General features: G+C 40.1%; 2 protein-coding genes across 4 annotated transcripts; one reads left to right on the top strand and one right to left on the bottom strand.

Moving 5' to 3' along the window:
• Window positions 1-2,413: 2,413 nt before the first annotated feature.
• Window positions 2,414-3,472, bottom strand: LOC149022536 (uncharacterized). Its single transcript, XM_089147644.1, has 2 exons — window positions 2,648-3,472; window positions 2,414-2,572 (listed from the first exon to the last, which is right to left on the bottom strand). Exons 1-2 carry the CDS (start codon window positions 3,470-3,472, stop codon window positions 2,414-2,416), a joined length of 984 nt encoding a protein of 327 aa, XP_089003770.1.
• A 13,514-nt stretch (window positions 3,473-16,986) lies between these two features.
• Window positions 16,987-79,799, top strand: LOC149022537 (ubiquitin C-terminal hydrolase 15-like). 3 transcript variants are annotated; one of them, XM_089150597.1, is made up of 15 exons: window positions 16,987-17,161; window positions 18,489-18,962; window positions 20,583-21,036; window positions 21,130-21,568; window positions 21,664-21,818; window positions 21,922-22,010; window positions 37,919-38,004; window positions 38,098-38,260; window positions 38,439-38,562; window positions 38,672-38,829; window positions 38,934-39,018; window positions 39,234-39,446; window positions 75,943-76,004; window positions 76,087-76,654; window positions 79,114-79,799. In XM_089150597.1, the coding sequence occupies exons 2-15, from the start codon at window positions 18,667-18,669 to the stop codon at window positions 79,120-79,122; spliced, it is 2,901 nt and encodes a 966-aa protein (XP_089006723.1). In that variant the 5' UTR covers window positions 16,987-17,161; window positions 18,489-18,666; the 3' UTR covers window positions 79,123-79,799. The 3 variants fall into 3 exon arrangements, with proteins under 3 accessions (XP_089006723.1, XP_089006721.1, XP_089006722.1); XM_089150595.1 differs by lacking the exon at window positions 79,114-79,799 and having other exon boundaries at window positions 76,087-77,598; XM_089150596.1 differs by lacking the exon at window positions 79,114-79,799 and having other exon boundaries at window positions 18,570-18,962; window positions 76,087-77,598.
• Window positions 79,800-144,179: the final 64,380 nt, after the last annotated feature.

Here is a 144,179-nt window from a genome sequence, read left to right on the forward strand (position 1 = left end):
TTCCACAACGATCCAAAGAACTGTAGGAGATCGGGCTGAACCTCATCGCCAGATTTTCTTTTCCTTCTTATCTCAGCGACCAAAGATGAAGTTTCTTCATCAGTCAAAGGATAAGGATCCTGGAAAAGCTAGACGATGGGTTCGGGATGCTCTTCCCAGTTGTTGGTTAAGTTCTTGTTCTTTTTGTAGAAATGTTCCTTGTCCAAGATATCATATCATCTCCCGAATGTAATTTTTGTTACTCAAATGTTCCTTGTTCAAGATGTTAGAATACTCTGTATATCCCGAACGTTGTATAAATCTCGAACGTTGTATAATTTGGCCCCTGTTGGCCTTTGAATGAATGAAAAGCTGTTTTTTGTGTTAATCATTGTCTAATTGCAACACTTCTTTATCGTTCGGGGACTTAGCTTGGGGTCGAACTGAATCATCTCTGACTCGCCCAATCAGCATTTGAAGGTGGCGTTCGGTTTGTCCGAAGCCTTGGATCCACAAGAGTTTCTAAGGGATTCTTTCTAAAGGTTTGATAATTATACTCGGTGTACATCTGATATACCCAACCTCGAAAATTTTCTTATAACTTTTGTGATTTTCGAAGGTCCCACTCGGTTTTACCCGATGCCTTTACCTGAAAATTTTCCTTACAATTTTTTCGGCTTTCAAAGGTCCCACTCGGTGCTACCCAATGCCTTTACCTTAGGAAGTAAAAAATTCCTAGGCTTTTTAAGGTTCTGTTCGGAATTTATCTGATGCCCTTTACCTTAGAAAATTCTGCAGAATTTTCATCAAGGGTTTCGAAGGTCCCACTCAGTGCTACCCGATGCCTTTACCCAAAAGTTTCAAAGAGTATTTTGGGCTTTCGAAGGTCCCACTCGATTTTACCCGATGTCTTAGACCAGAAAATTTTCAGCTTTCGAAGGTCTCATACGGTGTTACTTGAAGCCTTTTGATTCTAAATGTACTATGCTATATACAGCCCCCAATCAAAAGATTTGGAAGTAAAAACCAGTATTTTGCATTAAAAATGTTGACAACTTTAAGAGAAATGTTTCTTCAGATGCTTCGCGTTCCAAGATCGGTCTAATGTGCGGTCGGTTGCCAGATCATTCAGTTTATAAGCTCCCGAACCTACTTGCTTGATAACCATATACGATCCTTCCCATGTTGGGTCTAACTTTCTCGGATGGCGTGGGTCTGACGCAAGAGTGTTCCTTAGAACCAGATCTCCCCCGCGGAACTACCGATGTCTTACTCGAGCGTTGTAGTGAGAGGCTATTCTTCGATGACATTGTTGAGTTTGGGCTATTGCTTTTTCCCGAATTTCATCCAATAATTCAAGGCTATCTAATAACCCTTCTTTGTTTGCTTGTTCTTTGAATTCTTGTTCCCGAATGGTTCCTGCCATTATCTCGACCGGTGCCAGCGCTTCCGAACCATATGTTAGTCTGAATGGAGTCCCTCCAGTAGGTGTTCGAACGGTTGTTATATATGCCCAAAGGACATTTTGTAGTTCTTCCATCCATAATGATTTGTTGTCTTCGAGCCTTTTCTTGAGTTCCTCGAATGCCTCTTGACATTCGTCTGTCCATCGAGCCTCTTTACTTCCCGTCAAATCCTTCAGGGCTTTGAAGAAAGGTAGGCATCTTTCTCCCGATTGTGATATAAATCGAGTCAAGGTGCTATTCGTCTGGTCAAGCATTGAATATCATGAACGGTCTTTGGGGGATCCATATCGATCAAAGCTTGTATCTTGACAGGGTTTGCCTCAATTCCTCTTTGGGAAACCATAAATCCTAGGAATTTCCCTGAAGATACACCGAAGGCACATTTCTCTGGATTTAGCTTCATCTGGTATCATCTCAAAACGGTGAATACTTCTTAAGATCTGCAATGTGTTTGGCCCTCTGAAGACTCTTCACTAGCATGTGTCAATGTATACCTCCATGTTTTTCCCGATCAGATCACTAAAGATCTTGTTTATAGCTCTCTGATATGTGGCTCCTGCATTCTTCAAACCGAATGGCATAACTTTGTAAAAATAAATCTCTCTATTGGTCATGAAAGCTATGAATCTCTCATCTTTCTTGTTCATCAAAATTTGGTTATTTCCCGAATAAGCATCCACGAAACTCAATGTTTCACACCCGGCCGTTGCGTCAATCAAAAGATCTATGTGTGGTAAAGGGTAGCAATCCTTTGGGCATGCTTTGTTGAGGTCTGTGTAATCAGTACACATTCTCCACTTCCCGTTCGACTTTTCTACCATTATGACATTAGCCAACCATGTTGGGCACTCGATGGTTTCAATAAAACTAGACTTCTTCCATTTCTCGACCTCCCCTCTGATAGCCTCATGCTTTTCAATTGAGAAGTTCCGTCTCCTCTAAATTACAGGCTTGACCTCTGAATTGATTCAAAGCTTGTGCTCGGGCATAGCTCGATCAATTCCTGGCATATCGTTTGCTGACCAGGCAAAAACATCTACGCTTTTCTGAAGAAAAGTTCTTAGTTCTTCCTCGAAGGGTTCTTGTTGTTCAAACCCAATATAAGTGGATTTTGTCCCATCTCCTGGCTGTAAGCAGATTTGATCTAATTTTTCCACTGGTTCGGGCCTTTGCATGGTATCTTCATCCCGATCATCCCTTACCTCAATTGGTAAGTCTGTGGCTTTTTCTGGTCCTTCCTTGTCCTTAAGATAAGCCACATAACACTGTCGGGAGAGTTTTTGATCTGAAACTACTTGCCCAATTCCAGTGTCAGTGGGAAACTTTATCTTCATATGTTTTGGCGAGACTATGGCGCCTAGCTTTGTTAACGAAGGCCTACCGAGGATCATGTTGTAGGCAGGAAGGTCCTGAACCACCAGAAAGTTTACCCGAATGGTGGATTCCTTCGGGAAATTTCCTACCGAAAGATCTAACTGAACTACTCCCTCGATTATAACAGATGAGCCAGCGAATCCACAAAGGTGTGTTGAAGATGGCTTCATCAGATCTTTCTCAACCTTTAGCTTCTGAAAAGCTTCATAGGAGAGAAGATCAGCCGAAGATCCCGTATCTATTAGGACCCTGTGTATCTCCCTTCGCCCGATTTCTACTTTGATAACTATTGCATCATCATGAGGCATGCTCACACCTCGCTCATCTTCTTCTCCAAACGTGATGGGAACTTCTTCCACTTTCTTTCTTTTCTGGGATTCTTCTAATCCCACGAATCTTGATTTTGCCTTTAGCTTCCTCAAGGACTCAGGTCCGGGTCCTCCGAATATAGTGAGAATTGGGGATCTACTAGGTCCTGCCAATTCCTTGCCTTTTTTAGATTTTGGAACCTCGACTCGATACTCCCTGCTTGCCGAACAATCCCTTTTTTCATTCATTGTTCTCTTCTCATCCTCCCGAACTTTTAAAAAACTTGCGAGATGCCCCTGATTGATTAATCTTTCAATAGCTGCCTTGAGGTGCCTACAAGTCATTAGTTAGTGCCCAAAATCTTTGTGAAAAGACAATATCTCTCCATATTCTTTTCCCCGGTCTTCATAACTATCTTAGATGGCCATTTCAAAATATCTTGATTTTTTATCTGCATCAATATCTCCGATCGGGGAGCATTTAATGGTGTATACCCGTCTTGATCAAGTGATCGCTGCCTCCAAGTCGAACGTGACTTTCTAGCCCGATCACGATCTTGAACAGGCTGTTTTTGTTTTTGGCTTTTCTTGGGGACCTTTTGTTCCTTGGTTGTAGTCTGAGATTCTCCTTGTCGTGCATTGAGTATCTTTGCTACTTACGCTTGCTTTTGACACCTTTGCACTAATTCAACATAGGTGGATGGCATATCCTGAAGTAGATATTCCAATAGCTTTCAGTTGGTCAACCCCGTAAAGAGAGTGGTTTTCGCCACCTGTTCATCCAAATTCTCTATTTCCATGGTGACTTTGTTAAATCTCTTAAGGTATTCCCGAATCGATTCGTTGCCACCCTACTAGATTGTAAAGAGTGTTTCCTCCATTTTCTTGATTTGGATACCACTCTGGAAACGTCTGATGAACTTGCGGGCAAGGTCGTCGAAATCATTGATTCTTCCCGAAGGAAGGTTTGAAAACCACTTCTGGGTTGCTCCGGTTAGGGAAGAGGCGATTACCCTGCGAAGAATTTCGTCAGAGTTTCTAGCTACCGCCATGGTTTGCTGATAATAGCTAATATGGGCAGTAGGGTTTCTCGAACCGTCAAATGCTGTGAAAGTTGGGAGTCTAAAATTATGCGGAAACACGAACAAGGCAATAGCATTAGCAAAAAGGAGTCTTACGGATGACTGAATAAATATCATCATTTTTTTGCCCTTGGGAGAGTTGCCCCAACCTTTGGTTTATGTTGGCAAGCTCTCGATATGCAACGTTCATCCATCCTCCGTCCGAACAGTCACTCTTTCTGAACACTTGGATGTTGGAGAGTGAGTATGCACTCCTCTCGGCAATCTCGTCTGGGAATCGGTTCGGCTGGCCTACGGCCTGTCATACCCATCGTCCCTTCTTGGAAATTCGCCAGTTCTCAAATCTCATGCTCGCCGTAGAAGGTCCCTTTGAGCGTTTGGGCCAAAATTCTGGCCTTCGGCTGGTTGTCCTTCCTTTGGACAGAAATCACCTGAATGTGTGGTATTTGTTCATCTTCTCCTCCCACACGTCTCCGGGCTTCTACTTGATCAAGAGCCTCAGGAGCCACTACCTATCTAACCAAAGTGCGGATCATATCCTGCATCTCTAGGAATTGGACCTACATTTGGTCTACTTGATGCTGAAGAGGATTCAGATGGTTTTGATGTTTGAGTCCATCAACTCCGTTTCCACGTGCTTCTGGGGGTTGGCTTCCTTGGGGAATATTTGACGGATTATTCTCCCCAAGGTTGGCTTCCTTGGGGAATATTTGACGGATTATTCTCCCCAAGGAGTGGTGGGATGTTTGCTATCCGTTGAGCCGCTCCAGCTGCTGCTGCTGATCTAGTTACCATGACTTCTTGAAACGTTTCCCACAGACGGTGCCAAATGATGTGTCCAGAAAATGTCAAGCCTCCAGGTTCCTTGATGATGGCCTGCAAAAACGAGTTAGATGTGGCCTGACCGTGGGGGTCGGGAGGCCACCTCCGAAACTTAAGTCAGTTATTGAACTAATCACCAAGGCTCTGGCAAGTTGCAGAGCATAATAATGAATATGTATATTGGAAACGATTCAGATACCTCTGGAGTGAGCAGATCACTCGTTTATATAGGCTTTACCTCCAATTCTCGACCGTTGGGTGAAGTCTCAATCTCTTTTGGTGGTTGTCTGATTGTAGGGTTTCCTTCTAGATATTCGGGAACGCATGTAGTTATCAATCTCGGCACGATTCCCTCATTGCTTTGCTGATAGTTGCCTCCTACAAGTCAGCCTTGTCTACCACACGATTTAGGAGATCTTACCGGATTGATAACCGAAATGCGGCGCCTTTATGATCATTAAATTAACGTTTGGTGGGTCCCCGATTACGGTCTAACCTGGATGAAGATTATGAACCCAGTCCACAGGTTCGGTGCAATTTTCCTCGTATTAGCAACGTGTATAGGAGTGATGTAAAAAATGGTCAAAATTTGCATTTTTTATAGGAAAAATCAAGTGCAAATCAAACATATTTTGGTTATTCAGTTGATCGGTTCCAATTCAATACTGTATTAATTTTTATATGATGATACCTGTCACACCCCACCCGCCGATCTCGGTTATCCGCCCGACTACCCGTGGGAGTGAACCGTCACAAGATCCACGGTCTTACCCATCAATAATAATAAAGACAAGTATAGACTATCAAGAGCAAGAAAAGTACAATAATTAATAAAAAGGTTACAGGAGTCCAAATACTCCAATAAATATCCAAGAAAGAATCAAAGGAAAGAATCAAGAATCAAATATAATATCGAGTTCAGCGGAAGCAAAATAAATAAAATAAATAATCTTCTTTCCGGTTTTTTTTTCTAAATCTAAAAACTGGTTTTCTAAATTAACAAGTAAAGGGGGTCCTCCAATCTTTCTCCATAGATCATAAAAATCTTGGCAATCTACCTCCGTCGGCCATCAATGGGTGCTATAAGCGCACACCAAGCATCTTCAGGAGGCTTCATGCTATGTAAGTTCATGTGTAACATCCAGCCCAAACCTAGCCCGGACACCCTATTTATTTTGGGATAAAGAAAGACTTGCTCAATGTTAGACCTTAAAAGTTGGACCTTAATTTCAATATTATTATCTTTGAAAACCTTAGGAAGCCATGTCAAACCTTTCCCTTAGGGTAGATCTATAATGTCTGGCCTTATCCTAACCTTGACCCAGCCCGGGACCTGTTATGTTTGTAGGTCCGAAAACCCGAAGTGGGGGAAATGAGACTTGTGGACCCTTTTGGTTGATGATTTAGTGTCGGAACCCAAGCCCATGAACATTGACGATGATGCCCCTCACCCAAGTCAATGTTAGTTTTGAATCTGCGCACCAAAGAGGGGTGAATTAGTTGAAATATCAAATGAACTCCTATGCTCAATCTGATTATATTTCCAAAAACTAGACTTCTTGATGGACTTGTAGGAGAAAACCCCACTCCATTTGACCCCATATAGCCCTCCAAATCCCTGTCCGAAGTTGCTGAACTATGTCTGGCAAATCCTGCTTGCACATCGAAGAAGGTGAGCTTAGTTGGTGGACATAACGACCTCACATGCTTGATCCAAATGTATTTCTGGAAACTAGACTTCTTGATTGACTTGTAGGAGAAAACCTCACTCAATTTGACCGTGTATAGCCCTCCGAATCCCTGTTCGAAGTTGCTGAACTATTTCCGGATTTTCTGCTGAAACCTGTTTACTGCTGTTTTGGTCGATCCTTTTGGTCGATGCCATCAACAAAAACCATCGACCAAAGTTACCTAGAATAGAGAAAAAGATGCTTTTTGGATATTCCTTCATCTATTTAAGTGAAACCTCGAACCTAGAATGATATTTTACTCATTTCAACACCTGAGAACGTGGGAAGGCTCCTCTTAGGCTCTTCTTTGGCTTGGGTGATGATCTTCTACAATAATCATTGTCTCTTTTCCAACTATCATCTTCCAAGGTATGATTCTCTCTCTTGCTCCCTATTCTACTCACTTCCCTTCTTCTTTTACTGATGAGACCATGGCCAAGGTGCTGCAACCTTGCAAACACCTTGCCATGAACGTCTCTTCCCATTTATACTTGCTTTTCCTTCATTCTTGCTATGCCTCACTTGCATCTTGATCCTTACATATACATTACCATGATTCCTTGCTTAACAACTTGATTTCTTATACTAAACTGAGATGTGGAGTATGATTAGTCTAATCTCTGGCTTGCAAATGATTGTAATCATGTTCCTAACTTATTCCCCAACTAATTCTCTAGCTTCCCTTTCAATTACATCAATTTCTCATGAATGCTAGGATTCTTGTCTTTAGAACATAGGACATCAATTTGGGGGTTTTCATTTGAACCATTGGATTGTGATAATACTTGCTAGGTAGTGTTCTTACATTGTTATTAATCATCCCTCCAAGTTTCGGATCGATCTGAACCCCGGAAGACCCATTTCGGACCAAAATCCCCAAAATCCACTATTCTGTCTCGTAGACAATTTTGGTCGATCCTTTTGGTCGATACCATTGACCAAGACCATCGACCAAACTTGTTGCTGACAGCAACCTTGCTCCGTTTTGATCCGTTTGACATCCGATCTTCCCGACTTCTTCTATAACTTATTATTGATGTTTGTTTAGGGTCACTCATCAATTCAACTTAAGGTAAGGATGGTTATCTCCATAAACATATAGATCATCAACTTATGATTCATGTTCTTATTTATGAATAGAATCTCTGGATTACTTTTAAATCTTTATAAGACTGCTATATATGTGTTAGAACAGTAGTATTGAAATCTTTATACTCTTGTCATGTTACATTACTATTCTTGTTTACTTATGTCTATGATGATTCATTTCAATATCATGATTTAACTTGTATTATGAAGATGTATTGGATGCATGAGAAGTGATGAACTTGAATATGTGATTGCCTACGTATAACTTGGGATTGGGGAGTGTCCTATCGACGCTTCTGTCCTTGGGCACCAGGGGGAATAGTATGGGATGTTCTCCGAAGGTGCCTATCGACTCTTTCCCGGGTTATTGGATGACATACATAGGACTGTCTAGTGGTTTGGCTAGGATGTCCCTGTCGTATTAGACCCGAATCGGAAGGGCATTGAGACCGAACGACCCGTGGTAGCAGTGGGGATTTGTGGGCACTCAAGACCGGTAACCAACCTGTCAGAGGTCATAAATCTCATTGTGGGAGTCATTTATTGGTAGGGTTGCAAATGGATAGACTTGGGCTCACGGGCGCTCAAGACCGGTAACCAACCCGTGAGAGGACGTGAGAGCTTCTCGTTTACTATTTGTGGATGACCAATAGGGTTGATGAGTCCGTAATCCGGGATTACGCTGACTCTAGTGTGAAGGATATCGGAAAGGATCGTCGGGGGCGAGGAATGGACATATCTGGATCTGAGATGATATGACTGAGTAGATGACTTGCACTGGGCTAGGCTTTACTGTGACATGCGCCAGTACTTATACCAAATGGTGATGTCAGAGAGCGATGACCGATCCCCTTACCATGGTTTTTGAGATGACTTTACCGATATCCCCTGGCATTCCCAAGATATGGAATGGGAGAGTGACAGACGACCCAAAGAAGTATGGTGCTATGACTTAAAGCATGTCTACCTTAGAGACCAGCATTCATAGAGTTAGAACCATACTTGCATCATGTGTTCCATATCATATTGCATCATATTATTGCTTGTATCATATGGTTTATATTTTATGGAATGACTACCTTGCTGAGTTCTTTTTAACTCATTTCTTTTTGCAACATATTTTGTTAAACTTTTCTCATGTACTACCCTTTTTTGTGGCGCAACCCTCGGAGGCCGAGTTGAAGACTTGTATCATACTGGTGGCGATGAACCACTCTGTCACATCCACCCAGCCGGTACCAGGTATGCTTTTAGAAGATTGATTGACACGACTGAAGAGGATAGAGTTCTTATATGTATACATTGGGAGAGAAATTTGCACGGTCGAGAGAAGGATTCGGATCTAGGAGGGATTAGAAGATCACCGGAGTCGATCACCTAGATAGATAGTGCTAGGAGTTTCCTTTTATGCTTTCACGTATATATTCTCTTTCGGACTTGAAAATCTCTTATGTGATTAATGAAATTCAGTTTGTTTCACTTGTGTTATTGTACATTATGCATTTCTTTTGTTGCATTAGAAGTTGTAAATGTTTAGTTATGACTTATAACTCATGACAACTACTCCGACCATTACTCCCATGACAACACCCGACTCGGACTCATACGACAACACACGGCTCAAACTCATCGACGACAACCCGACTCCACCGAGACTCACGGCGGATGACTCACGCGACAACTTTCAACTCAGACTCGACTCACAACTTAACACACCTACCGACTAACAACTTAAGTCTAACCATGACTACAACCCGTATAGTCATAAACTTTGATTATTGTGTATTATTCAAGCAAGATGTATTATGCTTCATTTATTCAAGTTTCTAATCCAAGTTTTCTATTATTCACTTCTAGAAAGTTTGAGTCACTTCGGATCTATGACTAAGATGCTTCCATTATCGTGTTTATAGTTATGATCGTCGAAACTAGGGCTCGATACCATCTCACATCCCGCCCTAAATCCACCCGGGGGTCCCTATCTGGTTACTGGAGTGATCCACACCACGATCCAGTTTAGGCGATCATATCCACTTATCACAATAATATAATCGCAGAACAATTTATAGTATTCAAGTAATCTAATAATAGTTAGAAATGATCACGGAAGGATCCACGAACATCGGGTGCGGAATACAAGTACCAAATCAGACAACTGTGGGAGGTAGATCGAAATAAGGTAAGGTTACAACCAAATCTCCAGAGTAGGTAGCAACTAAGTTCGTTTCTTCTAACTTATACAATGTCTCCTCAATAACATAATCATAGAAACTAGCCGGCCGGATCTACTCCGACAATATGAGTCTTGAGCTGATAGCCTTCACCGATGTAGTCACCATAGCCAAAGTGGTATGAGTCACCAACTTAGTCCTCAAGTGCTGACCGTCACGTCCCGGGAGTACTGGAAGTCTAACAAATATGTTGGGAGTGAGTTCAGAACTCGGGAGTTATTCCATAATACATAGCCATATGATATCAATCTGGCTGTGCGGTGATTGAGACATAAGATGAATATGATTCTAACTCTAGTATGTTGGTCTCTATGGTAGCATGCTTTAGTCATAGCACCATACTTCTTTGGTAGTCTCGGTCCTCATCTGGGGAGTTGGGTCTGATCCCTCTCGGACAATCCTGGTTGGGGGTTTGGTCCCACTCTCTCCATCACCATTTGGTCTAAGTTTGGGCTGTCGTGCCTGCCCATGCAAGTCATCTACTTAGTCATATCATGTCGGTTCCGGATCGTCCATTCCTCCCCTCTCGGGATCCTTTCCGGTATCCTTCACACTAGAGTCACGGTATTACTCACCGGACTCATCACCCTATTGGTCATCCACCATGGTAACGGAAGCTCTCCGTCCCCTCACGGTCATTTCACGGTCTTGAGTGCCGTGGCCCAGTCTAGCCTTTGCAACCCTACCATATGGCCCCTTCCGGGTATCCGTGCTTTATGTCCTCTCACGGGTGGTTACCGGTCTTGGCGCCCATCCACACTACTACCACGGTCGTTGGTCTCATGCCCTTCCGATTGAGTCATATGCGGGCTCCTAGCCATACATCTAGCAGTCCTATGTATGTCATCCAATGATCCGGCGTCGTGGGCATCTTCGGAGAACATCCCATACTATTCCCTCCGATGTCCAGCATCCGTGGGCACTCCCAATCCCAAATCAAACCTAGCAATCACTGCTTATTTCCATCCATTACATATCAACATACATTATCATATTGAAAACATGTCATAACATCTCATAATACGGTATATAATAAATGACAAGATAAGTAAACATGATAAATCAGTAATTAAGCATGGTGTTCTTGTCATAAGGTAACTACGGTAGTCATATGATGTCTAAAATCAATTAATAAGTTAAGTCTACTAAGTTACCAACAGCGTGTAAAGTCATACAGTCTATGTTATATGGCATAACCATCCTTACCTCAAATTGTGAATAAGATGATCCGAAGTCACAAGAGAATGGTCCAATTATAGTCTTAAACCCTAAACACATATTGGGTTAGAGAGAATCAAAACAATCGGAGATCGAACGATCAAAATGGCAAAGTTTCGACATCAACCTTGTTGGTTGTACATTGGGTTGTGGTATCGACCAATAGTATCGACCACAGTCTTGGACGGCGTGGATTTTTGGGTTTTGGCTCAATGGGTCTTCCGGTCTCGGATCGATTGAACTTGGAGGATGCTTCGTAGCGGGAGACTACGTAGAGATTAACATGATCCAATGGTCGGATTGAAACCCCATTTGAGGTCCTGGTTCAAACTTGCAGACCCATGTTCTTCAATGAAACCATTACAATTGCAAGAGAACTTAGGAATTTAATCAATAGAATGATGAGCAGCAGAATATAGACAATTACTAACATATAATCGACCTATTGAAAGAGAAAATCAAATTAAGAGATGACTTTATGTTGTAAAGAAGAGGAAAATCAAAATAAGAAAGCAGAACATCATGTATGAGAATCATAGCATGGAAAGAATGAAGAGAGGTTTAATCAACCCAAGAGAGTTTGTAGAAGAGGTGGTTGCAGGTTGCAACACCTTCTCCACGAACTCAGTAGCAAGAACAAGATGAGGTAGAAGTAGATTAGAGAGAGAGTGAGAGATTACATACCTTGGAGAAGAGATTAGAGAAGAGAAACAATGATTCTTGTAGAAGATCATCACCCAAGCCAAAGAGGAGGCTTAGAGGAGCTTTCCCACGTTCTCGGATGTTGAAATGAGTGAAATAATGATTTAGGTTCGAGGTTTCACTTAAAAGGACAAAGGAATATCCAAACAGCATCTTTTTCACGATTCTGGGCTTGTTTTGGTCGATACCTTTGGTTGATAGTATCGACCAATAGTATCGACCAACAACGGTTTCAACAGAATTCTCGGGAATAGTTCAGCAACTTCAACAGGGATTCGGAAGGCTATACAAGGTCAAATTGAGTGAGGTTTTCTCCTACAAGTCAATAAAGAAGTCTAGTTTCCAGAAATACCTTTGGATCAAGCTGGGAGTTCATTAGGTCTACCAACTAAGCTCACCTTCTTCGATGCGCAAGCAGGATTTGCCGGACATAGTTCAGCAACTTTGGACGGGATTTGGAGGGCTATATGGGGTCAAATTGGGTGGGGTTTTCTCCTACAAGTCCATCAAGAAGTCTAGTTTCGGGAAATACTTTTGGATTGTGCACAGGTGTTCATTAGGTCTACCAACTAATTCACCCCTCTTCGGTGCGCAGATTCAAAACTAACACTGACAACGCTCTCAAGTGAGGGGCATCATCGTCAATGTCCATGGGCTTGGGCTCCGACACCAAATCATCAACCAAAAGGGTATACAAGGACTTTTCCCACCACTTCGGGTCATTGGATCAACAGACAATACAAATTCCGGGCCGGGTCATGGTAAGGATAAGGCCGGATATGGCCTCCTAAGGCTTTCAAGGATAACAACATTGAAATCAAGGTCCAACTTCAAGGTCTAACATTAAACAAGTCTTTCTTTATCCCAAAACAAATAGGGTATCTCGGGCTAGGTTTGGGCTGGATGTCACAATATGACTGAGTAGATGACTTGCACTGGGCTAGGCTTTACTGTGACATGCGCCAGTACTTATACCAAATGGTGATGTCAGAGAGCGATGAACGATCCCCTTACCATGGTTTTTGAGATGACTTTACCGATATTCCCCTGGCATTCCCAAGATATGGAATGGGAGAGTGAAAGACAACCCAAAGAAGTATGGTGCTATGACTTAAAGCATGTCTACCTTAGAGACCAGCATTCATAGAGTTAGAACCATACTTGCATCATGTCTTCCATATCATATTGCATCATATTATTGCTTGTATCATATGGTTTATATTTTATGGAATGACTACCTTGCTGAGTTCTTTTGAACTCATTTCTTTTTGCAACATATTTTGTTAAACTTTTCTACAGGTACTACCACCGTTGGATCGTGGCGATCACCCTCTCGGAGGCCGAGTTGAAGACTTGTATCATACCTTGGTGGCGATGAACCAGTTGATAAAGACGAGTAGACCGAGATCGGGACTTGTTTGTAGCAGTTCAGTTTTATATTTGTGTGTTAGGGATGGGATGTCGCCTCATTCCCTTTTTAACCTTTTATTTGAATTGTCGGGACTATAGCTTAGTTGTTTCACTTGTTATTTGGTGAATCGGTTGTAACCTTTACTTTTAGTTGTTTCATCTTCCGCTAATATTATAGGATGGGTTTCCTCCCTCCTTTTCACACTTGATTGTTTATACTAATGAAATCCTTTCTGCACTTTGATGTTATTTGTGAATCCTTCTGAGGTACTTTCTCGACTTTTATTATTAAATTATTTGGATACAAGGAATTGTTCTTGCTTTTGATTATATTATTGTGCTAAGTGACTATGATCGTTCCTAAACTTGATCGGCGGGACTATAATTCACTCCCCGGGTAATCCAGATAGGGTATCCCCTTGGTGGATTTAGGGCGGGATGTGACATCATGTCCCACTGTCTGTGCCCCATCAGCTTCATACGAGAAGGCTCTTTCATATAAATCATCTCCAACTTATGATGTTGTGCCACCATCTGTACAACTCATATAATATATACAATGAAAGGAATGAGTTCTGACGAATTCAGTAAGGAACAAGCAATTCTCATATATATGTCAATACAATCCACAAATGCACATATGAAATGATATGGATGGTATGCAGAAATATGAATGCTACTAAGATCTAACTATGCAAGTCTCTAACAGATGACATGCTTTAAGATATACACCAGCCCTCCTCTGGGTAGGTCTAGTCACTCTGATCCGGCAAGGACTGGTTACCTCTGTAGGGATCCTGGGCAAAGGGGTAAGTCCACACCTGGCTCTCAAACCATGGCTGGGGGTTAAGTCAACACTCTCTCACCACGACCATTGGCAATGAGTACTGGTGCATGTTGGGGTTTCTAATCCAATGCAAGTCATAATGGTAACATACTATATGGAGTCCAGATACTTCCCCTATGGCACCAACCAACTCGGTTCAGTATCCTTCGCAACCTAGGAGTGAGAACCCTCACGGACTGGCTACCGCTGTTGGTCTCCACTCCTTAACCCTATGGTCATCCACATATTATTGGGGCGGATGCTCTCATGACTCCTCACGACACCCGGTCCGCTCCTTGGACGTCCATGAGCCCAACCCTAACATATGCAACCGTACCATTGCATGACCAATAGTGGATCACTGAGTCTCCGCATGGGACTGGTTACTGTTGTAGGATGAAACAGAGTCACATCACCATTGTCACGGGTCACCCGGCTTCAATTCCCCTGCCGAAAGGGTAATAGCATGTGGGGTACCTAGCCATGCAATTCTAGACTCTCCTAGGTATGTCATCTAGCAATCATGATAGTGCTAGAGGCATCAGTGAGCACGTGTCCCATACCACAGCCCTCTGATATCTCCAGCCAAGATATCCCAATGGATACCCCTTCCATCACAACTACACTACATCACTCTTTATCATATCATGAACAGTTGTGCAATATAATAAAAGATGAAGTACATCAAGGAACACCACAAACAACAAGTATACAATAAGATTCACATGCTTTATACAATTACAGCAAGATACATGATCAAAGAATAATAAATATAATAGTTGAATCATCATGTATATGTAATTGCATATAAATAAGAATGCATGTCCTTACCTATAATTTAGTAGAAGTCCTTTAAATTGCAATCCAAACACAATTATAAAACTTTAAGTAGAAATAGAGAACACCTATATGCAAGGTTACAAGAATATATAAGAGTCAAAAGTCAAAACAAATCCAAAATCAAACCTACACAGTCACTGGAAACCAGCCGGTTGCTTGTGCCGGTCGCTTAGGTTAAGCGATCTCCACAAGCGACCGCCTCTGTTTCAGACAGTTTCCAACTCCGAAAATTAGACTTTTGATCATCCGATTTCAATCCGTTTTGGGATGATCTTAGTTTGAATTTCAAACTTAATAGGTCTATAACAAATGGGTGAAACGAAACCCTAAAATTAACAAAGATCAACCACCCAAAATTCTCCCCTTTATTAGATCCATCCATTAACAAATGCAGGGATTCGGTTCTGGACAAGATCTCATCAAGAACATTGGAAAGAGAGCTACAACTGATCAATTGGGTAACCACTAACAAAAATGGGGATGGGTTCATATCAATTAGAGGTTAAAAAGAAGAGAATAGCAGATGGAGATTTATTACCTTATATAGAATCACCAAGAATAGAAGGGAAAAGGTTCCAGATCACTAACAACACTTTGCCCACCTTCCAGCACATTTCCACTGCCGCCTAATCGCCCAAAATAGCAATCCCGAACATAATAATGCGTTAATAGGGCGATTGATGCTATTTATAAAGAATAGGGGGCAAAATAGGGCATTTTCCCTCAAGCAGAAAGTGGTGGTCGCTTAAGGTGGTCGCTTGGTTTAATCAACCGCCACTAGCAACCACCCCCAAGTATATTGCTATACAAGAGTGCTTTGCTCAGGTGGTTGAAACCCAAACAGAACCTAACCCAAAACAACACATGGGGGAGGTCTTACTTTCATTCCGGACATCTCCAAACACCACTTGCCTTCTACCAGAGATCCAACTTCCCAATAAGGCAGATTTTTCAACAAGAGAATCCAGATCCATGGGTTCTGAATATGGATCATGAACTTCTATCTGGACACTCCACAAAATTAATCCAACTTGACCTTTGGGTTCTCGGACCAGCAATACGGATTCCGGGTTAGAAATATGGGGGTTGTTACAATACCTATTTTGATATTGTGTACTAAGAATCATGTAGTGCAGATTTTCTACCCTGTTGTACTCTCCTCACACCCCTCTATTACACATTTAGGAAGGGAGACCCACTTTTAAAGAAGTAGATTTTCCTTTTAAGAGATCAGGATTATGGTCAGACTACGGGGCTATCTATAGATGTCTCTTTTCTTTGTTGGTTTTGGAAGATTATTGGTGGCAACGCAATCTGTAGTTTTCTTCACTTGCTTTTGCTTTCTCAAGTTGTCTTTGTGATCCATACCCTTTTATAAAGCTCCTCCATATGATGCCATTTAAATTGGTTTCTTTTCCATGTATCATTTGAAATAACATAATATATGGTGGAGGGGGTGTTAAAGGAGCAAAAATCGTCAAATTTTGTGTGTCGAGGACATACTGATGGGGTGGTTGGGTGCAAGAGCCCATAAATAGTAATAATCCAAGGAATATAACTTAGGATGAGAGAATCGCGCAAATGGGGAAACGAAATCCGAGGTGAAATGATTTTGTGAAATAGGTTTTACTGATTGGATAGTTGAATTCTCATTGATGGATCATTTCCCCGTCAACTATCCATCATAATTTACTTGATTTTCAAAATCTTTATCTGCTTTTTATGTTCATTATCTTGATAGACGGTTGTGATCTTTCATTGTTTACTCTATATGGACAAACCTAGGAGATAGGTCATGGCCCACGTGAGGAACACCAAGAATCTTGATGCTTTATGGGACTGTACGGCTAAGGATCCTTAGAAACATTAAACTTTAATGGAGTGAGAAGCAACAGATAATATTTTCATATTCTTTTCTTAATTGTTTTCGAGTGGGGTTGAGCTTAACTGAGAAGGGGGACTGAGCGACTGCTGCAGTGGATTGTTGGAACTCTCGAACGCATTTGAAAGAAATCAAAGAATCTCTGGGCAGAGAAGGAAGTTGATGTCGTAAACAATTTGGTGGGTTTCAACTTTTATGCAAGGTAAGAAGGAAAATAGAACCATGAAATCTTATCGTGATTTCATTGATTTTCTCTTTTAACTCTCGGAATCTCACACTAAAACTGATGGATTCCATGTGGGTTGTGGTTTAACCATTGAAATCTTTGTAAAAGATGAAAGTTCATGATTTGAGCTAGCGAATGATTACTTTCGTCATCTGGGTAATGTGGAATTTCAACAACATTTTCCTGTTTCATCTTTTATTTTCTGGAATCTTAGTTCTCTGAAGCGAAACTAATTGATTTTCTGCTTCTCTTTTTTATTCATGTTGCACTTATAGATGTGGAATTGGTGAATGAGACGCTTTTTTTCCCGGTTTGTTTGTTGGTCGTTTCTCTTAAAATCTCATCAGAGGAATTGAAAAGTGAAAGCTTCCATCATTTTCCCTTATGTTAATGCGGGGTTTCGTATTTATTCTGTTGATGTTTTTGATTGATATATTTCTGTAAAAATGCAAAATAGTAGCCTTTTTTTCAGTCAGGGATGAATCAAAATCACATTTTGTTGGAACGTCTTTACATTATATATTGCTGTGTCAGAGGTACCTAGGCGCTGAACGTGCATTTGAAGATGCATTTCCGTTTGATAGTTACTTCATTTCCACGCACTAAAAGGGAAATCGACTTTTTGTTTCTCTGGTTAAGTTTCGGTTGAACTTCCGAAGTGAATTTGATGAAGCCATTAGTGATCTTGCTACTGCTTGAAATCTCCATTTTTTGAACAGTTTTATCAAATATGGAAATGAGCGGTTCTTATTGTTTTCTGGTTTCAGTATCTATGTGATATTTCTTGCATTTCCTCACGGGTTACTCAATGTTTCGGAAACATAAGAGCAAAGACAAGGAGACGAAGACTGATGCTATAAACCCCTCTTCTATCTATTTATTTCTTTATTATTAATTTTTTTTTAAAGATTTTTCTTCCTCCAAAAGTAAGAGTTTAGTCCTGAAATGATCTTGAATGAGGTCCAGGTGGTGGCATGTAGCTTTGCTGTTTGAGTTGTGTACGTTATAGATAATACAATTGCTAATATCTTCCACTTGTATGCTTATGCATTATTCCCTTTCTTCTGCTCTTCTTCTTTGTTTTCTGTTTATTTTATTTTTCCCCCTTTATGCCATTGGACATTTTCTAAAAACGGTGTGGTGGTCTCAGGGAGTCCATGCATATCTTTCCCATTCCTCTCGTTTCTCATGGTTTTGAATCTTGATTGAGCTGGAATTGTTTTCTTGGACTTGGATTCTGGTTGAGGCGATTAGTAACTTGATGCTTCATCAGTTTGGTGAACTTATTTTCTTCTTTTTGTAGGGAGATGCATTTCTCTTTAAGCAACTATTCAGTACATCAATCATCATTTTCTTCTCAATCGTATATGATCTTATGATGTAGGAAGGGAAAGAATGTAAAATGAAGGAGAAACATTGGTTTATGCAGCTTAGTAACTTTCTTTTGTAAGGAAGCTGGACATGAATTTGTTGAAGGGGACATGCTTCAGCCAAGGGAAGCTGATATACCTGTCCTGTTTCTGGTCTTGGTTGTGCTTCCTTTGGTTGCTTACATCTTACTCGGAAAATGGAATGAGGCTGCAAAGAAGAAGGAAAGGGTAAGTCTGCTTGCTCAGTTAGCAGCTGAAGAAGCTCTCCTTGCTGAAGCAATGGCTACTGCCACCGTTATGCCTGTCGTAGCTTCTCCTTCTCCTACAAAGACTGGGTTTCATGAGTGTGCCACATGCTTTGGTCCAGCTAATACCCGCTGCTCCCAGTGCAAGTCTGTTAGATACTGGTATCTATTTTGTCGCTCCTTTTGGTTTTCTTCGCAACTACAGAATCACATTATATCTATTCCAATTGTTGCTTTCTTTAGCTGGGAAAAAAAATTCATTTTTGGTATGATATTGGGAGATCTGTGCTGATCTAATATTGTCCCTCTTTTGCTCCGCAAGGATCAATATGAAATAAACATTCATTAGTGCTCCTTGAATTCATTTGCTTTTGGTTTAACATGGTATTGATGGTAATAGCTCTTTTTCCAGTTTTTCGGTCCTTGATTGTATCTTCTCGATGATGAGGACCTATAGGAATCAGGCTATCTATGTCTTTTAACCTTTTTTGCATAGGCTGCTGCATGGATTTACATTTTATAATCCCAAGGGCTTTTACTTTGACATGTCTTTGTTCATGACTGCTTAAAGCCCTCGTTCCTTCAATTGGTACTCCAAAATTCAAACCAAGGTTCATAATGTCAGCCTTGGAATGGTATTGGCTGAGACTAGTTTACTGGTACGACCTACAAATGGAAACATAAAAAAGCATTTTTCGTATTAAAAGCTGGGTTTTATCTGATTGATTAGACCGGATTCAGGGTGTGACCGAGGCAGATCCCAGTGCTGGTCCAGGGAGTGATCACTAGATCAATCTGAGATTACAAACCATGGCACCATTGTGTCGGCCACATGCCCTTGAAGTACCTTTCCTGTGGAGACATCCATACTACATCCAGGGTGCTTGACAAGATCTATTTTACTCTCAGGATTCAATGCTATTCCTTTATCAACACTGGAAAATAAAGCCATTCTCAGCTTGAATCTGTTTTCAATTCATTAACATGTGCAATCCCATCTTCGGTTGAGGGTTGTGACTTGCCTGATCTCTGCCACTTTCAAATTTGTGTTAAAGTTGGTTATCCTACTTTGTAATAGAGTCATGAATTCCTTCTGGGAGAAAATCCAGAGTTTACGAATTGGATATTTCGAGGGTTTTCCAATTGACCAAGAGATATATAATCCAATATTTTGACATTTTATCCAGATACAGTCAACTGGAACAAACTGTTGAGCCTGGCGCAAGGCATCAAAGCTCAACTAGGAGAATGGGAAAGACGTGGTTAATAATCCGTGCCTTCTGCCAACTGTTGTCTATTAGCTAGCGAGTAGGGAATTGTTGTTCCATTCAGTAAGGGAATGCAATCATTACAGGAAGTCCTATGGAAAATGAATTTTACTGTTGCCAGGTCAATTATTAATTAAGAGCTGTACATATGTTATGAAATAGTGTTCTTGTTATCTCTACAGCTCTACCATTGATCTACCATTCCAGTTGCATTCCTTATTAGACAAGAGAAAGTTACGCTCAACCTACTTATGTATCCACAATATTAGTATTATATGTGGACCATCTGTGTTATCCTTCCCCTCCTATAGTATCTGATGAAGCCCTATATATATTTTTAACAAGATTTCTATCCATAAAAGAATAGGTATCGTTGTAGATTTATACATATGTTAACCATAATACTTTTTTTTTAATGGGTAATTAGGGTGCAAATATATGTGAGGCCTCTCTTGCAACATAACATGACCTTCTTCATCATCCATAATGCTTTGAATTGATTGCAATTTTTCAGTTCAGGGAAGTGCCAAATTATTCATTGGAGGATGGGTCACAAGGAAGAATGTCAGCAGTTGGAGGCCACCTGCCTAAGTTCATCTACTAAGCCTGCCTCAATTGATGAATATGTGCATGAGGGGGCTTTACCATATGAAAACCAAAATGGTGTTTTTGAAGCATATGGGGTTAAGCATTGTATGCCAAATAATGTCCCTTCCGGCAAACCAAATCATCTGTCTACTGATGCTTCTATCGCTTCTACTGATGCTACCATGGTCAATGCATGTCAGGTTCCGAGAGATGGGAAAAAGTTTGTAGAGAAGCGTGTTTCTCGTAAATCTCACCAAGACATATTGAAAACAGAAGATGCTGTTTTGTCGGGATCTTTTGAAAATGCCTGTGGAAATTTTGATAGCAGTTCAACTTTGCCCAATAATATCTCATCCAGAAAAGTTTCTATAAGACATAAGGTATATAAATTTAATTTTTTTCCTTCTTTGCGTTGCGTTATTTTTTCATTCACTGTTGTATCCCCTAATATTTTAATACTTTGGTCCCTTCAGTTAGGAAATGATGATTCTGTTGCACCGTCTGGACAAGTTCCAAAACAGCATAACATGAATAGCCTTCCTGTTCTAGGAAAGGGGGGAGTTGCTCGAAGAACTACTATTCGTGATAATCATAACTTAGAAGTACAAACTGAATGTTTATCTGAATCAATAGTTGAGCCTTGTACCACAGGCTCATTACATTCAGAGAAAACCAGGACAAGATTGCAAGGTAGGGACAGTTTTCTTAGGGAAGAACTGGCTTCTAATGGTGAGACTGTTGACTCAGTATGCCCTCCTGAAATGATCTTGGTCAAGGGAAGCATGAAATCTAGGAGTATGTTACATCCTTCTGGGTCCAAAATTTCAGGATCCCCAGGAACAATGTTGAAAGCTTCAAGAGAAAGCACATGCTCAGGGATGCAGAGTAAAAGAAGTGTAACAAATGAGCCAAGTGGGTTTTTTAGGCTTTGTTCATTATATTTGTGGTTGCATTTTTCTTTCAACCTATTCGCCCTTACTGCATCTATTATTGTTTTATATATGCAGAAGTCTGCCAAGAAGGTGCTTCTACTATTGTCCCTGGGAAGGACAAAAATGTTTTCTCGGACAGCATCATGAGGAAGATGGGTCTGAGGAAGTCATCTAGACTTCCAAGAGAGGACACTACACAAGTTACCAGTCATGGCCGGAAGAGGAACAAGGTTTACCTTTCAATCGATTTACAACCACCCCTGCTGTATATTCTTTATTCAATTACTCAATTCTGGATATACAATTTCATACTTGACCCTGTTGATTCCATAGGTGCTGTTTCCTTATGAAGAATTTATAAGGTTGTTTCAATGTGAAAGCTGGGATTTATCTCCTAAAGGCCTTCTAAACTGTGGGAACAGGTAATTTCATGTCTTTCAAGTTTTCTTGGGCCCTAGTCTGCCAAATTTTGAACAACAACTGCCTAATGCAGTTAGTGATGCTGTGGTGCTCTAAGCCCAAGCTCACCAGGTCTTAAGTTTGAATTTCCTAGCTATTACCTCTCCCTCTTTACCAAAAAAGGTAATTTCACGTCCTACTGGTTTCAATGGCCAGATATATTTTAGTTCCTTGGTTTAACTTTTTCTCCAGAAAATTGTCTGGCCATGTTTTGTATTCTTCTGCTTCATAGGATATTTGTTTACCTTTAGTGTGTATGTGTGACAATCCTCGGGTTTCAAATACATGGATTCATACCTGGACTACAATAAGGTTGACTCCGCTGTTGTATTGCCAAGACTGCTTTGATAGTTTGCGACAGCAAACAAAGCACTATCTGTATTTTTGGTGTCAAAGGAAAATACATTAATAAAAATTGGGTTTCAAATGCATAGACTCATACTGGACTACAATAAGTTTGACACGGCTCTTGTATTGCCAAGACTGCTTGACAGTTTGCAAAAGCAAACAAAGCAGTATCTTGGGGTTTAACAAAGAATACATTCGGGTGAAGTGAAAGACATTTGGAGACAACGAAAAGCACGGGAACTGAAGATTATTTTTTACTTGGTGCTGTGAGTAATTGGTCAATCTTCAAGGAGTTCGTCCAGATTTGGTGGAATTGATGGTGATAATCCTGTGCTCATGTTAATCCTAGGAAAACAGCCTTCAAAATTACCTCCGAGTATCAGCTTATCAGAAGTGATTCTGTTTGCTGATGGATGCGGGGATCTCTATGTACAATCGCAAAAACCCATTCTGATCGATTACTTAAGTGGGAGGAGGCAGCTGCAACCATTAAAATTGTATTTGTGGATTGCTCCCAGACAGGGCTTGCTAAGGATATATTGGTTGAAAGAGGAGGAGAGGATACTACTTCTTTGTTTGCTTCAAATGGGAAACAAATGTTATCAACCTGAATTCAATAGGCAATGGTTGGCATTCAATAGTTTCACTAGATTCACATTGATCTTAGAGATTACCACCCTCCTTGCAAAACTGCCAAATAGAACAGCAAGTAATACCAACACTTCCCATATCCAATGCACAATGTTTTTGTCCCTGTTATGCGACTCCCTAATACTAATGCACAAGTCTGAAACAGCTTCATAGGATATTTATACCTTATTTTTGTCTTCTACATTCTTGTCCTTGAAATGGATAACAGAAGATATCCTGTGAACTGTGTTGATTTCAGTAATCCTACGTTTCTGCAAAGCAAACAAAGAGACATGGATCAATGTTTTTAAAAGCTGTAGCAGAAGTTTTGTGGGAAAATTCAAATTTTCTGCCAAAATTGATCAGCATGCTTGATGCTTCGTTGTTGATGGAATTAAATGTGTATCATTGCATGGAAAGTGGGTGAAAAATGAAAAGGAAGTCTCACATGTTTCAGTCAACTGCTCGTTATAGCTTCCAAGATCAACAAAGAGTAATGATAAACAACTAAATGTTTCTTTTGCATAGTGTAAATCTACAATCAGTGATGTAATGGAATCATGGAGGCTGCATGCCTGATTAGGAGAACTAGAGCCTTCTATAGTTCTATGAATAGAGGAATTTCTTGTTTATTCGGAAGCCAATGTGATGTGAACCAGAATTCAGCACCTTGCCAAAATCCTGGCTCGGGCCCCTAGGCCCAACCAAGATGGGGCATCTAAGGCTGGCCGAACCCTAACAGGGGTAATTTGGTCAATTTCAACCGTAATTATCTGCTGGAATTTAATTTTAGAATCTATCTCTTTATTTCCAGAGTCTTGTTTTATTTAGAAGTCTTAATTTGCTTTGTAAGTTGAGATCTTAAGTCCTTAGGATTCTTTCTTTAACATAGGATTGTTATAGGTAAGTTAGTTTTTATTTCAAGAAGAGTTCCTTTAGTTGTAGAGTCTTAGGGGGAATCTATCTTCAAGGAGATTCGATTAGATCTCTAATTATTTATTTGGATGGTTGAGATTAATTGTAAGAGGATCCTAATCTATAAGGGAAACCCAATTAGGATTAGAGTCTTTTAGTAGGCTATAAATAGCCTGTACTTTCTTTGTATTTCTTGAGCCTGATTACTTGAACAAAGTTATTGATTTGAAGACCATGGTTCCTGTTTGAGGGGGCCACGACGGATTTTAGCAAGCTTCTTCTTCAAAGATCAGCAATATACTTTGTCTAGCAGTCTTCTTCCTGCAATTTCACCAAGCTTTCATGAAGTTTCCAAATAACTAAAACAACCCTAGCCCCTTCCTCTCCCCTACCATTGCAGGCTTCCCCCACCCCTTCCCCTTCAATTGCAGCAACCCCCAGCCCCTCCCTCACCTCCCCTAAACACTGTAAGACCCTCCTCCACCCTCCCTGTTCTGCTCAAGCATCCCCAGCCCCTCCCCTTGCTGCCGCACCATGGCAGCAGCATCCCTAGGTCCCCACAACGCCCCTGATCCCCTCCCCTACCCCCTATGACTTCCTCTACCCCTTCCCCTATCCCTCCCGTACCCTATGACACCTCCCCTCCCCTTCTAACCCTCTTGGTCTCTCTCTCTCTCTCTCTCTCTCTCTCTCTCTCTCTCTCTCCGTGTCTCCTCTTCCTTGCGGCAAGCCAGAAACAGAAAAACAGAAAAAGAAAAGAAAGAAAGAAAAAATGAAGGGAAAAAAAAAAGAAGAAAAGAAAGAAAAAATCGAAGAAAGAAAGAAAGAGAAAGAAAGGAAAGAAAAGAAGAGGAATAGCAAGATCCTTTCCCTTTAAAAAGATCCAACCCATATCCATTACATCATCATCCAATTTGGGTTTGTTAAAACCCTAAAATTGTCCCAAGAAACCCTTCACTTTCTATTACCCAAATCCCATAACCCAAACCATCCCAAGATCCTCCCCAAACCCTCCACACGCCCAGCTGTCGGTTTCCTGGGAAGATTTGATACATCCCATATTTCTTTGTGAAGCCTTAAACTTATTCCCCTTCCATCCCATCTAGTTTTGTTAAACCCATATCTTACCCGCAATCTCCACTTTCAGATCCCCATCTTTATTTAACAGTATTATCCTTCCTACCTAGGTCTGATAATTACTTTGCTGGTTCAGAGAAATTTATCCTTGGCAAACCCTTAATTTTAGGGAATCCTTAAAGAAAGCCTAACCCTAAAATTGGGTTTCTATCACAATGTTAAGAAGCTCTTGATGCTTATCCTATCACATGATTTGTGGTAGATGTAACTAGGGTTGAACCCCCTAAATTGGGCCAAAAAACCAGACTGAAGAAAGTCAGTTAAAGCTGGCCGAATCACCCAGGGGTATTTTCATCATTTTTAAGCCCCCCTTTTGGGCTCAATAAGGGTCATGGATCTACTTTTGGTTTTCTATTTGAGTAAGTAGTTTGAGAGTTATAGTCCTTTAAAAGTTGTGTTGAGTTAGTTAATTTGTGGATAAGATTCCTTGTCGAGAGAGGATCTTATACTTTAGAATTGGTTTTCATTTGCAAGTTGTGAAGTGTCCTAACAAGATTCCAATCTAAGGGTTGTGGTTTTGTAGTAATTGGATTCCTTTTTGAGTATGCTAGTCTAGTATTGGGATCCTCATCTATTAAGGATTCCCAACTCTAGTCAAAGTCTCTTATTTTTATGCTATAAATAGCCTATTATTGCATTGTAATTTTCAGGTTGAGTTTATGAATGGAAATTGATTGAAGAATTGACTGTTAGAGTCGTGGGAGCCTTGGGGGTGACCCACGACTGGTTTTAAGCTATTGTTTCTGCAATTTTCAAGTTTTCTCTTCTTCTTCAAGCACTCAAGCAACAATTCCAACAAACCTTCTCAACATACAAGTAAGTACAGGCCTTCCCCACGCCTTTCCTCTCCTGTGCAACCATTCCCGCCCGTATCCCTGCTGCACCAAACCAGCACACCCCCACACCCTGCAAGCCCTAGAAACCCTTCCCCTTGCTGTTGCAGGCCTATAGGTACCCTTCCCAGCCTCCTGCAACTCCATAGTCCCTCTCCCCAACCTGTCCAGCCACTACAATTTCCTGTAGAACCTCTCCAACCCATTTGGTTCTCTGTCTTGATAAAGAAAATAGAAAATTTTTCATATTTTCCTGTGCTTAATAGAAGCATCCTAGTTACTGAAACCCTAATCTCTGTTGTCAACAGACCCATTCGTGCTGGTTCCTATCTTGAAGATCCTGGTAGATCTAACCCAAACCCAGGTTACATTAGAGGTTCTTGAGGGTGTTCGCGTCTTTTGTCCTGTTATACCATTACCCTTGAGGTTGTATGTTGATGGGTTTTTTTTTTTTTTTTTTTGAGTATGTTGGTTGGTTGCCTATAAAATCTGTTAGAAAACCAGAGCCTTGTCATCAGACTAAAAACAAGGAGAAACAAATAAGATGAGCTGGAGAAAGAAGAAGAAAAAAAGAGAGAAAAGAAGAGTTGCAAAAAGTTTGCAATTGAATAGAATGCTTGTTACAATCCTTGCTGGTCACACCCTAAGTCCCACTCCACACTGACACCACCACCAAAATCACAGCAAGAACACCAATATAGCAAAGAACAACACATCATAGTTGTCAAGGCGTTGCCTAAGCATCGCCTCGGCGTCTGGGCTCCTTCGGAGCGCCTCAAATTGGTGTTGCCTTATTTTTAGGCAAAAAGGCATCCGCTTTTTTTTCTTCTTCCTTTTAAATCACGAGAAAGATGCCTAATTGAAGGCATATATTGAAATACTTATTAGATTCCGATTGTAAAGTATCTATTGTTTGAACCTATATGCATATTGTTTGTGAAATTTAAAAGTAACCGCAAGCGCACGGTATCGTGTAGCTAACGGGTCAATCTCAAGGAGATATACCACTTAAAATTCAACTTCTTAATAGTAATGCGAGAGTGGAATGATTCAATTTTTGTTAACTAATTAGCTAAACTAAACGATCCTAATCTATACGTCTAATGCAATCGAATTGAAACGAAAAATAAATTAAACACAATCAATGCATAAATAAAAGACAGGAAAAAAAATGTGAACAATAAAAATAAAAAGGAAAAAAAAAGTAAAACCAGTTAGTATGTTAAAGTAGTCAGTAAAATTTAGTTCATAGCTAAAATGCAGATGCAACACCACCCGTCACCAGAAGCAGAGGCACGACTGTAGGCTTGCTCCGGTTATGTGGTCCGAGATGATGAATGAATAGGCAGAAAATAAATAACAGAAAGTAAATAACAAAGCAATAAACAAAGCAATAAAAGGAAAAGGAAGCCTTAACCAAAGAGAGGCACGACTGTAGGCATCTCTGATCAAGGATCCAGGGGAAGGGAGAACAATAAATAATGCTGAAAGTAAATCCTAAATTAAGAATATGGAGGGGTAGATAGAAACGGGAATGGAGGGAGGAGAGAAGATTAATAAAGAAGGTTACTTACTTGCGAATTGAACAAATGATTCGAATCTCAACCAACCCTAACAACCAGATCTAGATCTAGAATGATCTAAATCTGCAATTGCTAGACCCAGAGAAAAACGAATCTAACAACTTGAAACTTGAACTTGAAACTTGAACTTGAATTGCATTACATAAAAAAATTAAACCTAAACATTGAATCTAGAAATTTAAATCTCACAAATGCAAGCAAAGAAAACTAGAGAAAACCTAAATAAACTGAAGAGAGAAGAAAGAATGCTTCTACTAAGCTCTAAGACACCTTCTCCTTTGATGGAGTTTGCTCTCCTTTTATAGAGTTTACATGAGATATGAAGCACGGCTGAATTTGAATAAAACTCAGGGTTTCTATCTGACTCAGCCAATTAGGGTTTTGACGTACTAATCGTGCCGACTTAGAGAGATCATATGCATAATTCCACCGTTGGATTTGAGGTTTAAGTAGTCTTGAAGCTCTCCTCCAAAATTCAGCACGATCGGACATCGGATGACCGTTCGATGAAGGGTTTGATCTAAACTGGACAGAGGCATTCAAAAACGGGATTTTTCCTTTTTTTCTTTTTGAATATAATTCTTTTTCCTCTTTTTCTTTCTTTAATTAAATCCAAGATAGGAAATAAGATATTGAGGTATGCAAGGACTCTTTTCCATTTGGACTCTCTCAATAATATCTCTGTAGATTTGATTTAAAATCTCAGCCGTAGATCAAATTTGCCTTCTTTATCTCTTCAATATTTCGGAGTTGGCCCATAATCACACATCTCTAGCCCATCATGGTCCAGATCAGGCCCATTTTCGCATTTGAGAATTTAAATGGACTTCTTGACATGTAAAATAGCATGATTCAAACCCAAAACTCCAAATATTTGCTTAAATCTTGAAAAGTCCTAAAATCTGCAAAAACAACATAAAACCCAAGGTAACTCCACTCTAAGTGTATAAAATGCATGCTTTATGCCCTAAGATCTCACACATAAATGTGCTCATCACATATGTATAATGACGCTACATGTGATCAAATGTTAAAATAAAAATAAAAACAAACAAAATCGAAAGAGAATAAGTTCTTGACTCAAGTCTCACACTCTCACTTTCACTCTAATCCCTAATCTCTTTCTCTCTTCCTCTCTTCCTCTCTTCCATTCCCGCGACGACACTCCGGCAAGCAATGGCCAACGACAAACAACTTCTTCTCTTCCTTTCTTCTAGCGACTTTTTGTTTAGGACCTATTATGTGTGGTTTGTAGTATGTTGGATGACTTGAGGTAGTCTGATATTTAGTATTTTTATTATATAAGATATGATAAATTTAGAGTGAATGAGATGTACACTAATGATGGGGAATGGAGTGGAGAGGGGCTATAGACAAGGGTGGGAACTTGATGATGGGGAGACAAAGGAAGGTGGTCTAAGGATGTAAGATAAGAAGGGAAAGTAGTGTTTGTTAAAGCAAACATGACATGCAGTGGCATGATTAAGGCAGTGATAACTATGGTGAGTTGGACTATAATCCAAAATTGCACAAGGAACAAAGCGGAAATCCATTTTATGATGGTTATATCATTGAATGTGAAGAAAATGGACGCACCTAAACATGTGGAGAAATGTTTAATTGGGAGCCTTATAGTGAACAATTTGAAAGGGGGAGATATTGGAGGACTGAGGTGGTATCCGGTTGATGAGGTAAACAACGATTTCAAAGGCAAAATGCCAGTATTGCCTAGGAACCCATCAATGAGCAAGAAGGGATAAACCAATTTCAACAATGTGTCGGTGGTGAAGCTCAATAGAGCCTTGTTGTTCTATGTGTGTGAGCACAAGAGATTCTCTGAGCAATGCCAAGGGAGGCAAAATAAGTGGGGAGGGTCCAGGATTCACCCCGAAATCTGTTCGGATTACTTTGAGCGAGCGAGAAAAGTGTCGTTCAAGAAGAGATTGAAATTGATGAAAGGTGGTAAACACATCAAATTTGTTCTTTAAGGGATGATACTAAATGTACTGAAAGAAGTCATCCACAAAATCACAAAATAACGGTAGCCATTAATAGAGGGTTCAAGGGAGGGACCTCATTGTTGAAAACTAAATGAAAAGGAAATAAATTGTTAGAACTAGTTTATGTTAAATGAAGTCCATTGGCTTTGCCTAATTGACATGCTGGGCACATAGAAGAAAAGGGTGATTTGCTATAAGGTTACTTTTTGACCTGAATCATCATATGAAGAAAACACTCATGTGGGTTCGGCAGAATGCCCCCATTTGCGTTGTTTGGCCCCGGGGTGTGGTGTGGGGGTGTGGGGGCGCCTTTACTCGGTCCGGTAAGAAGGATCTCCTTGGTGACTTGGTCCTTGACACAAAAAAAAAGGGGATGAAATTTAAAAAAATTATTATTGTCACAAGCAAAATGTTGAACAACGAGAAGAGGTTTAGTTATGGAGGGAACATGTAAAATATTTGACAATTGAAATGATAAGTTATTATAGGAAATTATGCCATTGCCGATATTAAGAATGGGTAGCTCCTTACTATACCAACATGAAGGCTGTCACTTGTCATTGCCGGAATAGGAATCATAAGAGGACATTGGTTGAATATCTGAGGTCACATGATGAGTGGCCCCATGTTTGGGTACCAGTTAATGTCAAATGAGGTTGGGGTTTGGATATGGGTTTGGTGGGGGTTAGGCATAATAGGCTTGCAGTGGGTAGGGATTAGTACGGTGTGGAGAAAGGTAAGATGGGGATGGGGATTTTTTTTTGGTGGGTGGCCGGGGGAGGGGGGGGTTAGAGGTTAGATGACTTGTAGAAACAAGTTTGAGCTAAGTGGTTTGTGCGATGTTAAATGGTGCAAAAGAGGTGATCACCTAGAGGAAAGCCGCAAGCCACCACGTCCCTTGCCAAATCGGCCGCTTCCCTCATGAGTCATGACCTCTTGATGAACCTCCGCCATTAGAGGACGAACCGTGGTCACCAAAGGAAGAGGGGAACCATTGAACTGTATTGCTTTTAGGGGGAGTGGGAGCATGATTAGCATCAAAGACTGCAAGTTTTCAAAACGCCTTCATACTTTTATGGCTGAGAAGAAGTCCATGTGCATAAGATGGGGGCTGAGGGCGATTTAGGACACCAGCAACCACATCCTGATATTCATCTTCTAGTGCACGTAAACCATGCATATTAAATTCAGTGGGCTTTAGAGGATAGCCGGATGCTGCAAGTTCATCTGAAATGGATTTTGCAAATTGAAGAACAGTAATGGTTTCATTATATTTTTGGCGCAAATTCTGGAGATCTAAATGAAGAGACATTGGCCTTATTGTAGAGGCCGAAATAACAGCATCATGTAGAGTAGACTAGCATTCATGGCTGGTTTCTTTATCCAACAAAAGAGGCACTAAGTCTTCAAAGAGTGAGGCAATCAATAGGCTGACTAGCTAAGAGTCTTGCTTGTTCCAGGCTGCAGTAGCAGCAAGACCGGATGGGCATGGATGAGAGCCATCCAAGCAGTGGAAAAAGCCTTTGCCTTTGAGAAAGGGCACAACTTGCTTACGCCAGACCAGAAAATTTGTTGGTGTGAGTTTGATAGACAGAAAATGTCTGGCAGAAGGGAAGGGGAGGGGGTTTGAAGTCATTGATCTTGGAGTAGTGGGAGGGGATTTGGTGCCCAGTAGGAAGAGAAGACACCAACTATAGAAGAGGAAAACTTGTGAGCAATAAAATTAGCTAAGTGGAACTTTGAGAGTTTGCTCGTTAGAGCAAAAGAATGCTTGATGATACCATATTAACTTGGAAATCCAAGACCCTTTCTGCACCATGGAGGTGCATCTTTTATTTATAATAAATCTTATGTGATACAATGTATTTCTCTGGTATGGACGAACTAAGGATTATTTGGAGACAATATACGTTGTGAATAAAATGAAAGATAAGGTGCCACCAATGGAAATATGGATTGTCAAGATTGTGAGGTGTGGTGGCCAAGATTTTCAGCTGAACTAATGGAAAGTGGATATCATGCCATCGGTAGATGATCTGTAGTATATAGAATGGGAATATGCCATATATGGAGAACCTACAATATATGCAATGAGAATATGCCTTCTATGGAATATCTGCAATATATTAAATAAGAATATGCCATGATTGCCATCTATGGAGGATCTGCAATTTATGGAATGGAAATTCAATATTCACTGATAGCTATGAACTTTTAAAAAAAAAAAAAAGGCCCTTGGAGGATTCAACCACCATCCCCTCGGAATATGATCATGTTTCAAGTGCTTTGCCAATTTAAGCTAAGGACCCATCAAGTAGAGCATGGAATTTACAAGTAACCACGACACCTTGCTACAAATCTTGACATTAATGTTTTGAAGAACAGTCCTTTTAAGTATACTGTGGGGGTACACAGTTATGCATCCATATCTGTAGTTACTAGCTGCCCCTTTCCCTTTTGCTTGGTTGACAAGAAATTCCATATCTAGGACACTTTCTATTTTAGAATAGTTTCCTTTGTTGAGGACAATATTTACTTTCTTTCATTGTAAACCAGTTCAGAAAAGATTTCCTAGACTATCTTTCACTGACATATTATAAGAATAAGGTGTGTGTGTGTGTGTGTGTGTGTGTGTGTGAAGGGGAGTCTAGCTTGCACAGGTCTTCCTCTCCTGTCCTCCTCATTCTCCTCTACACTGTCTCTGTCATTCCTCTCTTCTCTTCTCTTCGATTTTGGTTTTCTAAACTGTTTGATTAGAACTAGTTTCTCTAAACCTTGTTTTGACTGTAAAGAAATACCATTTTCTTTATTCTCAAAGCAATCCTACCCTGGAACCCATTTGAATTTTCCCCTATTTTCAGCCCATAGACTCCGTACCCAGAATTGCAAGAGGCCCTTTCTTGTGTTGCTGGTTATGGCTTATGACAAGATCTTAATTCATCTGGTCATCATTCAATTGAGGCTAAAGGTAAATAAGGAAAGAAAGGGAAATACAACTATGGAAACCAGTGATTAAAGTCTTACAATTGTATAGACATACTTCTCTTGAAGTCGGAGAATATATATCAAGCATTCCCAATTTCAATTGAAGGGTCCTGAACTTGTAAGGAATAAGGTCTTTGGTGAAGATGTAAGGGATAAGTTCTTATGGTGAAGATGTCTGCTAGTTGATCACCTATTTTAACGAAGGGAATACAAACACAACTGGAGTCACTATTCCGTGAAATGTCTATTAACTTAAATGTTTTGTATGATCATGTTGGACAGATTTGTGAGCAGTACTATGATAACCTTGTCACAATAAAGTTGCATAGGTCCTACAAAATCAAATTGCAATGGATCAATCTTTTCAATATACACGTGCACATATCCCATCAGCCATGGCTCCTCGTGATGCAGGTCCAGCAGCCTAGGTTACTGCCCCAGCATTATTAGAAGCATAATTTGATACCAGGGGTATTTTTGTCATTTTTGACCTCACCACTCAAACCCAGCTGGGCATGATTACAATTAGGATTCTGTTAGGGGTCCAAATTTGTTTATAAATTGGTACTAGTAAGGTTAGACGCAAGGTATTACATTTTGGCGAAACATAGGTAGCGAAATGAAATATGCAAGGAAATCGAGAAGTCTCAGATTTCGGTGAAATTTTGGAAATTTTCCTAAAATCTCAAAAATCCGAGTGAAATTTTGAGAATTCCAAGTGGTTGTACCATACAAAGCTTATGGCTATGGATATGAATATGGTGGAGCATATGGTGGTTCATTTGCTGATTGTAGTAGCATGTTTGCATGAGTATGGAGATGGATCAAGTGCATCATTTGTGACTCCATTGTTGGATGTCCATTAGAACCAGCACAACTAGTTATGTCAATGACGGACTTTATGGATAACTATATCCATACCATGTCATTACATGCTTATATTCAGTATTCAGAGTACTCCTCCACTACCCAGGGGATAGATCTAACCCAACACATACTTGTATATTGATTCTACTTCTTGTATGTATTGTTGCATTTTAATGAAAATCTTAGTGTTGTCTTGCATAATATCCATATTTATGTTGGTTAAAATTCATGTTCCAAACTTCCAATTTTGCCCCATACAGTGAGCATGTGCTGATCAAGAACACTATTTTGGGTTAGCTTTTAGGCAAAAAGAACACTCCCAGTGTGTGTATTGGCCCCAAATTAGGCCAGAATGACCCTAAATACCCCCCAAGATGAAGGGTCGAAATCTGGCCAAAACATTTCGAAATTTGGCAATATTTCGCCAAAATTTCAGTATTTTGGACCAGGTTGAATGAAACTTTGCACCTCAGTTGGACGTGCAAATGGATGTATTGGTTTTTATTCAATTATGAATTACATAAAGTGATTTATATGATTCAATTTTACATTGCGTATTATCTAGATCTATCTTGAACAAATTCAATCTTTTTAATCGAAACAATTCATATTAGTCATTAGCTCTACCTTTATTATTGAACCTACAAATAGGATATAATTATTTAATTAGTGTAGTAGTGCAATTGTTTTAATAGTCTAGGTACAATCCAAGGGAACGAATAGAGATTATAAAAGGTATAGAAGTATGTTAAATTTTAGTGAGAACTGAGAAGTATAAGAGTCAAAGGGTAAATAAAGAAATTAGTAACAATATTTGAGGGTATTTTAGGTAATAAAAATGAAGCCATGTTCTTTGAGTTCATGCTATTATATTAATCAGTCCTGGTTGAGATAAGTAACTGTCTTATTTGAAGTATGAGTCCCATTTAAGATAGACGGCTTATTTACATTCTGTTTTTTATGTTAAGTCCTGTTAGGAGTCCATAATAAAGGCCTTAAATAGACAACCTATGCTTGTAACAAAGATAGATCTGATGAATAAAACTATTGAGAGTTTCCTTGCAAGTAGAGATCAAGGTGTCAAATTAAGGGTTTCAGATTGAAGGAATTTTCCTTCTGTAGACTTTTGGTTTGCCTTTACTCCTCCATCAATCTCCATCCCAGTCCCTCCATATTTGGTAAGTAGCCATTCAGTTCATGCCATTCATTTTCTACTATCTTACACTGCTGTTTTCTTCCTTGAGTTTTCTTGAATTTTTGGACCATTTTTTGAGAACAAAAAAATAGATAGTTGATGATATAGTTTAGGATATGTATGATGGTTTAGTGACACGTGTAAAAATAGTGGGGTAACAAAGAAATGAATTCCCAATTATAGTTGGGCTACATCAAGGATCAACTTTAAACTCGTATTTATTTGCACTTATAATGGTTGAATTAACCAGAGACATTCAAGACGAGGTTCCTTAGTGTATGCTTTTTGCTGATGATATTGTGTTGATAGATGAGACTCTGGGGACTAATATTAAGTTAGAATCATGAAGAGCAACTTTAAAATAAAAAGGCTTTAAACTAAGAAGAACGAAGACATAATATGTAGTTTGTGACTTTGGGCATGCTTGGGCAGACAATGAGGTGGTGAAACTTGATGATAAGGATTAAGGAGATTCCTTAAAGTGATTGTTTTAGGTTCCTTGGTTCATTCATAAATAAGAAAGGTGATATAGAGGATGATGTTTCCCAAAGACTTAAAATAGGGTGGATGAAGTGGAGGGGTGCGTCTGGGAGTTTGTGTGATCGACGTATTCCTTTAAAGCTTAAAGAAAATTTTTATAGAACCGCCATTCAACCAGCTATGATGTATGGTGCAGAGTGTTGGTCTGTTAAAATGAATCATGTAGATAAACTCAATGTAGCAGAAATGAGCATGCTGAGATGGATGAGTGGCAAAACTAGGAAGGATAAGATAAGGAATGATCATATTAGAGTTGGTTTGGGAGTAGCTCCTATAAGTGATAAGCTATGAGAAAGTCATTTGAGGTGGCATGGCCACGTTCAACGAAAGCCGGTAAATGTCCCTATTTGGGGAAGTGAGATAATTCAGATTGAAGGAATTAGAGGAGCCAGGGGCAGACCGAAGAGATAACCTTAAGGGAAGTGGTGAGAAAGTATATGCATAGCTTAGGCCTTTTATCTAGCATGGCTTCAACAGAGCTGATTGGAAAGCAAGAATCCATGTAGCCAACCCCATTTAGTTGGGACAAGGCTTGCTGCTGTTATTGTTTTTGTGAACCAAAATTCAAGGTTAGATCTACATGAATCTAACTGTTAGATCTGTCCCAAACTCAAGGAGCCTCATCCCCCCAATGCTAGTGTCCTTCAATCACAGTTACAGCTCTATTGGATCAACGAAAAAAATAATCTAAGCCCTAATTCCTTTGCTGTCCTAACCCTAAAACTATGAAACCTAATCCTAGATCCTTATAACCATAATTCTAAAACTATTAACATCCTAGCCCTAGATCCCCAAATCCTAATCATTAACTCCTAGTTTATTCACTGTTGATCATCTAAAGATCTTGGAAGAATTGCCCCTCATCACTTGAGGCTACATTGCCTAGTACTAGAACTTGCTAGTTGCTACGATGGGTTGTTTGTTGCTCCTTCATGTAATAACATTCCCTCCTACAAATGTATGGTGGGTGGCCTAATGTAGATAGCCTTTGGAAACTAAACCAGTTTCACATTGTTATAGTTGTCTGTCTTCAAATGATTCTGTCTTCAAGTGCCTTATAATATGCTAAACAATGTCCAAGTGACCACTCTTGGGAGCATGCATATATTGGCTCACTACTCTAACTGCATAAGTATTTCTGGCTGAGTTAAGAAAAAGTATATCACCCTCCCAAGTAATCTTTGTTGGTTCCCGCATCTATAAGGGGAGGACCACAATCTTAACCATTTTCTTGGTTTTGATCAATTGGTGTTTGTTGATTCATAGTTTAACATCCATATTTCTTAAATAAATCCAGCAAAAAGTTCCTTCAAAAGATATTTTTTTCCTCCTTTATACCTGACACCTCAATCCTTAGAAAGTGAGGTCTTTAGTCTCATGTTGTTGGGCTAAGTATGACTTCAACCTACTAATCTTAGCTCTATCATTCCTAGTTGCTACAATGCCACGAATGTAGACAATAAGACTTGTGATAGTATAGTTACCTCTCCAGATAAGTAAGGTATGATTGGCCTGACTCTAGGAATATCCATTCCTTAGACTGGCCTGTCTGAATCTCTCAAACCAAGTCTTGGAGGACTGTTTAAGGCCATAAAGTTCCTTCTTTGAGAGAGAATTAAGGAATGGCCTGTCTGAATCTCTCAAACCAAGTCTTGGAGGACTGTTTAAGGCCATAATGTTCCTTTTTTGAGAGTGAATTAAGGAATGGCCTGTCTGAATCTCTCAAACCAAGTCTTGGAGGACTGTTAAAGGCCATAAAGTTCCTTTTTTGAGAGATAATATCCCTTCAACAGAATGAAACTTGAAAGCTGATGGAGGTTGCATTTATACTTCCTGTTCTACGTTACCACAAAGAAAAACATTCTTTACATCTAGTTGATATAATGGCTTATCTATATTGGGTGCCACAGATAGAAGGACTGATTTTGTTTGAGTACTGTCTGGCTACAGATGCAAGGGTCTCCTAGTAATCAATCCGATATGCATAATTGTACCCTTTGGCAACTATTTGAGCTTTATGTACTTCTACAGTATTATAAGGTTGGTACTTGATTGTGTACACACACCTATATCCAATTGAAATCCTTTGTCTGGAAAGATAAACAAGTTGCTAGATACCATTCTTCTCAAGAGCTCTCATTTCATTACACATGGCTTCCACTTTGGTCAGACATGCTTCACTAATATCCTTGGGATGAAAGAAGAATAAGCAGTGGAAAAGGCCACACCTGTAGGAGACATCACATCAAAGGAAAGAATCTTGGCTTATGAGCTTGATACAAACCTTCATACCTTTTTAGTTCACTACTTTTAGCATTTTACAATGGAGCCCAAGGTTGCTGCAGGAGGAGAAACTTCAGATGCTTCAGGTTTGAGGTGAAGAAGCAATTGATCTTTCATGCATGTGGGGTTCCTATCAGGATTCACTGAGCTTTCTCTCTCTCTCTCTCTCTACTTCTTTCTGTTATGCTCACTTTGCCACTTGTGCTCTGGGTTTTATGACTCAACTTTTGGTTGCTTAAACGTAGAACTGAGGTTTTTTATTTGATATGCTGGACAAAATTGGCTCTGAAATGTCTAAAACCTAATGGTTCAAGAAATAATGGGGGGGGGGGGGGGTCTATCACACGTAACAACAAATGTTGATCCATATCTCATTAGGGGTCAAGTTAAATTTGGTTTTGATTTGAATCAGCATTTTCTGTTGGTAAGTGGAAGTTGATTGTTTCAGCTTTAGTGTAAAAGTGTGACCTTTTTGGTTGCTTTCTCATTTCTTAGCATCTTCTTTGCTTTTTTAGTTTACCAACCTTTTTCCTTTCTCATGTTTTAATGTTGCAGCTGCTATGCCAATGCTATATTGCAATGTATGACCAGCACGAAGCCACTGTTCGTCTACCTGGTCCAGAGATCACATTCCAGAAACTGTATACCCTAATATTTCTCATTGATTTGATTACATTTGATGCAATGTTGTTTAAAGATATGTGACTTCCTTTGATCTATCCTATTTTTGTTAGGCTGCACAAAAGATTGGTGCCTCATGTGTGAACTTGAGCAGCATGTAATGATATTAAGAGAAGCTGTACTCCCTCTGTCTCCTGACAAAATCCTCAGGTATATGCAGAAAATTGGTTGTCGAATAGGTTCTGGAAGTCAGGAAGATGCTCATGAATTTCTAAGGTATGTCAAAATATACAAGACCTGAAGATTTTTCCTTTTTCTTGGTTCCCCTTTCTATCTGTTTAAGCATAGATTAATAAATGGTGATTTCTCTTGGTTTTTTTCCAGTTTGTTGCGATGATCCTTCTTTCCCTCTCTTTTCTCTAATAAAGAGTTCTGAAGTGTTTTTTACATACAGGCTTCTGGTTTCTTCCATGCAATCTATATGTCTTGAGGGATTAGGTGGCGAGAAGCATGTTGATTCAAGCTTGCAAGAAACTACCTTCATACAACATACTTTTGGTGGTTACATTAAATCAAAGGTAACTAATTTACTCATCACTTATGTCAGGTGTCTGAACAATAAATATTTTTGGTGTCGGTGTTCTCTTCATAAATAGCACCTTTAGTGAGTTTTTTTTTCTCAACTAGGTCAAGTGTCTGAGATGTCACCATGAATCTGAACGGTATGAAAACATTATGGATCTTACATTGGAGATAAATGGTTGGGTTGAGTCATTGGAGGATGCACTTACTCAATTTACAGCCTCTGAGGATTTGGATGGAGAAAACATGTACAGATGTGGAAGGTCTGCTTTATTTGATTTCTTGGGAAAACCTCTATGAAGTGCTGCAGATTTTGTTATGCATTAATCATCTAAAGTTGGTTAACCATCTTATGTTCTAATTAAAGGTGTGCCAAATATGTTAAAGCACGAAAGCAACTGAGGATACATGAAGCACCAAACATCCTTACAATAGTTTTGAAGAGGTTCCAGGTATGACTTCTGAAAATAGTGTGCTTGAGAAGCACTTCCTTTCTATATTTTTTCCTTGATAAGTTGATGTTGACACATTGATCCTTGGTTACTGGCTTTCATTGTAGAACATTTTGTTTTTGCTTTGAGTTTAGGTTATGTTTGGGCTGAACTTATTCAGTTGTCACCTTTTTTTTTTTCATGGTTACCAACTATTGGGCTCTGTATTTTGTCAGAAGGGGAGCTATGGCAAAATAAATAAGTGCATAACTTTTCCGGAGATGCTGGACTTGATACCGTTCATGACTGGGACAGGAGACAATCCATCTCTTTATGTGCTGTATGCTGTAGTAGTGCACTTGGATATGCTGAATGCTTCATTTTCTGGGCATTATGTGTCATATGTCAAAGATGCACAGGGGACGTGGTTCAGGATAGATGACACTGAGGTAGCCTTCTCTATTCTGAAATGCTCCTCATGGCCTTATAACTCTGTTTTAGTTTTGATGTTCAAGATATTGGGACGATCATTGGCAGATAAAGTGACTTATTTATAAGTTCTGGCCATTATCTTATCCAAATGTTGAATAGGTTCTTATTATATCCTGTCTTTAGCTTTCTTTATCCTCTCTTTTTTGAGCTATAACTAATGGTTACGTTATCCATTAAAACAGGGAAAACAACAAGGAAAACAATTCTAAGGAAAAAGGAAATATATTTCACTGGGATAGCAAGCTGTAGTTTGTGGCTCTTGAGAACTTCAGGAAATAGAATCCATCAGAAGAATTGGCTGGTCAAGTACTAAATAATTTTATTTATTCAATTCAACTCGGTGTTAACCAGGAAAAAGGATAATGGAAAAACTAAGTTAACAACAATTGCTTTTCCCCCCTTTTCTGGGTGGGCTGTTTTTTTATTTATTTTTTGTTGGGGAGGCCCCGGGTGGGGGGGGGGGTGGGGGAGGGGATCAGTAGTTGTAAATGATAGATGTGGTTTATGTGGATGTTAACTATGAAAGAAGCTCAAAGAATTAAGTAGATAACTGAGATCTACTTTGGGCCATTCCACCACCCGCCTTTGTTGATCTATGGGTTCATTTATATCCAGTTTTTACTTTCAGATCCACAAAATGATTTTTTACTGCTGCTGCAGTTCCAGGACACCAGAACCATGGTAAGAAGAGGAGGAGGAAGAAGAGAAGAAGAAGAGGAGAGAAACTTGCAGTTGATGCCATCACCCTCACGTAGCACTTTATTAATAACAAAGTAATTGATCCCAGTCTAGAACTTATTTCCTAGAATGAGTTGCACAGAAAATAGAAACTAGATATTACTTAACAGAAAATAGGAACTGAGACTTGACTAGGTTTGTTTGTCAACTGAGCTACAAAAAAAATAGAAGTATAAGCCATAATAGAAAGTAATCTCCTAATCTAATGAGTAGAAGGTAAGGAAATAAAAATTTGAATAGAAAAGATCAATGTTATAAAATCTGGAGTGGACCCCATGTAGTGGGGTTACCACTCAAGTGGTAAATCATGCATATCTTAACACTCCCTCTCACACTAGAGTATATATATTAGAAGCTCCAGCTTGGGATAACAGGAATGTATATTAAAAATCTTCATAATCTTGAACACACGTAGCATAGCAGACACCGGTAAACGCTGAGAGAACTTCAGCAAGTAGATAATCAACTACTTAGATAATCTTCATGTTGGACGAACCATATAACAATGAGAGCAATAGGCAGCAGTAAACATGAATCACATCCATAAGTATAGTAGCAACAATAATATCGAAGATGCTATCCAAATAATGGTAGTAGTAGTAATTAGTAATTGTCTCAATAGTGTAGCATCTGCAATGGCTACATCATGAGAGGCAGGTAGTAGGCAGGAATCTCCACAAGATAAGATGAGAAGTGTAGCTTCAATGTCCACACAAGTAGATGACAAATACAGCTCTAATGTCTGCAGGGAACTCTTAGCAAGACAGCAGGTAGTAGATAGTAGTTAGTAATTTTGCTTAACCAGAGGCAGAAATAGAGGCTTAGACAAAGGTCAATAAGTCAAATATAGGTTATTGTGAATCAAATAGGCAGTACGGGTTATTGCAGACCAAGTAGTTAGGTAAATGGTAGTTTAGGTTACTACAGACCAAGTAGTAGGTTAAAGGCATCACGGGTTACTGTTGACCAAGTATGTGTGTAAAAGGCAGTAAGGGTTAAAGCAAAACAAGTAGGTAGGTAAAAGGTTGTGGATTACTACAAACCAATTAGGTAGCTGTTGTTGCTGTTGTACCATCTTAAGATAAAGTCTTGTTAATGTAACTAGGGTTGGACCCCTAAAATTGGGCCCAAAAACCAGACCCAAAATTGTAGATAAGATATTGATTCCTTATCCAAAGGGGATCTTATCCTTTAGAGTTTGTTTCTATTTATAAGTCACCTATTTAAGTCTCTTGTCTCTTAGAGTTACTTATTTCTGAAATTTGAGTCCATATTTAGTAAGAATTTGTAACTTAAAAAAGTCCAAGCTAGAAGTTGTTGGATCTATTAGATAGGGTATCTCAAGTTGAGTCAAAGTGCCTTGTAATTTACTATAAATAACCTCTTTATTTCTGAATAATGCAGATTGGATTCTTTGAGTTAAACAAAGGCTTGAGCTGTTGGGAAGGAAATCCTTACGGCCTGGGCTGAGAGTAAATCTCAAAGAATTTCAGAAATTCTAGCAGCAATTCATCTTCTTCAAGGCAGTCCAGAGACAGTTCCAGCAAGGCTTTTTGATTCTCAAGTGAGCACAGATTCCCTCCCCCCCTGGCCATTGCACCCTACCCCCAGCCTCTTCCCTCTCCTGCGCAACTTTCCCAACCCTCTGCTCCGGCTGCAGCAACAAACCAGCAGCACCTGCACCTCTCGCAAGCCCTAGAAACCCCTTCCCCGTTTTGTTTCAAACCTATAGGCTCCCCTAGAACCTCCCCACCCCCATTCGGTTCACTATTTGGCAGTAAAATAGGAAACCAGAAAATTTTCAAAACTTCCTGCACTTACTAGAAGACTTTCAGATTCTGAAATCCTAGTTAGCGCTGGTTCCTATCTATAAAGGTCCTGGAAATCTAACCCAGTCCCTAGGTTACATTAGTGGTATGAGAGCTACAAGAACCAAAACTAGGCAGCACCATGGATGACTCAATCTATTGCCACAAAGAAGGATCTGAACATGAAGACTTCTATTGCAGCCCCTCCCTCAATGTCATCTGCGGCATCCTTTCAGCAGAGCTAGAGGAAGACTGGACGAGGAGTCACCTCTTCTACACTAGAGTCCAATCGGGGTGAGCACAAAGCATTGGTAACTGTTGATAGTGGTAGTAGCTTTAATGTGGTGTCTGAAGAATTAGTAAAGAGAGCTAGTTTTAAAATTGATAGGCATCCCCAACCCCATAGATTCTTCCTTGTAAATCATGAAGAATTAGAAGTCACTCATAGGTGCCTACTTCCCATCAGTCTCCATTCTTATTCAGAGGAGATATGGTGTGATGTAGTACCCATGGGGTTGTCTAAAATTATTCTAGGGAGACCCTAGTAGTGTGATAACCATGTAACTATCATGGGGAGGGAAAACAAGTGTTAAATCTACGCATAAAGGCTTGAGGATTGTACTCTTACCCTTGGACTTATCAGCAGAGATCAGGAAGAAATAGGCCTTTAGAGCAACTCAAAAGGACTCTAATACCAAAACTTAGCACTTGATGGATCTAGAAACTGAAGGACCCAATCAGGAGCAAGGAAGAAAATTCGACCTTGCAAAAGGCCGAAATTTCGATGTTTCGGTCGAAATTGGATTTTTTTCTTCTTCTGAAAGTTGGAACTTCAATTTCGGGCCTTATATGGACTCATAATGATTTGGATTCTTGCATAATACCTATTTCAAGCATCGTAAACAGTATAGAACTACTAGTTTACCCAAAAAACCATTGAAAATGTAACATCCAAGTATATACTACATATGAGAAGAAGCGAAAAATGTTACCATTTACAAGTCTACTCTATTCCATTTCTCCCTCTTCCATCTACACCTTATACAAATGATAATATAAGTCCCATGATGTTTGCTCCATATAGTTGTTGACGTAGTCGGCAACTGCAGCTCTGTACTTGGCCTCATCCACAGGCCTAAGATTTCTTGATGGTGGGAAGTTCTGAATCTCCGGATAGGGAATTGGCTCAACTGCATATGGAAAGGTTGGTGGTGGCTATGGTATAGAGTGGAAGATTTGCTCAACAAATGAAGCACCCTGGTTGTCAGCATAAAGTCCATACTGGCAATAAGGTTCCAGTGGCCGACTCCGATAGGTGACAGTGGGAGCGACACCATAAGCTCCATCACCATAAGGCTCCACTGGTGGCTGACCCTGAGTCTGATAGGAGGGACACCATATGGTCCATAACCATAAGCTCCATAAGTCGACCCAGTAAAACTAATACTCTCCACTGCAGTATCATATTAGGACTCTGCAGGCCTATGCCATCCAGATCATCTAGAGGTGGAGTCTTTGGAATCATCTATGCTCATCGATCTCATAGATCCCATCAAGCTCTCGGCATTAGCCGGACGGTAGGACCCATATGATGGCATGTCCTCTGTGCTATAGCCATGCTGTCTCCCCTTCCCCTTCCTCGAATATGTAGAGGAAACATTTTGGCCTCGGAATGCAACTTCAGTATGTTCTGAATTCTATGTCGTGTGGGTGAACTGATTATTGCCTATGAATTTTGATGGTCGTCCTCCCCCCTTGACTCTCACGTACTGCTGGTGGTGGTTGTCTATCCCTAGGATCAGTTGAATCTTGATCATGAGGTCCAACACCCTCCTCATCCCCTCCATCATCATCATCATCGTCATCATCATCACCATAATCGTTATTGTCGGAGGCTTGAGTCACATCATCCTCAGTGTCGGACCAGACAATCAAATCCTCACTCTAGGTGGATGCACTAGGGGGTGGCACAAAGGGATAGGTTGGTGTTGGATGTGCACTCCCTTCCTGGGCCATGAAGTCCTCCACATCAGCCCCCCCTCTCCTCTGCAATCTGTCTATTGGGGCAACCTCCCTCCTCATCCAGCAATGGCTCTCCACTGTCCCTGATCCAGTCAACTACTAGGTTATCATCATCATCCATCTCAAATATGTCGGCCAACTCGATATTGTTACTCTCTCTGTCCATCCCCTGTTTAATACGATCCTCCCTTAGTCTCATATTATAGTGTATGTAGACAAGGTCCTCTAGACGTTTCACACCTAATCGGTTGCGCCTTTTTGAGTGAATAAGGCTGAAGGTGCTCCAATTTCGCTCACAATCAGTGGCAGAACATGTCTAGGAGAGCACTTTGCTTGCAATCGTACTCAAGTGGGGTGAGTCACGTCCAAATTGCAACCACTATTCAGCTACAACAAACATAGACTCCAAGTCATTTCAATACTTAAATAAGTAAGTTAAAGATATAATGTAATAATTAAATATATAATGAATGAACTTACCCCCAGGGGCGGATTCCGTCCTGATATGGCCATGAAACGACCGAAGCTCCCAATGGCATCCCTAAATGCCTTTATCTAATATATAAAGGAAAAAAAAAAAAAAAAACTAGTTACTAGGTTAATAACTTAGTATAAAACTATGAATTGTGAATATCAAATCACTATCTCACCTCCATAAGGATGATTGCTTGTTTAGATGGATTCGGTTCCAACTTCTCCACTACAATTTGGACAACATTCATCAAGTCTTGCCTCATCCCAAGATTGTCCTTGTAATGGTACTTGGGATTTAAATAGTATGCTGTGTTTGCTGCCGGTCCCAAGCCCGGATAAAGGAGGAGGGTTGGTGCGTCAGGTCGGCAGCCGGCACTGAAAAAATCTAGCCAAACCTTTTTCATGGATTCGACTTTATATGATAAAAGCTATGCTAGGGCGTTCCCCGACAAAAGAAGCGATGTGCTACACTATGGCCCGGGTGTAGTGATTAGTGGGCAAGGGTTAGCTAGGGCGTCCCTTGTAAGCGACACGTTGCATCGGCGCCCAGATGTGGTGATAAGTAGGCAAGGGTTCCTGCGCCGTGGAAGAGTGCGGGTAAAGAAGCTAGTCCATAAGCGTAGGATTAGATTGGCATCTTGGAACATAGGATCTTTAACTGGTAAGAGCTTAGAATTGATAGATGTTATGAGGAGAAGAAGGATTAATGTAGCTTGCATTCAAAAGACTAGATGGAGGGGTAAAAAAGCCAAAGAGTTGGATGACTTTAAACTTTGGTATATTGGGGATAAAACAAATAAAAATGGAGTGGGTATAATAGTGGATAAAGATTTAAAAAATGATGTGGTGGATGTTAAAAGAGTGGGTGATAGGATTATTGCTATCAAGCTTGTAATGGAGAAAGAGTTCGTAAATATAATTTGTGCATATGCACCTCAAGTAGGATTAGATGAAAGCCTAAAGCTAGAATTTTGGGAAAATATGGATGGATTAATGCAAGGAATTCGTCAAGGAGAAAAGATTATCATAGGAGGTGATTTAAATGGACATATTGGAAAAGATCAAAGAGGATATGAGAATGTACATGGAGGATATGGTTTTGGAGAAAGGAATGAGGAGGGGATTTCAATTTTGGATTTTGCTACTGCTTTTGATCTATCTATTATAAATATTTACTTCAAAAAGAGATATGAACATTTAATTACCTTCAAAAGTAGACAACATAGAAGCCAAATAGATTTCTTCCTAACTAGAAGGACTGATAGATTGCTGTGCAAGGATTGCAAGGTGATACCGGGGGAAAGCTTAACTGCACAACATACACTTGTGGTCTTGGATATGTGTATAGTTTCAAGAACACATAAAAGGTCCAAGGTAAACTATCCCAAAATAAGATGGTGGAATTTGAAAGGAGAGTACTCTAAATCCTTTGTTAATGAAGTAGTCAAACAAGGAAAATGGGATTTTAAAGGGGATACCAATGCAATGTGGAATGAGATGGCTATGTGTATTAAGAAGGTGGCTAAAGATGTTCTAGGTGAATCAAAAGGAAAGCTCCATTCTTATAGAGAGACGTGGTGGTGGGATAGTGAGGTTTAAGCTGCCATTAGGAATAAAAAAGTTAGTTTTAAGACATGGCAAAGAACAAAGGATGTTGAGGATCTTCAAAGGTATAGGTTGGATAGAAATGAAGCTAAAAAAATTGCGGGAAAAGCAATGGAAAAGAAGTATGAAGAGTTATACAATAAGTTGGGCACGAAGGAAGGGGAAAAATCTATTTAAGATAGCTAAGATGAGGGATAGGAAGAGTAGAGATCTTGACCATGTTAGATGTATTAAAAATGGAGATGGTAAAGTATTAGTTTGTGAGGAGGACATTAAGAAAAGATGGGAAACCTATTTCTCTAGTTTACTAAATGAGCATTCTTCAAGCACTTATGTTTCGGACGATTACACCTTTCACCAAGGCACCAATGTCCGAACTTATATACGTAGAATTTCGATGTCCGAAGTAAAAGAAGCTTTATGGAGGATGAAACTCGGCAAGACACAAGGTCCTGATGAAATCCCAATTGAAGTATGGAAGAGAAAAAGGAACCCATGGACTAGTTTGGTTGACTAAGTTGTTTAATAAGATTATGAGCACAGGGAAAATGCCTGATGAATGGAGGAGAAGTGTTGTGGTTCCAATTTACAAAAATAAAGGAGATATTCAAAGTTGTAATAACTATAGGGGCATTAAATTGATGAGCCATACGATGAAGTTATGGGAGAGAATAATTGAAACCCGTTTGAGACAATTAACTACAGTTACGGAGAACCAATTTGGGTTTATGCCGGGAAGATCTACAACGGAGGCTATTTACCTAATTAGGAGACTTATGGAAAGGACTTTCTTGTTGCCATGTGGGTAGACCTGAGCAACTTGCTGCTTCATCCTCTCTATTGCAACCCATATGTGTGGTAAAGTAGGTCTTCTCTGTTGATCTACCATCTTCAACACATGCACCATAGGCTCAAGCATCTTCACCATTGTCCTCATATTATGCCAAAAAGTCTTATCGAGTATGGTCAACTGTGCTCTCCTTCCTCCCACAGAAGAAGAACCCTCCTAGGTAAACCACTGCTTTGATGCAAACATGCTCCTAAGGCCAGTCTTTCTACTCTCAATGCTCTGCAGTGCGATCCAATTGGTAGCAAATTTGGTTATGCCTGGCCTTATTAAGTCACTCTGACATTTGTCCTTCGTCATCTTTAATGCATATGTGGTGGTTATAGATGAAGATGCTAACTTGTCGGGCTTGCTCCACGGTCTTCTTCACAAGCTTGACCTTTCCGATGTCCTTTAACATTAAGTCAATTCAGTGAGCAGCACATGGAGTCCAAAAGAGCCTATATCTGTCCATCCATCAAGGCATCAATACAAAGTCATAAAGTGTACATGTAATGTAAATATACGTATTTAAAAAGGAAAATTCATACTATATGTTTTGATACCCGGAGTGCCCCTACCTCTTCAATCCAGCTTCCTTATAGTTTGAGCCATTATCAGTCATAATTTGGATCACATTCTCCACTCCAACCTCCACTACTTGCTTTAATAATTTATAAATGTATTTTGCATCCTTCTTATCACCGGATGGATCTACTGACTTGAGGAACACTGCCCTCTCATCACAATTCAACATGAAATTGATGATGGACTGTCTAGTGGGACTAGTCCAACCATCAACCATGATAGTTACTCCATAATGAGCCCACATGGGCTTTAATCTATTAATATACTCATATAACTCCTCCTTATGCTTAGTCAAATAGACGTTATATATTATATATGGAGTGGGTCCTTGTACACCCCTCCCACCCTTGCCTATCTCCTCAATCATATCCTTATAGTAGGGCCCTTGGGCTGTATGTGTTGGAATACTATGGTAATTAGCCCATTTGGAGAAAGCCATCCCCACTTTTTCCTTCACACTCCCCTATAAGTGCTTCAACTTTCTCTGCTTTTGCTCAGGCCTCCTAAATAGAGCCGGATCATTGTGAAGAATCTGTAATTCCAGATCTGTAGGATGTGTTGATGAAGATCGACCCCTTGTCGGGGCCCGTGGGATAGGAACCTCTTGCCTCACACTCTGACTCCTCATAGGGACTTGAGAGTTGCCTGTGCCTCCCATACCAGCTGGCTCTCTAGAGGACCCACAACCTATAAACCCCTGTTGCCTCCTCATGCCATCAACCCTCTGTTGCTCCCTACTCATCATCATCGCCCTCTTGATCTGTTTGGCCTCTGGGTCAGGCAAGGAAGAAAATTCGATCGAAATAATAATTTCAACCTTGCAAAAGGCCGAAATTTCGATTAGTCAAAACTATAATTTTTTCTGGAAATTGAAACTTCAATTTCGGGCCTTATATGGACTCAAAATGATTTGGATTCTTGCATACTACCTATTTCAAGCATAATAAACACAATGGAACTATTATTTTGCCAAAAAAAAAAGCCATTGAAAATTTATCATTCAAGTATACTAACAAATGACTGGTTCCAACTAGTGCAAACTGTATTGCATACATTCATAGAATCATCAGCATACATGAATTGTTTGGTAGAATGTTTACATATATAACAAGTCAACAAAATAAAATGACCGACTAGATCAAGTGATGGTGTCTCACAAATATTAAGTTGAAGCCTTTATATCATATATACATAAAATAAAAATACATAATTTTAGAAAATAATTATTAAAATCAGAAAATGAAAAAATGGTAGAAAATAATAAAAAGATAAGTAACAAAACACGATCATAGATCATAGTCCTAGGCTAAACATATATTAATTTCAAGGCAATACAAGATCATTTAAAGCATGAACAAAACAAAAATAAAAAAAGGGGAAGTTTTAAACTATTGGGTATGGCTTATGCTTCACATTTTATTGTTGTCGGAGTTTCCTTTGTAGCTGTTGTGGTTTAGGAGGTGTTTGGAGGCAAAAAAATGAGCAAAAGAGGTGTTTGAAGGCAAAGGAGTTGTGGAAATTAGGTGAAAATGGGATAGAAATCAACGAAAACTAAGGAAAAGCAAGTTGGAATGAAGAAATGTTCGAAATTTCGGTCGAAATGGTCGAAATAGTCGAAATTTTGTCGAAATGGTCGAAATTTCAGTCGAAACCTCCGAAATGGTCAAAATCTCCAAAATTTCGAACGAAATTTGACATTTTTCCAAAATAATTGGAATTTCGTTTCGTTTTTGAAAAATGCAGACATTTCGACCGAAATTTCGACAATTTCGGTCGAATTTTCTTCTATAGGGTTAGGGTCATATCCATACTCTCTGGATCATCTATACCATAATCCTCGGGCTCTAGAAGGTCATCTAGGCATGCATCCTCGAACTCCTCCCTCTGTGTTCTCTTCTCTTTCTTCTTTTGCTTTCCTCCACTAGTATATGAGGCCATTGCCCTCTTGACCTTTGAGGGCACCTTTTGCTTCCTCCTATTTGTTTCTTACAGTAATTACACTCGCTCTTCCTCCTATCAGCTATCAGTGGCCTCCCGTGTTGCCAAGCTATGTGTGACATCTTTAAAAGAGAGTGCCTGATACAAGAAATACATACTAAGTATCTTGAAAAGCTCTACAATATGCTCCAAAAATTGCATACATGCTTCTAATAATAACCTGCTATTTTTAAATATATATATATATATATATATATATATATATATATATATATATATATATATATATATACACAAGGTTATGAACCCGTCAGAGGGAATGCTTTGATACCAGGATAATACTAAAATAAAATATGATCTTTCGTGGTGAAAGACGTTGTTACAGAGCATTGGAGATGCAAGACAACATTGTTACAAACATAATACAAGATGATACAGAGAGGGGAAGGGATGAAATCACCTAATCCTAGAGGAGCACTCCTCTGAACTCTCTATTCTTGCAAAGAAACCAACCTCCTCTCCTTTGAGAACACTCTTCAATTTATAGAAGAAGAGGGTCCTTGAAGAAGAAGGACGTCCGTTGGATTCCCAGAAATCTTGATTGATGGCTATGATTATTTCTTTGAGATTTGCTAGCAATCTTCAAGGATAAGGATAAGACAAGGTTGGTGGGGATAAGATTCCTTTTAACCTTGTCCATCCGATAAGAAGCTTGATTCTTGACCCTTGATGTTGCCCTGATTTGATAATTTGCTTTGCACCATTGGATGCAGATCTTTATCTTGCACCATTGGATGCAGAAATGATAGATGATGAACCATTCCAGGGCATTCCATGTGTCACAGACACTGTTTTCCCTATTGGTCTGGTTTAAAATGATTAACCCAATTTGGCTGAGCCGGGTTCTGGCTGGTTTGTTTTATCCTATTTGACCAAGCCGGATATTGGCTGGACCATTCTTAAACCAGAATGATGAACCGGTTGCCTTTTTACTGACAGGACACATCAGACTATTCAAGGCCGGAATAGTAACGGTAACCCATATTTTACCCTGGGTAAAAGGGTGCCGATATTACCGTCATGGCTTACGGACCATTATTTGATGCCGTTATGGCTAACGGTTTCCTAACTTCGCATCCTGGGAACTGAAAGGATTGTTCTGGCAATCATTTTCTCAGTAGACCATTATCTGTCTTCAGTGAATCATGAAGCACTTCATGATCATAGACCAGAATGATAAAGATTTAAGCAGTATACATCCTTAATCGGTACCGTGTTTGGCTTAGGAGCCAACGGAATCGGATGAGGTCAGAAACAAAACGTTGATAATTATCATGATCTAAATTGGACCAATCAGTCCTAGCAAGGATTTGCTGGATTCCCAAGGAGGTTTCATTAATATGGTTTTCATAGATGTGAGCCCACTTGCGAAGATGTCTGATGGCTAACATTTCTCAAGAATGGGGGTAAAAGGCAATTGTTAAATTTTCATGGTCAAAGAGGGGATTTATTAGATAGTATCGAAAGGTGGAGTATTGGTAGACTTGCAACCCCGTAAGAATTCACGGGTTAGGAAGTCAGGGATGGAATTGGATTCACCTTTGATATGCTCAATGTCAAAATCAAAACTGGACAATAATGCTTGCCAACGAGCAAAAATCTGTTTTGAAGCAATGTTTTGAACATCTTTTTTCAATACTTGTTTTGCAGCACTGCAATCAACACGTACTAGAAATTTCTGATTAAGTAAATCCGTTTCAAATTTTTGAATGCATAAAACAATAGATAAAATTTCTTTTTTAATAGTACTGTAATTCTTCTGGGCCGGATTCCAAACTCCAGAGGTGTATTGGACAAGTACCTCTTTCCCTTGATCAATTTGTTTGAGGATACCTCCGTAACCTAGCTCAGAAGCATCGGTTTCAACAACTTTGGGAAGGTCAGGATTGGCAAGGCTAAGACATGGTATAGTCTTGACAAGGTGTTTGATGGTTTGGACAGCCCTGGTGTGGTGCAATGACCATGGTGTAGGATTTTTCTTGAGCCGAGAATAAAGCGGCTCGCAATGGGATCCAATTTGTGGGATGAAATCCCTGACATAGTTCAGGGCTCCTAAGAACCTTTGTAGTTCGGTTATATCAAGTATAAAATCAAGGAATTTGTCGGCAAAGGCTAGAGACCTATCAATGGGGACAATGGTTCCCTGGTGAATGTTGTGGCCTAAAAATCGGATCTTTGTTTGGAATAGTTCCATTTTCCTTAGAAAAATGACTAATCCATTATTTTTCATGATTTGATGGAATTTGTTTAAATGTTTGATATGTTCTTCAATGGATTTGGAATGCACTAGGACATCATCGATGTAGACCAAAGTGAAGTGTTGGTAAGGATTGAGGATGTTGTTCATAATATTCTGAAATTCACTTGGGGCATTTTTAAGGCCAAAGGGCATTACCTTCCATTCGTAATGCCCAAAGGGAACAGTAAAAGCGGTCTTGTACCGATCCTGTTCGTGAACTTGAATTTGCCAAAATCCAGACTTCATATCAAACTTGGAGAAGATGGTTGTTTGATGTATTTTTTGAAGGAGATTCTTTTTGTTTGGAATAGGGTATTGGATCCATTCAAGTACCTCATTCAAAGGTTGGTAATTGATAACAAGTCGAGGGGTACCTCTTTCTTGTTCGGCCGGACCATTGACATAAAATGCTGCACAACTCCAGGGGGATTTACTGGGGCAGATCAGCCCTTTACGTAATAAATCATCGATTTTGGTTCTGCAGGCTTCCTACAGCTCGTGAGTCATCTGGACAGCACGGGCCTTTGTTGGTATTTGAGTTTTAGAAAAGCCTTTGATGTAAGGCAGTCTAACAATGTGTTGCTTTCGATGCCAAAAGGCATCAGGAAATTCAGAACATAGTTCCTTCTCAAAGATATTTTTGAAATGTTGGATTTGTTTTTGGATAAATGGTTCAGACAAACGTTCTTCAGTACGTTTGTAGGTGATTTCATTTTGTAAAAATTGGAGCTGGTGCTCTTTGGCTTGGATATGATTTATTTGGCTTATTTCACGAGCTTGAGATTCTCGTAAGAAAGCAAACAAAATTTGTTTTCCTTGGATTTTGGTTGAAATCCCTTTGTTAGACACAGTGAAGGGTTTGATCATTTCTAGGAATGGTTGTCCTAGGATGACATTGGTGATGATATCTTTGACAAGGATAAAGACTTGTCGAAGACATATTTGATTGGTGTAGATGTGGACATTTGACAATTTATAATTGACTCCTAGACTTTGGCCATTGGCACCAGAAAGTCTATGGGTGGTCTTCTCATAATATTGAGTAGGGACAAGTCCCTCTTTGATACAATTGGAGGTTGCACCAATATCTACTAAGGCAATGGTTGAAAGTTTAAATGATTTATTGATGATGAGATTAACCTCAACATGCCATTGTTGGGAATGGATGCTATTGATAAGTTGGTCCGGATTAGGGACAAAAGGCAGGGGGTAATGGGTAGCATTGGTGGGATTGTTAGGAAGTTGCTTTTTAAGGAGGACAAGCTCCCTTTTTAGCAGTTTAACTTCACTCTTGAGGTCATTAGCTGTTGTTTGCAAAGTTTGATCATTTAAATCCTGGGTGTGTATAGTATGATGAGGATTATGAGTAGTAATGTCCTTATTTTGGATCATATTGATGATATTGTAAAATGGCTTGGTATGCTTATTGTTTAAAGCCTTGGTATTGTTGTATCTATTGTAAGGTGTAAAGTGTTTGTGTCGTTTCCTATACTTATCTTTATACTTACAGAAGCTATTTGTTACTTGAGGGTAATGATGGGTATTAGTGTTATCGGTATTGATTTCATGGACTGACTCAGTTATGGGCACACTTGAATCAGATCTAGAATCAAACTCATCCTGAATCGTTTTGATTCGGTGAGTGGTATTGGAGGCAGACGCTTCTGCAGAATTTTCAGGAGTATCAAGAAAGACGAGGTTGCTTAAACGGGATTCAATCTCGTTAAGCATCTCAGATTTGCTTAATTGTCCAACAATTTTAGGACTTCCACCTTTAAGACCTTCTTTGTTTTTAAAAGGGGCAGCTAAAACATCTACACCTTCAATGTTAAATTTGATTTGGTCCATTGGAGGATGGACAAAGGTTATTGATTCTTTGGTTCTGTTGATAAGCCATTTTCTGAATGGGTTAATTGTTTGATTTATTGTTCCATTGGTCCATGGATAATCTATCTGATGTTCCTCAGCATAGGAGGCAAACCAGACAAAAAATCTCATGTTAATTTTGTATTTTTCCATGTCATGATACCAAGCATCACGAATTTGGATTTTTTTAGAAAGATTAAATTTACCGTTAAACCAATCTTTCCTAAGGGCATTGTTAGGGCTGCTAAAGTCATGCCGGAGCAATTCTTTATCGATCGAGAAAGGTTGATCGGACATAATCATCATTAAAGAAGAATTCCTGGGGGGAACTTCCATAGCCGAAGGAGTTGGTGACTCAGGATCAGCTTGGCTGTCCTCAGATTGTTCATATTGGTCTCCCTTGGTGTAAACACCATGGGCAATTTGGTTGTTGGTGACTAGGTTGCTGAGCCTGATAGTAGGTTCAGACACTAGACTACTAGAGTCAGAGGGAATGCTTGAGCAAGAAGCTCTGGATGGTTGATGGTATTTGTTAGACTGTGAGGATTCACCTCGTAGTCTGCCGGAGAGGTTCATCCGGTCAAAGGACATTGTTACCACTCCAGATTGGTCCTGGGTTATTGAAGCAATGGTAGAGGCAGGTCTGACCTGAGGCTGCACAGCCTTGAAAGGTCCATTGTGTGGGAAAATTGACCTCTTCCCAACGAACGTACTTGGGTTGGATTGTTCTTGATTGGCAATCAAAGCCTTCAAAGAATGAATAAAATATATATATATATATATATATATATATATATATATATATATATATATATATATATATATATATATATATATATATATCCAAACCTTATATATATATATATTTCCTTTTTATCCATTCCCAAACCCAACCTCCCCAGGGTAGTTGAGACTGATGCCTCTAACCTAGGGTATGGGGGCATTCTAAAACAAATTGATCAAGGCAAAGAATTACTAATACGATTTGCCTCAGGTGTCTGGACCAATGCTCAGTGCAATTATAGCACCGTCCAAAAGGAAGTTTTATTGATTGTTTTATGTGTCCAAGCTTTTGAACCAGATCTTCTAAATCAAAGATTTCTGGTCAGAGTTGATTGCAAATCAGCAAAATCAATTTTGAAAAATGATGTTAAAAATCTTGCATCAAAACAAATTTTTGCTCGTTGGCAAGCATTACTTTCTTGTTTTGATTTTGATATTGAATATATTAAAGGAGAAACCAATTACATTCCTGACTTCTTAACTCGTGAATTCCTCCAGGGCCAGAAGTCTATCAATCTTATAATGGCTCCCCCTAAGGAGTCCTCTCTCTCTCTCTCTCTCTCTCTCTCTATATATATATATATATATATATATATATATATATATATATTTTTAATATATAAATAATTTAAAAAAATATAAAGTACACACTATCTTAAAAAGCTCCATAACATGCTCCAAAAATTGGATACATGCTTCCACTGATACTTTCCTATTTTTAAATTTAAAATAGAAATTAGTCAGTTTTTTTTAATATTTAAATATTTTTTTAATTATTTAAATATATATTAAATTTAGTAAAAATAGATAATTAACAGAAAAAAAAATGATTCAACACCATCACAACAATATGGTGTCTCAACTCTCACATTCATTAATTTGAAGCTCAGACATCTATTGTACATATATATATTTTTAGCAATATACATAATTTACAAAATAATTTTTAATAACAGAAAAATAAAAAAATAGTAGGAAGAATAAAAAATTAATTTTGACACTATAAATTCATAGATCAACACTCTAAAGTAAACATACTTGAATTTGGAAGCAATCCAAGAAGATTTAAGGCACAAACAAAACAAAAATAAAAAAATGAGAAAGTTTGTTACTCACTTCGCTAGATTTGAGAAAATCTACAAATGGAGGAGCAAATCTAGTGTTTGAATGAAATGGAGTTGTAGAAATTAGGTGAAAAGAGGGATGAAAGCAAGAGAAATAAAAAAAATTCAAAATAGGGTTGAAATCTAAGAGGTGAAATCGCCGATATTGTCGGTATTGACGATAGGTCGATATATCAATCAAAAAGAGTCATTTTTATAACTGGACTAGTGTTGTTTCGGTGCGATACGAAACGACGTGATATTTCGTGTTGTATCGACCGATATATACGATACAATATGGAACATTTTGTGTGCCTATCTGTGCCTTTCCTTTTGATCTTGAATTTTGCAGACATTTCAACCAAAATTTCGACAATTTCGGTCGAATTTTCTTCCATGGTCAGGAGATCAGCTAAGACACCACCACCACCACCACCACCAAGGCCAAAGCTCCACAATCAGATGGTGAATCCTCTTCACCAACTCAATAGTTTCCTATAGAGGAGGTGAAAGAAGAGATTGACAAGACTACCCTGGGAGAAGAAGATCCCATCGATGAGGTACCCACTACACCAGAGGGTCCTGTGTTGATGGCCGCAGACACCATAGCCCTTCCATGCAAAGCTGACCCTCCCTTGGATCTCAATTTCTTTTTGGGAGAAGATACTATAAACAATCTAAGGGCAAAGCTACTTTTGGTCATTTTCCAAGCCCCATTTTGGAACTTAAAGCTAGCCGAATACCCCAGGGGTATGTTGGTCATTTTCCAAGACCCATTTGGAGCTCAATATTGGTCTTGATGGATTCCCCTCGATCTGAGGGTCATGGATCTACTTTTGGTTTTCTGTTTGAGTAAGTAGTTTGAGAGTTATAGTCATTTTTTAAGTTGTGTTGAGTGAGTTGTGGGTAAGATAAGATTCCTTATCTAGGGGGGATCTTATCCTGTAGAGTTTGTTTCTATTTAGAAGTCACCTATTTAAGTCTCTTATCTCTTAGAGTTAGTTATTTCTGAAATTTGAGTCTTTATTTAGTAAGAATTTGTAACTTAAAGTCCATGTCAGAAGTTGTTGGATCCATATTAGATAGGGAATCCCAAGCTGAGTCAAAGTATCTTGTGTTAGAAAACAAGCTTTAAACAATCAAAATAGCAGTTGAATTTGAACAGAGAAAAGAGAGAAGAAGAAGAAGAGAAGAGAGATGAAGAATCAGTAGAAAAGACCTGTGATTCTTAGCTAAAGAGTCTAGAATCACAGAGCACTTTTATTTATAGCTTCTAATGAATCTAATACAACTTGAGAGACAAGTAATTGTCCTCTAGAAAAAAGAAACAAAATATTACAGCTTTAGTAACTTCCTAACTCCTAAAATAGAAAGTTCTGAAAATAGAAACTACCACCAAAATAGAACTATGCTTTCTAAAAACTCCCAAAACTTATGTAGCAAGACTCCCACATTAGAAATAGAAAATATAATAAAAACAATAGCATAATACTGTTCACATGAACAGTAAAAGCTGTTTTTACTGTTCACGTGAACAGTAAAAACTCCCAAATTTACGTATGCTTCAACATCTTGTAATTGGCTATAAATAGGCTCTTTATTTCTGAATAAAGCAGATTGGATTATTTGACTTAAACAGAGGCTTGGGCCATGGGGAAGGAAACCCTTAACGGCCTGGGCTGGAGAGTAATACTCAAAGAATTTCAGAAATTCCAACAGCAATTCTTTTTCTTCAAGGCAGTCCAGCGACAGTTCCAGCAAGGCTTTTTGATTCTTAAGTAAGGACAGATTTTCCCACCCCCTTTTCTACCTACCTAGGTCATCACACCCTAACCCCAGTCTCTTCCCTCTCCTGCACAACTTCCCCAACCCTCAGCCCCTACTGCCACAACAAACCAGCAACACCCCACCTCCCGCAAGCCCTAGAAACCCCTTCCCCTTTCTGTTTCAGACCTATAGGCTCCCCTAGAACCTCCGCACCCCTATTTGGTTCACTGTTTGGCAGTAAAATAGGAAATCAGAAAAGTTTCTCAAAACTTCCTGCACTTATTAGAAGACTTTCAAATTCTAAAACCCTAATTTTTTCTGCCAACTAGACACAATTAGTGCTGGTTCCTATCTAGAAGGTCCTGGAAATCTGACCTTGGGTACTTGTGCAGATATAGAATAAAATCTTTTAATCTCTTCCCTCACGTGCAGCAGTGACGTGGATTACTAATGAGTAAATTTTAAAAGAACCAGCAAATAAATCCTGATATGTCTTCAATCATCCCCACATAATGACAAAGGAAATCCCAAACCAATTGGGTCTGTGGTCCACCAAAGTATGATAATGGCAACTTAGTAATTAACTTGAGAGGGGAATGCAATCAATTTGACCTCCTTTTTTTGGTTGTAGCATATTATCTAATATAAGTGGATTAACATTTCGTATGTATACCAAAATAGTGTAGCAAATACTGATTCTAGTGGCAGATTGTGAAGTTGTTCAATTTTAAAATTGGCAGCAAAGCTGGGAGAACTGGATCCATTGTGCTGCTTGTGGTCTCCTTCGTGTGGGAACAAAAGCAGCATTTCTTATCTAACTGGTGGATCAAAACTGATCTTCAAGGTGATCTCCAGTGCCGTAGATGGTCATAGAAACATAAAAAACAGAGCATCCGCAGGTCTGTTTGGAGAGGCAGCAGTCACTAATGAGGGCATCCAAGTACTCCAAAACTTGGATAGAGTGTTCCATTAATTGTGTAACATCCATCCTCAAAGCAGCAGCAGCATCAGCTGATGGGGGCATGTAATCAGCAGTTACCTTGGATTGCAGAAACTGAGAAAATAACCCCAAGAATCACTGCCTCCAGTGTTTTATCTTCACAAGAAAAAACTGGCATTCTTCATAGAGCTTGAATATTTGATAAAAACAGGCCCTAGTTCATGATTTTCGGGGTGGGGGTAACTAATAAGGAGCCAGGTAGTACAAAGCAGGAAGTAGCATAATCGAGGGAAAATTGTTGGAGACTCTCAGAATTGCAAATGTGAGAAGAGAAGTCCCTGATTCACCTAAAGCTCTGATACCACGTTACAGTTGCTGCAGTTTCAGAAAGCCAGAACCGTAGGAAAAAGAGAAGAGAAGAGTGAGGAGGAGGAAAAAGAGAAGAATGAAGGAGAGGGGAGAGAGGTTGCACTTGATACCCTCGCCCTCACATGGTACTCTTTTTAGAAATCAAGCTCGTAAGAATAAACAAGTTACTGAATCGAAGGAGAAGACAAGGAAGAAGAGAAAGAAGAAGAAGAAGTCTGAACCAACAGTAGCCTGCAATTCTAGATCAACTCCCTAGAATTGCAGGCTGGTCTTATTTACAGCTTTCAAACTATTATACAACTGGAGAGACAAGTAACATTGTCTTTTAGAAAAGGAAACAAAATAACAACTGGAGGATAAAATAAATTGAAGTAGGACTCTGCCCAAAATAGAAAGTAACAGAAAATTGAAAGTATGAATATAGTAACAAATTGAAACTAGAAACTAAGTTACTCTAATTTTTCAAAACTTGTGCACCAATGGTTATTTTCCAAAAATAAAAACTTAGTAACTTGAGCACCAACACTGCTGCCCCAAGTCTTATGCACCAAGGCAGCAGCCACAAAGTTGCACAAGTCTCATTACTCCCCCTTAAGCCGGAGCATACAAGACTCCCATACCCCATGCCCAACGTGGAACAAATAGACTGAAAACTAGGTTTGAAAAAAGCTTTAGTGAACACATCAACTTGCTAATCAGTAGAGCCCACAAAGGGTGTCTCCATAATTTTCTTCTTAGACTACTTCACAAACAAAATGGCAATGTACCTCTGTATGCTTTCTCTTGTAATGGAAAATTGGGTTATTGGCAATCTAAGTAGTAGCTTGATTATTGCAAAACATCCTTATGGGAGTGGAGGTTGGAAACCCCATCTCCTCTAACAAGGAACGAAGCCACATCAACTCTGTAGCCGTTTGGGCCACAACTCTATATTATGCTTTAGTGCTAGATCGGGCAATAGCGGACTGCTTTTTACTTCTCCAAGTCACAAGATTCCCACTAAGGAAATTACAATAACCTGTAGTAGGCCGACAATCAACTGCAGATCCTACCCAATCCGCATTAGAAAATGCAACCAAATCCATGCTTCGATTCGGTCCATGAATAAGTCCTTTATCAGGAGCACTTTTGAGATACATAAGCACTCTCATCGCTGCATCCCAATGGGCCTTTTTAGGAGACTGCATAAACTCACTTAACACCTACAAAATAAGAAAGATCAGGCCGTATAACCGTGAGATAGATAAGCTTCCCAACAAGACTTCTGTAGCGTTGGACATCATCCAACAATTCACCATCATGTAGTCCAAATCTTGACTGAGAATTCATGTGGATGTCAATAGGTTTGGAGGCAAGCATTCATGTTTTTGCCAAAAGGTCCAAAACATATTTTTTTTGTGACAAGCTAACTCCTTTTTTACTGCAAATTACCTCAATTCCTATAAAGTATTGTAGGTTACCCAAGTATTTAGTCTAGAAATGTTTCTATAAGTGTGCCTTAAATGCATTGAAAGCCCCAACATCACTTCTTGAGTGAATAATATCATCAACATATATGGCCATAATAACCACACTGGCACCCTGCCATTTAACATAAATAGAATGGTCATAATTACACTAAACAAACCCAAAGGCCTCCACAGTCTTGCTGGATTTCTGAAACCTAACTTGTGGAGATTTTTTGAGACCATAAGTTGCTTTAGGGTCTGTTTGGTTACATGAATCCAGAGATTTCAAATCTCTGGACTCATGAATCTGAGAATTATACCCGTTTGGTTGTAAAAATCTCTAGATTCATGAAATCTAGAGATTCACCTTTTTACACTAAAAACGTGAATCTGTAGATTTATGGGTAATGGGCGAAATCCAGAGATTTCAAAAAAGCTATACATTTGCACATTCACAAAAATCACATCGATCAAATAGTTTTTTAGGATGAATCCACAGATTTCATTCCACAACCAAACATCTAATTTTATAAATTATAACTCCATAGATTTGAAATCTATAGATTTGAAATCTCTAGATATTTAAAATCTCCAGACTCATGTAACCAAACATGCCCTTATGTAACTTACAAACACGGGCACATCCTCCCTTTGAGCAACATACCCTGGGGGTTGCTCTATATAAATCTCTTCATGGAGATCACTATACAAAAATGCATTTTTGATGTCAAGCTGAAAAAGTGGCCAATTATGATTTACAACTGAAGAAATTAATGCAAAAACAAAATTGAGTCTAGCCATAAGAGAAAAGTCTCAAAATAGTCAACATCATATGTTTGTGTATAGCCCTTGACCATTAGACAAGCCTTGAGCCTTTCAACTGTACCATCATAGTGATATTTGACAGTATACACCCACTGACAATATAACAAATCTTTCCTAGGCAATATATCTACCAAAGACCATGTATGAAGAGATTGTAAAGCATCCATTTCCATATCCATAGTAGCTCTCTTGCCAAAAATTTTAAAGGCCTCATTATGGTCGGTCAGAATATGAGTGACAAATAGGGAAACCGTAAGATGATGAAAATTTGGAAGGTAAATGAGAGACAAACACATAATGGAAAATATGGTAAACAATATTGGAATGTACAGTACAAGTACATGTACCTTTCCGTAGGGCAATTGGTAATTTGTCAGAAGTCTAAAAAGGGTTTCCACTGGAAGAATCTGCTGGTGGAGAGGGTGAAGGTGGAACCATAGTGGGACTGGCATTAGCATTCAATGGAGAAGCCAATGATATTATGAGGAACTGTACTATCCACAATACAATTTGCCAACTTATGCTTTCATGGATAGACCTGTAGAGGAGCACTGTCAGTCAATGGAACTAAAGATGGAATGGTAGGAGCATCATTTGAAACAAAATTTTCATCAGACAGAGATGGACTTGAATAATACTGGGGATCCTCGAAAAAAGTAATATCAACACCTACAAATTGTTTACGATGAAAAGAATCATTGCATCGAAACCCTTTTTGAGTATGCGAGTACCCAATACAAATTGCACTTTATAGACGAGGGAGAGAGCTTATCTGTAGTATGGTGTATGTGAACAGAATAGACATAACCAAACACTTTAAGTGGTACTAAAAAGGGTTCCCCCTTGGGAAAAACAATTGGAAATGAGATTGGTTAGAAAGCTAGCCCAAAGGCATTCGGTCGATCAAAAGACACGTAGTTGGAACATTATCACACCAGTAATTCTTGGGCACATTCATATGAAGCAAGAGAGCTTGTGCGACCTCCAAAAGGTGGTGATTCTTGCCTTAAGCCACTCCGTTTTGTTGGGGAGTGAAGGAACAAATGGTTTGATGTGCCAAGAGAATCACAAAAATTATATGTATTAATTTGCACATATTCTAAAGCATTATTGGATCAAAACACTTTAATAGGCTACGAAAAATTGTGTCTTTATTTCATACACAACTTTTGAATATTGCGATCCTTTAAAAGGTACAACCATGTGAGACAAGAAAAACCATCCACAAAAGTCACAAAATACCGAAAACCACACCTATTATTAATATGCAAGGACCCCAAATATCATAGTGAACTAAAGAAAATAAAGACTCACTGTGAGGGATAGAGGGAGGAGGATAGGTGGCATGTTGATGCTTCCCTAATTCACATGCCTCATAGTTTAACTTCGACGCAAACCTAAAAGACGAAAATAAAATTTTCAACCTAGATAAGGAAAGATGACCTAAGCGATGATGCTACTGAAAAACATCTACGCCATCATCAGAAAGAGTCGCAATTGGGGTAGCATGCTCTAGGGAGTAAAGTCCATTCTGTTCACACCCTCTACCAATCGTCTTCTTTGTGTGAAGATCTTGAAAAACACAAGAGGTAGGAGTGAAGGTTATGGAACAATTTAAACCTTTAGTCAATTGCTAATAGATAATAGATTAAGGAAAATGAGCCAAGTGCAAAATTGATGATAATGTAAGGAAGGGTATGGGAGAGACACTTCAAAGCCTAAAATAGGAGTTCCCATTAGCTATAACAGTAGAACTATTCATAGTAGATTTAGATAGTGAACAAAAAAGGGATGATTTATTGGCCATATGGGAAGAAGCCCCTAAATTGATGATCCATGGGGTGGATGTAGAAATAAGTAATGCTGTGTTACTGAGAAAGGGTTGTGGCAGAAGTGCCAATGGACGTGGAAGCAATGGTTTCAATATTCTGCAGGCAATGAAGGATTTGGCACACATTATCTCGTAGAGTCTTAGATAGTTCCCTAGAAAAAGATTTATAAACATTATTGTGATGTTACTGTTTCAGTACCACTGTCAGATACGACTTGATTGGCAAGTTGCGTAGCCCATCTTGCTTCCAATGCTTAGCCCAGCAAGCCTCTACCAAGTGTCCAATTTTACCACAATGAGTACATAGGTTGGATGACTCATCCAACTGTTGGATGACTCATCCAACTGTTGGATGACTCATCCAACTGTTGGATACCACGATCACCAGATGATCTACTAACTCCCCCTGAACCATGGCTACGGCCCCTTCCACGAGTATAATTAAAGACGAAACTCTCTCCTTTAGAACTATTCCTAGGAGAATTATTTTCAGGCAAAATAATCCATTTAAGTCTAGAGTATATGCATGATTGAGATTGGGGACATGTTCACAAGCTAAGAGATGTCCTTTGATGGCCTTCAGTTTAGGATTCAAACTTGTAAGAAACTTAGACAGTAAAACTCATTCCTTTGGGCTTTAAGCTTCTCTGTATCAGTAGTGAGGGGCTGAAAAACATTCAACTCTTCCATCATGCCTTTGAAGAAATTATTATAATTCTACAGAGATTTGTTAGTCTGCTGAAACTGAATTAATTTTTATAAATACTATAGATATGTGTTATATTCTTAGCTTGGGTATATGTTTCTTGCAAATCATCCCATATTCTCCTAGTAGTCTTGTGGAACATAGCATTTGCCATTGTGTTGGGTTCCATACTATTCCAGATCTGGGTCTTGATGATAGCCTCATCTTGGGCCCAACTGTAGTATGTTTTATTAGTCTTGGCATGGGGGGTCAATGTTAATAAATTTAAATATACCTTTTGCAAGAATATAGGCATGAACATCGTGGGAGCACGATAGGTAATTGGAACTAGTTTTTAATTTGATAGAAGTAATTTGGACATTCATGTTGTCTCCTAAGGGTCCCTTAGATTTAGTTGTACTTATGTTGGAATCACTAGTTATGGTAGACGTATAAAGTAGATCTTAGCAACACTGTAGAATAAAATCACTTTAAAAAACTGAAGTGCATACAGCAAAACAACAGCAGTAACCCAAAACTTGGATAAGAAAAGGGGGGGGGGGATTCTTACACATAATAAGGGAGTAGTAGGTAGGATAGTAAAACTGAAGTCGATCCAAGTTATGGGGTCTTCAATGCATATAGTAGGTAGAGAGATCAGTTGAAAGGCTGTTTAAAAAAAAATATTATTACTTGCAGCTATAGGTGGCTGTACACCAAGATGACAAGAATAGGGGAAAACAAATAATTGAGAAAAGAACGATGGAGACAACACTGATTTGATTAAAAGAGCTCTGATACAATGTTAGAAATTAAGTTCTTAAGAGTCAAATTAGTTACTGAATTAAATGAGAAGACAAGGAAGAAGAGAAAGAAGAAGAAAAAGATGAAGTCTGAACCATTAGCAACCTGCGATTCTAGATCAACTCCCTAGAATTGCAAGCTAGTCTTATTTATAGCTTTCAATCTCCAATTACAACTTGAGAGACCAGTGACCTTGTCCTTAAAAATTGGAAAAAAATTATAAATGGAAGATAGAATAAGCTGACGAAGGATTCTGCCCAAAATATAAAGTAACAGAAAATGAAGGTATGAATACAGTAACAAACTGAAAATAGAAACTAAGTAACTTTAATTCTTCAAAACTTATGCACCAATGATTTTTCTCCAAAAATAGAAACTTAGTAACTTGAACACCAAGACTGCTGCCTCAAGTCTTGCGCACCAAGGCAGCAACCACAAAGCTTGTGCACCAATGCTGCGGAAGTCTCAACAACTATATAAGTAGAAAAGTAACTGATCCTACTTGTTGACACTTTCTCAGGATTGGTGCGCAAGGTTTAAGGCTACTGTCTTGGTGCGTTAGAGTTAGGACAGCTGGTTTGATGCTTAAGATACTAAGTTTCTATTTTCGGTGAAAAATTCTTGGCACACAAGTTTTGAAGAGTTAAAGTTGCATAATTTTTATTTTTCAGTTTGTTTCTACTTTCATACTTCTCTTTTTTTTTTTTTTTTTTTCCTTCTATTTTGGACAGATTTTGTGTTACTATGTTCTGTCCATAACTTGTATTTTTTATTTCCTTTTTTAGAGGACAAGAACTTGTCTCTCAAGTTGTATTTTGGGCTTTGAGATCTATAAATAAGACCATCTTGCGATTCTAGGAAATTAATCTACAATTTCTAGTTCCTGCTGCTGGTTCTTCTCCTCTTTTCTTATTCATCTTCTTCTCTTTTTTCTCCTTTGATTAAGTTACTGGTTTGATTCTTAAGAGCTTGATTTCTAGTATGGTATTAGAGTGTTCTTTTAATCAAAATAATGTTGTCTCCACTGTTCTTTTTTGAAGTTCCTTTTCTGTGCTAGTTTCCACGGTGTGCAGCCGCCTACAATCTACTGTTAGATCAGATGTGAATGTATACTGATCTTTCCTACTTATTGCCCTTTTGAAGATCCTAGAACTTGATTTTTGACTTTTTTTAGCCCTTTGTTTCTGCATTTAGTAGATTATTTTTTCCGCATTCGGTTCTGCAAAATTACCCATTCGATTCTGCACTCTGCAGAATTTCTTTTGTTATTTTCCTTCAAGTTTTGAGCTGCTAGTTCATGCTTCTATACTACAGATTGTGTGATCTCTACCTCAGTTTATCATGTCTTCAATTACCAGTTATTCAACCATGATACTGCTGAATCCATGGTACCCCTAGGAAATCATGTGAATTTCAGATTACCTCCATCAAGCTCAAAGGTAGTTCTAATTACTTGCTTTGGTCCCTAGCTGTTTATGTTTATATCATTGCAAAAGGTAAGCTTAAATTCTTTGAGGCTGAAACCCCTGTCGGGACTCATAAAATCCTACTCTAGTTGTTCCCAAGATGTTGCCATCATCAAGATTTGGATCTAGAATAGTTTGGAACCTAACGCAGCAGCCAATGCTATGTTTCACAAGAATGCCTAGGGAATATGAGATGCTTTGCAAGAAACCTATTCCCAAGCCAAAAATATGACACATATCTGTAGTATTTATGAAAAATTATTTCAGATTCAATAGGTTGACAAATCCTGCTGGATTATTACAATTCCCTCAAGGGCATGATGGAGGAGTTAAATGTTTTTAGCCCCTCACTAGAGATATAGAGAAGCCTAAGGCATGTCGGAATGAGTTTTTTTTCATGTCTAAGTTTCTTGTAGGATTGAACCCTAACTGAAAGCCTTTGAAGGACATCTCTTGGCTGGTGAGCATGTCCCCAATCTCAATCATGCATACTTTAAACGGATTGCCTTGCCTGGAAGGAATTCTCTTGGAAATAGTTCTAAAGGCGATAGTTCTACTTTTACTTCTACTCGCGGAAGGGGCCGTGGCAATGGCTCAAGAGGAGTTAGTAGATCTTTTGGTGGACATGGTGTTAAGCAGTTAGATAGGTCATCTCGCCTATGTGCTCATTGTGGAAAAACTTGCCACTTGGTTGAAGCTTATTGGGCTAAGCATGGGAAGCCAGAATGGACTAGCATCTTGCCAATCATATCGTATTTGATGGTGATACCGAAATAGTGACAACTAACGATAACGTTTCTGGATCTTTTTTCGGAGAATTGTCTAAGACTTTATGAGAGGACGTGAGCCAAATCCTTTGTCGTCTACAAAATATTGAAACCACTGGTTTTGCTTTCATTGGTACTTCTGCTACCACTCTCTCTCATGCAAGTAACATAGCACTTTTAACTTTTACATCGGCCCCTTGGATCGTCGATTCAAGGTCTTCTTCCTACATGATTGGTAAGTCATCCCATTTTAGTTCTTTTTCTAAATCTACTTCTAATAATTCTAATGTCATAGCTAATGAGACTTCCACACCTGTTTTAGGTTCTGGTAGTGTTTCTCCCATACCTTCCGTTACTTTTTCATTTATCCTACATGTTGCTAACTTTCCTTTTAACTTATTATTTGTTAGCTAGTTAACTATAGCCTTGAATTGTTCTTTAATCTTTACTCCTAATTCTTGTGTTTTTTTTTGGACCTTCACACAAGGGAGACAATTGGTGGGGTGTGTGAAAGGAACGAACTCCATTATCTAGACTATGCTGCCCAATTACAGCTCTCTCTGATGATGGGGTGAATGCTTTTCAGTGGCATTGTCATTCGGGCCATCTTTCCTTAGCTAGGTTAAAAGTTTTATTTCCATCTTTTAAGTCTCCGTCTAGGTTAAACTGTGAGGTGTGCGAGTTAGGGAAGCATCATCGTGCAAATTTATCCTCCACTCTCTGTCCCTCACAGTGAGTATTTGTTTTCTTTAGTTCATTCAAATAATTCTTGTAGAGTTACTAATAGGCATGATTTTTCGTATTTTTTGATTTCTGTGGACGACTTTCCTTGTCATGGTTGTCCTTTAAAGGATCGAACTGAGTTCTTATCTATATATGAAATTTAGCTGAAACATTAGGGTGAAACCACCAAAACCCTGAAATTTCTGGGAAGTTTCGCCTCCCTAGTTTTAGGGGGGTATTTGAGGTCATTTTGGGCTGGTTTTTGGTTTATAATCTAATTTGAGGCCGATAAACACTTTGGGAGTGTGATTTTTGCCTAAAACCTAACCTAAAATGGTATTTTGGAACATGAATTTAAACCAATATAAATATGGATATTATCCACGACCGCACTAAAATTTTCATTAAAATGCAATAGGACGAACAACAAGTAGAATTCAATATACAAGTATGTGTTGGGTTGGATCCATCCCCTGGGTCATAAAAGAGTGCTCTGAATACTGGACATAAACATGCATGGTACGAGTAAAGTTTTCCTTATAGTCTGTCGTTGGCATAACTAGTTAATGTAGTATTGTATTTGATTGATCAAAACAATAGCCAATAGGACCTTTCACAGGGAATCAAGTTCAAGTTTGATAAACTTAAGATGAAATAGAATTTAGATGTGAAAGAGGGTTGAAACTAGAGTGGTATTATAAAGATAATAATATAACAATACGGGCTGAATAGATCTTCAAGGGGCAAAACTATGATGAAGAAATTGAAAGGACAATATGAGGGAATTGAGAAAAACAATATAACACCCGGGCTTCACACCGCAAGGTGGATTGATTGGATTGAACACCAACCTAAATTGATCAAACACAAGGATTCTCCATAGAGAAGGAATGCTAACAAAGCAATTTAATTTCAATTGATGAGTTGTGTCCTCACCTCTGCATAAGTCTCTTTATATAGCATTTTAAAGAGACAAACATTAATGGTAACATCCAACCACTAGCTAACGGCATCGACCTATTAATAACTCAACTACTACCTAACACTTGACAAAGGAAAACTCCTTTGACAATGAGTTTTTTTTTAATTTTTAAAGCACAACTCCTTTTATTGACTTTTCATGAACTAGACTTGGGCTTAGGTGTAGACTATGGAGATCAAAATATGTCGTTGGCTTGGTCCAACTCAGAAATAATTCTATCATTGATCAATATAAGTCGATATATACTTTGATAATATTCATGCCTTTCTTCCTCCCATTTTCTACATGGTTTGGACCACTCGAACATTCGATTCTTTTTTTCTTTTGGTGAAACTGAAGGAGTGTCATTATGATCTAGATTGCATCTTTATCCTTCATTTTGATTACTTATCCTTTCCTTAGGGTCGACCAGCTATTGTTCTATTGCTATAACTATGTGATTGCTATATATATATAATATTATATATATCCGATGAATTCATAATAGCTAATAACTGAACAATAGGTTGCTGAATTCTTATTATGCACAATTCTGTCATGCAAGCCTGTTTAGCTCAGCAGTTAGAGTGTCGCATTTGTATTGCAATGGTCATTATCAATCAAGTAGAAAATTATTCTATGTATCAATCCTTACATCTCCCACAATCGGTGGGTTGACAAGAAGTTTTGGCATGTTAGGAGATATTATTATTGCCAAGCCCAATGCCTACATTGCATTTGCGGGTAAAAGAGTAATTGAACAAACATTGATTAAGACATTACCTGATGGTTCCTAAGCGATTGAGTATTTATTCCAAAAGGGCTTGTTTGATCCAATCGTACAACGTAATCTTTTAAAAGCGTTGTCTAAGTGAGTTATTTCAGTTCCATGGTTTCTTTCCCGTGAATCAAACTTCAATCAATCAAGTAGAGCATCAAGTTCAGTTATTTTATTATGGCAAACATTTATTTTGTTTATCAGAATGATAAAATCATAAGAAGAATAGGATACCTGATTAAATTATTTGGGCCCACTCATTATCAATGGGATCAACGATATTTCCAGCAAGAAATATATCAAAGAGTTGGCACTGAACTAGCTGAAAACCAAAGTTTATCAGAAGCTTGATCTAAAATTCCTGAAAATTAGCCTTTTATGATTACATCGGCAATAATCCAGCAAAAGGGGATTATTCAGAGCAGGCTCAATGGACAACGGGGATGGAATAGCTGTTGGATGGTTAGGACATCTTGTCTTTAGAGATATAGAAGGAAGTGAGCTTTTTGTACGCCATATGCCTACTTTTTTTTGAAACATTTCTTGTAGCTTTGGACTTTGGTAGACAGAGGTGGAATTGTGAGAACCGATGTTCCTTTTAGAAGGGTAGAATTGAAGTATAGTATTGAACAAGTAGGTGTAACTGTTGAGTTTAATTGTGGGGAACTCAATGGAGTCAGTTATAGTGATCCTGCTATTGTGAAAAAAATATTCTAGATGCGCTCAATGGGCAAAGGTTTTGAATTAGATCGTGCTACTTTGAAATCAAATGGTGTTTTTCGTAGAGTCTAAAGGGTTGGTTTACGTTTGGGCATGTTTCTTTTGCTTTGCTCTTCTTTTTGGGACACATTTGGCATGGTGCTAGAACCTTGTTTAGAAGTCGGTGGCTCTCCTGGGGTTCCCTCATCTAGGCTCCTTGGGGAAGAGGATCAAGTTGGCCCTTGTGAAGAGCTTGATGCACTATCTCCCTTTAACCCTTTGAGGGAAATGCTGCAAAAGGATGGAAAATCCATGGACCAACCCCATCGTCTCCACCCTGTAGGAACTACGAGATCACCTAAGGACGCCTTTGTCATCCAGGGGTCACAGACCAACTATAGAACCTTGTTCAATAAGTGGAACACATTAGCTGTCCGCTCTCTGGTTGGGTAGTAAGGGTCGGAGAAGGGCAATCACTCATTCTTAAAAGCAACATTCTTAAAACCAAAGTGTCTGGCAGAAAAGAGGGGAAAGACTCCGTTCCTAGTTCTCTTGTTGCTGGATTCTCTGGAACCACAAGAATCCTTAGATTGGGATTACAACTTAACACCTTTTGAGATTTTTAGAATAGTTGCTTTTTAGAGAGCACAGTACGATGAAAGTTGTAAGTTGTGTTTGGGGGGGGGGGAGTTATTGTCTATCATTGGCCTCTATGGTAGAATCAGTCGAGGAGGCCTGAGAGGCGGTGGTTTACCTTGTGAAGGATGTCAGCGGTACGAGTCCGCTTATCTCCAGCTTGTGGACCTTAGCGATACAAAGGTATATGATAGCACCCAATTTTTCAATCTATGATTTATCATTCATGGACGTTGATAAGATCCTTCAATTTAGCAGCACCTTAGGATGGCATAGCCTTAAAGTTAACGACGAGGCTCAAACGAGGAAAGGCCGGACCCTTGGGTCATGGAAAAGTACTCTGAATACTAGACATAAGCATGCCATGGCATGGTACATATAACATTATCCATATGGTCTGCCATTGGCATAACTAGTTATGCTGGTCCTAATGCATATCCCAAAATAGAGTCACAAATGATGCACTTGATCCATCTCCATACTCATGTGTAGAAATGCTACTACCAGTCTACCACCAACAAATGAACCACCATATGCTCAACATATCCATAGCCATAAACCCTTTATGGTATAACCCCTTGGAATTTTCAAAATTCACCAGAATTTTTGAGATTTCAGCGGCAAAATTATCGAGATTTTGGTGTAACTACCAAAATTTCGACGAAATTTCATCGAAATCTAAAACATTCCTTTTTCAACTTGGGTTTTGTGTCGCCACCTATGGAAACACAAAAATATCCCCTAGTTTTGTCAATGTTTTGTACCATGGTTCTTATCTATATTCAAAAATTTTGTTCATGAAATAAAGACTCAATTTTCTTTACTTGTTAAAATTTCAGATCTTATAATGCTTTGAATATGTGCCAAATGATATATCTAGTTTTTGTGATTCTCTTTTGGTCATTCACTCATCAACAAAATGGAGTGGTTGAATGCAAGAATCTCACCTCTTGGAGGTTGCATGAGCTCTCTTAATTCAGATGAATGTGCCCAAGAGTTATTGGTGTGATATTGTTTTGACTGCGGGTCATCTGATTAACCGAATGCCTTCGGCCTCGCTTCCTGACAAATCTCATTTTTCAGTTGTTTTTCCGATTAGAGTCTCGTTTTTAGTGCCACCCAAAGTACTTGGTTGTGCTAGTTTTGTTCACATACCCCGTGTTGTGGATAAGCTTTCTCGCTGGTTTGTAAAATGCATTTTTCTTAGGTGCTCACGTACTCAAAAATGCTTTCGATGCTATGATCTTATTCATTGGAGTCAGTTTGTGAGTGTTGATGTGACATTTTCTGAGGATACTCTGTATTATTCAAGTTCATCTTTGTTTAATGAAAACCTTGTTCTAGATGGTGCTCCTCTCATTCCATCATTAGTTCCTTCAACCGACAATGCCCCTTTATAGGTCTATCAGTGGAACCTTCTAGTTAGGGCTGCAACTGGGCCGGGCTTTTGCAATCCCAAGCCCAACCCTATATGTTCTAATCTAAGCCCATTCTCGCCCTGACTCTAGTTAAGGGCCAAGGATTATTGTCCCTAGCCCTAAGCCCTACAGGGCCAAGCCGAGTCCATTCCCGCCCTAATTGGCCCTAATTGGGCCGGGTCGGGATGGGTTGGCCCTAATTAGTCCTAATTGGCCCTGACCCTAATTGCCCTGTCCCTGGCCCTGATTGACCTTATCTTGGCCCTAGCCCTGATTGGCCTTGTCCCTAGCCTTAATTGGTCCTATCCTTGGACCTAAAATATAATATGTAAATTCATAAAAAAAAAAAAAAAAAATAATAATACATAAAAAGTATCACGAGTATACTAAAAATAAAATTCATAAAAATATAAGATGATTCAAGCTCCTACAAAATGATAAAATAGTCAATAAGTTGATAGTGTTGCTCTAAACATAAATTAATTCATACTCCATAATTTTATATTGAGCTCTGAAAGTCTCCCATTGCTTTGATGATGGAAATTGAAAACCTCTCCCATTGATATCCTTATTCAACAATAAAAAAAAAAAAAACCCATGTTCAAAACCTGTTAACAAATAAATCAATGATAATTTAGTATTGATATTTTTTTCGTAGTTAAAGAAAATGATATTTTAGTTTTTCTGAAATATCACATTGGAGGCAAAAGAAAGATGCCAATATTCAAGATGAGAAGTTGGAGTGTATTTGTTAGATATTAATTCTCTATATACTAGTTTTTATTATCTATAATATATTATCTCGCCTAAGTCCAAAAAAAAAAATCAATGTTTTTGTAACTAAAAGTGACTTAATTCGAAAAATGAAAATTACCTTAAAAATAATATAAAAAGTGAACTTATAGTCTAATATCATCAAAATAACTGAAGGTCAAAGTCGAAACTTATAGTTATATCAGTGTTAATATGAAGATTAGGGTAAAAAGCTAGTACATGATCAGGGTCAAATTAACATTAAGACTAGAGCCAAAATTAGGGTCAGGATTGGGCCAAAATCAAATGGATGCTTTTATTAATTTTCTACAAAAACATATCATATTTTTAAAATTTGACACGTGTCAAGTATTCACCCATGTGGATTAGAATTAATTCCTCTCCATATGGGTGGAGCGTCTAGAGAGTAATCCCAGGCCCGCCCTTGGCCCTAGTTCAAGGCCAGAATATTTTGGCCCTAACCCGCCCTTTGGGCCAAAATCATTAGCCCAAGCCCTATCTGGGCTTAGGGTGGGTCAAGGCCGCTAGGGCCAAACTTGCATCCCTACTTCTAGTGGTATTGGTGTTTCTCCTCTAGTGGAGGTTGATGCTAGTCCTACTGTGGTTCCATCTTGACCCTTTCCACTAGTGGATTCTTCCAGTGAAGACCCTCTTCAGATTTAGGATGACATGTCAATTGCCCTGAGGAAAGGTACTTGTACTTGCATTTTGCATTCTAATATTGTTTATCCTATTTCCAATTATATGTCTGTTTCTTATCTATCCCCAACTTTCATCATTTTGAGGTTTCCCTCTCTACCATTTATGTTCTGACCCACCATAATGAGGCCCCTAAATTCCTGGTTGAAAGTTGCCATGCATGTGGAAATGGATGCTTTACAATCTCGTTATACATGGTCTTAGTAGACTTAACCCATAGAAAATTTGTGGTCTGTTGTTGTTGGGTGTATATTGTCAAGTATTGTTCTGATGGTACTGTTCAACGGCTCAAGGCTTGTTTAGTGGCCAAGGGCTATACACAGACATATGGTGTGGATTATTTTAAGAATTTTTCACCTGTGGCTAGACTCGATTTAGTTTGTGCGTTAATTTCTTTTGCTGTGAATCATGATTGGCCTCTTTTTCAGCTCGGTATAAAAAATGCTTCTTTGTATGGTGATCTCAATGAAGAGGTTTACATCGAGTAACCTCCAGGGTATGTTGCTCGGGGGAGAGGATCGTGCTTGTTTTTGTAAGCTACACAATGTAATATATGGTCTCAAACAGTCTTTGTAGGCTTGGTTTGAGAAATTTAGTAAGAGTGTGGAGTCTTTTGGATTTTTTCAGTGTATTTATTATGGCATTTTATGTTGATGGTATTATTCTTTCAAGCAGTGATGTTGGGGCCATCAATGCAGTTAATGCACTCTTAAAAACAAATATATTTAGACCAAAGACTTGAGTAACTTGCAGTATTTCCTAGGAATTGAGGTAATTCGTAGTAAGAAAGGAGTTAGTTTACCACAGGGAAATTATATTTTGGATATTTTGGTAGAAACTAGAATCCTTGCCTCCAAACCTACTAACATCCCCATGGATTCTCATTAAAATTGGGATTGGAGGATGGTGAATTCTTGGATGATGTCCATCGCTATAGAAGTCTTATTGGAAAGCTTATTTATCTCACAATTACGCGTTCTGATATTTCCTATTCTGTAGGTGTGTAAATCAGTTTATACAATCCCATAGAGAGGACCATTGGGATGTAGCGATGAAAGTACTTTGATATCTCATTAGTGCTCTTGGTAGAGTACTTATTTATTGACCAAATCGGAGTGTGGACTTGGTTGCCTTTTCTAATGCGGATCAGGTAGGATCTGCAGCTGATTGTCGATATTTCCTATTCTGTAGGTGTGTAAATCAGTTTATACAATCCCCTAGAGAGGCCTATTGAGATGTAGCAATGAAAGTACTTCGGTATCTCATTAGTGCTCTTGGTAGAGTACTTATTTATCGACCAAATCGGAGTGTGGACTTGGTTGCCTTTTCTAATGCGGATCAGGTAGGATCTGCAGCTGATTGTCGATTTGCTATGGGTTATTGTATCTTCATTGGTGGGAATCTTGTGACTTGGAGGAGTAAAAAGCAGTCCACTATTGCCCAATCTAGCATTGAAGTAGAATATAGAGCTATGGCCCGCACGACTACCGAGTTGATGTGGCTTCTTTCCCTGTTAGAGGAGATGAGGTTTCCAATCTCTAACCCTATAAGGATGTTTTGTAATAATCAGGTTGCTACTTGTATTGCCAGCAACTTGGTGTTCCATAAGAGAACGAAGCATATAGAGGTAAATTATCATTTTGTTCGTGATGCGGATAAGAAGAAAATTACCGAGACTCCGTTTGTGGGTTCTATTGATTAGCTAGCTGACTTGTTCACTAATGCTCTATTCAGACTTAGTTTTCAGTTTATCTGTTGCAAGCTAGGTGGGGGACACTTATATTCTCCAGTTTGAGGGGGAGTGTTGTATTGAGACTTGCACAGGCTTGGTGTGCAAGGTTGAAGGCCCAAAAACTTATTTGCAAAATAAAAATAACCGCAAGCGCATAATATCATGTAGCTAATTAAGTGCTTGCTAGTCCTTGAGCAAAACGAAACAATAAAAGCAATACGGAAAATAAATTAAGAAAAGCCTTGGTACATAGGACTTAGGACAACTGACTTGGTGCTTAAGATACTAAGTTTCTATTTTTGGAGAAAATTGTTGGTGCACAAGTTTTGAAGAGTTAGAATTGCATAGTTTCTATATTACAATTTGGTTCTATTTTCATACTTTACTTTTTTGTTCTTTCTATTTTGGACAGAGTTTGTGTTAGTATATTCTGTCCAGAAGTTGTATTTTTTATTTCCTTTTTTTGAGGACAAGAATACTTGTCTCTCAAGTTGTATTTTGGGTTTGAGATCTATAAAATAAGACCAGCCTGTGATTCTAGGAAATTAATCTAGAATTGCAGGCTCCTGCTGTTGGTTCTTCTCCTCTTTTTATCTTCTTCTTCTTCTTCGATTCATTCTTAAGAGCTTGGTTTCTAACACTACTTTGGGATTTATATCCTAACCTTTACATAGAAAATAGAAACTAGATATTTTCAGAAGGTACAAACTCATGCTTTTTTAAATAGAAACTAAGACTACACTAGTTTTGCTTGGCAACTAAGCTTAAAGAAAGAGAAAGGTTAGTCAAAATTGAAAGTAATCTCCAAATCTAAAAAGTATGATATTAGGAAATAAAATAAAATTTGAGCAGAATCAAATCAGATCTTATCCAATGTGGGGTTGGATTGTACATCGTGTGGTTTCCACTGAAGTGGTAAATCATGCATATCTTAACATGATTGATCCCACAGTTATGATACTCAATTTAATCAGGATAGATGATGATCTGTACTTTAGATCTTATATTTTTCTGTAACTTACATTGCTCTGGTTTTGCTGCATCTGAGTTTTTTCTTTGAAATTTCTTTTTTAATATACAGGTCCAACCAGTGACAACGAACCAGGTGATGTCAGAAGGCGCATACATCCTTTTCTACTCGAGGTAAACATGATTTAATGTGTGTCCCCAGATGTCTGCCGGTGTTCATTCATTCACTGGGTTTCAAATTTTAAACATTTCTCAGGTCTTCTCCCCGCCCTTCAAGAGCTTCTCCACTGCAACATCCATATACTGCAGTGCATTGTTTATCGAAAACGCGGAATTCCTTAAGACCAGGACGAAATAGACACAATGATCACTTTTCTGTTGATGGACTTGAATCAAATAATATACCAGATATTCGATCGGGATATGGCAGCCAGACCTCCAATGAAATTCTAAGTAGTGCTGACAGAGATATCTTCCCTATGAGAGAAACTTATGCAGAATCAATGAGCTTGGAATTCTCAGATACCATGTCAAGTGATTGGTCCCTCTTCACAAGCTCAGATGATGCATCATTTACCACTGAGAGTACCAGGGATTCATTTAGTACTGCTGATTGTGCTGACACATTCAATCTTGATTCCATTTCATCAATATTCAGTTCCTACCCTCCAGAATATTCCTCGCACAGTACTATTTCCTGTAGAAGTTTCTTGTGTAGTAGGCCGCAGACAAGATTTCATTTGGAATCCAGGGGCTCTGTTTGGGATTCATCCCTGTCAAATGAACTACTTGACAGTGTACAGGTTGGAGAGAATCCAAAACAGGTCAGTGATTTTTCCATGAAGCCTTTACCTTCTGTTACTGACTCCAGTATGTTTGTAAAATATGGAGCAACTACCAATAGTTCTGTTTATAAAGCTGATCATTGTGAACTCTAATTATTAGAATCATGTAGTCGGGGAGTTCCCATCAGTGAATAGATCAACTATCCAGATAATAACAATCTCAAAAATAAAAAGGAAATCATTTTCTTACTCTGTTATAGAGTGTGTGTTCAAGACTTAAACTAAAAGATGAGTTGGGGGCATGGTTCAGCATTTTGAGATGTCAGAGGAATATAGCTTTCATCTTACTCCTAGTAGTTCTGTTATCTTTAGAGTAATATAAATTGGATTTATTAAGTTTCATATCAGACTATTATCAAGAATTAGTTTACTCTTCATGAAACCTCTCCTGATCCCCTAGGTAACTCATGTAGTATTCTAGCCCTTTCATCAGGTTTTTGTATCATCTATAGGCCAGTCCAATCAGGAACAGCATTGGTTATTCAGAATCTCTTCAAGCAAATAATTTGGCTGCATTAATAGCTGCAATGTATTCAACCTGGGCAATAGAATCAATTGTAGACTTTTGTTTTGCACAGCTCAAACATAATTGCTTCTCCAGTCAACATATAAATAATTCTTGATGTTGATTTTCTATCATCATTGTCAGTTTGAAAATCAAAATCAATATCTCATCACTGACATGATTTGTGCAATAGACCAATAATCTGTCGTATTCTTGACAGCAGTCCCATGCTCGTGTCCAAAGTTGGACTGGTCAATTGTACACAATCACTATAGAATAACATATGATTGATTTTGTGAACAGTAAAATGGATATAAGACTTCCCACTACATAGTATGGGAAACTTTCTTCATCACTTCAATGCCTTCTTGAGAAAAGGCTACACTAGATAGTAACATATAAATCCTTTAGAGCTTGACTGCAGATGTTCGGATTCAAATCTGAATTTTTTTTTTTTTTTTTGGGGGGGGGGGGGGGGGGGGGATGAATGATTCAAATCTGAATTATTTAGGCTGTGTGTTGCTGCAAAACCCTGTTCGGCTGCACAAGCGGACAACTTGTTAATGAAGAAGGTGTGGGTATTTATAGATCTTAGGAGAGGTTACTTGAACTGTGTAGTAATGGAGTTCGAATGGAATTTTATAATTGCTGCTAACTTCTCCCTTGCTAACTTCTTGGGGAGAAGAATTTTATCCTGCAAGAGAGTATTACTTGGATTGTAGTTGTGGAGTTAGATCTGGACTTTAAGAGCAATTTGAACTACCCGGCTTGATCGGAATTCTCATCCTTATCTTTAAGGAGGTTAGTTATGCTTAGGGCGTACATTTCAAATGTTATCTTGTTTATGAATAGCTCAAAGTATGGTCAGCTTAGATGTCTTCGGGTCTTTCATGGTTGGGCCGTCCAACCAATAGTGGTCGAACCGTCAAATATAGTTTGACCATAACATAAACCCCCCAGTCACTTGGTCTCGATAGCTTTGTGCTCGGGCCAAGGGACTAACTTTATCCCGGTCGAGCTTCAATCTGGTTGAGCAATTCTTGCCTTGACTCTTGCTTAGTCAATTTTTTAAAAATAGTGCAAATGACACGTTTGATGCTGATGTGACAGTCGCACAGAGTAATACTTGTAGCATAGTAAGCTGCTAGAATTTGATCTGTTTGTTCTTTGTTGAGTTACAACTTAGGTTGGTTTTGCTCACTTCATTTTTGTACTTGATTTGCTCGAGCCTTTTTTACAATTGACAGAATTTGCTTGTATGCATCTTTTGCTTTATACCTTTGTGAGTCCACAACTTGTAGTTCTTGAATATTTCAATTTGGTTCATCAACCACCATTTTTAGTGGTCAAAAGGTGTTATATACTTGTTTGATGCTAAAATAGAGAGTCGAAGGGTTGCACAGCTAGTGAATATTTGCATTAATGCTTTTGTTGGATCGGCCACTTCTGTTGGTCAATCTTGCCCTCGGTCGACTTATACTTTATTTAATTGTAAAAGTCCTTGATTGCCCTTGATCCTGTCAAGCATGATTTTCACATTTTTTGTAACTTTATCAGAGATTTCTTTGCTTTGTCTTCTCGACCCTGGTTGGTCTATTTGAGGTCGACCATAAGTCACTTGGTCACGGTGGCTTCATGCTCGGACCAAGGGACTTGGTCTTCCCTGGTTAGTCAATTTGCGATCGACCATAAGTCATTTCGTCACGGTGGCTCCATTCTTGGACCAAGGGACTAGGTCTTCCTCTTAATCAAGCCTGGATTTGGTCAGGCAGAGTTTAGTCCGACTTTGCTCGACCAATGTTGCAAGCGTTGCATTTATGGGCATAAGATCTTTTGCATCATCTCCGTTTAAGCCAGTATTTTGGTCGAATGCATCTGAAATTTTTGTAGTGCTCAAACTATTGATCTGATCGAACTGTTTGTGGTCGAGCAGAATCATTGAACTGGTCGAGCTCTTGAGCTTTCATTCCAAGTTGTCAGTTTTCAAATAGCCAAGAAGGAGACTAGTGTTGCCGAATAGGATGAGTTCGACGAATGAGGCTCTGGCTAGTTTGGTCAAGAAGGCTTCATCAGTGAGGAAGACAAGGTTGGCTAGACTACAACTTTTCTTAGTCTGACCTAGGTTTAGTCGTCCATTTGTTTGCCTTTGTAAAACTTTTGTTATTTGGTAGTAAGTTTGTTTGGTCGACCTTGTATTGGTCAAGCGTTGTGTTAATCCTTTCGTAAATCCTTTGGTCATCTTTTTCGCCTCTTTAGCTTTTGAATTATAATTGATCGTCCTCCTCTTTGATCGATGATTTTCTCGAGTGTCATGGTTACTTGTTCTTGACTTTGCCAAGTTGCTATGGTTACTTGTCCGGTATATGTAGATATACGTTTGACCACTTCCCCCATCATCAAAGTGAATTGATAATAAATAGCGAATTTTTGTTCTTTTGCAAAGTACAATTTTAGTGGGTCTTACTCTTTTGTGAAGCCCATTTTTTAGGTCTTACTCGCGAAGCCCGAAGCCTTTAGTGGGTTTATTTCGGAAACCCGAAGACTTTAACGGGTCTTACTCTTTTGTGAAGCCCAATTTCATAGGTCTTATTGCGGAAGTCCGAAGCCTTTAATGGGTGTTACTCTTTTGTGAAACCCATTTTCTTAGGTCTTACTTGGGAAGCCTGAAGCCTTTAATGGGTCTTACTCGGGAAGGCCGAACACTTTAATGGGTCTTACTCTTTTGGGAAGTCCAATTTTATATCACTTGTTATTCCTTCTTCAGACAATGATGAAGCTTTTCTAATCCACATTCTACTTCACCTTGTGAATACTTCAATCGTTTGAGCCAAGTCATAATTCTGGTTGAGCATAAACATTCCAACGTTGGTCGAAGAAAATCATCACGGTGCTCAAACCATTTTAAGAAGACTTGCTCAAAAAGCGTACTGATGCTAAATGGCAAATTTTTGTTTTGGTCGAGCCAAGTTATTGTTCTGGCCGAGTAGAAACACTCCAGTGTTGGTCGAACATAGTCATTCCAATGCCTGAACCATCTTGAAAAGACTTGCTCAAAAAGTGAAATTTGCATCGATGCTTAACAACGAATCGATTTGTTGCTCAAAAAGCGAAATTTGCTTCTATGCTAAATAGCGAGTCGAATATTTGCTCAAAAGCGAAATTTGCATCGTCTTACAGATCAAGTCATCATTGCTTCTTTTTTGTCACCACCTAAATTAGTCTTTAACAAAGAAAAACCACCTCACCATGTCATTAGCACTCCATTGGTAAATCTTGGTGAGCCTTGACATACCTTGTTGGTGATGATAATTACGCATCAACTCATGGCGTAGAGAACACCATCTAATAAGTACCTCCTTGTATAAAAGCTGAAACAAAATAAGCACAATGGAAGTGAAGGTCCCATTTTTGGTACAACGATTGAAGCAGATTTCTTTCCTCCATATTTCAAGGCAGAAGAAATCAGAAATTCATTATGGCCTTTGTGACATTTTTGTTAATTAGCCCAACACGTTTGAAAGAGAAAGGCATTAAAGCCAGAAGAGCTCAGAGTGGATTTCCTATATTTTGAAAAAGCAACTTATCAGATCTTTTCTTCTCTGCTGTAATTGGGGCATTTTTGCGTCTGGCACTCCAAGTAACGCTGTTCTTCTTACAGGTTCCTTTGAACAACTGAGCCGATAGCCCCAGCTCACCACGCTAGGCATACAAATTTAACAGAGAAATTTGTAAAACTGCATCAATTAAGCCAGATTTCAATGCATAACCATGTATTTTTCCACCCCGAGTTAGATTGCCCGACTTGGCTAAGGTCGAGGTAACTAAAGTTAAGGTTTCAAGGCCAAGGACAGCTTCATAACGCATTCTGTCAAAGCTCTCAGCAGCTCTTGCAGAATTTCCTTCCTATCAAGAGATAACCAGAAATCATGACATTCCATGAGATAGCATCCCTATTACGGTTTTACCCATCTTATCAAAAAGAATTTCTGCATCTTTAAGGTTCCCTATGTTAGCATACATTGGAGAATTTCCTATGAAGAGATAAGCAGAAATCATGACATTCCATGAGATAGATCCCTTTTACGGTTTTACCCCATCTTATCAAAAAGAATTCTGATCTTTAAGGTTCCCTATGTTGGTATACATTGTCAAGATTGCATTCTGGACAGATACGTTATTTTCAAACCCTCATTTGATCAGATAGCCATGAAGTTGTGTACCTACAACTGGATTTCCAGATACAAAAGATGCCTGTGCCATGATAAACATTGTCATTGAATTGGGATTGAATTCCTTCATTCGCGTGTCATGGAATAACCCCATCACAATAATTTCTGCTCCAAACATAACCAGAAATCATGATGTCAAGGAAACCAAATCTCTATTGAGGCATCTCAGCAAACACTTGACGAGCATGTCCGATACACCTCGTTCTTCAAATACACCTCAATCAATGTGTTGCAAAAAAAAACATCGTATTGCTAGACAGTGGACCATTTCTCCATATTTAAGACTACGATCAAGTGAAGAAATAGCTCTATTGCTCAAAGGAAACGTGAAACTGTCATGGGGCCACTGGCTTCTCGCATTCTGCGATAAAGGTAGAGTGCAAAATCACGAGCACCAGAACCTACATGGGCTTTTATCATCAAATTCAAGGTGAACGTCTTGATCTCTGGTAAGCCCTTAAAAACCAACAAGGCGCTGTCCACATCGTCAAACATGGTGTAAAGGGTTATCAATTTAGGGGCAATAGCGATGAGTTCAAACCGATTGACAAGTATGAGAGTGTGGGTTTGTTTGAGCATTCGAAGGTCGGTGCATGAATTAGTAGCCAAAAACACATAGTCTGGGCGAGATCCACTCTGTTCATGAAACCGTGTTCGGATTGTCAAATGATGGACGTGGTAGAAGAGAAAATTTGATAGCTGAACTACAAGGACAGACGCCATTATTAAGAGTGAAGTAATGATGACATTGAGATCAGAAACCAAAGGAAACAAACTAGACCTTGCTCATGGCATTTGTCTATCGGAATATATAAAAATTAAGCTGACTTCAACGATGGCAACTGCAATCTCAAAAACTCATGATGAAACCAAACAATTTGTCGTTCAATGCAATTATTTTTTTTTTTTTTTTTTTTTTTTACGCTTGTTATTTCTTAATCGTGTGATTAAAAGGAAACCAACCAAATACTTTGTGATTTCCATATGGACAAGACAACACCTCAAATGTAGAGAAAATTAATCATTATTCGTAACAATGAAAAAGGAGGGTGAACGAAAAACATACCGTACGATTGGATTACTCGGATTACTCATAAGAGGGGATTAAATGCAAACACCCTTGAATCGCAAAGGAACTTGTCAATCAAAAAACATACCGTAGGGTTGGTTTAGCATCCTTGATTTGATTTACATAATGGCTTTTCGATCAAGTTCCCATAGATGGCGCCAATTGTTCCTGTAAATCCTGTTGGGCAGCGCAAGCCAACAACCTGTTAATGAGGAAGGTGTGGGTATTTATAGATCTTAGGAGAGGTTATCTTAACTGTGCAGTAATGGAGTTCGAATGGAACTTTATAATTGCTACTAACTTTTTGGGGAGAAAAATCTTATTCTCTAAGAGAGTATTACTTGGATTGTAGTTGTGGAGGTGGATCTGGACTATAAGAGCAATTCGAACTACCCGACTTGATTGGAATTCTTATCCCTATCTTTAAGGAGGTTAGTTATGCTTAGGGCATACGTTTCAGATGTTATCTTGTTTATGAATAGCTTAAAGTATGGTTGGCTTAGATGTCTTTAGGTCGATCATGGTCGGACCATCCAACCAACAGTGGTTGAACCATCAAATATAAGATGACCATTACAATGTGAAAGCCTTCCTTCTTGACGTCTTCTTCAGTGAGAAGGGTGTACCTAGTTTGGGGTATTGGAGTCCTCCCACTATTTAAGTCTCTAAAGGTATTGGCTATAAGGTGGGTGATGGAGTATCTCTGATGGTATTTGGTCATCAGAGATTTCTTTAATGATCATTGGATTGGATCTTTTTGAGATGAGGAGATTTTCCTCTTGATAGGTGACATGCTTGTCAACAATGACCTTTTCGTTTGGTTCCACAAAAGCAATATCCTATGGTGCCTCTCAGAGTTTAGAATTAGAATTTCGTTTGAGAGAAAATTCTTCAACACTCTAACTCGTGAGTTGGAGATGTATATTAATATTATTTGAAGTACAATTCGAATATTTAAATTACAACTTGTTTACAACCAAACTTTATTACTTGTTGATACTTTAACCATAACTCAAACTCTTCTTGATCGGTTGGAGATAAGATCAATCGATGATAGAGTTAGTTACAGTGGATTTGAATTCATAGACTTATCCTTTACACTCCCCACAAGGTAATTGGTTGGGAACAAACAATGAGCTTGGATTTTAAAATTTTGAATCTCGGAGCAGATAAGCCTTTGGTGAGAATGTATTCGATTTGGTCTCCTGTGGGAACGAATCGGATTGAAAGAAATTTGGTGGCGACTTGTTTGAGAACAAAATGATAGTCAATCTCGATGTGTTTGGTTTGTGCATGAAAGACCGGATTAACAACAAGGTAAGTAGCTCCAATATTATCGCAGTATAGAGTTGGTGCAGAAGTGACAACCCCAAGTTCACGCAGTTGCTAATGTAACCATATCAACTCAGCGGTAGCATTAGCAACCCCTTTGTACTAAGATTCTGTAGAGGAGCGGGCCACAGTGGGTTCTTTCTTAGAACTCCAAGAGATCAAGTTAGGGCCCAAGCAGACACAGTAGCCACTTGTAGATCGTCAATCAGTAGTTGAACCGGCCTAATCCGCATCACTAAAGGCAGTGAGGGAAATATTAGTTGTGGGCCAAAATAGAATCCCATGGGATGGGGTATCTTTTAGATAATGAAGAATTCGTTTAACCGCAACCCAATCATCAATTGTAGGGCGATGCATATATTGACAAACCCTATTGATAGCAAATGCTATATCAATGCGTGTGAGAGTCAAGTACTGAAGGGCACCCACTGTACTTCTATATTGGGACGGATCATCATAGAGGGGAGGTTCCTCAGAGGTTGCTTTGGTGATGGAGGTCGGGGTTGCTATTGATTTTGCTTCACGCATATTGGTCTTTTGCAAAGGATCTGAAGAATATTTTGACTGGAAAATATGTAAATCGTGAGATGAGCGAGTGACCTCGACCCCTAAAAAATAGTTTAAGTCATCGAGATCTTTGATGGCGAATTCCTTGCCAATGACAATAATGACAGAATTAACCTCGGAAGAACTAGATCCAGTGAGGACAATTTCGTCCACATATACAAGAAGATAGATTGTTTGATGTGCTGAAGTACGAAAAATATAGTGCCATATCAGATGAGGATTGTGAGAATTCCAGAGTGGGTAAATAACTTCCAAGCCGATGAGACCATGCCCTAGGGGCTTGTTTTAAACCATACAAAGCTTTCTGAAGGTGACATACATAAGTAGGTCTCTCTAAATTAATGAAACCCTGTGGTTGAACCATGTAAACATCTTTAGATAATTCACCATTTAAAAATGCATTTTGAACATCCAATTGGCGAAGATTCCTTCCTTGGACAACTGCTAGCGATAGAATCAAGCATATGGTAGTAGGTTTGACAACGGCACTGAAAGTATCAAAATAATCAATTCCTTCATGCTGATAAAATCCCTTGGTGAGCAAACGAGCCTTATAACGTGAAACAGAGCCATCACTGTTTCGTTTGATTCTGTAAACCCATTTATTTCCAACCAAATTCATATGGGGCTGATGAGGAACTACACTCCAAGTACGACTACGTAAAAGAGCATCAAATTAGTCGCTCATAGCAAGCCTCCATTTGGGGTCTTTATTGGCCGTGGTATATGAGGTGGGTTTGGGATGACCCGTTTTGGGTCGGGTTTGCACATGATAAGGTTGAGATTGAGTTGGTTGGGATGGTGTAGGTGGGTTATGGGCTAGGGTTTCAAGTGCGGTGAGAGGTTGAGATAGAGTTTTAGAAATTTCAAAATTTGAATTTGAATTAGAAGTTCGGGTGGGGTGGGAAAATTCAAAATTTAAATTTGAATTGGAATTTTGGGTGGAATGGGAGATTTCAAATTTTGAATTTGAATTTGAAAAGAGATTATTTGTTGTAACTATGGTGGGAGTGGAGTGAGAGCGGGAAGGGTGATTGGGAGATTGAGTTGCAAAGGGAAACTTGGTTTCATAAAAAACTACATGTCTAGAGATGTAGGTGTTTGCAAAATAAAAACAAAAACAAAAATAACCGTAAGCGCATGATTATCATGTAGCTAACGGGTCGATCTCAGGGAGATATGCCACTTTAGAATTTAACCTCTTAATGGTAATGCGAGAGTGCAATGATTCAAAATTTTAACTAATTAATTAAACTAAATGAGTGGTCCTAACACAACATCAAATGCGATCGAGTTAAGACTAAAAATAAAACAAACCTAACCTAACCATTCATCATCTAATAAATAAATAAAAATGTAGAAAGTAAATAACAAAGCAATAAAAGGAAAAGTGAAACCTTAACCAAAGAGATGCACGACTGTAGGCATCTTTGATCAAGGACCCAGGGGGAAATGAGTACAATAAATAAATGCTGAAAAATAAATCTTAAGTTAAAAATATGGAGGGGTAGACAAAAGCGGGAATGGAGGGGGGAGAGAAGATTAATGACGAAAGCTACTTACTTGCATTTTTGAATCTTGAATGACAAAAATAATTCTTGAACAATTGATTCGAATATCAACCAACCCTAACAACCAGGTCTAGAAAGATCCAGATCTAAAATTGCTAGACCTAGAGAAAAACGAATCCTCTTGAAACTTAAAACTTGAAGCTTGAACTCAATTGAAATTGAAATTGCATTCATCAAAAGAAAGGAAATATACATGCATAAAATAAACTAAACAACTTGAATAAACTAATGCATTACATAGAAAAATTGAACCTAAACATTCAATCTAGAAACTAGAATCCCACCAAGCAATCAAATAATTAAAGAAAACCTAAACAAGCTAAAGAGAAAGAAAGTACAGACGGCCTAAAATTAACTAAAGAGAAAGGAAGGGTTAAAAACTAGGTCTAAGAGGGGAGGGTATATTTATAGGAAATAGTGAATGATTTACAAATAAGGAAATAACAAAATAATAATAATAAGTGAAATAGGAAAAAAGGAAAAAAAAATTAAAGAAAACCTAGTCGTTGGAAACTCTAATAGGAAAATGGAAAAATAAATAAATAAAACCTATTTGTTGGAAACTCTAATAGGAAAAAGGAAAAAAAAAAAAAACAAATAAAGAAAACCTATTCGTTGGAAACTCTAATAGGAAGAGAGAGAGAGAGAGAGAGAGAGAGAGAGAGAGAGAGAGAGAGAGAGAATGAGTAGAAAAAAATAAAAAATATGGTTGTAGAAAATGTGGAGAATAAAGTGGAGAAGAAAGTGACTTACTTGTGGTCCCATACATTTTGCAATTACAATAAAGTAAAATAAAATAAAAATCCTAACTAATCTCACTCGTAAATCAAAATTGGCTTCTTTATTTCTAAAATATTTTGGAGTTGGCCAATAATCACATCTCTAGCCCATCATGCTCCAAATTAGACCATTTTCGTATTTGAGAATTTGAACAGACCTCTTGACGTGTAAAATTGCATGTTCCATACCGAAAACTCCAAATATTTGCTTAAATCTTGAAAAGTCCTAAAATCTGCAAAAACAACATAAAACCCAATGTAGATCCACTCTAAGTGTGTAAAATACATGTTTTATGCCCTAAGATTTCACACATAAATCTGCTCATCAGTAGGATCCGCCAAGAGTTGGATTATAACATACATACTTGTCACGCCCTCCCGCCGGTACCCTATCCGGCATACCCGGAGTGTGATCCACCCCGAAGATCGGTATCGGTGATCAACCTCCCACATAAACATAACATAATCATGAACAACCATAACAAAGTCGGAGTAAATCATAGTCCATAATGAGATGATCATACGAACGGATAATAGATATATCGTGTCGATGTGTGAACATCCCCTTTACATCCGCGGGTAGCTCTAAGATAAACTAGATAAAATCTAATCCCGTCGTACATTGGGTAACTAATTATTCTCCACTTTGTAGCGCATCCTTGTGGTGTAGATCTCATGTGCACGGCCTTCCACTCTGTCGGACTGCATCGTCGGCTAACCACCCCGGTCTTGGTTTGTGGTCCCATCACCTTCCGGGTTGCCTCTTCGCCTTGCGCTTCTTCTGGCCGTCTGTCTCGCTCGGATAGTCTACAACATTGTCTGGTTTTCAGACTCGAGCTTATCCATATACATATGGCGATTCCCATCATTGCAATATGATATGCACAATGATGATATCTAACTCTGTATCTGGTCTCTTTGGCGTGCTTTAAGTCATCACCGTACTTCTTTAGGGTCCACTCACTCCTCAACCATTTAGATATCTTGGATTCTCTCACGGATCATTTCACCGGTCTTGAGCGCCGATTGGTTGGGTCCTTCATCCCTCGGACAAACCTTGGCGGGGGTTAGTCAACACACTCTCTCACAACCATTTGGTATAAGTCGCCATGTCGGGTTCCTGCCATGCAAGTCTTCTCTTGGTTACATCGTCGATCCGGATACTTCCATTCCTCGTCCCCCGATCCTTTCCGTATCCTTCACACTGAGTCGCGTATCCTTGCACCCCAACTCGGACTACGGACTCATCAACCCTATTGGTTATCCACATATGGTCGGGGCTCTCCGTCCTCTCCGGGTTGGTTCCGGTCTTGCGCCCGTGGCCCGTCTAACCATTGCAACCCTACCACTGGCCCCCACTGTTTCTGTCCTCTCACGGTTGGTTCCGGTCTTGGCGCCATGATCCCCATTGCTCCCGGTCGTTCGGTCTCTACCCCTCCGTTGGGTCCCTCGACATCCTGCCAAACACTACTAGCAATCCTATTTGTCATCCACGTTTAGGGGTGTCCGAGGGCATCTCCGCTCCCTTATTCCCGTGTGTCCGGCGGTGTCGGACACCTCTCCCTTCCAACCATCGTGCATCACATGCATCATTCATATCATCACATATTGGTAACTCCATATATGGGATCGATAACAATCACTTGTATACATTGGTGTAATCATACATGAATCAATTCAATATGATAGTATGCTCTGTAATCAAAGTTATGCCGTGAATATCATTGTGAATCTAATTTGGACATATTAATGATATTCAAATATAGAACTAATTCATGCTATCTATGTAATTAAGGAAATAACCATCCTTACCTTTTATAACTCGCAAAGAATCCAGAATCAAGTAGATCTTGGCAACTTGAGGGGTCCTAACAAGTATATCAACATATTGAAAGATCCCTACGATATATTCAAACATCCCGCCTCGGTTCTGTCTCTTGGTGAGTGGATTGGTCGAGTGGTCCATCGACCAATCGGTCGACCAATGCGGCAAGCTTAGAAAATCGAGTTTTGAGATATGAAACCCGAATTTGGTGGTTCAAAAGGGTACTAATCAAGGGGTAGACTACATCGTAGTATTCTAACATATAGGGGACCTCAAAACACTAATCAAATCAAGGTATCAAGATCCAAATTAGGAAACAAAAAGTTACCATAAATAAATCAAACATGGATCTTGATGAATTTTGAAATAGAAAACAAAGACAAGAACTATAGGAGGATGGATCATTGCTTTCGGTAATGAAAACATGAAAACATGCATAGGTCTTCATGGAATAAGGCTTAGAAGCATAAATCTAAATAAGGAAATAGAACCTACCATATATGTACTATCATGCATCATGAAGAACACATAGTAAGGTAGAAGAGAACAACTAGAATTCTATGGATTATGGATCATAGAAAGAAAACACAACCATTAACCACTAACATGATCAATGAAAGAAGATCCAAAGAGATCGAATTCAGATTAGGAAATTAACAGAGATTAAATCATGGTTTGATCATGAATCCTTCAAAAGCTTGCAATGATCATGGTTAAGATCATTGTTCTAGCCTTAAATCCTTAGGATGATCATGAGAACATGTTCGGAGATGTTTGCAACAGAGGATGCAGCATCTCTTCTGCCCTCTCAACTCAAAAAGGAAAGAAAAACAAAGATGTAGGAGAAGAAGAGAGAGTAGACATACCTTTTGATGCAAAAGAAGAGTTCCGACGAAGATCCGCCAAGAAAACTCCAAGGATGCAAGAGAGATGACTTGCGAGGTCTTTGGTTCGTTCCGAGGGGTTTGGAGGCAGCAAATACGAGTGGACTCGAGGTTAGACTTAAATAGAGCAAGAATCAACCTAATTGCCAAAGACAACACCCATTGGTCGGTGGATTGGTCGCCCTGGCCGACCAATCGGTCGACCAATGCGCAAGAAGGCCAAAACAGGGGAATTGAAGGCCCGGATCAAATCCAAACCTAAAGGGGTTTTGTACACAAGTCAAGTGACTTACCTAGTAGGTAGAAATGCCTTCAAACCAAGATAGAGAGCACTCCAAGTCCATCAACTAATTAGATCTTCATCAGGATTCTGTTTCCATAAATAGAACCTCATCATCAACCTTCATGGATTCAAAGCCGGACACCAAGTCCTCTACTGGGATGGCCCAAAGCTGACTTCTTACTTTACTTCGGGTCATCGGACCTACAAATAACAAGGTTTCCGGGTCAAAGTTAGGGCTGGGTTTCACACATACCCCTTGTGGGAGTTGATGTATCCAAGAAAAATACATTGCTTGGAGTGATATTGCAACTTGTTTTTGTTAAAAGGCTGTAACCAAGGAAAACATGCACATCCAAAGATTTTGAGAAATAAAAGATATGGATCTTTGTGATATAACACTTGAAATGGGAATTTATTCCCAAGTATCGGTGTAGGCATTCTGTTAACTAAGAAGACGGCCATTTTAAAGGCAGCTGAACATAAAATAAGGGGTAAACACGAAGCCCCAGCCCTGAACCGTGAGGCCTTTTTCTACTATATGTCTATGCTTCCATTCCACTCTCCCATTTTATTCAGAAGTGTGTGGGTATAAATAATAATGAGATATACCACTCTTAAAAAAAATGATCAAAATATTCATATTCCTTTTGGCACCATCCGATTGAAAAACTTGAATCTTGGAATTAAAAACATTGGCTACATAATAATAGAATTGCTTGAATTACTGAAATTGCATCAGAACCACGTGCAATTTAAATCTTTTTAATCATCCAAGAAAGAAATATAATAACTATAACCCTATGTAGATGGTGATAGAGAGGGGCCCCATATATCAGAGTGCAATAACTGGAATGGAGATACAATCCTTGATTTATTCAACTTGAAAGGTAATTTATGCGATTTTCCCATTTGGCATGGGACACACAAAACTGGTGAAGTAGATGAAGGTTGGTGCAGACCAAAACTGCGAAAGAGAGAGTCCAAAGTTCTCTTTGACGGATGCCTTAATCAATCGTGCCACATTTCTTGAGACACGTTCGTTGAGATGAACAGAGGGAGATGCGGATGGTGGATGGAAGTGATAGATGCCAGCTTCAATTGATCCTTGAAGTAGAACAGTCCTTGTTTTGAGATCCTTCACAAAGAAAGAACTTGGATGAAATTCCACATAAACATCATTATACATGAAATTTACTCATAGAGAGCAAATTTTTAGTAATAGAAGGAACATGTAGCACTTTAGATAAAGTAAGAATTTTTAAAGGGGTTGATAGAGAAGCACTTCTAATATTTTTTATATGCAAACCTGATCCATTACTAATGTGCAGTTGATCAGTACCATGGTAAGGCATTGATGTATCAATGTGGGTTACATTGGAAGTAACATGATGAGTGACACTTGAGTCAGGGTACCAAGAAGGATCAAATGAAGTTGTGGGTGCTGCCAAGAAAGCTTCTGGAGAAGAATTCAGCCTTGAGGCATTGACACTTGGTGCATAGTGAAAATAGCATCGCATCACTGTATGATTAGTTTTGTTGCAAATCTAACAAGCAACCGTAGGGGTAGAGAGGAGAGGTGGAATATGCGTTGCACATCGACCATGATTGGAGTAACCTCGAGCTTGTCCTTTGCCATAACTGTTTGAGGGGGTATGATTTCGGTTAGGGGGTGGGGGGGGTTTGATCTGGTGAATAGATTAACTTCTGATGAAGGCAAGTCAAGTTGTTGTCTTGTTTGATCTTGGAAGATTTCTTGATTCAGTAAAAGGCATATGAAATCATCAAGGGGAAGAGTGTAAAACCCAGCCCTAACCTTGACCCGGAAACCTTGTTATTTGTAGGTCCAGTGACCCGAAGTAAAGTAAGAAGTCAGCTTTGGGCCATCCTAGTGGAGGACTTGGTGTCTGGCTTTGAATCCATGAGAGTTGATGATGAAGTTCTATTTATGGAAACTGAATCTTGATGAAGATCGGATTAGTTGATGGACTTGGAGTGCTCTCTATCATGGTTTGAAGGCATTTCCACCTATTAGGTAAGTCATATGTTATGTGTGCAAAACCCCTTTAGGATTGGATTTGATCTGGGTCTTCAATTCCCTGTTTTGGAATTGCTGTCAGCATTGGTCGACTGATTGGTCGACTGGACCAGTCGACCAATCCACTTGACCAATGAGTGCTGTCTTTGGCAATTAGGTCTTGCTTGCTCTATTTAAGTCCAATCTCGAGTCTACTTCGTATTTGCTGCCTCCAAACTCTTTGGAAAGAACCAAAGACCTCTGCAAGTCATCTCCCTTGCATCCTTGGTGATTTTCTTGACGGATCTTCGTCGAAACTCTTCCTTTTGCATCAAAGGTATGTCTACACTCTCTTCTTCTCCTCCATCTCTGTTTTTCTTTCCTTTTTGAGTTGAGATAGTAGAGGAGATGCTGCATTCTCTGTTGCAAACATCTCTGGACTTGTCTCTCATGATCATCCTAAGGATTAATGGCTAGAACAATGATCTTAACCATGATCATTGCAAGCTTTTGAAGGAATCATGATCAAACCATGATCTAGTCTTTGCTTAACTTCTGATTTGAATTCTGATCTCCTTGGATCTTCTATATTGATCATGTTAGTAGTCAATTGCTGTGTTTTCTTTTCATGATCCATGATCTATCAATCTCTAGTTGTTTCTCTTCTACCATACCATGTTTTCTTCATGAATCATGATAGTTACATATATGGTAGGTTTTGTTTCCTTATTTAGATTTATGCTTTTAAGCCTAATTCCTTGAAGATCTAAGTATGCTTTTCATGATACCTTTACCTGAAGCAATGATCCATTCTTCTATTGTTCTTGTCTTTGATTTCTATCTTGAATTCTTCAAGATCCATGGTTGATCTAATTATGGTAACTTTTGTTTCCTAATTTGGATCTTGATGGCTTGATTGGATTAGTGTTTTGAGGTCCCCTATATGTTAGGATACTACTGATGTAGTTTACCCCTTGATTAGTACCCTTTTGAACCACCAAATTCGGATTTTATATCTTAAAACTCTGTTTTTTTTAGGCTACTGTCTGCATTGGTCGACTGGACCAGTCGACCAATCCACTCGACTAATGAGTACAGCAACTCTAGAATTGGTCCGTGTTGGATGTTTTGGTATCTTTTCTGTTAGGGATCTTTCCTAATATGTTGTATACACTTGTTTAGGACCTTCTTCTCAAGTTTGCCAAGATCTTACTTGATTTCTTAGGATTCCTTTGCGAGTTATAAAAGGTAAGGATGGTTACTTCTTTAACAACATAAATTGCATATCTTAGTTTCTATATTAGAATCTTGTTAAGTTATTTCTTTAATTAGATTCTTATGATGTTATACTACTGTGGTACTATCTTGATATCAGTAGCATTACTTAATCATATTGAATTGACTCATGTATGATTTACTTACCAATTATATACAAAGTGATTGTAATTATTGATTTCTTTCCATATATGAAGTTACCATATATGTGATGATATGAATTGATGCATGTGTATGCTTAAGTATGGTTTGGAAAGGAGAGGTGTCCTTTTGACACTTCTATCCTTGGACTACTACGGGAATATTATGGGATGTTTCCGGAGATGCCCTATGGACACCTTCCTAAACTGTTGGATGACATATCTAGGATTGTCTAGTAATGTTTGGCTAGGATGTCCTGTTATGTCAGACCCTAATCGGAGGGGTATTGAGACCGAACGACCCGTGGTAGCAATGGGGATTCATGGGCGCTCAAGACCGGTAACCAACCCGTGAGAGGACATGAATCACATTGTGGGGGCCATTTATTGGTAGGGTTGCATATGGATAGACTTGGGCTCACGGGCGCTCAAGACCGGTAACCAACCCGTGAGAGGACGTGAGAGCTTCCCGTTTACCATATGTGGATAACCGATGAGGGTTGATGAGTCCGTAGTCGGGGACTATGAGGACTCTAGTGTGAAGGATACCGGAAAGGATCGTCAGGGACGAGGAATGGACGTATCTGGATTTGACTTGATGTAACTAAGTAGAAGACTTGCATTTGGCTAGGCTTGACCCTGACATGCGCCAGTACTTAGACCAATGGTGATGTGAGAGAGTGGTGACTTAACCCCCAGCCATGGAATGTCCCGAGGGATGCCGGACCCATTACCAACTGATGATGAGTGATTGAGACCTTCCTAAAGAAGTACGGTGCTATGACTTAAAGCATGTCTGCCAATAGAGACCAGCATACATAGAGTTAGATTCATTCATTCATTGCTTGTCTCATACCATATTGCATTTATGTTTGTTCTGAAATCCTGCCATTTATGTTATTATGGATTTAACTGCCTTACTGAGTTTCTTTGAAACTCATTCCTTTATTGTACAATGTCTCATTAGACTATTCTGCAGTGCTTGAATATTATGACGGTCCCTATGAAGAAGCGCAAGGCGAAGATGCATATCTCCGGGGAAGGTGATTGCGGTTACAACAATTACACTGAAGATCCCGCGAGTGGTTATGCTCCATACGATGCTTAGTCCGACCATTGAGTGGAAGCGCCCTTGTGCCGTTTATGAGATTTATACTTATAGGGATGTTGTCTATAGAGTGGAGAACAATTTAGTTACCCATTGTACTTGCTACTGGGATTAGATTTTGTTTTGCTTATTCTCTTTTAGAACTACTTTTCCGCTGGTTGTAGAGTGGGACTTTGCCTCACTTTACTTATCTGTTTTGACACTCTGATTATATCTAGCACTCTGATTTATATATGATTCATTCTTTCCTTATTTGGATCTATGATTTATCTTCCGCACTTTTATTGTTATTGTTCATGATTATGTTATTGTTTATGTGGGAGGTTGATTACTCGATACCTGATCTTCGGGCTGTGGATCACACTCTCGGGTATGCCAGATAGGGTACCGGCTGGGAGGATGTGACACTTAACCATGATCATTGCAAGCTTTTGAAGGAATCATGATCAAACCATGATCTAGTCTTTGTTTATCTTTTGATTTGAATTCTGATCTCCTTAGATCTACTGTATTGATCATGTTAGTAGTCAATTGCTGTGTTTTCTTTTCATGATCCATGATCTATCAATCTCTAGTTGTTTCTCTTCTACCATACCATGTTTGCTTCATGAATCATGATAATTACATATATGGTAGGTTTTGTTTCCTTATTTAGATTTATGCTCTTAGGTCTATTTTCTTGAAGATCTAAGTATGCTTTTCATGATACCTTTACCTGAATCAATGATTCATTCTCCTATTGTTCTTGCCTTTGATTTCTATCTTGAATTCTTCAAGATCCATGATTGATCTAATTATGGTAACTTTTTGTTTCCTAATTTGTATCTTGATGACTTGATTTGATTAGTGTTTTGAGATCCCCTATATGTTAGGATACTACCAATGTAGTTTACCCCTTGATTAGTACCCTTTTGAACCACCAAATTCGGATTTTATATCTCAAAACTCTGATTTTATAGGCTACTGTCTGCATTGGTCGACTGATTGGTCGACTGGACCAATCCACTCGACCAATGAGTACAGCAACTCCAGAATTGGTTTGTTTTGGATGTTTTGGTATCTTTTCTGTTAGGGATCTTTCCTAATATGTTGTATACACTTGTTTAGGACCTTCTTCTCAAGTTTGTCAAGATCTTACTTGATTTCTTAGGATTCCTTTGCGAGTTATAAAAGGTAAGGATGGTTACTTCTTTAACAACATAAATTGCATATCCTAGTTTCTATATTTGAATCTTGTTAAGTTATTTCTTTAATTAGATTCTTATAATGTTATACTACTGTGGTACTATCTTGATATCAGTAGCATTACTTATTTATATTGAATTGACTCATGTATGATTTACTTACCAATTATATACAAATTGATTGTAATTATTGATTTCTTTCCATATATGAAGTTACCATATATGTGATGATATGAATTGATGCATGTGTATGCTTAAGTATGGTTTGGAAAGGAGAGGTGTCCTTTTGACACTTCTATCCTTGGACTACTACGGGAATATTATGGGATGTTTCCGGAGATGCCCTCTGGACACCTTCCTAAACTTGTTGGATGACATATCTAGGAATGTCTAGTAGTGTTTGGCTAGGATGTCCCGTTATGTCGACCCTAATCGGAGGGGTATTGAGACCGAACGACCCGTGGTAGCAATGGGGATTCATGGGCGCTCAAGACCGGTAACCAACCCGTGAGAGGACAGGAATCACATTGTGGGGGCCATTTATTGGTAGGGTTGCATATGGATAGACTTGGGCTCACGGGCGCTCAAGACCGGTAACCAACCCGTGAGGGGACGTGAGAGCTTCCCGTTTACCATATGTGGATAACCGAGTAGGGTTGATGAGTCCGTAGTCGGGGACTATGAGGACTCTAGTGTGAAGGATACCGGAAAGGATCGTCAGGGACGAGGAATGGACGTATCTGGATCTGACTTGATGTAACTAAGTAGAAGACTTGCATTTGGCTAGGCTTTACCCTGACATGCGCCGGTACTTAGACCAATGGTGATGTGAGAGAGTGGTGACCTATACGCCCAGCCATGGAATGTCCCGAGGGATGCCGGACCCATTACCAACTGATGATGAGTGATTGAGACTTTCCTAAAGAAGTACGGTGCTATGACTTAAAGCATGTCTGCCAATAGAGACCAGCATATGTAGAGTTAGATTCATACATTCATTGTTTGTTTCATACCATATTGCATTTATGTTTGTTCTGAAATCCTGCCATTTATGTTATTATGGATTTAACTGCCTTATTGAGTTTCTTTGAAACTCATTCCTTTATTGTACAATGTTTGTTAGACTATTCTACAGGTATTGAATATCATGACGGCCCATATGAAGAAGCGCAAGGAGAAGAGGCATATCTCCAGGAAGGTGATTGCGGTTACAACAATTACACTGAAGATCCCGCGAGTGGTTATGCTCCGTACGATGCTTAGTCCGACCATAGAGTGGAAGCGCCCTTGTGCTGTTTATGAGATTTATACTTATAGGGATGTTGTCTATAAAGTTGAGAACAATTTAGTTACCTATTGTACCTGCTATTGGGATTAGATTTTATCTTGCTTATTCTCTTTTAGAACTACTTTTCCGCTGATTGTAGAGTGGGATTTCGCCTCACTTTACTTATTTGATTTAGACACTCTGATTATATCTAGTACTCTGATTTATATATGATTCATTCTTTCCTTATTTGGATCTATGGTTTATCTTTCGCACTTTTATTATTATTGTTCATGATTATGTTATTGTTTATGTGGGAGGTTGATTACTCGATACCTGATCTTCGGGCTGTGGATCACACTCTCGGGTATGCCAGATAGTGTACCGGCTGGGAGGATGTGACAAAGAGGGTCAAGACGTGATGTAATAGAGGTGGCAAATGATTCATATTCATGGCCTAGGCCACGAAGCATTGTGAGGATAGTATCAGCATCAGAAACGGAGTGATCAATTACGGCAAGATGGTCAATAATAGATTTAATCTTCTGAACATACTTGGCCATAGAAGAGTTTCTTTGCAAATTTGCAAGAGTTGGTATTTTAGTTGCATTATGCAAGCTTGAGATTGAAAGGCCTAAGTCCGTTCAAGGGAACTCCATGCAACGTGGGAAGTGGTGAGACCAACAATTTGAGAAAGAGCACTTTCAGAAACGGATGAGATGATCCAAGATAAGATCATCTAGTCTCACTTGTGCCATTGAGAATATGTAGGTTTAGGAATGGAGGTTGGTGTGGGTGATGTGGTGGAGGGATTGGGTATGGTTTGAGGAGGAGCTAGATTGGTTCCATCGACATAGCCATAAAGGTCATGTGCATGAAGTAGAGAGAGAAATTGTGATTTCCAGATGAGATAATTGCTTTGATCAAGCTTTACAGGTAGGAGAGAAACGATGTTGGTAGGTGAAATCAGAGGAGAAGCCATGGCAGTGGTGGAGCTGGTCTTGAGGATCGTGTGGACGGTGGTTAGAGGCTGAAAAATTGATACCAAGTTATAATTTCGTCTAAGAGAAAATTCTTCCACACTCTAATTCGTGAGTGGGAGATGTATATTAATATTATTTGAATTACAATTTGAATATTTGAATTACAACTTGTTTACAATCAAACTCTATAACTTGTTGATACTTTAAGCATAACTCAAACTCTTCTTGATTGGTTGGAGATAAGATCAATCAATGATAGAGTTAGTGATGTGTCCAAAATCTGCTCAGCCCTTATATCACTGATGAATGACCTGCAAAACAATCGTCAGATGTGGCCCGACAGTGGGGGTCGGGAGGCCACCTCTTAAGGCTAAGTCAGTTGATGAACTGATCACAAAGGCTTTGGCTAATTGCAAAGCAAAAGTTTTAATACAATTACTGGGAATACGATTCAGTTACCTTCTTTGTATGTAGGTTATGACTTATATAGTTTTTACCTTCTAATCCTGTCCGTTGAACTTGTTCTAGCCTTCTTCTGGTAGTCGTCGGATCTTTATGATTAGACCCGATTGGGGGGTGATGGACAACTTCCCTTAATCACACAATCCTTTGCTGCGGGCTTGGCGGTTACCCCAGTTAGCATGATCGTCCGCTTCCGCGAGCGCTAATAACCGCCTCTTGGTGGGTTATCTATCCCGAGATTCCTGGGCATGTGCTTGCCTTCTGAATGTGCAAGGTTTCTTCCTTAGCACGCTACCCTTAAACCCGGTTCATTCGAACCTAAAATGGTTAGATCGTTCTCGACCGGGGTTAAGGGTTGAACTGAGGGTGAACCCGGTTTCTTCATATTTTTCCTGTATCACAAGCCCCCCAGGCCAAGCGTTCGGGAACACCGAGGGCTTGGTTTGGTTTAAACCGAACATGGATACTGAACGAGGAATTTGAATGATTTCTCACTCACTTGAATGTCAAGTCGCATTTATTGTTGTTGCATCATCATTTTCCTCGAGTTACTCAAAAGTCTTCAGCCTTCACGCGGGAGCCGCCACGTGTGTGACATCCAGCCCAAATCTAACTAGGACACCCTATTTGTTTTGGGTGAAGAAAGACTTGTTTGATATTAGACCTTAAAGTTGGACCTTGATTTCAGTGTTATTATCTTTGAAAGCCTTAAGAAGTCATGCCAGACCTTCCCTTTAGGGTAGATTTGTAATATCTCGCCTTATCCTAACCTTGACCCGGTCCGGAATCTGTTATGTTTATAGGTCCGAAGACCCAAAGTGGGGGAAAAGAGACTTGTGGACCCTTTTGGTTGATGATTTGGTGTCGGAGCCCAAGCCCATAGACATTGACGATGAGGCCCCTCACTTGAGAGCATTGTCAGTGTTAGTTTTGAATCTGCGCACCGAAGAGGGGTGAATTAGTTGAAATACCAAATGAACTCCTATGCTCAATCCGAATATATTTCCCAAACTAGACTTCTTGATGGACTTGTAAGAGAAAACCTTACTCAATTTGACCCCATATAGCCCTCCAAATCCCTGTCCGAAGTTGCTGAACTAGGTATGGAAAATCCTGCTTGCACATCGAAGAGGGTAAGCTTATTTGGTGGACCTAATGATCTCCAATGCTTGATCCAAATGTATTTCTGGAAACTAGACTTCCTTATTGACTTGTAGGAGAAAACCTCACTCAATTTGACCCCGTATAGCCCTCCGAATCCCTGTTCAAAGTTGCTAAACTATTTCTGGATTTTCTGTTGAAACCTGTTACCTGTTTTGGTCGATGCCATCAACCAAGGACCATCGACCAAAGTTTCCCAGAATCGAGAAAAAGATGCTTTTTGGATATTCCTTCATCTATTTAAGTGAAACCTCGAACCTAGAATCATATTTCACTCATTTCAACACTTGAGAACGTGGGAAAGCTCCTCTTAGGCTCCTCCTTGGCTTGGGTGATGATCTTCTACAAGAATCTTTGTCTCTCTTCTCTAATCTCTTCTCCAAGGTATGTAATCTCTCACTCTCTCTAATCTACTTCTACCCCATCTTGTTCTTGCTACTGAGTTTGTGAAGAAGGTGCTGCAACCTTGCAACCACCTCTTCTACAAGCTCTTTTGCCTTGATTAAACCTCTCTTTACCCTTTCCATGCTATGATTCTCATACATGATGTTCTTGCTTTCTTATTTTGATTTTTCTCTTCTTTACAACATGAATTCTTCTCTTAATCTGATTTTCTCTTTCAATTAGGTCTGATTATATGTTAGTAATTGTCTATATTCTTTTGTTCATCATTCTATTGATTAAATTCCTAAGTTCTCTTGCAATTGCAATTGATTTCATTGAAGAACATGATTCTTCCAAGTTTGAACCTAAGGCTTCAAATTGGGGGTTTCCAATTTGACCATTGGATCATGTTAATTCTCGTTAGGTAGTCTCCTGCTACTGTTCCTAGCATTCCCTCCAAGTTTCGGATTGATCCAAACCCCGGAAGACCCATTTCGGACCAAAATCCCCAAAACCCATTATGCAGCCCCGAAGACAATTTTGGTCGATGCCATCAACCAAGGACCATCGACCAAACTTGCTACTAACAGCAACCTTGCTCCGTTTTGACCCGTTCGACCTCCGATTTTCCCGATTTCTTTTCTAACCTTTCATTTATGTTTGTCTAGGGTCTTATTACCATCTTTGGATCATTCTTTTGAGATTGTTGAATTATCATCATCGCAACTTAAGGTAAGGACGGTTGTTACTATAACTACATAGATTATGTGATTCTTGCTTCTATGTTAGAGACTTAGTAGATTTACCTTCTTTATCGTATTTCCTACAGTATATGACTGTTATAAGTACTTCAAGTATAGTAGTGCCATGTTTACATATTATTTTGTTATCATGATTATGTATTCTTAATAAATTCATATGTAATTGATCAAGTTATGGTATGTATCTTTGTATATGATGAAATGTCATTTATGTATGATATGATGGAATTGAGAATGTGATTGAATAGGTATGATTTGGGATTGGGGAATGTCCTATTGACATTTCTATCCTTGGACATCAGAGGGAATAGTATGGGATGTTCACCGAAGATGCCCATTGATGCTTTTCCGAATTATTGGATGACATATATAGGACTTGTCTAGATGTATGGCTAGGATGTCCCTGTCGTATCAGACCCAAATCGGTAGGGCATTGAGACCGAACAATCCATGGTAATGTATGGTTTGATGGGTGCTCTAGGCCGGTAGCCAATCCGGTAGGGGACATAAACCATGCTACGGATACCCGAAAGGGGCCATTTATTGGTAGGGCTGCAAATAGCTAAACTTGGGCTCACGGGCGCTCAAGACCGGTAACCAATCCGTGAGAGGACGTGAGAGCTTCCCGTTTACTATTTGTGGATGACCAATAGGGTTGATGAGTCCGTAATCTGGAATTACGCTGACTCTAGTGTGAAGGATACCGGAAAGGATCGCAAGGGGCGAGGAATGGACGTATCTGGATCTGACTTGATACGACTGAGTAGATGACTTGCATTGCACTAGGCTTTACTGTGACGTGCGCCAGTACTTATACCAAACAGTGATGTGAGAGAGCGGTGACCAATTCCCCTACCATGGTTTTTGAGATGACTTTACCTAATTTCCCTGGCAGACCCAAGATATCTTGTATGATTGAGGGGGAGTGACTGAAAACCCAAAGAAGTATGGTGCTATGACTTAAAGCATGTCTACCATAGAGACTAGCATACATAGAGTTAGAATCATAATTGCATCATGTGTTTCATATCATATTGCATCATGCTATGTTTTGTATCATGTATCTATGTTATTGTGGAATGACCTACCTTGCTGAGTTCTTTTGAACTCACTCCTTTTTGCAACATTTTGTTAGACTCTACTGCAGGTACTACTACTATTGACTATGATGGTTAACACTATGAAGACTAAGTTGATGAATCTTAAACTACTGATTATGGTGACTACATTGGTGAAGACTAGTAGTCCGTGATTATTACTTATCTGGAGTAGTTCGGCCTTTGCACTTGTGTGCTAGTGTTGGGATATCGTCCCATTTTCTTTTTAACCTTTTTATTTGATTTGTTGAGACCGTAGTTTAGTTCGTTCCCTTGTCACTTTGGGAACCGGTTGTAACCCTTAATTTTATTCGATCTACCTTCCGCTAATGTTGTAGAGGGAATTTCCACCTCATTTCCGCATGTTGATCATTTATTTTATTGGTATCTTTTCCGCACTCTGATGTCCTTTGTGATCCTTCTGGGATCCTTTCTTGACTTTATTATTAAATGATTTGAATACAAAGAATTGTTCTTGCTTTTAATTATATTATTGTGCTAAGTGACTATGATCGTTCCTAAACTTGATCGGCGGGACCGTGATTCACTCCCCGGGTAATCCAGATAGGGTACCCCCTTGGTGGATTTAGGGCGGGATGTGACAATGTGTCTGTCACAGCCAAAATCATCATTGTTCTCAACTCGAAATGACGGTTTTTCTAAATGTCAATACTGATTCGATTCATTTACGCTTCTTCGAAACATCTCCTGATCACGATCGTTGATCTGGATTGATCCTGATCGTACACGTACTCGTTGAATTACTTATTTAAAATCTATTCGTTGTTTTCAAATTTCATTTTCTTGTCTGCAATTTGAAACTCGTCATTGTCCTCTCTGTGCCCTGCCAGTCTTCCTGCTCTTGAGCTCTCTACTCCGGTGAACAAGTAAGTTCATTGACTATTTCTTGCCTTCTTTACTTACTTTAATTACTTCTTTTGCTTTCGTACTCTCGTTTTCTTTCTGATTTAAAAACCAAAACCAGACTTTCCTTGCAATGGGAAGCGGTAGAACCTCTGACGAGGGTTCTTCTGAATGTAACGTTGGTCAGGGCGACTTCGGTGACGAGGCCACTACTTTTGTCTCCGTTGAACAAGCTGATAACGAAGGGCAGAAAATAAATGATATCTGGCATGAATTTGAAGAGGTGAACCAAAAGAAAGAAATTGAGGTTCCAACCCTACCCACTATTCCAGATAATCAAAAACTTCAAAAGCGGCCGCCAAGGCCCCTTGACAATCCAAAAGACCTAAACAAGGCCCAAGCTTTTTTGTTTCTAGTTATACCGAGGCCGAACTTGTATCGGCGACCATCACTTTTATTTTCCTCCTTCCTATTTTCTTCAATTTCCCAATCCCGACGAGAGGGCTAATTCAAATACCCCCGATGAATTTTTGCTATACTTGGATACTTTGGAGAGTGGGGTTCATTTTCCGTTAATCAATCCTTTGTTTTCTGCAGTCTTGAATCACTAGGACATTTGTCCTGGAATGCTTCTCCCTAATAGCTGGCGTCACATCGTTGGCTTTCTCAGTTTATGCTCCGAACTTAACATTAAACCTTCTCTTCCTTTGTTTGTACATTTTCATGCTTTGTCTTAATCCAACCCTCCGATTTGGGTTTTTCATTCTAAGCATAACAAAATCGAACTTGGATGGTTGGGCAGCATCCTAGCCAAGGATACATGCCCTTCTAACCACAAAGGGTGGCGCAGTCGGTATTTTTTTTGCCGAGCGCCCCAGTCAGATCTAAACTTCCCGGTCGGCTGGAACTAGCTTGAATCTTATACCGAAGCTAACCATGCTCTCCCGTTGAGCGATGCCAAGGGAGCTGTTGCCAAAAAGATTAAGTCAATTCTGTGGTACCAAGAGATTCATGGTTTGGAGATGGAATATACAGCTATCCTTCAATATTGGGGGTTGGCCCCTTGTGAGCTTTCTAATCTTTGCGCTCCTCCTGAACCATAATGTGGCTTCATCGAGTTCTCTAACTCTGGCTTTCTTTGCAGTGCCTCCAAGAATCAATTCGGATGCCATCCTAGCTAACGCGATCAAGGCAGTTGACGTTGCAGAAAAAAGGTCGCCTCGTCTGATTACACAAATTGAAAAAGCTGCCTCCCCCTCTCCAAAGCCTACCACCAAAGGTATAAGAATATTGAGATCTCCAGGTGAAGGCTCGGGAAAAGGAAAGAAGCTGATTTAGGAAGAAGAATTTGTCCCTCCTCTTGTCCGAACCAAAAGGAGACATGACACGACCGACGACACTGTCCCGAAAAAGCAGCGGAAGAGTCAAGGATTGGAGATCTTTATTCCTCAGTGGACTCTGTGTGAAACCCAGCCCTAACCTTGACCCGGAAAACCCTGTTGTTTGTAGGTCCGACAACTCGAAGTAAAGCAAGAAGTCAGCTTTGGGCCATCCCAGTGGAAGACTTGGTGTCTGGCTTTGAATCCATGAGTGTTGATGACAATGTTCTATTTATGGAAACTGAATCTTGATGAAGATCGGATTAATTGATGGACTTGGAGTGTTCTCTATCATGGTTCGAAGGCATTTCTACCTATTAGGTAAGTCACTTGGTGTGTGTGCAAAACCCCTTTATGTTTGGACTTGATCTGAGCCTTCAATTCCCTGTTTTGAACTTGCTGAACTGATTGGTCGATTGGGCCAGTCGACCAATCCAATCGACCAATGGGTTCTATATTTGCTAATTAGGTTTTGCTTGCTCTATTTAACTCCAATCTCGAGTCTTCTTTGTATTTTCTGCCTCCAAACTCTTTGGAACGAACCAAAGACCTCTGCAAGTCATCTCCCTTGCGTTCTTGGTGTTTATCTTGACGGATCTTCGTTAAAACTCGTGTTCTTATACAAAAAGGTATGTTTACACTCTCTTCTTCTTCTTCATCCTTGTTTTCTTTCCTTTTTGAGTTGAGACAGTAGAGGAGATGCTGCATTCTCTGTTGCAAACATCTCTGAACTTATCTCTCATGATCTTCCTAAGGATTAATGGCTAAAGCAATGTCCGTAATCATGATCATTGCAAGCTTTTGAAGGAATCATGATCTAAATCATGATCTTGTCTTCGTTCGTCTTTGATTTAAATTCTGATCTTCTTAGATCTATTTTACTGATCATATTAATAGACAATCGCTTTGTTTTCCTTACATGATCCATGATCTATCAATCTCTAGTTGTTTCTCCTCTATCATACCATGCTTTCTTCAAGAATCATGACTGATACATCTATGGTAAGTTTTGTTTCCTTATTTAGATTCATGTTCTTAGATCTATTTCTTGAAGATCTATGTATGCCTTCCATGATATCTTTATCAAAATCAATGATTCATTCTCCTATTGTTCTTGTCTATGATTTGTATTTTGAATTCTTCAAGAACCATGATTAATCTAATTATGGTAACTTTTATTTCCTAATTTGTAACTCGAAAACTTGATTCAATTAGTGTTTTGAAGTCCTCTTTATGTTAGGATACTACCATTGTAGTTTACCCCTTGTTTAGTACCCTTTTGAACCACCAAATTCGGTCCTTTATTCTTAAAACTCTGATTTTGTAGGCCACCGTCTCTGTTGGTCGATTGATTGGTCGACTGAGACAATAGACCAATCCAATCGACCAATGAGTACAGCAACTCCAGATTTGGTTTGTTTTGGATGTTTTGATATCTTTTCTTTTAGGGATCTTTCCTAATATGTTGTATACACTTGTTTAGGACCTTCTTCTCAAGTTTGTCAAGGTCTTACTTGAATTCTTAAGATTCCTTTGCAAGTTATAAAAGGTAAGGATGGTTACTCCCTTAACAACATAAATTGTATATTTTCTATATTGAATCTTGTTAGTTTATTTCTTTAATTAGATTCTTACAATGTTATACTACTGTTGTATTGTCTTGATATTAGTAGCATTACTTGTTTATATTAAATTGACTCATGTATGATTTACTTACCAGTTATATACAAGTTGAATGTTATTATTGATTTCTTTCCATATATGAAGTTACCATATATGTGAGGTTATGGATTGATGCTTGTGTATGCTTAAGTATGGTTTGGGAAGGAGAGGTGTCCTCTTGACACTTCTGTCCTAGGACTACTACAGGAATATTATGGGATGTTTCCGGAGAGGCCCTTTGGACACCTTCCTAAACTGTTGGATGACATATTAGGACTGTCTAGTAGTGTTTGGCTAGAATGTCCTGTTATGTCAGACCCTAATCGGAGGGGTATTGAGACCGAACGACCCGTGGTAGAAATGGGGATTCATGGGCGCTCAAGACCGGTAACCAACCCGTGAGACGACAGAATCACATTGTGGGGGCCATTTATAGGTAGGGTTGCATATGGATAGACTTGGGCTCACGGGCGCTTAAGACCGGTAACCAACCCGTGAGAGGACGTGAGAGCTTCCCGTTTACCATATGTGGATGACCTATAGGGTTGATGAGTCCGTAGTCAGGGACTATGAGGACTCTAGTGTGAAGGATACCGGAAAGGATTGCCAGGGGCGAGGAATGGACGTATCTGGATCTGACTTGATGTAACTGAGTAGGAGACTTGCATTTGGTTAGGCTTGACCTTGACATGCGCCGGTACTTAGACCAACGGTGATGTGAGAGAGTGGTAACCTATACCCCCCATGGAATATCCTGAGGGATGAAGGACCCATTACCAATTGATGATGAGTGAATGAGACTTTCCTAAAGAAGTACAGTGCTATGACTTAAAGCATGTCTGCCAATAGAGACCAACATACATAGAGTTAGAATCATAATGCATCATGTGCTTCATACCATATAGCATTACTCTGTTTGAAATCCTGTTATATCTGTTGTCATGGTTTAACTGCCTTACTGAGTTTCTTTGAAATTCATTCCTTTTGTACAATGTTTTGTTAGATTACTCTACAGGTTCTGAGTATCATGACTGCTCGTATGAAGAAGCGCAAGGAGAAGAGGCATATCTCCAGGAAAGTGATTGCGGTTACGACAATTACACTGAAGATTCCGCGGGTGGTTATGCTCCGTACGATGCTTAGTCCGACCATAGAGTGGAAGCGTCCTTGTGCCATTTATGAGATTTATACTTATAGAGACGTTGTCTATAAGATTGAGAACAATTTAGTTACCTATTGTACCTGCTATTGGGATTAGATTTCATTATGTTTTTCTCTTTTAGAACTACATTTCCACTGGTTGTAGAGTGGGATTTCGCCTCACTTTACTTTATTGATTTAGACACTTTGATTATAAATCATACTCTGATTATATATACGATTTACTCTTTCTTTATTTGGATCTTTGGTTTATCTGTTGCACATCGATTATTATTGTTCATGATTATGTTATTGTTTATGTGGGAGGTTGATTACTCGATACCTGATCTTCGGGGCTGTGGATCACACTCTCGGGTATGCCAGTTAGGGTACCGGCTGGGAGGATGTGACACTCTGAAACGTTGAAATTGGGTCACCCAAGAACCCGAGAAGGGTTCTAAATGGAGTTCACTTTGCCTGATACCAGCCGATCGTCAGGCCTTCAAATCTCTTAACGATGATGCGCTTGTTCGTATTTCTACCAGCTAACTAGTTCTCCAGGGTTAATGATTTATGGATCATAGCATCCTTCGGAATTCTTTGACAATTATCTACCTTCTTAGGACCGCCGTGGAGAATTTTTACTAGCACATTGAGGCTTTGAACTGAGTGGGTCGCAGCAGTTCTCGACTTCAATACTATGACGAGCAGCTGAGGCTTGCGAATTCAGACATTGCCCGATTGAAGAAGGAGGTTGCAGTGCTTGAGGAGGAGAATGTTAAAGTCACTCGTCTCAAGAAGGATCCTGATTTGGATAATGGTTGAGTCGGAGCCTTGACTCGATGTCTTGAGCAAAGAAAAAGAAGATCTTCAGAGAATGGTCATCCCCTCCAAGCCCGAACAAATTCCCCAGGATCTTTGGAAAGCCTGTGTTCGGAAATATTTGAATAGCGTTACCTTCAGTGAGTTGATGGTCCCCTACAATACTCAAGCCTATAGATAAGAGCAGAATGATGTCTAGAAGGCCATTCTTTTGGCTGACCCTTCCTTTGTCCCTTCCAGGCGGTTTGTCACTCATAAATATTTGAGAAGCTCAAATGCCTCCTCCTGAGTGGGCTCGAGAAGATGATGACCCTTATCCGGCCGACCCGGATATTGATCTATATCTCAGTGACTCTCCAGCTCTTCCTGAAGATGAAGCAGTCGGCGAAAATCAGAACCCTTGGGAGCAAGCTTCAGTTGTGGATCCTTCAACCACGCCTATTCACGAACCCGCACATGGATGAATGTCTTCCTCTATCTCTTTCTTTTTTTTTTTTTTTTTTTTGCAAGGGTTGGCCCCCTACGGCCATTTCATGATGTAATGGAAAGACCTTCTAATTCCTTGTCTTTTGAAATATTCGAGAAGCTTCAAATGCCTCCTCCTGAGTGGGCTCGGGAAGATGATGACCCTTATCCGGCCGACCCAGATATTTCAGAACCCTTGGGAGCAAGCTTCAGTTGTGGATCCTTCAACCATGCCTATTCACTAACCCGCACATGGATGAATGTCTTCCTCTTTCTCTTTCTTTCTTTCTTTCTTTCTTTTTTATTTATTTATTTATTTTAATTTTTTTTGTAAGGGTTGGCCCCCTATGGCCATTTCATGATGTAATGGAAAGACCTTCTAATTCCTTGTCTTTAGAACTTCGAACTTGTAGTTATAATAGATTCATGGGATTTCCTTTTGAGATATCCAGAATGTGAAAGCCTTGCTCTTCAAGGACTCATTCGGGTGTGGCTTATGTTCTCGTTTGGAGCCCTGGCGAATTTTGATTGAAATCGACATTTGGTAGGAAAGTCTCATTCGGGGCAAATTGATGCTTTGTTTTTCGGATGTCTCATTCGGTGCTGACCGATGCTTCATTTTTCGGAAGTCTCATTCGGTGTTGACCGATGCTTCATTTTTTGGAAGTCTCATTTGGTGCAAACTGATGATTTGTTTTTCGGAAGTCTCATTCGGTACTGACCGATGCTTCATTTTTCGGAAGTCTCATTCGGTGCAAACCGATGCTTCGTTCGAGGGTCTCATTCAGTGTTACCCGAAGCCTCGTTTAGGAAAACTTGAGTTTTCCTATTCTTATTAGCTCGCCTTTATTTCATCAGATTTTCCAAGTACTGGGTTCGGCTCAACCTTCTGAAGAAACTCAAACATTCTTTTGCATTTATTTCTAGGTTAATCTTCCCAAGAAAATAAAAAATGTCCCTTCGCATTTATTGCTTTTGGGCGATGGTTCACTTCTCGAGCTGCGCCTCTTCGTAATAGGCGTTTGAAGTTCCACGTGGACGTACGTGACGGCTCTAATTTCCTTGTGTCAAATCCAAAGAGTTGTTGATTTCTAGCTATTGATCTTGGATTTAATGATCGGTGTTTGAACCATCACTCCTCCTTGGCCCTTGATTCGACTGAGTCACACCTCTTTGCCTTACTTCTTGAGGTTATTTAAACCTCTTTGTTGGTCTCCAACTTCTCATTTTTCCCTTTTGCAAAATCAACATCGTTCGAAGTCCCTGAGCTCCTCTACTCTCTTTGTTTCAGTACTTTTGGTTGAGGATTTGCAGAAGCTCTCTGAACAAGTAAGTTTCTTCTTTCTCTTGTTCCTTTGTTAAGATTTTTTGATTTCTTCCCTCAGAGAAACTCCAAGGCAGTGGTTCTATCACTTCGTTACCTAAGGTAGTAGGCTTTATCAGTTACTTGTGCACTTTGGGTTACCTGGTAGTAAGTGAAAGTGTCACATCCCGCCAAATCCACCCAGCCTATACCCTATCTGGGTTACCCGGGGAAGTGATCCATAGCCCAAAAGATCAAGTTTAGGAACAATCATATCCATTTAGCACAATAACATAATCAAAAGCAAGAGCAAATCATTGTATTCTAATAAGTTAATAATGAAATTCAAGAAAAGATCTCAGAAAGATTACTAAGAATATCAGAGTGCAGAATAACATGATACCAAATCAAAAGACAACTGTAGAGTATAGCGAAAATATACCCTACAACATATGCGGAAGGTAGATTGAAATCTAAGGTTAAGCTCTAAGCTAATACAAGTAAAGTAAAAGTATAGAAGAAACAAGATAAGTCTAGTCAACATCTTCAGTCGGTTCTTCTTCTTCTTCTTCAGTCTTCATCTTCTTCACCTTTAGGTTATGCTCTTGGAGCTTCAGATCAGCATCTAGCGCATTATCCCATCGGCAAATAAGACGATGCTGGCTGCCATCAATGGGAGCCATCAATGCAGTTCAAATATGAGAGTTGGCTGCCTTGTTGTGAAATCCAGCCCAAAACCTAAATTAGACACCCTATTTGTTTTGGATGAAGAAGAATTTGTTTCATGTTTGACCTTGAAGTTGGACCTTGAGTATGGTGTTGATATGTTTAGAAGGTCCTAGGAAGTCAAGTCGGACCTCTCCCTTAGTGTGGATTCGAAAACCCATAGAAAATTGATGATGGAATTCCCTACTTGAAGAGCTTGGTTGATTTAGAAAAGAGAATGCACCTTGATGAAGAGAAGATTGGTTGATGACCTTAGAGCATGGTTAGATATGATTTAAAGCCATTTTCCTATGCTAGGTAAGTTATAGTTGTTGTGTAGAAAGTTTCGTTTGATTCCGATAAGAGAAAGGCCCTCAAATCCCTATTTTAGGCTATGCTGTCAGCCTGGGTCGAGTGCCTGGGTCGACTGGGCCATGCTACCCACCCACTAGACCCAAGCAAACAGAATCCGAGCAGAATCTTCTGTTTAGGTCTTTATTGCTATATATACCTCATAACTTCGTGTTTTTAGTATCCCTAGCCTCCAAAACACCTAGAGAACGAAGGAAACTCATCTCCAAGCCTCCTTTTGGTGTAGAAGAAGATCTACATTCAACTCTCAAGCTTTCTCTCTCTTGTTCTTCAATCAAAGGTTAGTATTCAATCTATTATGCTATTGATTCATTCTTACTATGATCATTCTCTTCTCTGATCTGAGATTATGAGGAAGATATTGCATCTCTGCAATCATATCTTCTACAATCTCTTCTCTTTCTATAAGCTATGATTTCATATTCATTCTTTACATGATTTTCATGATTTCTTCTTAAACTATGATCATGTTCTTATTTCGATTTCTTCTAGCATATTAGATGCATCTCTATGATCATTCTTACTCTTGATTTACTGTGTTCATATACTAGAATGAGGTCTCATCATCTCTAGTTCATCTCTTTCATTCATAGCTTGTTTTCAATGAAAACCATGTTGTTTTCCAAATTAGAAAGTCTTGTTTTCCAAAATAGAAACTATGATTCTAAATTAGTAAGTAATGGTTTTAATGGTGTTTGATGTCTAAATTATGTTTTTTAGTCTTAGACTACTGTGTTAGACATTCCCTCCAAGTTTTGTCGCATTCCGGTTTGTGTGGCATAGGTTTCGGATCAAGATTCTCTTTTTATTTCCGGATTTGCTCTTGGGCAGATTGCCTGGGTCGACTGGAGCACTCAACCCAGCCAATCAACCCGCAAGAACAGCAACTCTATTTTTCATCGGTTTCGACTCCAATCTTTTGGAATCACTTCTTATGACCTATACATGTTTTGTCAAGCTTGTTTAGGTGATTTTGGATCTGTTCTCTGATTTCTTATTTGAAGACTATAAGTTTGGATTACGAGGTGAGTATTCCAACTCACAATATGCCTATTTACATGTCTTTATGTATTTTGACATGAATGCATGATTTAGCTACTGTTATGTTGGTTTCCATTATGATATGAATGCTGTAAGTACAGTAGGATCTTATTTCCTTATTTACTTTATGTACTTGATCATGAATGAATACTTATTCATGTATGTTTCTTATTCATTTAATCTTGTCTTATTATACTCTTCTATATGATGAGATATCTGTCGTGGATGATATGACTGAATTATGATTGTGATTGTTTAGGTATGATTTGGGATTGGGGAATGTCCTTTTGACGTTTCTGTCCTTGGACCTCATCGGGAGTAGTATGGGATATTTCCATTGTTGCCCTTTGACGCTTTCCCGGATTATTTGTTGTCATACCTAGGACTTGTTTAGCAGTGTTTGGCTAGGTTATACCCCTGTTATATCAGACCCGATTCGGAAGGGTATTGAGACCGAACGACCCGTGGTAGCAATGGGGATTCATGGGCGCTCAACACCGGTAACCAACCCGTGAGGGGACATGAATCACATTGTGGGGGCCATTTATGGGTAGGGTTGCATATGGATAGACTTGGGCTCATGGGCGTTCAAGACCGGTAACCAACCCGTGAGAGGACATGAGAGCTTCCCGTTTACTATATGTGGATGACCTATAGGGTTGATGAGTCCGTAGTCTGGGACTATGCTGACTCTAGTGTGAAGGATATCGGAAAGGATCGCCAGGGGAGAGGAATGGACGTATCTGGATCTGAGTTGATATGACTAAGTAGAAGACTTGCATTGGGCTAGGCTTTACCTTGACATGCGCCAATACTTAGACCAAACGGTTATGTGAGAGAGCGGTGACTTAACCCCCAGCCATGGATTGTCCAAGATGGATGAAGGACCCTTTGCCAACCGGCGTTGTGAGATGAAACCTACCCAAAGAAGTATGGTGCTATGACTTAAAGCATGTCTGCCAATAGAGACCAGCATACATATATAGAGTTAGAAGCATATTTGCATATATTGTTTCATATCATTGCATATGTGTTTGTTTGTGAAGACATGCGAAGATGCTTATTGTGTTTGGATTACTTGCTAAGTTCTTTTGAGCTTACCCTTTGGGGGACTTGTTTTAGATGACATTGCAGGTACGAAAGAGAACCCGTGCACTAGCACGGAGAACCTTTCCGTACATGGTACAGCTCCGGATGTCCTTGAACAAGGTAATGAACAGCGAGGCAGCCAACACTCGGATTTGGGCTGCACTGACGACTCCCATTGATGGCAGCCGGCATCATCTTATTCGTCGATGGGATCGTGCACTAGATGCTGATCTGAAGCTTCAAGAGCATGACCCTAAAGTGAAGAGGATGAAGACTGAAGAAGAAGAAGAGCCGACTGAAGATGTGGATTAGATTCTCTTGTTTCTTCTAGACTTTTATTTTACTTGTATTAGCTTAGAGCTTGCTTTAGATTTCGATCTACCTTCCGCATATGTTGTGGGGTATATTTCCGCTATACTCTACAGTTGTCTTTTGATTTGGTATCTTGTTATTCCGCACTCTGATATTCTTTAGTGATCCTTCTGTGATCCTTTCTTGACTTTTATTGTTAACTTATTAGAATACAATGATTTGTTCTTGCTTTTGATTATGTTATTGTGCTAAATGGATATGATCGTTCCTAAACTTGATCTTTTGGGCTGTGGATCACTTCCCCGGGTAACCCAGATAGGGTATAGGCTGGGTGTATTTGGGGGGGATGTGACACTCGTTGTTCATTACCTTGTCCAAGGACTTCCGGAGCTGTACCATGTACGGAAAGGTCCTTCGTACGGGTTTCTTTTGGACCTGCAATGTCATCTAAAACAAGTCCCCCGAAGGATAAGCTCAAAAGAACTTAGCAAGTAATCCAAACACAATAAGCATCTTCACATGCATTCGCAAAAAAACATATATGCAATGATATGAAACAATGAATGCAATATGCTTCTAACTCTATGTATGTATGCTGGTCTCTATTGGCAGACATGCTTTAAGTCATAGCACCATACTTCTTTGGGAAGGTCTCAACACACAAGCCCATTTGGTAGTGGGTCCGGCATCCCTCGGGACATTCCATGGCTGGGGTTTAGGTCACCACTCTCTCACATCACCATTGGTCTAAGTATTGGCGCATGTCAAGGTAAAGCGTAGCCAAATGCAAGTCATCTACTTAGTTATATCAACTCAGATCCAGATACGTCCATTCCTCGCCCCGGCAATCCTTTCTTGGTATCCTTCACACTAGAGTTAGCATACACGGACTCATCAACCCTATTGGTCATCCACATTTAGTAAATGGGAAGCTCTCATGTCCCCTCATGGGTTGGTTACTGGTCTTGAGCGCCCATGAGCCCAAAAGTCTATCCATATGCAACCCTACCAGTAAATGGCCCCCACATTGTGACTCATGTCCTCTCACGGGTTGGTTACCGATCTTGAACGCCCGTGAATCCCCATTGCTGCCACGAGTCGTTCGGTCTCAATACCCTTCCAAATCGAGTCTGATATAACGGGGTATTCCTAGCCAAACACTACTAGACAGCCCTAGGTATGACAATCAATAGTTCGGGAAAGTGTCAATGGGCATCTTTGGAGAACATCCCATACTATTCCCTTCGATGTCCAAGAACAAAATTGTCAGAAGTATATTCCCCAATCCCAAATCATACCTATTCAATCACATCATGATTCCATACAAATCACATTCATACTCATATTCATATCATAGTCCATATCACATTCACAATACTATATCATCAATTCCAATATGTAAATAACAATATGAATACGCTACTGTAATTACCGAAGTATCATGATGTAAAGAAAATAAAACATCAGTAACTAGGTCATGCATTCATATCACAATACAATAAGACATGTAAATAGGCATATTGTGAGTTGGAATACTCACCTCGAAATCCAAACTTATAGTCTTCAATATAGATATCAGAGATCAATACCAAAACCACCTAAACAAGCTTGACAAAACATGTATAGGTCATAAGAAGCAAATCCAAGAGATAGGAGTTGAAACAAAGCAAAATTGGAGTTACTGTCAGCCTTGGTCGATTGGTTGGTCTACTGACTCAGTCGACCAACAGAGTCAGTAAGGTACAGAATTGATGTTTTTGACCCGAAACTTGATTTACATGATCCGAAACATCACCAAACTTGGAGGAGACCTCAATGACAGTATTCTAACACTAAAGAGTAAGACTAAACACTAACAATGATCAACATACATAGGTACTAAATTTGGAAACAAAACTTTCTATAAAAGTAACAATTAGGGTTTTCGATTAAAATCGTAGTATGATCATGAAAGGAAAACCAGAGATGAAGGAATACTCATTCTAGTAAAGAATAAGCCGAGATCATACACTAATCAACCAATAAAACAGATCTAAAGATGATAAGAATCAAATCAAAGAATTGAGTTAAGATTAGACATTGTTTCATGATGATTCCACAATGATCATGGTAAAGATCAATATGAAATCATAAAACAAAGATCACAAGGAGATTTTAGAAGGGATGGTTGCAAGAATGCAACATCCACTTCATAATCCCAAACAATAAGAAAAGGAAATCCGAGATGAAGAAGAATATGAGAGAAATAACCAACATTAGATGCAAGAAGAAGAATGATTGCTTGAGTTCTTGCAAGATTATCACCAAGGATGCAAAGAGAGGCTTGGAATGGAGTCTCCACACTTTCCAGAGAGCTTAGGAGGCAGAGGAGACAAAAAGGCTCGAGGTTTGATTAAATAGGAAGCTAGAAACCCACAACAGAAGGTTTTTTCGGATTTCAGATCTGGTTGGTCGATTGGTTAGTCTACTGGCCCCAATCGACCAACTAGTCGACCAATAGAGACAGCAAGACCAAAATGCATTGTTTTGGTCATAACTTCTTCGTTTGAAGTCCAATTGATCTGAAATTTGAAAGGGAACCTCACACAAACATACCAAGACTATCTAGCATAAAATGGACATCATACATAGTAAAAAAAATCAGTACTTTATAATTTGGGAACATGAGTTTCTAAATTGGAAACAACATGGTTTTCATAGCAAACTCACCATGTGGTTTCAAGCAATGCATAGAGTGATTGGGGGTTCACTCTAAGACATAAGGAGATTAGAGAATAAGTAGTTACAGTAGTGTAACTCAAAACATCAAGTTAGAACAGTAAGAAGAAGAAACGAGAGAAGAAGGAGATAGAACACTGAAATCAAGGTCCAACTTCAAGGTATAACATTAAACTAACTTTTCTTCACCCAAAACAGATAGGGTGTCCTAACTAGGTTTGGGCTGGATTTCACAGAAAGAATCACTGTTTTGGTGCTGGAACCTTTTCCTTTGACGCCGAAGAATCTCTCATGAGTATCTTCAGGAGAAGACCAAAATTTTCGTTTTGATTTTCCTCCTAGTCGCCTTGTAGACTTTAGGATCTTGGGTTCTGTCTTTCAAAGAGTGTTTATTCCTCCTTTTCAGTGCCTCCAAAGTATAATCCTAACGTTGTTCGGGCCAATGCTGCTAAGAAGGTTACTTCGGCCGAGAAAAAGATCGTTCGGTCTGAAGAGGAAAGCATGACTCCTTCTTCCAAGGTTCAGATCCCGAAGGCATCAGCTGCAGCCTCCTTAGCATCTTTGGCCAAGTCTCCCTTGGCTTTGGAGGACTCTACGCGTCTTGTCCCTACCCCGATGAAGAAGAATCAGAAAGTTTTCCAGGAGGCCGAGGGCGTTATTTCCAAGAGAAAGCATCCTCATCCCAACGATGAAGTGTATAGGCCTTCCTGGATGTTGAAAAGGTTTGACTTTGTGATGGGCAACTTTGAAAAAGCGTTGGAATGGTGTACCTTCGCCCAGATGCCAGTAGAAAGTAGAGCTTTCAACGTAGTTCCTGACGAAGGCTTTGTGAACTCATTAGTAATGTAAGTTTTTGGATCTTGTCTTTTTATCTCTTCTTTCCTTTTGGAGTGTTACTAATTCCCGGACAACTCTTATAATGTTGCAGGAGTACTGCTGATAATTTTAACAAACAAGTGGAGTCAGCCTTTTGAATCGGGAGATTGATCTCTGATCTTTCCAAGCTTTGGGAGGAAGCCAAAGCAAAAGATGCTGAGATTGATCGTCTTCGGGATAGGCTCTGGGAAGTGGCCAGAGTAGAGAATACCGAGATCGAAAGGATTTCCTCGGACCTGGATGTTGCTAAGGGGAGCATCCGTGCTTTAGATCGGGAAATTGGGAGGCTTTCAGAGGGGAATTGAAGGAATAAAGAGCGAAGATCATCGAATGCCTGAGTCAGGTAGTTCCTTCTAAACCCAAACATGTTCCTGTCGAAGCTCGGAGAGCTCCATCTTCAAATACTTGAATAGTAAGCCCTTTTACGATATGTTGAATATCTATAATATGCAAGCTTACCGAGATGGCCAAAATGAGGTTTGGAAGTCGATTTTGAAGAGAAATTAGGATTTTAATATGGCTCCTTACCAGAAACATTGTCATCTCTAAGTGTTTGAAAAGCTGAAACTCCACTTTCCCGATTGGGCCGAAGACTTGGTGGACCAGCCTGTTCCGATCCTGGACATAAAGCTCTATCTTGATGATTCTCCTCCTCTGTCCCCGACCGTGGAAGTGATTTATGAAGAGCTTGTCCCGAACATCAATCTTGCTAAGTGATATGGAGAGTTTATGATCAGACCGGGTTCATACCTGGTCCGACCCTCGACCCCGGTCGAGACGGAGAAAACCGAATCGCTCCCGAGCGAACCGGATCCGGAAGATGGCTTGCTGAAGAAGAAAGCTTATTCGGCTACAAGCATGCCCTAATCTTACTTATGGATTAGGGTAATCACCCTAATGATGGCAGACTCAAACTGACGGCTGCGGATAATCATTATCGAAGGGATAACCATCGCATAACCTAAAGGTTATCTCAGGAGTCCTCTACTAGCCCAAACTAGTAGAAGTCTATCGCTCAACGGATCTAACTGATAAGATCCAACGACTACCCAAAGAAGGCTCAAGTGCATCCAACGAAGGAGATTCGAAGGTACACTCTATATAAACCTCACTACCATACAAGGTGAGGGACGGATCGATCGATCAAAAAGAATACTATCTGAGACTCAGGTTCAGATACATACCGATAGACCTAAACTATCGCCGATCTGCTATCTAGATCACCTTTCCCAGTTCTTCATTCCTTAGCTCGTGCTTCTAGCGAGCCGTTTGTGATTAAGTTCATCAATCGACTTAGCCTTCGGAGGTGGACTTCCGACCCCAGCGGTCGGGCCACATCTGACGCTTTCGTTTTGCAGGACATCACGTAGAGATCCAAGGGTTGAGCAGATTTTGGACGCATCATTTGGCGCCGTCTGTGGGAAACGACTTGAAAAGCCATGGTGACTAGATCAGCAGCCACTGCACAACGCAATTCCGGTGTTCAGATACCTGGAGTGAATAATCCAGATATTCCCCGGAAAGCCAAAATCCTATCGAGGTGGATGATGGCCGGGGAGGACGTAATCCTCCTCCCCGATACAATCCAAGATCAATTGGATCAGGTAAAGATTCAACTCTTGGAGGTGAGCCAAGCACTCCGCATGCTCACCAGACGAGTGGTTTTACCACAAGAACCTGATCAACGCGATTCAGGGAGACGTGCATTGCCACGTGACCAGAGAATGGCTAAAGACCAGAATGTTGATCAGAATTTCCGTGAAGGAGACCGAGGACTTCGGAGGATCGATGATCAACCAAGGCGAGGCGATCGGTTCGACAGACCGCAAGAGAGTACAACTGATTCAAACACAAGGTTGGATACAGGGGTAAGAACTCACTCACCCACTGTCAGAAGAACCGTTCGTGATGATAGAGCAGTTCGTGACGAGAGGAATGTTCGGGAAGGACGGGCTGTTCGTGATGATCGAGTAGCACGGGATGATCGTGTTAATCGAGGTCGTGATCATATTGCTGAAGATCACCCGACCCAGATTGGTCAAGAATTGGCCAACATCAATGAGAAATTAGGGCGGTTGGCTAAGGGAAGAATAATCGAGGATATTTACTCGGTCATTCGGAAGACTCCTTTTGCTGAGCCAATTGCGGGATATCGGTTTCCCCATAACTTCCGTTTGCCTACCTTCTCAACATTCGATGGCTCCGGAGATCCAACAGCTCACATCGGCTATTACCAACAGACCATGGCAGTTTCAGGTAATTCTGATGAAATTTTATGTAGGGTTTTTGGTTCATCTTTAACTGGAGTAGCACAAAAGTGGTTTTCGAACCTCCCCTCTGGAAGGATTGTAAACTTTGACGAATTGGCACGCCAATTCATAGGGCGATTCCAGAGTGGGATACAGGTCAAGAAAACGGAAGAAACCTTGTTTCTTGTCAAACAAGGAAAGAGCGAATCGATCGGAGAGTTTCCGAAAAGATTCAACAAAGTGACGATGGAGATAGAAAACTTGGATGAACAAGTAGCCAGAACTGCTCTATTCACAGGACTCACTAATCGGAAACTCCTGGAGTTATTACTACGGGATATGCCTGCGACTTATGCTTGAGTTGGTACGAGAGATGCCGAAGCGAGGCTGAAGTCATGGAGATTCTAGATGCGCGCCAAGGAGATAATAAAGTCTCCAATAAGGAACAAAAGGCTCCTGAGCAGAAGCAGAAGCCAAAGAAAAATGTTCGCGATCGGGTTGGAAAATCCCAGCCTTGGCGCCAAAGGTCCCCCGGTAAAAGTGAGTACACTCCATTGAATGCTCCTCGGGCTGATATTTTGAATATCCTCAAAAGAAAAAATATTTTGAAGTGGCCGCCTAAAATTCTTTTGAAACCCGGAGAGCAGCAGGATCGGGAAAAGTATTGCCGATTTCATAAGGACTATGGTCATTATACTAATGACTGTCGTCATCGGAAGGCGGATATTGAGAGATTGATATCTCGGGGACATCTGTCCGCTTTGTTAGCGGGAGAAGGGAGGAGCCACGTGGGCCACGTGCGGCTGCTCCAAAGAGGGATCGTTCGGTTAGTTCAGAACGATTGAGGGAGGCCCCGAAGTCTAAAAAAGGCAAGGAGGTGATTGAAGCTGCTACTCGGTCACCGATCCTTACCATCTTCGGGGGACCAGAGCCCGAATCATTCCGGAGTCTGAAAACAAAATCCAAATTTGTTGGAGCCGGAGAGGCGCAGAAGCGGAAGAAGCTGAATGGTGAAGATTCTATCACCTTTAGCGAGGAAGACGAAAGAGACGTATGTTTACCTCATGATGATGCTATAGTCATCAAGGTAGAGATTGCACGGCGGGAAGTGCATAGAGTTTTGATTGATACAGGGTCTGCAGCTGACCTAATTTCCTACGAAGTGTATCAAAAATTGAAGGTGGATCAGGACTTGATGAAACCTTCATCTACACACCTATATGGCTTTGCAGGGTCATCTGCAGTAGCGGAAGGATCGGTTCAGTTGGATTTATCCATTGGAAGTTTTCCTAAGGAAACAACTGTCCGAATCAATTTTTTGGTGGTTCGAGAACTACTAGCCTATAATATGATTCTTGGGCGACCATCTTTATCCAAGATAGGTGCTATTGTTTCGACAAAACACCTGAAGATAAAATTCCCGACAGATATGGGAATTGGTCAAGTCTCCTCTGACCAGAAGATCTCTCGGCAGTGTTATATTGCCTATTTAAAAGACAAGGAGAGTCCGAGGAAGGTAACTGCCCTCCCCATAAAAGTTCGAGATGATCGGGAAGAGACAGAGATGCAAAGGCCCGAACTAGTGGAGAAACTGGAGCAAATCCAGCTGTGTATCGAAGACGAGAAAAAGATTACTTATATCGGGTCTGAACAGCTGGAAGAGTTTAAAGATGAGTTGAAGTTATTTCTTCAACGAATAAAGATGTATTCGCATGGTCTGTCGAGGACATGCACGGGATCGATCGGGCCATTGCAGAGCACAAACTCTGGATAGACCCTAAGGCGAAACCAGTGATACAGAAAAGAAGAAATTTCTCTATTGAAAAGTATGAAGCCGTTCGAAGCGAAGTTGAAAAACTTAAGAATTCTGGTTTCATAGAACCAATTGAGTGCCCGACTTGGTTGGCCAACGTGGTGATGGTGAAAAAGGCGAATGGGAAGTGGAGGATGTGTACAGACTACACAAATCTAAACAAAGCTTGCCCAAAAGATTGCTACCCGTTGCCTCGGATTGACCTCTTGATAGATGCGATTGCAGGATATGAAACTTTAAGTTTCATGGATGCCTACTCGTGGTATAATCAGATTCTTATGAATAAGGAAGATGAGAAGTATACGGCTTTCATGACTGATCGTGAGAGCTATTATTACAAGGTCATGCCTTTTGGCCTGAAGAATGCGGGAGCAACATATCGGAGGGCCGTCAACAAGATTTTCAAAGAGCTGATAGGAAAGAATGTTGAAGCTTATGTTGACGACATGCTAGTGAAAAGCTTTACAAAAGCAAATCATATTGCAGATTTGACTGAGGTTTTCTCGATCTGCGGAAACATCAAATGAAGCTAAACCCGAGAAAAATGTGCCTTTGGAGTCTCCTCGGGCAAATTTTTGGGTTTCATGGTATCACGAGGGGAATTGAGGCTAATCTCGCCAAAATACAAGCTCGATTGATATGGAGGCTCCCAAAACCGTTCGGGATGTACAATGTTTGACAGGGAGAGTTGTTGCTTTAAATGGATTTATCTCCAAGTCTGGAGAAAAATGTTTGCCTTTCTTCAAGGCACTTAAAGACCTGAAGGGCGAGTAAGGAAGCAAAGTGGATGAAGAGTGCCAGAAAGCTTTCGAGGAATTAAAAGAAGCACTTGGACAACCACCGATCCTGTCCGGACCAGAGAAGGGGGAAATATTACAGCTATATCTAGCAACGTCCCTTTCGGCGGTCAGTGCAGTACTTGTTCGGGAGAAAGATAAGAATCAGTGGCCAATTTACTATGTAAGCCACGTGTTGCTAGATGCGGAGATGAGATATTCGCAGATTGAGAAGCAAGCTCGGCTCTCATGATGCCCGCCAGGAAGCTAAGGCCATATTTTCAGGCTCATCCAATTGAGGTATTTACAACTTTTCCTCTTAGTAAAGTTCTTAACAAACCTGATTTGTCCGGAAGGATGGTGTCTCGGTCGGTTGAGCTCAGGGGAGTTCCAAGTGAGCTTTAAGCCCAGAACTGCAATCAAGGCTCAGGCATTAGCCGACTTTGTAGTAGAAACTACTGCACCAGTGGAGCCCACCATTGAGGATCCCATTATACCAACCACTTGGGAGGTATATGTGGATGGTTCGAGTAATAAAGATGGAGCAGGCACTGGAATTCTATTAAAAAGTCCAGCAGGATTTATTATTCGATATGCTTTGAGATTCGCATTTGATGCAAGTAATAACAAAGCGAATATGAGGCCCGATAGCGGGACTTCGGTTGTCAAAAGCATTAGCTATTGCAGATGTTACTATTTATAGTGACTCTCGACTTATAGTCAACCAAGTCCAGGGGGAGTATGGAATTAAAGAACCACGCTTGCAAAAATATCGGGAGATAGTGCAGGCATTTCAAAACCAATTTCGGAATTTGAAGATATCTCAGATTTCGAGGAATGAAAATTCAGTGGCAGATGAGCTATCCCGAAAGCCAATGCCAAGGAAAAGAATCTAGACCCTTCGGTCTACATTGAAGAGATAACTTTTCCAAGTTATCATGAGAAAGAAATTTCTTTTATTGAAGTAGAACGTTGCTGGATGGATCCAATAATCGAGTATCTAAGGGATGACAAATTACCCGAGGATCCGGTAGAGGCAAGGTTGATCAAGATTCAATCAGCTAGATTTGTCATTCGAATGGGAGACTATACAAAAGATCTTATGCTGGACCCCTTATGAGATGTATAGGCCCCGAAGGAGCAAAATCAGCTTTGGCTGAAGTTCATGAAGGAATTTGTGGAGCTCACATGGGTGGCAGAGCCCTGGCCCACAAAATTCTAAGACTTGGGTTATATTGGCCTAAGGTCTAAGAGGCTGCTATGGACTACATTCGTCGATGTGGTAACTGTCAAATTCATGCTACAATATCGAAGCGCCCAGCGGAAACTATGACTTCAATTCTAAATCCCATTCCCTTTGCAATGTGGGGAATTGATATCATGGGCAAATTCACCAAGGCATCAAAGCGGACGGGAATATCCGATAGTAGCAATTGATTACTTCACAAAATGGGTAGAAGCCGATTACTGCGGCAACAATTCTTGAGAAAAAGTGGAGAAATTTGTGCTTGAATCAATCATATATCGCTTTGGAATTCCAAAGATTATTGTCACGACCATGGTACTCGGTTCGATCGTCCACAATTTGAGCAATTCTGTCGGAACATATGATGATCGAGCATCGTATGTCCTCAATGTCGTGGCATACCCCACAAAGCAATGGCCAGCTTGACCCGTGGGTGGGGTCGTGAGTTCGAGGTAAAGAACTGAACAAGGCTACTTGATTTGATTTGTTGGACGAAGTTCGGGCAAAGGCAATAGCACGAACTCAACATTATCAAAGAAGGATAGCGTCTCATTATAATACTCGAGTGAAGAATCGTCGGTACTTAGCCGGAGATTTGGTGTTGAGAAACACCCTAGCTTCCGACCCGCGTCACCAAAGAAAGTTGGACCCTTCCTGGGAAGGACCTTATATGGTTGTGAAACCGGTCGGTTCAGGAGCTTACAGGCTGAAGAACATCAAAACCTAGAAAGAGTTGGATCGTTCGTGGAATGCTAGGCATCTCAAAAAGTTTTATCCTTGAGGATGATTTCAATTTTGTTCGCGATGTAATCATTCTCAACTCAATCAATGCAATTTTTGGCTTTCAACAAACTATCTTTTGATTGGGGGGCATCATACACCACATTCAAGAACAAGATCCAACTATAAGGCATCGGATGAAAATTCGTATGGGTCCTTCAACACTTATGGAAATTTTTCGAACTTTCTTAAGTCGGGGCATCGGATGAAAATCCGAGTGAGTTCCTTTTGCAAGTCGTCGGTTTGAAACCCGAGTGAGTTCCTTCGAGACTTATTGAATTTTTGAATTATCCTTAAGTAAAGGCATCGGTTTAAAACCCGAGTGAGTTCCTTCTCAGACTTATTGTATTTCTCCGGAAATCCTTAAGTAAAGGCATCGGTTTAAAACCCGAGGGAGTTCCTTCTCAGACTTATTGTATTTCTCCGGAAATCCTTAAGTAGAGGCATCGGTTTAAAACCCGAGTGAGTTCCTTCTCAGACTTATTGTATTTCTCCGGAAATACTTAAGTAAAGGCATTGTTTCAGACAACTAAGACCTAATACAACGGCGATTCAAGTGGCTAGCAAAGTTCAAGATAAAGTAATTTCTTATTTCTTCAAAAGATCCAAAGAGGCCAGTATCAAAACAATTACAAGAGCTGGATACAATCTTCGATCAAAGAAGAAAGTCATTATAGGTGACTGTTAACAAGTTATACAAGATCGACGCGACTTTGCTAGAACAAACATATGAGTCAACCATTGGTGGGGATTCAAGGAAAAGAAGAGAAGAAATGAGGATTACAAAAATATTTCGGTATGCATAAAATCCTCCGCAATTTCATACTCTTTGTCCAACTTTGTCCAGGAGAAGAATGGTCCTCGACCAAACTCGCATTCAGTACAAGCTCATCATAATTGACTTCTTCTAGCGGAGAATAAACAGGAGAATCTTCCAGATATTGCATAATATCTTGATCGGAAGGTGGAGGATCAATCTTATCCTTGGTCCAATCGGGAGGAGGAATACCCGGGTTGGTAAATACTTCGGGATGGCAAACGATCTTGTAGGGAGTCGTATCAAAATGAGGATCCTTCCTTAATATTGATTCCCATACTTCGTTCTCACCATCCCGGTACGCTTGCAAGTTATAAGCATTCAGCATATCAACAAAAGGCTTACCTGTGTAAATACTTGAAGACGCAGGCTCTGCGAACATCGATTGGAAGGGATTCGGGAGGAACGACAGACTTGCCTTTCGGGTAACGTTTCAGATCCTTTGGCTCCCGACTTTCCAACTGTTCGCTCCGTCGCCGGATCTTCTCCCTGGCATCATCCAAGTCCGACCGAAGACGACCAATCATCGAATTTTTTCTCCCCGCCACCTCCCAAGCTAGATTCCGAAGGCGAGCAATCTCAACATCTTTAGCTTCGAGAGATTTCCCGAAGCCTAGAAACTTCATTGCTCAACCTCATCGAGTCTAGTAACTTGCTTCCACTTGGTTGTGGAAGTTACCAAAGAAGACTCCCGCAAACAACTTCCGAGTTAGCGAGGAGCGAGAAAAGTAATTTTTCAAAATCGAGAGGATAATGACGAAAGACTTACATCACCAAGTGACTTCGTAAAGACTTCATCCGGAAGTTTGGAAAGAAGCTGCGCTCTCGAAGTCATTCGAGCAGCGGTACACCATTCCAACGCTCTGTCAAACTCGTTTGACACTAATTCAGGGCGAAGGATGAAAAGGATGAACTACACCAAGAGAAGGATGAGCTTCATCACTTGTCACCCGACGGCGCTTCCTAGTGGCAAAATCCTCCAACTCGAAGGAGAGGAGGAGGATGCCAAACAAGCACTAGAGTTAGAAATAGGAGCAGCACCTGCTGGGACCACACCTTCATCGAGACGCCAACATAGTTGCCTCAGATGCCCGAAGAGTCTCCTTCGGGGGTGCACCAACAGGTTCACCAACAGCTCTCACCAGCCGCACCATCGGCAACGGAGTGATCAAGATCTTCTGGGAAAGACGAGCGATCACTTCGGGCAAAGGAGGCGCAGGGGACGGCATCAATAGAAACTGCGGGAATCGACTTGAAGATTCACCGCCAGCCAGCCGCCTTACGCTTGGAGGATTCACTAGCTGAAACCACCGCACTGACCCCAACCACCACCGACGGAACGATTTTCTTGCAAGATTTTGCTATGATAAAGTTCGGGTTGATCTTGGGAGCCACTATGCAAAACAACAAAAAAACCAGCCGTATCAGTACAGTAATAAACGACAGCAACAGCGGGGAAACCCTAGATTTCTAAAACTTCTGACAAACCAACAAACTAAACCCCAAGTATAACTACTATGCAGTTTACTCAGGGGGGAAGTGGGGAAAGAGATGAGTAATCAAAAAACTCACTTGTTCAGAAGTTGATAGAGCTGTTGTTGGAGTACGAGGAATACGGAAGCGGGCCGAAGGACGAAAGGTCGCTTTGGCACTTTAGCAAATCTAACTTGCAGAAGTCAGGATAGATGGAGAGTACCCACGAAGGCTTTAAATAGCCTCAGGTATAAGACGACGGTTGAAGGCTAAGGACAACCGATGACCTAGATCGAAATGACGCTTCAAAATCCGCAAAAAGCAAGATCAACGGTTGAAGGGATGCCACATGGAAACATGTGGAAGTGAGCACCTGATGCAGAGATACCTCCAATCGTCGCACCGCCATTAAAATAACGGATGTATTTCCGATTCATTGGAAACAGTGAATGGTATACAAAAGCGGAAAACGTTTGAACTTTGCAGAAGGGAAACGTGCGGACTTTGCAATAAATGAAGTAGTGGGGAAGATTAATGCATCTTCCCGAAACGCATCTTCACAATATTTCTACAAGATTATTATTCGGCGAGGAATGAAAAGTTAAGTGATAAGTTTTATCATTAATACTTTGATATTCAAGGCAAGATTTCGGCAGGAGACGGGGAAATTTAGAGGCCAACATGAAAAAAGAAATGTCTATTCATTAAATTGAGGGTAAATCTTTACAAAAGGACAACTCCCTAAGCCTTTTCTTCATTGTTGCCCGAGGGACCCTGGTCGGGAGGACTTTTCTCAGGACCATGAGCCTTCCTCAAGAGTGGCATCGGCTGAATCCTCTACAACAACAACTTGAGACTCGGCTTGTGATTTCTCCTCTGGAAGTGCCGGCTCGTCATTCGGGTATGCCTCATATTGAGGGTCGGAGGTTGAAAAGGATCATCTTCTTCCTGGGCTCAGTCCGGGAGATCCATACCAACTTTCCCGAAGACCTCTTGGTGGCATACCTCACGAAAAGGAGCAGTGTCGAAGTCAGGGATCGATCCAAGGATTTGCTCCCAAACGTCGTTCTGCCCCATGCGATAAGCTTGAATGTTGTAGAGACCTAGCAACTCGGAGAAAGGTACGCTGTTCAGGTATTTCCGAATGCACTCCTTCCGAAGCTCTGGCTTTATATGCTCAAGCTTGCTAGGGATCGCCAACTTCAGATGTTCTTCGAGCTCCCTACTTTTGATTTCAAGGCTATCACCAAACAACGTGGCAGCTGCCTTTTGCTTCCTGGCCTCGCGCTCGGCAGCAGTGACACGAATTTTCGAAGCTTCGAGGGCTTCCTTGAGGGAGATCACTTCTTCCTCATGCTTTTTCTGCAGCTCCACGGTAGCTGCAGTCAGCTAGTCTATTTCAGAATTGGCCTTGGCCAATTTCTCTTCACAAGTTTGCAACAAGGAGCTGGTGCGACCAACCCGGCTCAATGCTTCCATGTGTTGATAAAAGCTCAACACAACATTCCTGGGAAGGCGGAAGATATCAGAAGAAGTCATAAGAAATTATGAAAACATAAGTAATCAAGAAGACCGGTACCTTGTAGATTGACTAACAAGGGAGGTGTCATCCAGGGCTTCAAACTCCCGGCGATCGAAGGAGCAAGACCGAGGGAGCTCCATTCCAGCAGCTTTCTCGGGATCCCGAGTAACCCCCGTCGGTCATCTTCGGGGTCCACCGGGGGTGAAGACCTCCTCACCATCCGTCGAAGCTTTGGATTTTTTATAGGAGGGAGCTTCAATTGTGTCATGCCTCCTCTTGGTTCGGGCGGAGGAAGAGACATTAGACCTCTCCACCATTGGTTTCTTCCCTTTACCCGAAGCATCAGCTACAAGCCTGATATTCCTGATACCCCTATAAGAGGGGTCGGGAGAGGGAAGAGAAGCCTCTTGATCTACGGTCAAGACCCCGGGCGATCGTTGCTCGGCTGTCACAACGGCCCTAGTGGCCTTCACCCGCAGGCTTTCGGGGTTCGTTACGGGGAGGCACTGCAAAGAAGAAGGACAAGAGTCGAATTCAAAACATATCACTTTAGTCAAATCAAAGGATGATGGTTAGAAGCTCACAATGAGCCAAGCCCCAAGATCTTGAAGGATGGAGTTATACTCCACTTCATATCCATGTATCTCTTGATACCACGGAATGGATTTGATCTTCCTGATGGCCGCCTCGTCTTCTCTGGATAAGGGAAGGCCCCGGTTACTCTCGGATGAAGAAGTAAACCTCCTCCAGGTGATTGGGAAGTTAAGATCTGATGGAGGCGCTCGACAGAAAAAGTATCGTTCGCGCCATCTTTTGTGGTTAGAAGGGCAAGTTCCTTTGACAAGGATGCTGCCCCTCCAATCAAGTTCAGCCTTATTGCGTTTGGAAAGAAAAACCCATCCGGGAGGATGGGAGATAGAAAGAACATGAAAATGTACAAAAAGAGAAAGAGATGGCGTAATGCCAAGCTCAAAGCACAAACCCAAGAAGCCGACGATGAGACACCAGCTATTGGGGAGGAGCATTCCGGGACAAATGTTCCAGTGATTCAAAACTGCGGAGAACGAAGGATTAAAAAGGGAAAGCGAACCCCGCTTTCCAGTGCATCTATATACAGAGAAAATTCACCCGAAAGGGATGAATCAACCCTCTCATCAGGGTGGGGAGCCCTAACCTGATATGAGGAAGGAAGATCAAAATCTTGGACAGCTGAAAGAAGGGTTTCCTCATTGTAAATGGAGGGAACGCGAGCCAGGTCCACCATTGGACCCGGAGGTTTGAGGCTGCCTAGAAGACTCGACAATCTTGGAAGATCCGGACTCGAGAAGGACAGGAGAAGTTTCGGTTTTTCTTTCAAAACCTTTTTGAGAAACTTCAGCGAACTCCTGCGGAGAGGACGGTTAGGGTTTTGTTATCACTATCCGATCTGTTCGGGAGCAGGAGAAGCAAAAGCATCACTGCTATTACCAACATGGGGTACTAAAGAAGCCCTATCGTCCGCCATTACTCATTTCAAGAAACTACAAAATGAAAAGACCAAGAAACTTACTGATTTAGTGAGACGGAAGCTTGAGAGCAGGAAGGCGCGAAGCAGACAACAAAGGTTCAAATTCTAGACAGGAAGAATGAAACCTACGAAGATAACGAACCGCTTTTAAAACTCCCGCACGAGTGTTCGGGAATTTGAACGATCGAGATTGATTCAAAATCAACGATCAAAATTGAAAGACGTTTTGAAAGTTTGAACTCACGAATCCGAAATAGGCGTTCGGAAACCGTCGCTTGGATGACGTGAGCCACGACATATCAACTGCAACGAGATATGTGGCCTTACACTCACAACGCTCGAGGAAAAGTGACCACCGCATTAAATGTGATATGACATTTAATGATGCACGCAGAGATCATCACCTGACGACGAACCCAGTTAAAAACCAAGCCCTCGGGATCGACCGAACGCTTGGTCTGGGGGGCTCGTGATATGGAGAGTTTATGATCAAACCGGGTTCATACCTGGTCCGACCCTCGACCCCGGTCGAGACGGAGAAAACCGAATCGCTCCCAAGCGAACCGGATCCGGAAGATGGCTTGCTGAAGAAGAAAGCTTATTCGGCTACAAGCATGCCCTAATCTTACTTATGGATTAGGGTAATCACCCTAATGATGGCAGACTCAAACTGATGGCTGCGGATAATCATTATCTAAGGGATAACCATCGCATAACCTAAAGGTTATCTCAGGAGTCCTCTACTAGCCCAAACTAGTAGAAGTCTATCGCTCAACGGATCTAACTGATAAGATCCAACGACTACCCGAAGAAGGCTCAAGTGCATCCAACGAAGGAGATTCGAAGGTACACTCTATATAAACCTCACTACCATACAAGGTGAGGGACGGATCGATCGATCGAAAAGAATACTATTTGAGACTCAGGTTCAGATACATACTGATAGACCTAAACTATCAGCGATCTGCTATCTAGATCACCTTTCCCAGTTCTTCATTCCTTAGCTCTGTGCTTCTAGCAGAGCCGTTTGTATTAAGTTCATCAACTGACTTAGCCTTCGGAGGTGGACTCCCGACCCCAGCGGTCGGGCCACATCTGACGCTTTCGTTTTGCAGGACATCACGTGGAGATCCAAGGGCTGAGCAGATTTTGGACGCATCACTAAGGATCGAGCTTCCTCAGTTGAAAAGGCTAAGGAGGATGAAGCCTAGAGTTCGTCGTTCCTCATGTTCTTCGTTCTTCTTACCTTTATTTAGGGGAAGCTTACGAAACTCTTCGCAGTCCTTCACCCGGGAAAAGCTAGACGAAGGGTATGGAATTGCGTCGTTCCTCTTGACCTTTTGTAGGTGGGAGCTTATAGACTCTTCGCAATCACCGAGGGTAGGAGATCTTGCTTTGGTAGTTCTTCCCATTCTTCATTCTCCTTACCTCTGGCAAGTGGTAGCTTACGGAACTCTTCACAATCACCGATGATGATACTTTGAGTTTACCGTTTTGACCGAACAAAGAAACTAGTCTTGACAACTGTTGCTTCATATGTATCCTTCAAAAGGAGTACTTTTAATTTTGTAAAGGTTAACCCCTTCTGGTCATTAAAGAAATAAAGTATCCTTTAATTCTTCATATGTATTCTAACTGAAGCTTTATACCTGTAAAATTCCTTAGAATTTTTCCTTTTAGTAGGTCGGAACCGAAGTTGTGAAAAATCTAATTTGGCCGTAACCGAAGCCTCTACTTAGAGATTCTTGAGAATTCTTCTAAGCTTTTAGAGGTCCCACTCGGGTTTTAAACTAATGCCTCTACTTAGAGGTTCCTGAGAATTCTTCTAAGCTTTCGGAGGTCCCACTTGGGTTTTAAACCAATGCCTCTACTTAGAGATTCCTGAGAATTCTTCTAAGCTTTCGGAGGTCTTATTCGGGCAATGCCCTGTAATCAACATACTTAAGAATTTTGTAAGAGATTCTTTAAGCTTTCGAAGGTCTCATTCGGGTTCTAAACCGATGCCTTTTACTTTGTAAAATTTCGTAGAATTTTTATAGGCCTTCGAAGGTCTCATTCGGGTTTTAAACTAAAGCCTTTTACTTTGTAAAATTTCGTAGAATTTTTATTGGTGTTCGAAGGTCTCATTCAGGTTTTAAACCGAAGCCTTTTGATTTAACACAAATATCATTCATATACTGATATATTGCCCCCAATCAATGGTTTTAGTGTTTGAAATTGGAAATTGCATTGAATAATCATAACGTTCTACATTAGAATAAAAAATGTTAAATCCCTATGGATAGCATTTCTTCAAATGCCTTGCATTCCACGACCGATCGAGCTTGCGTTTAGTAGCTATATGCTTTAACTTGTATGCTCAAGAACTGACTAGCTTCACTATCATATATGGGCCTTCCCATGAGGGATCTAGCTTCTTTTGGTGTCGTGAGTCTGAAACCAAAGTTTTGCTTAGAACCAGATCTCCCGATCGGTATTGTCGATGCTTCACTTGAGCTATAATGTGATGCTATCCTCCGTTGGTAGTGCTGAGTTCGGGCAATAGCTCTTGTCCGAACTTCATCCAACAATTTGAGGCTGTCCAACAATCCCTGTTCGTTCACCTTTTCTTTGAATTCTCTTTCTCGAAGTGTTCTCCCCATCATTTCTACTGGTGCCAGTGCTTCAGATCCATATGCCAATTTGAAGGGAGTTTCTCCAGTTGGGGCCTTTGTCGACTCTAGTCTTTTCTTTATTCTGTCTAGCAACGTTCGATTCGTGACTTCTACCTGGCCATTTCTCTGGGGATATGCCACCGATGACATTCGGTGCTCAATCAGGTAAGTGCTGCAGAACTATTTGAATTGCAGGTTGTCAAACTGTGTCTTGTGATCGGTAACAATGACTTTTGGGATCCTGAACCGATGGATGATAGACTGCAGTATGAACTTCTTCACCTTCTTTTCAGTAATTTCAGTCAGAGGGTTTGCTACTACCCACTTTTTGAAATAGTCGATTGCCACAATGAGATATTCCCGACCGCAAGATGCTTTGGTGAATTTACCCATAATATCAATTCCCCACATCACAAAAGGGATGGGATCAAGAATTGAAGTCAAGGTTTCTGCAGGCCTCTTTGATACTGTAGCATGAATTTGACAAGTGTTGCAACGACGAACATATTCCATTGCGGTTTCTTGAATTTTTGGCTAGTATAGCCCGAGCCTGAGGATTTTGTGAGCCAAGACCCGATTGCCCATATGAGCGCCACAAATCCCCTCATGAACCTCTGCCAAAGCGATTCTTGATCCTTCAGGCCCCAAACATCTGAGGAGTGGCCCAGCATAAGATCTTCAGTATAATCTTCCATTTTGCATGGTGAATCTTGACGCTCGTACCCGGATCATCCTGGCCTCTTTTGCGTCTTTTGGAAGCTTGTCGTCCTGAATGTATTCCACAATCAGGTCCATCCATCAATGCTTGGTTTCGATATATGATACCTTCTTTTCCTGATTGCTTGGGAGTGCTAACTCTTCTATATAGACCGAAGGCTCGAGCATCTTTTCTTTGGCGTTAGCCAATCTTGAGAGTTCATCCGCCATTATATTCTCCTTCCTTGGGATCTAGCATACTTTAAGATCTTTGAATTCCTTTCATAATGCCCGTATGATTTCTTGATATTTCTACAATCGGGGCTCCTTGATGCCGGACTCTCCTTGCACTTGATTGACAATAAGCTGTGAGTCACTAAAGACAGTTACATCAACTATTGCCAGGGCCTTAGCCAAACAGAGTCCAGCTATCAAAGCCTCATATTCTGCTTCGTTGTTGCTTGCTTCAAAGGCAAACCTCAAGGCATAACGAATGATAAAACATGCTGGACTCTTGAGTAGGAATCTTGCTCCAGCTCCATGCTTATTGCTCGAACCATCTACGTAAACCTCCCACATGGTTGGGATACTCAATTCGGTTTCTTCCTCCACCAGAGTTGTAGTTTCCACGACAAAATCTGCTAGTGCTTGAGCTTTAATTGCCATGTGAGGTTTGAAATTTACTTGAAATTCCCCAAGATCAACTTACCATGCCACCATTCTTCCAGATAGATCAGGCTTATAGAGAACTTTTTTCAAAGGGAAAGTAGTTAACACCTCTATTGGATGCGCCTAAAAGTATGGCCTTAATTTCCTTGCCACCATCATGAGTGCCAATGCCTGCTTCTCGATTTGTGAGTATCATGTTTTTGCATCAACGAGTACATGGCTAACGTAGTAGATTGGCCATTGCTTTCTTTCCTTCTCCCAAATGAGAACTGCACTCACGGCTGAGTGAGATGTGGCCAAGTAGACTTGCAAAGTTTCACCTTTCTCTGGTCGAGATAAGAGAGGTGGTCTGCCGAGTGTGTCCTTCAGATTCTTGAACACCTTTTGGCATTCTTCAGTCCATCGTGCTTCCTTACTCCCCCTCAAATCGTTCAATACTTTGAAGAAAGGAAGACACTTCTCCCCTGACTGTGATATAAAGTGGTTCAATGCAGCCACTCTTCTTGTTAAGCACAGCACATCCCGAACGGTCACACCCCACCCGCCGGTCTAGGTTACCCGCCCAACAACCCGTGGGAGTGATCCGTCATAGGATCCACGATTTTAGTCTATCAACAATAATAAATACAAATAAAGACAATCAAGAGCAAAAATAGTTTAATTAATGAATTAAAGGATTACAGGAGTCCAACTACTCCAATAAAATAATCAATGAAAGAATAATAAATACGAGTTCAGCGGAAGCAATAAAAAAGAGTTAAATTATTTTATTTCTAGTTTCTTTTTCTAAAGCTATAAACTTAGACTCAAGTTTATCAAGATGAGGGATCCTCCAATTCATCTCAATTCGTTGAGTGAACTGCCTAGCAACTTGTCTTCTCTGCCCATCAATGGGTGCGATAGGCGCATTCCATGCACTCGCACGAGCTCCCGCACAGGCTATCTCCATTTCCCACTATCGGTGCCACATTTTCTTCATACGGGAAGGTTCCTTCATAGGAAACCAATCCATCTTCCGACACATTTCCTCCATCTGCGCAGACTAATAAAACATATACAAATAAAGGAGTGAGTTCTGAAGAACTCAGAAGAACAATAAAAATTCCCATCCATATATCAAACCAAATCAGAAATGCATATATGATATGTATGAGTGCAAAGTACGAATGCTGCTAGATCTAACTATGCAAGTCTCTAACAGTTGACATGCTTTAAGATATACATCAGCCCTCCTCTGGGTAGGTCTAGTCACTCTAATCCGGCAAGGACTGATTACCTCTGTAGGGATTCTGGGTAAAATGGAAGGTCCACACCTGGCTCTCAAACCATGGTTGGGGTTAAGTCAACACTCTATCACCACGACCATTGGCAATGAGTACTGGCGCATGTCGGGGTTTCTAATCCAATGCAAGGTCATACAGGTAACATGTCTACATGAAGTCCAGATACATCCCCTATGGCACCAACCAACTCGGTTCAGTATCCTTCGCAACCTAGGAATGGGAATCCTCACGGACTGGCTACCGCTATTGGACTCCATTCCATAAACCTATGGTCATCCACATATTGTTGGGGCGGAATGCTCTCATGACTCCTCACGACACCCGGTCCGTTCCTTGGACGTCCATGAGCCCAACCCTAACATATGCAACCCTACCATTTATATGACTTAACAGTGGACCAACGTCACATCACTGTCATCACGGGTCATCCGGTTTCAATCCCCCTACCGAAAGGGTAGTAGCATGTGGGGTACCTAGCCATGCAACTCTAGACTCTATCTAAGAATGTCATCCAATAGTTATGACAGTGCTGGAGACATCAACAGGCATGTGTCCCATTCCATAGCCTTCTGATATCTCAAGCTAAGATATCCCAAAGGAATACCTCATCCATCAGAAGCACATACTAACCATTGTCAGTATATCACAATCATAATCAACAAAGTGTATATATAAACAAGATAAACAGTAGTAATATAACAAGATCAACATGTGAAACATGATTACAACAACATATAAAATGAAAGGCTAATACTAACAGACACTGGACTAGCATGTTCAAGTCTATTCATAAAGATAGGATTGTATGCCCTTACCTGCATATAAGTAGTTCGTCCATAAAAAGAAATCCGTAAACAATTATAAAACTTTCTCTTCAAACAGAGGACGCCTATACACAAGGTTACAATAAGGTATAAGTCAATTGAATCAAATCGGATCAAAACCAAAAGCCAAATGGTCACTATGTACCAGCCGGTCGCTTGAGCCAGTCGCTTATAGTGACCGCCCCAAAAAAAGTAAGTTTCAGATCCGAAACTCAGGCTTTTGATCATCCATTTTCAATCGGGATTTCGAGTGATCATAGTCTGAATCTCGAATCTAACACTTCTATAGCCAATGGGTGAAAGGAAACCTAACAATCATCATAATTGGATTACCTAGAAACCTTCCCTTGATCAGATCAGCCCTTTTCACGAAAGCAAGGTTTCGTTTTCGGATCTGATCTAACCAAGATCATCAAAAGAATAGACAATGCAATGGAAGGATCAAGAACAACCAAAGATGAATATTAATCTACTTTAATCATAGCAAGTGGTGAAATATAAGTGAACAGGGAATCACTTACCTCCATCATATCAACTATGGAAGTCAGTAGAACCTTCTGGGACTCCAACAACACTTCAGATCTGCTTTCGGCACTTCTCCGCAGCCGTCTAACCTCCAAAAACGGTAACCACAAATAAAATATTCGTAAATTAGGTGAGGGTTACTATTTATAGAAGTTAGGGGGGAAAATAGGGCAAAACCCCGCAACCAAAACCAGGTGGTCGCTTGATTCAATCGACCACCACTAGCAACCACCCCCATGTATTTTGCTATTCAAGGGTGCTTTTTCCAGGGGGTTGATGTCCAAGTACAACCTAGCCCTAAAGAAGAGATGGGGGAGATCTTACCTTCATTACGGACATCTCTAGACATCACTTGCCTTCCAGAAGTCCAACTAACAAGCAAGGCAGGCTCTTCAGTCAAAGAATCCAGATTCATGAGTTTAGGGTATGGATCATGGACTTCTATCCGAACACTCCACAAATTTACCTGACTAGACCTTTAGGTTTTCGGACCTACAATACGGATCCCGGGTTAGAAATATGGGGGTTGTTACACGAACGGTCTTTGGAGGCTCCATGTTAATCAAAGCTTGTATCTTGGCTGGATTAGCCTCTATACCCCTTTGAGATACCATAACCCCAAGAATTTTTTTGAGGATACGCCGAACGCGCACTTCTTTGGGTTCAACTTCATTTGGTATTTCTGTAGCATCGAAAATACCTCTGCTAGATCAGCAATATGCCCCAAACGTGCCACGCTCTTCAGTAAAATATCATCCACATAAGCCTCCATGTTCTTCCTGATCATATCCTTGGAGATCTTGTTGACTACTCTCTAATAAGTAGCTCCCGCGTTCTTCAGACCGAACGGCATGACTTTGTAGTAAAAACTTTCACGATCGGTCATGAAAGTCGTGAACTTTTCATCTTCTTGACAAATTAGGATCTGGTTATACCCCAAATAGGCATCCATGAAACTCAGGGTTTCATATCCTGCTGTGGCATCTATCAAGAGATCTATTTGGGGCAAGGGATATGTCACATCCCGCAATATAATCCACCAAGGGGGTGCCCTATCTGGATTACCCGGGGAGTGATTCACGGTCTTGCTGATCAAGTTTAGGAACAATCATAGCCACTTAGGACAATAATATAATCAAAAGCAAGAACAAATCTTTGTATTCAATTACTTTAATAATAAAAGTCAAGAAAGGATCTCAGAAGGATCATAAAAGAACACCAGAGTGCAGAAAAGATACCAATAAAATACATAGTCAACATACAAAATTGAGGTGGAAATACCCTCTACAACATTAGCGGAAGGTAGATCGAATAAAAATATGGGTTACAACTGGTTCCCAAATAAAAGGGGAACAACTAAACTACAGTCTCAACGAATCAAATAAAAGGTCAAAAGAGAATAGGACGATATCCCATCCCTGTCACACAAGTGTAAAAGCCGGACTGCTCCAGATAAGTACCAATCTCGTACTGATAGTCTTCATCAACTTAGTCATCATAACCAGTCTTGTGTGAGTAACCAACTTGGTCTTCAAAGTGTTGACCATTGTAGTCAACAGTAGTAGTACCTGTAGGAAAGTCTAACAAAAGATGTTGCAAAAAGGAGTGAGTTCAAAAGAACTCAGCAAGACAGTCATTCCGTAAAACATAAGCCATATGAATACAAGCCATAACATGATGCAATATGATATGAAACACATGATATAAGTATGATTCTAACTCTATGAATGCTAGTCTCTAAGGTAGACATGCTTTAAGTCATAGCACCATACTTCTTTGGGTAGGTCTGCTCACACCCTCAACCATTTAAGATATCTTGGGCAGCCGGTTTGTCACACCCCACCCGCCGGTCTCGGTTACCTTCCCGACAAACTGTGGGAGTGATCCATCATAGGATCCATGGTTTTAGTCTATCAACAATAATAAATAAAAATAAAGACAATCAAGAGCAAAAATAATTCAACTAATGAATTAAAGGATTACAGGAGTCCAACTACTCTAATAAAATAATCAATGAAATAATAATAAATACGAGTTTAGCGGAAGCAATCAAAAAGAGTTAAATTATTTTCTTTCCAGTTTTTTTTTCTAAAGCTATAAACTTAGACTTAAGTTTATCAAGATGAGGGGTCCTCCAATTCTTCTCAATTCGTTGAGTGAACTGCCTAGCAACTTGTCTTCTCTGCCTATTAATGGGTGCAATAAGCGCATTCCATACACTCGCAGGAGCTCCCACACAGACTATCTCCATTTCCCACTGTCGGTGCCACATCTTCTTCATACGGGAAGGTTCCTTCATAGGAAACCAATCCATCTTCCGACACATTTCCTCCATCTGCGCAGACTAATAAAACATATAAAAATAAAGGAGTGAGTTCTGAAGAACTCAGTAAGAACAATAACAATTCCCATCCATATATCAAACCAAATTAGAAATGCATATATGATATGTATGAGTGCAAAGTACGAATGCTGCTAGATCTAACTATGCAAGTCTCTAACAGTTGACATGATTTAAGATATACATCAGCCCTCCTCTAGGTAGGTCTAGTCACTCTGATCCGGAAAGGACTGGTTACCTCAGTAGGTATCCTGGGTAAAATGGAAGGTCCACACTTGGCTCTTAAACCATGGCTGGGGTTAAGTCAACACTCTCTCACCACGACCATTGGAAATGAGTACTGGCGCATGTCAGGGTTTCTAATCCGATGCAAGGTCATACAGTTAACATACTACATGAAGTCCAAATACATCCCCTATGGCACCAACCAACTCGGTTCAATATCCTTCACAACCTAGGAATGGGAATCCTCATGGACTGGCTACCGCTATTGGACTCCATCCATAATCCTATGGTCATCCACATATTGTTGGGGCGGAATGCTCTCATGACTCCTCACGACACCCGGTCCGTTCCTTGGACGTCCATGAGCCCAACCCTAACATATGCAACCCTACCATTTATATGACTAATAGTGGACCAACGTCACATCTCTATCATCACGGGTCATCCGGTTTCAATTCCCCTACCAAAAGGGTAGTAGCATGTGGGGTACCTAGCCATGCAACTCTAGACTCAACCTAAGAATGTCATCCAATAGTTATGACAGTGCTGGAAACATCAGCAGGCATGTGTCCCATACCACAACCTTTTGATATCCGAAGCTAAGATATCCCAATGGAATACCTCATCCATCATAACCACATACTAACCATCATCAGTATATCACACTCATAACCATCATAATATAAGTAAAGACAGTGTAAACAACAGTTATATGATAGGATCAGCATATGAAACATGATTACAGCAGTATATAGAACCAAAGAACCATGAAAGAAGACATTGAACTAGCATGTTCAAGCCAATTTATAAAGATAGGATTGTATGTCCTTACCTGCATATAAGTAATTCGTTCGTAAAAAGAAATCCGTAAACAATTATAAAACTTTCTCTTCAAACAGAGAACACCTATACACAGGGTTACAATAAGGTAGAAGTCAAATGAATCAAATCGGATCAAAACCAAAAGCCATTTGGTCACTGTGTACCAGCCGGTCGCTTAGGTTGAGCGACCACCACTAGTGACCACTCCAAAAACAGTAAATTTCAGATCTGAAACTTAGGCTTTTGATCATCCGTTTTCAATCCAGATTTCGAGTGATCATAGTCCGAATCTCGTATCTAACACTCCTATAGCCAATGGGTGAAAGGAAACCTAACAATCATCATAAATGGATTACTCAGAAACCTTCCCTTGATCAGATCAACCCTTTTTACGAAAGCATGGTTTCGTTTTTGGATCTGATCTAACCAAGATCATCAAAAGGATAGACAATGCAATGGAAGGATCAAGAACAACCAAAGATGAACACTAAACTACCTTAATCATAGCAAGTGGTGAAACATAAGTGAACAGGGAACCACTTACCTTAACTGGATTGACTTTGAATAACAGTAGAACCTTCTGGGACTCCAACAACACTTCAGATCTGCTTTCGGCACTTCTCCACAGTCGTCTAACCTCCAAAAATGGTAACCACGAATAAAATATTCGTAAAATAGGCGAGGGTTACTATTTATAGAGGTCAGGGGGCAAAATAGGGCAAAACCCCGCAACCAGAACCAGGCAATCGCTCCAGGCAGTCGCTTGGTTCAATCGATCGCCACTAGCAACTGTAACATCCAGCCCAAACCTAGCCCGGACACCCTTTTTATTTTGGGATAAAGAAAGACTTGTTTGATATTAGACCTTAACGTTGGACTTTGGTTTCAATATTATTATATTTGAAAACCTTAGGAAGCCATGTCAGACCTTTCCCTTAGGGTAGATCTGTAATGTCTGGCCTTATCCTAACCTTGACCCGGCCCAGGACCTGTTATGTTTGTAGGTACGAAAACCCGAAGTGGGGGAAATGAGACTTGTGGACCCTTGTGGTTGATGTCTTGGTGTCGGAACCCAAGCCCATGGACATTGACGATGATGCCCATTACTTGAGAGCATTGTCAGTGTTAGTTTTGAATCTGCGCACCGAAGAGGGGTGAATTAGTTAAAATACCAAATGAACTCCTGTGCTCAATCCAAATATATTTCCCGAAACTAGACTTCTTGATGGACTTGTAGGAGAAAACCCCACTCAATTTGACCCCATATAGCCCCCCAAATCCCTGTCCGAAGTTGCTGAATTGTGTCTGGCAAATCCTGCTTGCGCATCGAAGAAGGTGAGCTTAGTTGGTGAACCTAATGACCTCACATGCTTGATCCAAAGGTATTTCTGGAAACTAGACTTCTTGATTGACTTTTAGGAGAAACACTCACTTAATTTGATCTTGTATAGCCCTCTGAATCCCTGTTTGAAGTTGCTGAACTATTTCTGGATTTTCTGCTGAAACCTGTTACCTGTTTTGGTCGATGCTCTTTGGTCGATGCCATCAACCAAGGACCATCAACCAAAGTTGCCCTGAATCGAGAAAAAGATGCTTTTTGGATATTCCTTCATCTATTTAAGTGAAACCTCGAACCTAGAACGATATTTTACTCATTTCAACACCTAAGAACGTGGGAAGGCTCCTCTTAGGCTCCTCTTTGGCTTGGATGATGATCTTCTACAATAATCATTGTCTCTTTTCTTCATCTATCATCTTCCAAGGTATGATTCTCTCTCTTGCTCTCTATTCTACTCACTTCCCTTCTTCCTTTTACTGATGAGACCATGGCCAAGGTGCTGCAACCTTGCAAACACCTTGCCATGAATGTCTCTTCCCATTTATACTTGTTTTTCCTTCATTCTTGCTATGCCTCACTTGCATCTTGATCCTTACATATACATTACCATGATTCCTTGCTTAACAACTTGATTTCTTATACTAAACTGAGATGTGGAGTATGATTAGTCTAATCTCTGGCTTGCAAATGATTGTAATCATGTTCCTAACTTATTCCCCAACTAATTCTCTAGCTTCCCTTTCAATTCCATCAATTTCTCATGAATGCTAGGATTCTTGTCTTTAGAACATATGACCTCAATTTGGGGGTTTTCATTTGGACCATTGGATTGTGATAATACTTGTTAGGTAGTGTTCTTACATTGTTATTAATCATCCCTCCAAGTTTCGGATCGATCCGAACCCCGGAAGACCCATTTCGGACCAAAATCCCCAAAATCCACTATTCTGTCCCGAAGACAATTTTGGTCGATCCTTTTGGTCGATACCATCGACCAAACTTGTTGCTGACAGCAACCTTGGCCAGTTTTGATCCAATTGACATCCAATCTTCCCGATTCCTTCTCTAACTTATTATTGATGTTTGATTAGGGCCTTAACAATTATTTTGGACTATTTCTTGGTACTCTCAATTCATCATCAATTCAACCCAAGGTAAGGATGGTTATCTCCATAAACATATAGATCATCAACTTATGATTCATGTTCTTATTTATGAATAGAATCTCTTGATTTCTTTTAATCTTTATAAGACTGTTATATATGTATTAGAACAGGAGTATTGAAATCTTTATACTCTTGTCATGTTACATTACTATTCTTGTTTACTTATGTTTATGATGATTCATTTCAATATCATGATTTAACTTGTATTATGAAGATGTATTGGATGCGTGAAAAGTGATGAACTTGAATATGTGATTGCCTACGTATAACTTGGGATTGGGGAGTGTCCTATTGACTCTTCTGTCCTTGGGCACCGGAGGGAATAGTATGGGATGTTCTCCGAAGGTGCCTATCGACTCTTTCCCGGGTTATTGGATGACATACATAGGACTGTCTAGTTGGTTGGCTAGGTTTATCCTTGTCGTGTCAGACCCGAATCGGAAGGGCATTGAGACCGAACAACCCGTGGTAGTGTATGGTTGGATGGGCGCTCTAGGCCGGTAACCAATCCGGTAGGGGACATAAACCATGCTACGAATACCTGAAAGGGGCCATTTATTAGTAGAGTTGCATATGGATAGACTTGGGCTCACGGGCACTCAAGACCGGTAACCAACCCGTGAGAGGACGTGAGAGCTTCCCGTTTACTATATGTGGATGACCAATAGGGTTGATGAGTCCGATTCGCTGACTCTAGTGTGAAGGATACCGAAAAGGATTGCCGGGGGCGAGGAATGGACGTATCTGAATCTAACTTGACCGACTGAGTAGATGACTTGCATTGGGCTAGGCTTTACTGTGACATGCGCCAGTACTTGACCAAATGGTGATGTGAGAGAGCGGTGACCAATTCCCCTTACCACGGTTTTTTTGATGACTTTACCGATCTTCCCCAGGCATTCCCAAGATATGGAATGGGAGAGTGACAGACGACCTAAAGAAGTACGGTGCTATGACTTAAAGCATGTCTACCTTAGAGACCAGCATTCATAGAGTTAGAACCATACTTGCATCATGTGTTCCATTTCATATTGCATCATGTTATGGCTTGTATCATATGGTTTATATGTTATGGAATGACTACCTTACTGAGTTCTTTCGAACTCACTCCTTTTTGCAACATATTTTGTTAGACTTTTCTGCAGGTACTACCACTGTTGACTGTGGCCATCAACCCTCTGGAGGCCGAGTTGAAGACTTGTATCATACTGGTGGCGATGAACCAGTTGATAAAGACGAGTAGACCGAGATTGGGACTTGTTTGGAGTAGTTCAGTTTTGTAATTGTGTGTTAGGGATGGGATGTCGCCTCATTCCCTTTTTAACCTTTTTTTTATTTGAATTGTCGGGACTATAGCTTAATTGTTTCACTTGTTATTTGGTGAACCGGTTGTAATCTTTAATTTTAGTCGAACCATCTTCCGCTATTTTTATAGGATGGGTTTTTCCCCTCCTTTTCACACTTTGACTATTTGTCCTATTTGTATTATTTCCGCACTCTGATATTATTTGTGAAACCTTCTGAGATCTTTTCTAGACTTTTATTATTAAATTATTTGAATACAAGGAATTGTTCTTGCTTTTGATTATATTATTGTGCTAAGTGACTATGATCGTTCCTAAACTTGATCGGCGGGACTCTAATTCACTCCCCGGGTAATTCAGATAGGGTATGCCCTTCGTGGATTTAGGGCGGGATGTGACGGCAACCGCCCCCATGTATTTTATAATACAAGGGTGCTTTTTCTAGGGGGTTGATGTCCAAGTACAACCTAGCCCTAAAGAAGAGATGGCTTACCTTCATTCCGGACATCTCCAGACATCACTTGCCTTCCAGAAGTCCAACTACCAAACAAGGCAGGCTCTTCAGCCTGAGAATCCAGATCCATGGGTTCAGGGTATGGATCATGGACTTCTATCTGGACACTCCACAAATTTATCCGACTAGACCTTCGGGTTGTCGGACCTGCAATATAGATCCTAGGTTAGAAATACGGAGGTTGTCATATCCCTCCCTCCTTAAAAGAAATTTCGTCCTCGAAATTACAAGGTACTTGAAGGTCCAAAAAGGTGAGGATACTTGGACCGCATCTCATCTTCTTTTTCCCAATATGCTTCCTCAAAAGAATGATTCTTCCATCTGATCTTCACCAAAGGTATAGTCCGGTTTCTCAACTGCTTATCCTTCCGATCCAAAATCTCAGCCGGTTCTTCATCATACGTCAAATCCGCATTCAAGCCTTCCGGTTCATGTTGGAGCAACTGCTCTGCGCTTGCCAAGCATTGCCTTAGCATAGACATATGGAAAACAATAGACTGGCCAACAATAAGCTACTGGCCCAACCTTTTCAATAATGTTAAAGGGACCAATATACCTAGGGCTGAGCATTCCTTTGATATTAAAATGCATGAATCCTTTAATCAGCAAAACTTTCAAAAACGCACGCTCACCAACTTGAAACTCAAGGTCTGATCTTCTTTTATCTGCACAAAACTTTTGTCGAGACTGGGCAGTTTTGATCCTTTCTCTAATCATATCCACCATGGTGCCGGTGGTTTCGATTAGATCAGGGCCAAGAACATGCCTTTCCCCAACTTCATCCCAATACAGAGGAGTTCTACAAGTCTTTCCATACAGAGCTTTAAACGGGGCCATTCCAATAGTAGACTGATAACTGTTATTATAAGCAAACTCCACCAAAGCTAGGTGGTCATCCCTGTTACCACTCATATCTATGACGCACGCTCTAAGCATATCTTCCAAAATTTGTATGGTCCTTTCCGACTGTCCATTGGTCTGAGGATGATGAGCAGTACTCAAATTCAGTTGAGTACCCAGAGCTTTCTGCAGACTATTCCAGAAACGCGAAGTAAACCTCGGGTCTCTATCTGACACAATGCTAACAGGAACACCATGCAGTCTCAGCACATTATCAACATAAAGTCTGGCCAACTTATCCATAGTATAGGTGATCTTCAACGGAATGAAGTGTGCCGATTTGGTTAATCGATCCACTACCACCCACACTGAGTCATTCCCTTTGCTAGTTTGGGGTAGACCTACAACAAAGTCCATAGCAATGTCTTCCCACCTCCAACTAGGTACTGGAAGAGGTTGTAGAAGGCCAGACGAAGCCTGCCGGACAACTT

This window comes from Hakea prostrata, chromosome 3 (genome assembly GCF_041222555.1).
Source record: "Hakea prostrata isolate BN-2017 chromosome 3, UWA_Hpros_2, whole genome shotgun sequence".
NCBI classification, from domain to species: Eukaryota; Viridiplantae; Streptophyta; class Magnoliopsida; order Proteales; family Proteaceae; genus Hakea; species Hakea prostrata.

What these genes read in the sequence shown, in the direction of transcription:
- LOC149022537 (XM_089150595.1), top strand. Translation starts at nt 18,667, where the DNA reads ATGCTTCAGCCAAGGGAAGCTGATATACCTGTCCTGTTTCTGGTCTTG. An exon ending in CTTCTAAACTGTGGGAACAG is followed by an intron (nt 22,011 to 37,918) that starts GTAATTTCATGT and finishes TTAATGTTGCAG; the next exon opens with CTGCTATGCCAATGCTATAT. An exon ending in TACATCCTTTTCTACTCGAG is followed by an intron (nt 76,005 to 76,086) that starts GTAAACATGATT and finishes AACATTTCTCAG; the next exon opens with GTCTTCTCCCCGCCCTTCAA.
- LOC149022536 (XM_089147644.1), bottom strand. Translation starts at nt 3,472, where the DNA reads ATGACTTGTAGGCACCTCAAGGCAGCTATTGAAAGATTAATCAATCAG. An exon ending in CCACAGACTTACCAATTGAG is followed by an intron (nt 2,573 to 2,647) that starts GTAAGGGATGAT and finishes ATCTGCTTACAG; the next exon opens with CCAGGAGATGGGACAAAATC.